The sequence below is a fragment of the Agelaius phoeniceus genome, chromosome 2, assembly GCF_051311805.1.
Source record: "Agelaius phoeniceus isolate bAgePho1 chromosome 2, bAgePho1.hap1, whole genome shotgun sequence".
In the NCBI taxonomy this organism is placed as follows: Eukaryota; Metazoa; Chordata; class Aves; order Passeriformes; family Icteridae; genus Agelaius; species Agelaius phoeniceus.
Window position 1 is genome coordinate 17,585,563 of NC_135266.1, and position 143,853 is coordinate 17,729,415.

General features: G+C 41.6%; 4 protein-coding genes across 8 annotated transcripts in view; 3 read left to right on the top strand and 1 right to left on the bottom strand.

Moving 5' to 3' along the window:
- The first annotated feature begins 35,227 nt into the window (after window positions 1–35,227).
- On the top strand, window positions 35,228–66,338 carry AP1S2 (adaptor related protein complex 1 subunit sigma 2). Of its 5 annotated transcripts, none has more exons than XM_054627706.2 (6): window positions 35,228–35,403; window positions 36,385–36,563; window positions 43,733–43,841; window positions 44,736–44,873; window positions 52,671–52,764; window positions 64,301–66,338. In XM_054627706.2, exons 2-5 carry the CDS (start codon window positions 36,385–36,387, stop codon window positions 52,713–52,715), a joined length of 471 nt encoding a protein of 156 aa, XP_054483681.1. In that variant the 5' UTR covers window positions 35,228–35,403; the 3' UTR covers window positions 52,716–52,764; window positions 64,301–66,338. The 5 variants fall into 5 exon arrangements, with proteins under 5 accessions (XP_054483681.1, XP_054483680.1, XP_077029058.1 ...); XM_054627705.2 differs by lacking the exon at window positions 64,301–66,338 and adding an exon at window positions 60,600–62,026; XM_077172943.1 differs by lacking the exon at window positions 64,301–66,338 and adding an exon at window positions 56,918–59,601.
- Window positions 66,339–70,523: 4,185 nt separating this feature from the next.
- Window positions 70,524–85,203, bottom strand: ZRSR2 (zinc finger CCCH-type, RNA binding motif and serine/arginine rich 2). Its single transcript, XM_054627700.2, has 11 exons — window positions 85,102–85,203; window positions 83,252–83,331; window positions 83,014–83,110; window positions 82,602–82,710; window positions 82,219–82,305; window positions 79,937–79,975; window positions 77,676–77,791; window positions 74,516–74,729; window positions 72,212–72,267; window positions 71,928–72,037; window positions 70,524–71,290 (listed from the first exon to the last, which is right to left on the bottom strand). The coding sequence occupies exons 1-11, from the start codon at window positions 85,146–85,148 to the stop codon at window positions 70,803–70,805; spliced, it is 1,443 nt and encodes a 480-aa protein (XP_054483675.2). The 5' UTR covers window positions 85,149–85,203; the 3' UTR covers window positions 70,524–70,802.
- Window positions 85,204–91,310: 6,107 nt separating this feature from the next.
- CLTRN (collectrin, amino acid transport regulator) lies at window positions 91,311–115,465 on the top strand. Its single transcript, XM_054628318.2, has 6 exons — window positions 91,311–91,972; window positions 92,347–92,405; window positions 98,183–98,268; window positions 105,367–105,483; window positions 108,605–108,799; window positions 112,818–115,465. The coding sequence occupies exons 1-6, from the start codon at window positions 91,906–91,908 to the stop codon at window positions 112,966–112,968; spliced, it is 675 nt and encodes a 224-aa protein (XP_054484293.2). The 5' UTR covers window positions 91,311–91,905; the 3' UTR covers window positions 112,969–115,465.
- A 13,178-nt stretch (window positions 115,466–128,643) lies between these two features.
- Window positions 128,644–143,853, top strand: part of ACE2 (angiotensin converting enzyme 2) — a 19,425-nt gene continuing 4,215 nt past the window's right edge. Inside the window, exons 1-12 of the mRNA XM_054627928.2 lie at window positions 128,644–128,755; window positions 129,382–129,525; window positions 130,876–130,988; window positions 131,471–131,579; window positions 132,305–132,402; window positions 133,914–134,083; window positions 135,126–135,352; window positions 136,138–136,282; window positions 137,743–137,841; window positions 138,482–138,604; window positions 138,934–139,106; window positions 140,002–140,060. Of these exons, the coding sequence (XP_054483903.2) occupies window positions 128,683–128,755; window positions 129,382–129,525; window positions 130,876–130,988; window positions 131,471–131,579; window positions 132,305–132,402; window positions 133,914–134,083; window positions 135,126–135,352; window positions 136,138–136,282; window positions 137,743–137,841; window positions 138,482–138,604; window positions 138,934–139,106; window positions 140,002–140,060 (1,533 nt within the window). The 5' untranslated portion in view covers window positions 128,644–128,682. The remainder of the gene's footprint in view (window positions 128,756–129,381; window positions 129,526–130,875; window positions 130,989–131,470; window positions 131,580–132,304; window positions 132,403–133,913; window positions 134,084–135,125; window positions 135,353–136,137; window positions 136,283–137,742; window positions 137,842–138,481; window positions 138,605–138,933; window positions 139,107–140,001; window positions 140,061–143,853) is intronic.

The following is a 143,853-nucleotide window of genomic DNA, read 5'->3' on the forward strand; positions in this document are numbered from 1 at the left end:
AATCTTCCTGCCAATAGTCTCCTGGCTCTATTCCTATCCGAATTCTTCCTAGCTGTGCTTGTCACCTAGCCACTGGGTTGTTTTTCAAGCAGATATCACATTTTGACATTACTGATTTTGCCATTGTTAACATCCGTACCGAAATTAAACTCTGCTTTAGCAATTTTACCAATGCCTCTGCACCCCAATGACATTCGTTATGTTTAATTTGTAGAACTTCTCTCATTATCAAGGGGGGTGCCCCTATCTGTCCTTGTGCAGTCACATACCATCCTTCTGAATTCTTTTGTGCATTTAGCAAACGTGCCAGTCTCTCATCTTCTACTTAATATTTGGGTTTTGGAGGCAAATTGAATTGGGACATATTAAGCTTTAAAGGTATCAATGCCATTGTTCTTTGCACCTCTCGAGCAACCTGTCGGGCTGTCCGGTCTGCCTTTCGATTTCCCTCACAGATTTTGGAGTTTCCTGATTGGTGTGCTTTACAGTGTATGATTGCCACTTGTTCAGGTTTTTGTACTGCTTTTATCAATTGCAGGACTGCATCTTGATGTTTAATGTGCGTGCCTTGAGAAGACAATAGTCCCCTTTCTTTCCACAGTGCTCTGTGTACATGCACCACTCCAAAAGCATATTTTGAGTCAGTCCATATATTTACCCTTTTCCCTTCACTTAATTCTAGTGCCCTGGTTAAGGCAACCAGTTCTGCCTTCTGGGCAGATGTATGTGGTGGTAATGCTTTTGCCTCCACTACTGTAGTGACTGTTGTTACCTCATATCCAGCATATCTGGTTCCGTTTTCCACGAAGCTGCTCCCATCTGTAAATAGCTCCCACTCTGGCTGCTCTAGCGGGATGTCTTTCAGGTCTTCTCTTGCTGAATAGGTGTACTCCATTACCTCTACACAGTCGTGCTCTAATGGGCCTTCTTCAGTTGTGGTACCTAGGAACCTAATTTTCCCTACTCAGGCTTTCTTTCAATGCCAAGTGTTCTAGACAACGTTTCTCACAAACCCCACACTTATCACTTGCAGATGCTCTAATCACCATTAATCCACATTCATCCTGCCATTCTGGCTTTCCCCGTAAATAGAAAAATAAATCAACATATGGAACCTCATCCCATTTTTCTTCTTGCTTACAAAACTACATTAACTGCAAAATAGTATTATATTGCAGAGTCCTGTATTTTGGCCATTTTTCACCATTCTCCAAGACATATTCTGGCCACCATGTATTATACAATAATCAATCAACTTAGCCTTACATAATTCTTCCCCAAAATTACCCTGTTTCCAATGTGCTAATAAGCACCCCAAAGGAAAAGTTTGCAGAATAGAGGCATTGCTGCCCAAAATCCCTTTAAGCTTCTCCATCCAAATACACCACAAATGCCATACCTGTAATGCTTACGGAACGGCACCTAGGCAATACCACCAGGAATTCCTAAGCCCAACCAAGCGCAGCTTTCGCTGTGTCTTATTGGCAGGCAACCAAACCAAAGTAAAAGCACCTTACCTCTCTCCCAGGGACGTTGCGAGTGGCAGAGGTGGTCGCGGCTGATGGGCTCCCCAAGAATCCCTCGATGCCGGCTTGGAGCATGATCGAGTCGCGAACTCGCTCAGCAGCACTCACAGGGTCCAACCTGGGTCGCTAAAATATTAGCGTTCAGAAACACATAATCATGAAAATGATTATATGTAGGTGCTTTATTGAAGAGCTCTGGGTGTCAGGGGTAACAACCCAAATCTGACTCCAATATGCATTTGGGATGAACATGTTTTTATATTCTATTGTTATATAACTTTCATGTTAATTATTAAACTTATATTGTTCTATTGTATACATAGATTTCAACCAAGCATGGCTCCTCGTGGCCCCCTTTTAAATTTCTAACATAGTTTCTCATGATTCTTCTTATGATTATACAATAATTACATTTAATTACTAAACAATCATCACATCTAACAATTATATCATTTATCATACTGCTTACACAGGTGCAGTGATCTGGCAAAACACAAAGCCTAACATTTTCAGAGTCTATCTTTAACATTTTCCAGGGCCCCACTATCAGTCTCACATAGGCGGAGCTATCCTACTGCTGACTTCTCTGGACTCTTGCTGCTGGAGAAAAAGGCAATTCCTACACATCCTGAATTTTGAAAGTCCTGAATTCTCTACTCAGTGAAAGACCCATAGTTGCTTCACAGACCCTCTTGCTTTTCTGCTTCTCCCTATCAGTAAAACAAACCTATTCAGTGAAACAAACCTCTGTTTCTCTCTAGGACAAAGAATGATAAGAGCTGTCAAATGCCAAAACATAAGAAATCTTTGGACTGTGAGGACAAAGAAAGAAGTTGTCAAAATATGCATTACCTACCTATAGGCAAAGAATGTGAGGTCTAAGAATGAAAAAAAATCATTTAACTGCCATGGTAATAATTTTAGTCATTTCAAAATTACATTTAGGTGAAGTCTAAAACAAAACTCCTCTTTTAGATTAAAAAATCAGTATTTCATTTAAGGATTCAAAAATGTTCACTCTTCATTTTTCCAATACTCTGAATGATTCCGTCAATTTGACTAGAACTTGAAAATAATTTCAGCCAATTATCAAATGTCCTTTTTTGTTTGATTTTTTGTTTTTTGCACGCGCGCGCGCGTGTGTGTGTGTGTGTGTTTTGGTTTCTTGTTTGTTTGTTTTTGTTTGGGGTTTTTTGTTGGTTTTGGGGCTTTGGTTTTTTTTTTTTTTTTTTTTTTTTATCTTTAAAGCAAGAGCTGAAATAGTTCCACTTTGGTGAGACCTCGTTCCCTGCAGGTGCATAGGCAGACAGTACTATGCATGATCCTTTGGAGAGGGAAAGCTAATACTTCCTCCATCTTCAGAAAAAGAGAGATGAATACTAATAAGCTGCTAGGACATCCTTTCCCTGACTCTCACTTTTTGTAACCCATTGGGATGTACACAAACTTGGTTGCTACGGAGAAAATAACTTTCCTACTTCACCCTAAGCAACTGCATTTGTTACAGGTAAATCTATCATACTCTGCATTTTTGGACATAGAGAGAATTAGTTGGCTATTTCTAGCTCCAAAACACTGGATTAGACAGACTAAGGGTTGAACTGGATACAACCCCTCTGCTACAGCCCTTAGTAATAACTTTGGCAAAACATAAATTCCACTGCTAGTGCTAACAAAGAGAACTGCAGATTATTTTTCCTAACTAACATATACAGACCTTTAATTTTCCAGAGTCTGACTCCCTGTGGAATTTCACATCACCACCAAAAGAGGCTTCAATAAAGCTGTTCAGACACAACCACTGGATCTATTGGTACTTTCAGAATACAGGTTTTTGAAATAAAATGCATTATGGAAACATCAGTTTTAGGATGACAATACAGAAAAGATGAGGTATAACAGGTACAAGTGGCTCCTGGGGAGATTCTGATTGCACACAAGATGAAAATTTTTCAAAACACAAACAGTCACTGAAATAATCTCCCCAGGAAAGTTGTGCATTCCTCAACATTGGAAACTTTTAGGATTCACCTGGACAAGGTACTGGGCCATCTGGACTGGATTTTGCCTAGGGTTGGACCAGATAATCCTTGAGGTCACTTCCAACCTGGAATTCTATGATTTTCATGAGATACAACAGAATTATTTTGCTATTGCTTCATATCCTTAAATAACAGTCTTGGGCCTGATTTGCATTATGAAAGTTGGAATTAGCCACGGGGGTTGCACGGACCAGAATGTTTGCAAGTCTTCCTAGATTAATGAATCTGCCTTAAAATATCTTTAAGACAGACAAAATAGAGCATCCCCTTTGATGGTGGATGAAACATTTGGTCTTAACTACCCTTGAATAATTTTAAGTGCTGAAAAGTTTGGTGATGCTGAGTAAGTCTAAGGCACTTAATTATCTAAACAAGATTCCAAGGGACCTTCCATAGTGTTTTCTGCCTCTTTAGGATAGAAGTGCAATTTTTCTCCTATTTCAGCAGATGTCTCCTCAACAACCAATAAAATGTGCAAGCTGGAAGTTAAAGACTGGTTAATGGTCCCTTGACACAATCCTACGGAAGTAAAAGAGTAAAACCAGCAGATGCTGTGTACACAAAAGAGACATTTCAGCTTAGAAGTTATATTTTAAAGAAAACATACTGAAGGCCATGAAGAGCTCTGTATCTCCATGGATGGCAATTACAAAGTTTTTTTCAGCATCCATTTTTGTTTGTGATGTAGTTTCCAAGCAAAGGAGATGCTGTAAATCAAATTAATACAAAGCTTTTCTTGATCTGTAGATGAAGCACTTACTTTGCTGCATATGCACATACCAGCTGTATGAATTTCTTCACTCAAGAATGCCATGGTTCATGGATTTTCATTCCACCTATTACTATTTACTGTTATTTACTGGTCTTTATTGTGGCTGGTTATGAAAACTTACCAAACACTTTTTATAAAAAGACTGTGGAACAACTAAACAGAGTTTGCAAAGGAAAGTCTCTTTTTTGACTTTTGTTTTTTAATTTATTGAAAGAATGTAAGATTGTTCTCCAGAAACAGTGGATGCCAGGTCTTGAGTTCCCAGCTTCCAGATTGCAGGAGAGCTGGGTACCAGGGACAGTGTCTATGTATTGCACTCTGCTGGTGTCATCCCTAAATTTGATGTTTCAAACCTGACTTTTCTACCATTTGTCTCATTAATTATTTGCAATTTGCTGTCGGTGCAAGCAGTATTCTAGAGGAAAGGCAGATTTGAAGATCATTACTGGTAGGATGTAATGCAATGTGCTGAATTGTAAACAAATGAGGATTTTCATGAGTGAAGTCCTGAAAACCGGAATCTCTCAGGCTTTTTCTTTAAAATGGTCTTCAAACATGAGAAAGAATATGAAAAGAAGGCAAGGGGGGACCTTATTGTTCTCTACAACTCCCTGAAAGGAGTTTGCAGCAAGGTGGGAGTCAGCCTCTTCTCCCAGATATTAAGTGATGGGACTAGAGGAAATGGCCTCAAGTTGCACCAGAGGAGGTTTAAATTGGCTCTTAGGGTAAATTTTTCACTGAAATCATTGCCAAGCATTGGAAAAGAGTGCCTAGGAGAGTGGTGCAGTCATCATCTCTGAAGGTATTTAAAAGACATGTAGATGTGGCACTTAGGGACGGGGTTTAGTGGTGGAATGGGCAGTGTTGTGTTAATGATAGAATTCTATGGTCTTAACAACATTTTCCAAACAAAACTATTCTGAGTCTATGAAAACATCTTTACAGAAATAGACTCCTGGGAAAGGGAATCATAATTTGAAGAAACTGAAGAAACTCCTGCTGATTTTCTTTTAATAGAAAGCTTGAAGCAGTAAAACTGAAGTCAAGGTTTGCTATTTTTAAGTATTCATTTCTTCACTACATCATAAAAAGAATGTTTTAGATAAGAAGAGAGAAAAACATAGTAAATGGACTGAAAATGTAACATTTGATTTCTCATTTGTGCACATAATATTTCTGTTCTTGTTTGCATCACATGACCAGTGATTAAGCCATTTTGAAGAGAAACTATATCCTTTGCTTTTAAAATAAATGTACTTAGCCACAGAAGTATCTGCCAACAGATGTGGTGCTACTCAATTGCTGGCAATATTAAAAAAAAAAAAAAAAAAAGTTCATTTCTGGGGTACTTCTGTTTCTAAAACAAGAAGCAACAAGAGCTGGCTTAAATAGTGATGGTTTTTGGGAAATCTTAGGGCATACAGTCTGTAGCTGAGATCCAGCTACCTCTTTCCTGTATGGTTCCTGTTCTTCAACATTCATCTTCTTCATACATTCTTTTTTCTCCTCATCCTTTCCTTTTTCTCTATTTGTGTCTTCATCTGTCCCTACCACTTCTCCACTTGGTACATTCAAAGGCTTCAAGAATAAAAGACACCAGTTCTTACTTAATGTATAAAACTAGCTCTAGACTGTCACCTGAAAAAACACAGGAAGCCGGAGATGCTGTAGTGGTCAAAGCACAATCTTTGGAGACAGCAAGCCTGGATGAGATACCAAAAGCAGTACACTTCTAAGTAAATTTATTGCTTCTTTTAGGAATTTTTTCCAGTGTTTTCACTTCCTTTCTCAACATCTCTGCCTAATCTCTTATTTGAATCCAGTTTTATTGTATGTTATACTTCACCACTGAATCTTTCTCTCAAGAAACAAAGACTGCTTTAGTACCTAGCATTTTCCTCTTGTTAAAATAATCAGAGAAATCACATCACCCACTAACTTGTTTTTAGATAAGATAAATAGGTTGAAAGAATTAAGCCTCTCATTATACCGCATTTTCTCCAGACCCTCTTTTTTCCTTTCTCTTCTGTCCTCCAGCCTCTTTTGCTCCATATTCTTGCTCCTAAACTTCTTTTGCTACTGAGTGCATTGAGGATGACTGCCCCTGTGATACCAGGCCAATTTCAGCTCTGAAAAGCAGGAACACACTTGGGCTGGATAGCTTTCAGAGAGTACAGCTGAAAAGTCTTCAGCATTTGCAAATTTCTACCAGTTTACATGTTTCGATTCTGCAATTGTATGTGATTTTTCAATGAAAGAAAAAGGTATGCCTCCACATCTTGGGTGAGTTCTCTGCTTTTGGAAAAGTCCAAGTCCCTGCTCCAAAGCCTACTGACAGTGCTGAAAGCATCACTTGTAAAACTTTTTCAACTATGCAGAACAATCCATTATTTTCTAATTTCAGTACTGAAAACAGCCAGACCACTTTTCTTGAAACTCTCTTTCTCCTGGAGTCTCCAGCCTACCACCCCCCAAAATGCCAAGCCTGAACGCCTGAACAGCCTGCAAGCATTCAGCATTTACACTGAAGTAACATGTAAAGAGCAGCAGGGTAGCAACATAATTGAAGCGGTCCAGCTGGAGAAAGATTGTCCTTCTCGGATGTCCCGGCTGGCTTTCCAGCACCGCTAGCAGTACAGGGGCACTGTCCCCATCTCCGTGGTTCGGGACAGCGCCTGAGGCAAACGCTCTGTGCTGTGACAGCAGCGTGACCTTGTAGTAGGACGTGGCTTGGCTTGTGGCTACAGTCAGCAGAAATAAGAAGAGAGTGCTCTCCAGCTGTGGTGAGAATCCAGGTTCATTGGGCCCCAGGGGAAACCCACAGCCAAAGAGAACGAGGGAGGGGTTGCAACAGCTTATAAGGAGGGAGGGAAACAGGGGAGGAGTCAGTCCTTGGACGAATAGGGTTCCAGAAGGGAGTGGGATACAAAAGATTGACTTAGGGAAAACCCCAATGGGGATAACTTGAGGGTGGGGCTCTGGCCCCTGAGCCAATCACTCGACGCTCTAGCTGGAAGTTTCTAGAGAGTTCTAGAGAGAAGGGTGGGAGCGCCGAGTGACGGACAGGGCACCGAGGAGGGATTTGAGAAAGGTACATTAATCTCCAAGACAACGGGGGAGGAGTTGGGATAACTGGCAGCATAAGGGAGGGAAAGGAGAACCAGGTCAGAACCATTGCATGATAGGGGGAACACAACAGTCCAACTTATACAGACACAACACAACACATAATACCCATGCCAGTCCTAAAGTTGCATTAGACCCTTCTTTTTGCACCATCCATTTCCCTTTTCCTAGAACTACTCTTCAGCAGACTTCTGTAGGTCTCCTTTTATTTTAGTACTGAACATCTCAATATTAGTGAGTGGAATTAAGGTGATGTACTTATGCATTAAGAACAAAAACCCAAACAAACAACAACCCATCTAGTATTTCTTTAAATATAAGCCCCAAGCATGATCTGTCTGTGCAGGTCTTCTGCTGTCACTTACAGTTAGGCAATTCCCTTTGCTCCTTGCTTTTCACAAGTATCAGTATCTCTAAAACCGTACAGAGAAATTAATTTCTGAAATACCATTGTTAGTATTCAAAAAATATTTCTAAAAGTTTCTAAAAAATCTGCAAAAAAGCATTATGTGTATTTACTAAACTCATATATTTTAATGGTTCTTGTAACGTCTTTATCCATCAATGAATACTGCACAGCACTGAATGAACAAGAAATTGCTGAGTGCAGTGGAAAATCTGTATGACTTTCTTTGTAGTTCTAAAGTTCGTCTTCTGCTTTGCAATGGAAGCAAGTTATTGAGGTCTGCAGGCAGCTGGGAGTGCTAGGACTGCACTTTGTGCCACAGAGGAATACATCAGTCCTGACTGGAAAAGCAGAAGGTGGACTGTGCTGGATAAGGGAGGCTGGAATTGAGCTAAGTCATGTTAAATTAATGGGTAAAGCTTTCAGAAATACCATTTTATACATGGAGCTCTGCTACTTTCACAAGTTGCCCAAAGCAAAATTCCTTAGTTGAATTATTCACTGAGGGCAGAGTGAACTTTTTCCCCCCTGAGAATGGATTTCTAACTTCCATCAAGGATGCATAATCTTCAGCTATGGCACTCCATGGTGTATGAGGTTGCACTGATGCTCTGCAGCCACTGTGTTCCCTGGTAAATTTTGCCAGGACAGTTGTTCTGACAGCAATGAGGCCAACTGTATTTTCCAGTTCCTTGGTTGATCTACATTTTCTGGGAGACACCAGATTGGCACAACTTGTCATCAGCTTTTCACGGACTGGTGAAAAGACGCAGCATCATTTCCTGCCCATTAATCTTTGTGAACCAAACAAATTCAAACAGGAGGCAATGCCAGCCTCTCCCAGAGCATCAGCTAGCACTGCACACAATTAATATGTGACACAGGTTGAGACAGAATCAAGGCACCCAGCACGTGCTGGATGTAAACTCTAACCCAAATGAATAAGATCCACAGCTCCACTTATGCTTACCATAATGACACCTCTAGTATTCAAGAAGCCCCCAGGAACTCTGCTGGTTAGCTTGACTTCTTGGAAGTGCCATGGAGCAAACTGGTCAAAAAGGCTCTGTTTCTCATGAGAGCAGGATATCACCAACACAAGAATCACTGGTACCTCCCTCCTGTTGGGGTTTGGTTCCTCAAGTGCTCTGAAAAGAGTTCTGTAAGGTGCAAAAGTTCCCCCCACAGGGCCACAATTAATGTCAGGATTTGGCTGGAGAAGGTGCATGAATCTTACCCCCAAAACCAGCAGGATTTGCCATCTGCAGGATTTGGCATTCCTGACTCCCTGCTCTTGTGAAGCTCCTGCCTGGGATTACCACACCCCCCTTTCTCACAACTCTGCACCTTCAAGAAGTGGCTGCTCAGTTTTGCCAGCAATACCAGAGCTTTAACAGATCTCCAGTCCTCCAGAGCCTGAGTCCTGCTCTGTGCAGCCACTGAAGCTGAGCTGGGATTGTCCAATTACAAAACATAAACAGAACTTTTAAAACCAGCAAAAGGTGAAGGGAGAAAAGGGACATGCTGGAAAAGCTGGATAGTTTCATTTTAGTTCTGAGTCTGTCACCTCAGTCACTAATTTTTCACCTGTACCCTTGTCAATGTGTTAGCACTGAACCAGAGGCTGTGGATAGAATCAGGTATCAGCACTGTGAAACAGCACTTTTCTCATAGCACAGGCTTTATAAAGTGCTGTAGCAATCCTCAAAATTATATGAGAAGCAGAGAGGCTCTTTAAACAGGAAAGATCTGCTGGGTAATGGCTGCAGCATCAGTGCATGTGCAGAGGAGCTGCCAGGATTGGGACATATCCTATTTAAAGCCTTTGTCACTTGAATATCCACACCCAGTTCCAGGGGAAGGGAGAGGAGGATGAGTCCCTTTGCTCAGGAGGGAAGATCTATAAATGATCACAGGCAGGTGGGAAAGAAGAGCTCAGTGATGTTAAAACTGTGCTGAAGAATGGAAGAAAAGGTGGGAAGGGCATCCTGCAGACTGACAAGACAGGTAGGGAGAAGACTGCATGTTGAACAAAGAGAGAAAATCCAGTCCCAAAAGACACTCCTTGGTGTGGGGGGAGTCGAGTGCCAGGCCCTCAGATTACCTGAGACGTAGGAGCAGCTCAGATTGCTAAACATCATGGAGAACTGCACTTCGTAAATTTCTTTTTCATTTTCATGCATTTCAATACCAATTTCTGCAATCAATTGTCATAACACTTTTAGAGCATAAATTTCCTTTTTCTTCTGATGTTTATCTCTTATCAAGGCTATGTTCCTCTTGACATAGATCAGTTAGTGACCAACCAGTAAGCTATGGCTTCAGGAATTCTTCATGGTATAAAGGGTTATAAAACAACAACAGAAAAAACCAACACCAAACCCAAACCTTTATTCTGTTTCTTAGGGGAAGAGGCAGACATACAACTGCATATGTATCTACAAAGGAGTGGAGCTCTTAGAAGCTTTTATGACTTCTAATTATAATTGCTGTCATTTCTAGTAAGACTTCTACACAAATATCACTTGATCAATAGGCCTTTATCTGTACAAAACCTTTCTAGAAAATCCTTTATTTGTGTCATTTTTTGTATCATCCCAATTTTGTTTCCAGCTGTGTTGGCAAGATGCAAGTTTGCCTGATTTTCAGAAAGTTGATGGGGGAATATTTCAATCCTGATTTCCACATCAAACAGATTTAATAATCAAAAAATAATTTAAAAGAAAAACTTTTGTCAACTAGGCAACTTCATCACTGTAATAGACACCTTTTTTTTACCTCAGTTCATAATTATAACATGTGGAATCATCTATTGGGAGATACTTTAAAATGACTGGATTTCAAGCCTTCAACAGTTTCACTGAGTAACTCAGGAAGATGCCATGCAGAGGGTGTCCTTTGAGAAACAGTAATTATTTCCTGAGGTCTCTCTGTTAACCTTTAAAGCTTCACCCAGGGGTTTAGAAGCATACAGAAAAGCCCCAAGAAAAAATAGTTCAAACTTGGCAACTTTTCCCCAACAGCAGCCTGTGAAAGAACCTATTACAGAATTCAATGATGATGAACAAGAGTTCATCAACCACAAATTATATCAATCCAAAAGCTGGCAGAGGTTCCACTTAATGTATTAAAATACTTTTGCTCTCATGAATGGATCATGGGGCCAGGTCACAGAAGAATAATGAGGAGTATAATACCTACTCTTACTGAGCAACCTTTGCACAGCTATTGAGCTTCAAGTGTCAGTTGTCAACGGTGTTTGTATTTTTCCTAAATTGCCTGACTTGACCTCAAAAGCTCCTACTAATTGGACTAAATAAGACAAGGGAGGCTGATGTGAAAATGTGTCTTGGAAGTATATTACAGCTTCTTGTCAGGCTGACAGGAAAAAGCTTTCTGCAAACTCTCAGCAACACTAAGGTGATGTTGCCCTTCCCCAGTATTGAGCTGTTCTTTCCTGTGTTCAGGGCACATGCTGCCCTCTCAGTCCTGCCAAACAAGCGGTTCAGCTCAAGACAGAACACAACCCATGTTCTCAGCCTCGAGCCAGGTTCTTTGGTGATCCAGTCACAGCTCAGACCTTGGCTGGCAGAGACAGCAAGGGCTAGGGTGGGCAGGCAGGAGGTGAGGGGGTGGTACTCTTCCAAAAGGTTTTGTATCAGTAAATATTGTGGATCCATAGGAGCAGGTGTCTAGAGTGAAACATTTGTGCTGAGGATCTGGTGCCTATACCACACCTATCCTGTATGGGCATCTTTCCAGCTCCAGCCCAGCTTTGCAAACTGAAAGCACATCTATGGCTGTGACACATTCACTGTGCTCCTAGAGCACCACCAGGAGCACAGTGCAACCCTCCAGTTTTTCCAAGGAAATCCAGACTCTGCAACCCAAAAGTGCTTTGTGATGTCTGTGCTGGAGGGGTTTCTGGGCTGGGATATTTGCTGTAACATCTCCCCCAAGCTGAACTAATGCAGGTGCACCCTGCAGTGCAGCCACAGCCCTGCCCAGCCTCAGCTGCTGCCAGCAGGGTGAACATCCTCGCTGACTGAGAATCTCTCAGCCCAGCTGCAACTCTCCTGATCCACACTAGTGGCCTCCTGGGCATGGGTCCAGGGCCACCAGTGGCCTCTAAGACTCCCTCAGCTGCACCAGCAGCAGAACAAGGTAGACATTGATTATTTATACTTTTCACTATTGTTTCCTCTTCTTGATTTTATCACACACCTTGCAGAGTGCTCCTCGCACCTTGCCCATCTTCCTTGGCCAAAAGCAGTCAGCTCTCCAACCAGATCTCCAAGTGAGACAGGGCTGCCTATGCAGCACTGGCAGCAGTGATGAGGAGTGGGCCAGGAAGGCTCCACAAATGAAGCTGTCCAAGGAGCCTTTTTCTCTTGCTCAAACATCCGAAAGTGGGAGCTCCACTTCTCCCATCTGGGCATCAGACAGGGTCCATAAAGAGTGGGTGGAAGAAAGGAGGATACATCACTACTCTTTGTCCTCCACCTTAAGGGCTAGAGTGAAAACTCAGGCCCCCCACTACAGCAGGGGGGTAAATGCACCTTTGTTTGTCCTATTACTTTTAGGCAATAACCTATTCACATAATTCTCTTCCAAGACTGGAGAAAGAGAAAGGACACAGAAAAAGAAAGGACATACTCAGGGACTGGATTTCACAGCTGCAGGTTCCATAAAAAGCCCGAAGACAGATGTATGGCATAGTTAATTAGCCTTTTTTTTTCCATAGGACACATAAATGACAACCAGATAACTGAAATGCCTTTTGTTTTTGTGAAAATGCACTGAAGAATAGAGGGATTCTCTTTTCACTGTCATATTTTGGATGCTGTGCAATTCCTATGATACAGCTACTTGGAAGCTTCTGCAGCATTACCAAGCAAATTTACTGAGATTATAATTTTTACAATGGATAACCAAAGAATGCATTTAAATTATGAGCCTGACATGAATATAGTATTTAAGTATATTTAAAATTGGAAAAGTAGCCTGAGACTGACTTTACGTCTGTTTTAGTTCATGTCTTATTGCAAGAAATAAATTCTGATGTTTAATTATTTAAAGTCCTAATGGTGTTACTTGCCATTAATTGCTGAATGCAGATATTTTATTTATAGATAAAAATATCTTATGTTTGTTCATTAGTGGTAGAAAGCAATAATTAAATAAACAAAAAATATTAAAATAAAGTAAAATATAAATTAATAAATGAAGTATAAAATTATGTTTATATTAGCAGAAGAATTATCTACTATTTGTGACTGAATTCTCCCAATAATATATTACTACTGTCTTCATATTTTGCACTGCAAAATCAACTTGCCACTTCTGCAGTAATTCTTTACAAAAGATATATTAAGGTCACATCAGAATTTCTAAGTAATCAAAAATATTTCACAATGGCAATGATTAAGCATTAGAAAGTAAAAAAAATCCAGCTACAGGATGACTTTACAAGAAGAGCCAGTTTTGGTCACTGGATCCAGAGTGTTGGAGCCTGTTAAATATTAATAGACAAGTGCTACAAAAGGATCAGCTCGGGCTGTGAGCAGGTACAGTGAGAGACAAGCCCTTCATGCTGGGTCTGAGTAGGACTGACAGTGTTTGTTACACTTCTGAGAGAAAGCAGAGAAGTGGATGCCTATTTGATATTCAAAATGGTCAGACTTTTTGTCAGAACATAAAATAAGTGGGAATAACAGGAAATTTTCCAGTTTGTAAGCAGCAGTGCCCCACATTTGGCAGTTTTAACACCGTAGATAAACATTATTGAATAATTCCTTTAAAATAAACTTTAAAAATTATTTAACAAAAAATCTGAATACTAGTTTGTGATGGCTTTTTTACACAAGAAATCTAACTAGTGGGAACAAGAAATCTGTTCTAGCATGTGGGAGGATGGGAGTAGATGATGAGTTTTCAATTAATTGTTCTCTGTTTTGATCTTTCCAGGAGTGTCACTTCAGACAGAGTTACTGAGATGGTACAGTGGTGTTTGTTAGTATCATCCATGCTGTTAGAGTTGCAAAATAATCCTGACCAGCTTCTACAAACTAAACTGCAAGCAGGGAAGCAGGGCTGGGTCTGGTACAAACTCTGACTATACTCACAGGTTATTTTGCCACAGGAATCTCCCCTGAGAGCTATGATGGGTGTCTGGGTGCACAGGCTGTGGGTTCTCCAGGCTGCTGTGTGCTGGTGGCACCCAGATTAAGCATTTCTCTCCATTTTTGGACTCCTGAAAGCTTCTTAGGTCACTTAATATGGCTCATGCAAATTTTCATGCATCATAGAATCACAGAATGGCTTGGGCTGGAAGAGACCTTTAAAGGTCATCTAATCCAACCCTCCTGCCTGGGGTAGGGACAACTTCCACTGGATCAGATTGCTCTGAGCTCAATCCAGCCTGGCCTTGAACACTTCCAGGGAAGGGGCACACACAGCTCTTCTGGGCAGCTTGTTCTAGTGCCTTACTGTGGGAGGATGGATTGTAGGAGAACAGAGACAGTGCTGAAGGCAATCTCACCCCTGAGGAGATGCAGCTGTACTGATTGCCAAAGAGTAGGAACAGCCCTGCCCTTAATAGGCCACAGCTATGTCCAATAAGGATGGGTGCTATAAAAGAGTGGGTTAGCTGATTGAGAAGAGAGCTGGGGATTGTTGGCTGTACTGTGACAAGGAAGGGTTAGGCAGGTGTGCAAGGGACAGGAAGGAGTCAGTTGGCCATGCAGAAGAAAGAGAAAAGGAGTTAGTGTTGTGAGGAGCTGCCCATGGGCACTCACAGAGAGAAGGTATGAAAGTTTTGCAGTAAGATAATAAACTGGCAATGACAGTCAGTTTCTATCCACCATTGATTGGTGCCAAGCACCAATGCCAACAATTGGTAGTCAGTACAGGGATGAGTCCTGACACCTTACCACCCTCACAGTTAAGAATTTCTTCCTAATATCAATGTATAAGTCTGAACTCATAATCAGTGACAGTATATAGGGATTCAGAAAGAAGCAGAAATGTAAACTTCAGGGGCTTAACCTGTTAAGGACCACCAGGTACCAAGGCCTGCACTCACAGCTCTGCATGGCCAGCCAGGGAAGGACTGAAGATGTCACAGCATGAGAAGAACTCCTGGCCTGGGGACAACCCTCTGCTGCAAGGCAGCTCTGTCTTTGGAGAGACTTTGCACCCACCCTGCTGGAGATATGTCCACATATCTGTGTCAGCTGAGGGAACAGACTGCTTCTCACAAAAAGCAATGAGTTGGGAAAGGGCTTGGTGAGGGCTGTAACAGAGAAAAAAACATAAAAAGAAATGTCAGGCTAGGGCTGCAAGGTTATATTGGTTCTGTATGTGGCAACTGTAAGGCTGCTGCTAGAATAGTGTATTGCCAAGGATGATGTTGGAGGGGGGAGATTCAAAGAAAGATCACAAAAGAGGATCCAGAATGAGGAAGGTATTCTTAGAACTGAGCTATTCAGCTTTTTTGAGAAAGGGTAAGAGATCTTACAATCTTTTAGATAGATACCTACACGTGAAAAAGTGCTGGTTTGGGGGTTATTTTACAGGCATGAATTAATGGGAAAAAGGGAGGAGGAAAACTTTAATAGGGTGGCAGTCTGCTGTCAGCACTGTCTGAGGCTGCCCATTTGCTTTTTTTAGTGATACAGGAGCTACACCCACAAATTTCCCCTTCCTCTCTGGGAAAGTGGAGCAGCTTCCCCAGCCTGGCTCTTCCATTCTGCAGACAGCAGGTTACAAGGATTCAGTAGCTAGAAGCTGAACTCTGCCAGATAAACTCAGATTGTAAATGGGACAGAATTTCCCTGAAATAAGGTAATTAAGAGCTGGAATGATTTGTCAGGGGAAATGCACAGGCTCCTAAAATGAAATTGTCTTTCGAAATAGGCTGTAATCCAGTTGGAGAGAATAACTTTATGCCCTGTTTATGCAGAAGACCAGAGTGAAAAAATACAGGGGTTCCTTTCCCCTCTACAGTCTATGAAAAATGCACCTGATGTTTATAGACACTTCAGTTCCTGATCATGCTGACTTTGCAGTAGTGTGTGCTCCCAAGCTGACTTGAGGCAGGATGTGGTGCTGCTCTATTTGCTGCTTGTCAAATTTGACAGTTATAGGGAGGAGGGGAATGGATCACTTCAAAAACTAAAAATGTGTTTTCCTCTTTTCTAAAACCAATCCGTGTAGCAGCTAGTTAAAAAAAAAAAAAAAAAAAAAAAGCAGAGAGGAAAATTATTCTAGTACAAAATTTCGTGCCTGTTTGGTAAAATTCTTAAAATAAATGTGTGGATGTTGAGAAATTCTACAGAAGAAAGAGGTCAGTCAGATCTCAATAACCCAGCTCTGGCAGTTTGCATTTCCTTTGGTTCCATCCCCTTCCATGTGGAATGTCTGAGCAAAGCCCAGAGCGCCAGTGGCTGTGCCTTGGCTGACATGGATGAGGGTGCACCCAGGAGGAATGGAACTGCGATCGTGTCCTCCACTTTCTTCTCTGATCCTGATGTCTGCTGGCTATGAAATGGTGCTGTAGCACTTCTGCTTTACACATACACTGGCCAAGCCTTAATATGCATTCAGAGCAAGCTGTTTTCCTTGGTCGTGCCAGCTGCAATGCAGAGTAAAAGGAAAGGCAAACAGGCACTTAAATGGGCTTTGAAGCCCTCATTGCAATGCAGTGAGAATAAAAGCCTCTTTGCTGCCAAAAAAAAAAAAAAAAAAATCATTTTGCAGCAGTATAGAGGCTCTTTCTTCACTGTATCCTCAGCTTACACTCACACTTTTACTTATGTTCCTCCACAAATTGACACCAGTTAAGAGGTGGCAGCATGTGCTGTCTGGCGCTATTACATGGCTGCCCTGGGAGAGCATCCCACTCCTCCACTCTCCTAACCCGCCTTGATCACCTGCCTTCCAGTGTGGAGGTGGATACGACATGGAAGTGGCAGGACCTTCCTGCATCCCTCTGCTCAGCTGGAGCATGAGGCCAGGTGCTGATTGGGTCAGGGGCACCAGTGGGAGCTGGCTGCAGGTTTCACTTTGCATAGGTGGGGTTTGGTCACAGTACTGCCAAAGGCTGTCTCAGCAGCTTTGGCCAGGCACTTCCATCCCTGAGCCTTTGCCTTTCTCCCCTCATCCTGCAAGCTTCTCAGGTGTGGGGGTCTCTTCCTGTGCAATGCACAGAATTACACCAAATAACAAATAAACAGTCTAGAACAATCCATGTTGCTCTATTCCTCCCCTGGCTGTACACATAGCTCCTCTACTACTCGATGTTTGTGCACCTAGTCAATCCAAGCAGGTTTCTGAGCACAGGACCACAGATGTCAACTCCAACCTGCCCTGCTGTGGCTGAGTGCTCCCCAGAGCTGCTTCCAGGCACAGTCTGGCAGTGAAGGCAGCAGGGTGGCCCTGGCTAGCAGGCAGTGTGCCCACAGCCACCTCCATCTGCCAGCCAGATGGTGAGCTGCCACAAACACGGGCTGTCCCACAGCAGGCAGTCCTGACTCACAGGCAAGTTTCTGGGCATGCTTCATTTTTGAGTAGAGACACGTGTCCATGGTCAGCATGCCCCGAGTCCATTTAGCCCCAACACAGGCAGTGTCTGACTGCAGACTGTGCACAGCTGTGCCCTGACAGCAGGTCCAAAAGATATAAACTGGTTTTTAGATCCAAGCTGGACTCAGCTTGTAGCCCAAAAGGAGTGGGAAGTAAAGCAGCATCATATCCATGTTATTGCTTTCATTTCTCAGCTGTTCCAGAGACTGGAGTTGTTTCTGACATAATTAGGGCTCTATGGCTCTGCCTACAGAGCTCGTGGTACAGTCCTTGTGAAAAAACCTTGACAGCAGCTATCCTCTATTGCTAGAAGATTTCTGCAATCATACCCTCGGCTTTTCCTTCATTTACTGAAGCGAATGGAATAAGAAAGTGGATTTTTATATTGCACAAAATATATGAGAGCACTAGGAGTAGCATCTCAAAAGCAATAGATTTTAACTTCATGGGCAATATTTGAATAACCAACTGGACAAAAATCTGTATTTAAATAAGTATTCCCAAAGTCTATCAACTTTATACACTAGGCAGATTTTGCTTTTTGGTATTCTTATTACTCAGCTTTGTACATGAGGTTGAGAAGCTAGGTGGAAAATATGAGGTAGTCCTAACTGCTATTTATGTAATTTTAAATTATGGAAAACATAAGCTGTTACTGGAATAATGCTTGCACCACCTTTTTCCAAGCAGCTGCACAAAATCATTACTTTCCAAAATTAATATGTTTTCTCGACTTTGGAAAAAAATAATTTGCCCATATCAGCATTTTGTTTCATAACTTAAAAATTATTATCTCCAAATGTCAGATTCTACATGATGATTAATAGCAGGCAATTTTACCTCAAAACTGTCCAGGTTTTAGTGTAAAATTCTGTAGGTCTTAGTGGAGGACTTGAGTTCATAATGAAATCCAAAAATGCATTTTTAATCATTTTGCATTCTCAAGCTGTCAGGACAGTTGAATGAGTTTCTCAGAAAAGCAAGCTCAGGTTTGGGAGATGAAAATCCAGCCACAAGATGGCATCTTGTTCTCACAGGAACACCCAGCAATGGGCAGGAATATTCCTGAAAACAAAATGAAGCAGTGATAGGCATTTCAGTAAAACAAAACCATTTTGGATAGGACATTTGCTGATAGTGCTGCCCAGAATAGGGCTGGCATGAGAATGAAGTAAAATGTGGAGCAGAGAGTGTATCTTCTTCTCACCCCACCCAAACTGGGGTTGTGATCTAATGTTTTTAATTGCTGCAATTGAAATAGAAAAAAAAAGTCTGAATCTACCATGAACGTAATGCAGGCACTTTAGGGCTATTAAAGGGAAGATGGATCACTAAAACTGGTTTGAGAACCTTTTCAGTGTAAACTACTCCAAAAGACAGTCTGTGGCTAATGTTCTGAACAGGAAAATACTTCATCACTCTCAGGGATGAGACAACTCTTTCCTATAATTCTTTTTTCCAGTACATGCATAATATCTGTGGTATGTCTGCAGTTATCAAAGAGTGATGAGACACAAAATAAAGCTATGGGCTAAGCTGAGAGCTACTTTAGTAATATTACCACAGGGAAAATGTGACTGACTCTGGAATTGATATAGTATGAAAGCTAAATTTAAAAATACACACATTTTAGCTGACACTGCAGTTTAAAACAGAAGGCTCTAGAACATAAATGTCTTTTATTTCTTATGTGTTCTATTAAGTTGAACCTTTACAGTCTCAAAGCACTGTATTAATTAAAGACATGAGTGTGGGTCCTCTCTGGCCTCAGACATTTGTTTTTCCCTGAGTAACACCACACACCTCTGCACTAGAAGCAGTACCCCAGGGACCCCAGTGCCTTGGGCAATGTGCCCCCAAGAGCAGAGGGACAGAAAAGGCAGCAAGGTTCCCTCCAGACTGCCCTCTGCTTTATGGCAGCAGCAGCACATCCACCACCATCTGCTTTCAGCTAGGGTTCGAACAGGAGCCATGGGATGAGGGGCATGGCAGGGAAGAAGGAGTTGCCTGCTTAGCCAGAAGCTGCCTGAAATCTCCCTCTTGGCCTGGGTCATGCCTCTGTGTGCTGGTGGTGGATGAGGTTACAGGCAGCCCCAAGAGCAGGGGAGTGGGACCAAGTGGACAGAAAGCAGATGAGCTGAAGGGTGGATAGAGTGGCCTGTGATATCCCCAAAACCAGCAGCCTATTTGAGCAAGAGAGTGCCTTGTAAATGATGGTCCTTCCAAAGGCTGCTCCTCTAAGGGTGCATGTATGTGAGACCTTGCTCAGACACCCTGCTCTACTTGCTGCTGCTGTTCTGCTTGCTCCGAAGTGAAATATCTTGTAAATGCCCTGTAAATCATAATCTAAGACAATACTCCATCTGTCTGAAATGCAGTGAGCATTTCAAGAGTCAGGCTGTTGTCATCTGTATTGGATTGACACCACCTCTGCACAAAATTTTACATGGGCCCTCTAATGACCATGAGAGGTCATGAATACTCCCCACCAGTGGCTCATCAGACAGACAGCACCATGCTCCTCAGGAAAATACTGAGGCTTCAGCTCACCTGCTCAACCGTGAATATTGACTGCTGGAGTACCTCTGTCCTATTGAAGGCTTTCACTAATACATTGGACAAGTATCCTCTGCAATTAGCAACTGAAATCCAAGAAAAAAAAGCACAGCTCTCTTCAGCTGTGGCTTGGAGAAACGCCTTATCAAAGTTCTCCCAAGGTCTGCCCCTTTTGTATCTGTGTAAGAGACAAAACATTAGGTGAATGATTGTGTATTATTCCCATGTTTATTAATGGGAGGAAACACTTTCCAAAGATTTCCCTGTTATTGAATAGAAAGACCCATGCAATAAAAAAAAAAAAAAACAGTTATGACAAGAGCTCAGGAAAATATCAGGGAAAATATAATTGAAATTGTCCTTTTTTTCCCACATTGAATTCTGTCTCATTTTTATCTAGCCTGTTTAAAAATGGATCTGTTCTGTTTGCAGTGGGAAAACAATAGCATAGACAATTTACTCAGAACAATCACTTATTTGAGATGTTATAGTCAGAGAGATCCAACAAAACCTGTGTCATTACGGAAGCTCATGAATGCTATTACACATCTGCACACACAAAATGTGACATTCCTGACACTCCACTGCCATCTGAATAGATGAAAAAATACTCTAGGACACACTTCAGGGCTGAAAGCATCTTGCAAGAGCTTCCATGATTTAAAACATTGGATCAAAGGGTTTTTTTTAAATTAATTATGAAAATTGTACTCAGAATTATTAATATTTTGTTTCTAGTACTGTGGCTTAATTTCAGCTTTCTCATCAGCATTGCTTTCCCCCAGGAGAGCTATGTTCCATCTTGTGCTACACCAAAGCCCTGACACTTGGAGAAAAGCCCACACTGAATGCCAATATGCTGGCAGAGCTCCCCAGAACTGAATCTTGCTCAGGTAGACATGACTGCTTTGCCTACATACCATGAATCTGAACTTCCCAAGTCAGAGAGGAAGCAAAAAATTAGTCAGATTTGAGATTTTTGCACATGGTCTTGCCAGCAGCTCCTCCATTTACTAACACTTGAGAGCTGGGACTTCACAATAAAACTGTTTAGCCCTGAAGACTACCCCTGCTTTCACCTCTGTTACCAAACCTGGGAGCACACTGGAGCTCTAGTGCATGAACCAGTGATGAACTGGTGTTTCTCCTCCACTCTGGCTCCCATGGACAGAATGTTCTGATGAGAGCTGCAATGTATCTGCAGGTAAATACAGGTGCAACTTCAGCTTCAATAGCTTACATGGAATGTTCTCCCAGAGGTTCAATATGAGCCCATGTTCTAAAAGACATGTTGCATACATAGAATAGAATACATGCAGGCTTTTCAGATTCTAAAATTAGTGGATCTTTGCTAAGGTTATCCAAATAATTCAGAGAGATATATTAAATAACAAATGCAACAGGTACTTTCCTGACTTAGTATGTCTTCAAGTTTGAACTGGATCATCTAAGATATTCACACAAGTCTCATAGTTCCCTTTCTGACCATTATGCTTCTTTTGCCATTGAACATCAGCCTTCCTGACATGGTGAGTCCTGAGGTTAAAAGATCTGCCTGTTCATCACAACTCCTGCCAAAAGAGACCTCTTGACTCTCCCTTCATCCCCAAACTCCTCATGTGGCTCCACATGCTGCAATATTCAGTAGAGTTGTGATGAGCACACAACCAACACCATGTACAATGAGAAGCATGAGAATGCTCTAAGCCAGGCCCCAATGCAGTCAAACATCCAGGATCTACCCTGAGTCAGGGTTAGGTCTGATTTGGCAGCTGTCAGAGGGGGAAGGGAAGGGAAGGGAAGGGAAGGGAAGGGAAGGGAAGGGAAGGGAAGGGAAGGGAAGGGAAGGGAAGGGAAGGGAAGGGAAGGGAAGGGAAGGGAAGGGAAGGGAAGGGAAGGGAAGGGAAGGGAAGGGAAGGGAAGGGAAGGGAAGGGAAGGGATGCAATGCACAGTACAACCTTGGGAATTCTGCCTTTGTAACTCCACATTTCATACCATTATCACATCAGTAGTTACAGATTATATTATCTCAGAAGCCACAGACCAGAAGACCACCTTTCCTCACCATGGCAGTAGCCTGTCAACATATACTTATTTAACAGGGCTTCACATTCTCACCTAAAAAGTCACCTTCCGTATACATTTTCCCTCACAGATGTTTATCCAGACACTTCTTCCTAGAGAGAGCTTGTATTTTCCCTTCCTTATGCATCAATATATTTGTGGTACAAGACTTGCAAAGTTTTTAATATTTGTTCTGTTTTTACATGGTTCATAAGCACATTATTGTGACACAGAATAATTGTTTCAGTTCCAAATGTGTACAGCGTGGGGACAGATCATGGACACAGATGCATCTCAGAAATAATCCAGAGACTGGCAACATTTACTGTGTGGTTAGCAAGAAAATGTTCTATTTACAGTAGATCCTTTCGAACTTGGCTGCAAAATTTATTATAAGAATGGGATTTAGGAGATGGTAAAAATGCTATTGTTATGATCAAAGAACATCTTTAAGCCTTACAGTGCTTGACGATTGCTCTGGTTCTGTAATGAGTAGATCTAATCAATTAGTAAAATCAGTAATATTTCTTCAAAAGGATGTAAGGAACCCTTACCAAATAACAAATGCAAATTGGTGGCATCAGACTGTACTACAGATCAATTGGCCTATAATCTTCTCTTCTCCCTATGGAACAGGGAAAGGGAGCACCACACTGCCAATAACAGAAATATTTAATCCAATGCTGAGGCTGCTTTGCCATATCCACAACATACAGTTAAAGAGATCAAATGATGTCAGAAGACCACTTTAGAGGAAAAGAAGAGAACTTCTCTCTGTTTCACATCCAGCTGCCACTCCTATGAACTTCATTTCAGTGTTCAGAATGCAGTTTTCAATCTAAGGTGCAGGTGTTGCACCAAAGTGGTGGTGAGGATGTCCTGTATGATACCCAAGGGATGGAAGCATGGACAGCTAACCCTATGCAGACTTCTGCACTCACAAAACCAGCATGGATCTGTTGAACACCACTGGATACAAAAGGAAGAAGGAGATCATGAAGCCTAGTGGTCTCATATCTGAAAGCAAAGTATGAAAATATTTCATTGAAACCCTGATTTAGCATCCTGTAAGCATCCAGACTGTATTTGCACAGTGCCTAACACACTAGGTTTTGGAAGGTCTAGGGACCAGAAAATAACACTGTTTTTTCCCTAGGTAGGATTTAAATAAGCATAATAGAACTACTTTAGCAAATTTATTTATTTATTTATTTATTTATTTATTTACTCAGCATCAATGTGCTGGGTATCTTCCTTGACTAAATTAAAATGACCTAATAAAAACATCCAAATGTTTCAGATGACTCTGTGGGCCTTAAAAGAGCATTATCATGTGACCATATTATTTAAGCATTTTTCAGGCACAATTAAGAAAACAGTGATTGGAAAAGTATCCCAATTGGGACAGATAACATTTATATGGTGTGTGGGCTGATGGGAGATTTAAAAGTGCTGTTTGTTACGCTACAGACAGTTATGAAACAAATGATCTGGCTCTAACATAAACTGTTAAACTGAAAATATGCCAGAGGGAGACAGCTGCCAGTACATTAAGAAGCCATTTTCTCAGACAACAAAGACTTAAACCAATCATTTTATAAACATATTTCTTTCCCCAACCAGATTTTGGTGATTCTAATGGTATGCCTACTGCACGGAGAAATAAAGTAAGCTTTTGCTCATATGATTTGTCAGGAATTTCTGATTCGGAAGAACAGATGGTGCCAAAAAAACTGAACAAGGATAACAGAATTATCAGGCTTTCAACTACAAAATCCATTCTTTCCATACACATTTAAAATAGAAGCAATGCATATCACAAGCCTCTGACCACAGACAATCCACAGTTTGCATTTACATGGGAACAGTTTCTAGTGTTGAAGATCAAAGTTTGGAGTAATGTTTTCTGGATTTGTGACAAAGATTTTGAATTATAAATTAAAGACATGGCCAAACTTGCCATTGGTGCAAATCTGGACATCCCTATTAAATTGCTGAATGTAGGGATTTACACAGCATAAGGACTCAATGCCACACTTTCTAAACAATCTATGCCATATTTCATGCTGACCCAGGTTACTGCCTGGACAAGTCTTAGGGAAGTTGGGTATTGATGAAAAGGTCAGAGCACTGTCTTTTCCCCAATTTAGTACTTTCATAGCATCACCCAAACAATTTTACATCACAGTACTGAGAGCGGCAGGTGGCAGCCATGCACAGACACAATCTGTTAAAGCAATAATAATGATCACCACTCGGCATCCCTCTCTCTCCAGAAGTGGCAACACTAATGAAAATGTAATCTGATCTATTTTAAATATGTTATTACCAGGAATTTCTAAGACAGGTCTAACAGCACTGTCTGCACCCACCAGCAGCAAGGCCCACAGCTTCTGTTTCCTAAGAGATGGCAAGGCACAGGCTCCACTCTGCAGCAAAGGGAGAAAAGGGCAACCACATTAGTCTGCCTGCCTGGTGTCTGGTGAATCTGCCTTTTCTGGTATGGACCCTGCATGCCTGGCTCTGTCCGGTTCCAGAGGCACCTGCCCTCTATGTGTGGGAGAATGTCTGTGGAATGTCCAGGAATCAAGAGTGTCCCAAACCCCAAAATTCACCCTGAATCTCAAAGCTCTCCCTGAGCCCCAGTCAGGCACAGCCTCTCAGCACAGTGGCATCCCTGGCATCCCTCCCCTGGCCAGGTGCTGCTCATCCCAGCTGAGCAGGATGATTCAGCACTCAGTAGAAGGTAAGCAGAGACACTGCCAAAGTCTCCAAAGCATTGATGTCTACACTGGAGAGTTATTCAGGGCTCCCAGCCAGTTTCCAGCCTGCACACTTCCATCGTCCCCTCCTCAGTCTGGCACTGCTTTAAGACCCAAATCTAACCTAGTGTCTGTCTGTTTCTAGGACTGGGTGGATCTGCAGGGAGGGTTCAGGCAAGCCAGTGTCAGCAGTCCTGCATCCCTGACCCACAGCCCTGTCATTCCCAGGGCTCCCATGGGTGGCACAATGGCAGGTCCTGGCACACAGAGAGCTACTGGCTCAATGCTCCAGTACACACGAATGGGTACAGCAATAACGAGTCAATGGGAGCATCCGTCACGCTCTGACATGGAAATGTTCCCACGCTGGGCTAATGTGTAAGCTCAGAGCTCCTCAACTCTGAGGGGGGACCTCAGCAATGCGTGCAGTGGGCAAGCATCAGATCTAAGCATGCACACCTTGGTCTTAAATGAAACTTCTTGTGGAACATGCCAAGTCACACAGAAAGGATCTTTTAAAGCACATCACTCCTAATTTAGGAAATTTTCTCATAAAAATTGTTTTGAGCACATATATAAAGGAGATAGAAAAGATAGAAAAGGAATAAAAGCCCTTTTATTCTCAGCATTTTAGTAATTTCAACCTAATCAATTAAATCAGCATAAACTACAACCATTTCCAGTTCAGACTCCACCTGGTTTGCATGATGTTGTACATTGTCACTGTGGATAGAATTTTCTCAGGAAGGAACCCATTTCCCAGGAAATGAGTGCAAATGTACATTCAATAACACTTTCTCAGACACTGATGGGAGCACACACTTTGAGCTCTTGCTGAGCATGGGTTTCTGATGCCAGGCAGCCCCTGAGGCCAAGTCAGTGAAATGATGGTGGTACACTCTGCTCTGAGCCATCTGCAGTGACATTCTCCTCAACCAGTGACTACCCTTTTCCTTACCACTTTCTAGAAAAGAAACAGGAAAGTCAGATTCACAATAAATGTTTATTGAAACAAGCATTCCTGTTTCCATTTTTAAATCACTGTTTACTCACACTGTCCTTCCTTTTTATGGTGATAAAATTAATGTTTTCTTCTACCTACACTGGCATCACAAGTAGTTTCATCTAGCTGCCTATGAAGAGATAATCTTTATTCTTGAATTTGTAAACAAATTAGGTATCTAAGAGAGACCAGCCCAGCTCTCTCTTTCATTAGGAGGTATACAAACTGTACATTCTATATTCTATATGACAATTCTAAATGCAGTATTCTTAAGTATGAGGCCTTCTTTGGGGGAGATTAAACTGAGACCCTAATTTCCATCTCTTTTCTTCAGACAGTATTTTTTAACCAATATATAGACACCAATACCCAACCACGGACACCCATTTGAGTCTGAGCCACCTTCACCTGTCAGCCACCACCTCATCAAAGCCACCTCGGCAGTTGAATGAAAATGAAGGTAATGTGGGGAAAGAGCAGACTAGCTCAGTTCATCTGCTAAATGTGGTCTCTTAAAAAGAAGGTGGTGAGGTAAATGACACCTAACTAGCACCTAAGGTAGTGTCTGCATCTGTAGTCTCTACAAGCTGTAATAACCCAGGTACACTGTGTACATAGGAGAGTGAGAAATCTTCTGAAAACTGCTGTGCACAGAAGTATCTCTCAAAGCAGGCAGCTGTGATGGAGAAACCACTGATCTCTAGCTTTGGACAACCATGCTGCTCTCCTGATTTTTCACTATTTCCTTTTCCAGCTACTTAGCTGTGATGAATTGTAATGGGAGCCATTCTGGGTAACGCAAGTGAGAGTGGGCTGAAGCAGGCGAGCTGCTCCATAAATTGGGCTGTTTGTTACAGCTTTTAAGTTGCTTAAACAGCCACACTGATGAAATGTTGGTAACCATCTGCTACAAACATTTGTAAATAAATATAAACCAACCTAAATATTTCCTGGCTTGTTGCTCTGTTTCAGGCATGGGTCTCTTGTCTGAGGAACCTTTTAAAATTTACCTGTAGTTTATGTACAGGCCTAATTTTTTCAGACTGTTTAGCTACCTGGGGGGGATTTCACTACACTGTTTTTTGGTACCCCTCTATGCAAATTACACATGACTGAATGGAGAGGAAAGATGCTTAATTCTGAAGGCAATGATGATGATGATTATTATTGATATCATTTATCAGTGTCAAAGCAAACTGTTAAACTTTGAATTCTTCATGGAAGACTGATTAGAGAAATTAATTTTAAGCTTTCTTTACATCATTTTTTTCTTTTAATCTGAGCAAGTGGGATCTCCTTACAAAAGGAAGAAATTTTAAAGCATTTAGGAGCCCCATCCAAAGCTCAGCCGTGTTTGTCTCTATAGAAAGAAGGGACAGAATTTTGAAAGTCTGAATCTTTAGCTTCAGCCTTACATGAGGGTCAACTGTGTTATACACAACACTCCTCATTTCAATGCATCCTATTCAATACTTCCTCTCTGGCTTGTGATCACATAATATCTCTTTTGTTTCCATAACAGATGCTTAATGGGAAAAATATTATTATGAAAACTGTACTAGAAATCAGCTACTGGATACTTCTTCAAGCATCTACCACAAAAAGTGTTACTTGTTGACTGTCACTATGATTTTGCAACAGACTGTCCCAAGGAAACAAATGCTGCTCACTCTCAGTTCCACTTTCCTTTCTGACACCTTTGTCTCTGCAACAAAAACTGCCTCCAAGCTAAGAATGCTCTAAGCAAAATCCTCAATTTGGGGAGAGTGTTTAAAATATGATGAAGAAAGGAAAGGGCTTCTTGAAAGCTAGATTTTTCTGCTAGGGTATAACTTTCTGGCAAGGGGTAGTTAAGGTTTACAACATAATTTTACAACTCCTCCAATACAACAAGGACTGTGCTCATTTTAGACAACTTTTCTCTTTTATTGATGACCTACATTGAGTTATCTCTTATGTGAACAAGACTTCTAAATCAACTGGTCAGATGTAATGTAGAAATATCTTTCCATGTTTAAAAAAAAAAGTTCAATTATTCCTTTTCCTCTAGAGAACTAGATCAAATATGAACAGCTGTATTATTTTGCACAAACCAGTGATCTTTTTATTTCTTTTTTGCTTCCACATGATTGCAATGCTTCTGAAAGCTGCCAGGATGCATTAAAATAATTCATGAATTTATAATAAGGGCCTTGGGTTCCACACTGCAAGTATTTTGCAGTAGAAAGGATACACTGCCAAAGGATTCATCCTTGTTAATAGCATGCTCTCTACTTGTGAAACATTGGCCTTTCAGACTTGAGCAAATAATTGAATGTCCTTTTGGCTCTGTTCCACTAATGACCCTCTGGAATAGCACAGAATCCTAAAGTCAGAGAGTAAATGGGGTCCCTTCTTACTGGTCTTCTAAGTGTATTTGATATCCTGCAGTATTAAATAAATCATGATTAAAAAAAAGAGTGAGGCTTGCACATGAAAAAAATGTTCAGGGGGGTAGGAGGAGCTACTTGTTTCTTTTACAGTGATTTGAAAAAAAAAATTAAGATTGGCATTAATGATGTGAGAGTGGAAGTGTATGTGTGTGTGTGTGTGTGTGAGAAAGTACCGGAAGAAGCAGTTGGATGTGTTAAAAAGTTATGTGGACAGAGAGGAAGAACAAACTGACCTAAAGACAAGGTATCAAACAAGACAAAGAACAAGTCCAGGGCAAAAAAATACACAAAGGCAACACACATTAATGAAATTCATTGATTTGTGAAAAGTGAACCAAAATAGTGAGGCAAAGCATCCCAAACACCACTCCCTCCCAGAGAATATAAAAAGTTCAAAATCAGTTCACTTGCCAACCAAGAAACCCAGACGCACAATGAGGAATAACAGACAGCATCCTTATTTTCTGTATGATCCCACACATGATCTTGGCCAGACCAATTAAACACACACATTTTGGTATTTCCCAGCATGTGGGTATGAAAGCATAAAAAGAAACAGTCAAGAGTTAAAAAAGATATTGTTTATAAAATCACATTCCCATTCCATGAGAGACTATGAGCCTTATCACACTCATTTGATATGGACTCTAGTTCTTCAAAATCTGTCAAAACCTCGAGTTCCCAGGTAAATGATGCACATATCCCCCTGGCAGAGAAGTGTGCTGTCACTGCTGTTCTGCAGCTTTGTGGAAGACTGAGGGTTGCACTGCAAAGATTGGCTTCACAAAGCCATGGCAATAGAGGTGGTCTAGGCAGCTTGAACAAGAACTCACATGGATAAAATTGTCACAAGTGGACACAGCCAGCACAATATCTATGCATCATTTAAATTCTTCTCGAGCCTTTAAAACTAGAGAGTAAATGGATTACAGGCTTTGACTATCCCCGTTTCATCATCTTAAAACACTTCAACCAAAGAAGAAAACAGCAGTAAATGAAGACCTTATGTATTGTGTGATCCCTTTATGGAAGTAGCAGAACATGCAGTATATTTTCTTTAAAGCAATAGAGGAAGTTATACTGAGTCTTCCAGAATGACTTGAAATGAAAGCTTAGTGTAATACTGTAGAATCAGTGTGGAAGTTTGGGAGATTTATGAGTTTGACTATAACATGAAAAATTCTGATTTCAGGTTGCCACCTCAGAGTCAGAGCAGTTTCCAAGTTTTCATGAAAAGTTTCTACATGCTGAAAATTAAGACACTTGCTGTGGAAGTCTGTATCTCGTGGCTACGCAAAGCAATGTGCCAGTCTGGGAAAGTCAGACGTTGGAAACTGGATTATCTCCTTGGTGCAAAAGGCAATGCCTCCTGAGGTATGTTAGATCAGTCTCCATACACAGACCAAGAGGCCTTACAGGATCACCAGTTGGGCCTGTCTCAAAGCAAGGACAGAAGTGGACACAGATGCCTAAATGAGGACTTCAGTGGATTTTGGATGACCAAACTACATACCAGAAAACCTGCTGCAGTGTCTTCCTCGGAATGTCAGACTTCCCCAGTGTCCTATCCAAAGTCATGCCCCAGTGTATTAAAAAAAAATCTTCATCCTGGGAAATATTGAGTAGTTCTGCACAAGCCTGTACAGATACTCCTTCATATAAGGGATGGATACAGCAAACACATTAACCTGCCACATCAGCCACTTGAGAAACCGCAGTGGCAGCAGCACCTGCTTTCTTAGGATTGCCAAGGCAGGAGCAAGATATACATGAGGTGTGGTATCGAACAACTCTTTAAAGTATTGATGCAGTCTCAGAAATCTCAGCCTCCTCTCCTTTCCCCTCTCTATTCCTCTCAGCCACTTTCGTGTGAGGCTAAAAATTCAGGTTTCCTCACACACTTCCTTCAGAAACTGTTCAGTTCTTTGCTGCAGTATGGCAGAGTTTGTAGCAGTGGAGCAGGAGGAAGCATTAGCAGTCATAACAACTTCTTCATAAATGTCTGCAGTACAGCTATTTTCTTCACTTTTGGGGCCTCTGAGCACTACTCCACTATAAACATGGATAAGCAGAAGATAAGAACATGACCTAAATAAGAGAGAAATCTGCTGCTCACTAACACAGCCAGTGCTGCCAGCCGGTTCGTGCATGTCCTATTCAAATGGCTCCTGTGTCTTGCACCAAGCTGAGGCTAATAAATATGGTAGCTAAGAGGAAGCCCTCACTGACTGGAATCTACCATACTCCCTTTCCTCATTTCTACATATCCAGATACTTTCAAAAGCAAGTTTTTATTTTCCAAAGCAAAGGACACGTTTAAGGCATGGTTTAGACTGTAATTCTCATAACCAGGCTGCACATTTCAGCTTCAAACTATTCCTTCAGCTCTGAAAATTCAGCTTCAGGGATAAACCTCCATGATGATCATTTGGAGCTGTGCCTGTCACACATGTGACCTGGCATCTGTGTTCCTGGGAGCCATATGTGTCTGTTGAAAACCAACTGTGTTTAAAAGAAGAAGACAGGCAAACTGGTAACCCCTACAAAGAAAAGACAGAGGAGTAAGGACACCAGCCACAATCTGATGATTTAATAGCACCTAGCAATCAGGCTACTAGATTGCACTTAATAGTATTTCATCAAGAGGGATTGCTCACTGAAAAAAAAAAATAAAAAAAGGAGCACAGCAATGAAAACTGTCCTTTGTGGTCTCATTTATACTTCCATTGGTTCCACTGGGATTAGTGTTCTGCATGAATCATGATGGGACACTGATTGCTTGGCCAATACTCAGACAGCACATCAGGGAGGGAAGGGAACTGCATATAGGAACGTAACATCCTGTTTGGAGGCTTAAGAGGCAAAAATCCAGCAGCAATCACTTCCAAGGGTAGTAACTCAGTTCTTATTGCCTTCATAATGACTCCACAGTTATTCAGTCGATGAAAATGTAGCCTGATATTGAGCATCAAGAAGATAAATTATCAGTAAAGCAAGTCTTACACACCCTACTTCAGTAGAGGACTGCAAAAACACAGCATGTACTCTTAAAGTATGTTGCCCTCCTCTGTAAGGTGCTGAGATGGCTGAAAAGGAGGCAGGAGCAAACCCTTTCTTTACAAAATACTGTGTGAAGAAAAAAAAAAAAAGCTGTTACAATTTAGTAAGCAGATTTTCCATTGCAATTATTGAATAGTTCATGTTATAAAGTTCATGTTACCCATCATTTTGGCTGAGAGTGAAAACACAACAAAATTATTTTATGAGCTTCAGATTTGGCAATAACAACATGGATGAAATGCCAAATGCCAGGAGGTTATGGCACTAATTTTTGTATAAGACCCACTATTACAGACAAAACAACTATAGTCTAATTAAATAAAAGCAAGCAAACAAACAAATCCACCAAAATTGACATAAACCATAGCAGTCAAACCCAAGCAAATTTAATCTTGTTTGATGTAAGCTTCCTTCCTGCCTCTCTCCCCAGCTCCAGGCAGTTCTCCTCTGTGTCTCAAGTCATGCTGGAAATAACTTACAAAGCAAACTCTTGGCTGAAGACCCCAAATGTCTTATGGTCAATGAACATGTCCCCCGAAGACTTGCCTTACATCTAAAATGGAATACAAAGGATTCTCCAACTATACGAAGGATTCTCCAACTATAGCAGCTAAAAAAAAATCCATCCAAAAGAAACCAGGGGATTATTATCAAGCTGGATATAAGACAATGAACAAAAGCTAATGAACAGAAGACTCACTGTGTCATGCTAAAATTAGACTGCATTGACACTTGCACTGTCACGGGTTTGTGGAATACTCAAAGGCATATTATTGTTGTAAGCATCATATATATCTTTATCAATTCGATAATTAGAGCTAATTCAGTACATTTCTAGTTCAATGGGTAAGTGACAGGATAATGTCATAGAGGAAAAAATGATGGAGTTGGTATTAAGAGGCACACTTAATGCAACTTTTAACACTGAAAAAAAAATGTGAACAGCAAGTCTTCTGAAGTTCCTGAAAGAAACAGCAGGAACAGAAGGGACAGCATTACCTCTGTCACTGTCCCCCAACACAGGTGCTCAGGCCTGAAGCCAACTCCCTCAGTCACCTGTACAGCCAAAACCAGCCTTGTTGGCAATAGGAGATGCACCAAAGTGCCAGAACAGGAAAAGAGATGGGAACACAGAGGTGGGAATGAAAGGAGAGGGTGGGAGAAGTTGGTGTTTAGATGATCTGAAACTGGCATGGAATCACACCTTAAACTTCTTAAAATAAGCAGGGTCATTTTGAGAGAAATAAGGAATGATCATATGAGTGGCAATCCCAGCAGGCTTGAGAACATTGCATTCTCTGTCTGAGATAGGGACGAGGAGGCAGGACAGGCTGTGGAAGACAGAAAGCTTCTGCCAAGTTGCACCTGGCTAGAGTTTCGACCAGTGCTTCCACCAGTGCATGTAGTACAGGTCTCACATGCCTTATCACAGCACCCAAAACTCTGTATAGCAGAGTCCTTCTGCCCAGATGTAATGAAGAAACTCCAGGCTACAATCTGAAGAAATCCAGCCAGGTAAAAGAGAGAAGGGAGAAAAGTAGTGGAACAATTGCCCTTGTATCACTATATGAAACTATACACTGTAAATGAGCAGTAAAATCTGAAAAAAAAAAAAAAGGAAGAAAAAAGGAAAAACAGGACTGAAAAACAAAGAAAATAATCTGAAGCTGAAGCTTCAAGACATTATGTGTCAAAAACATAGGCATTTCTTGAACTATCTGGGTAGTTTGATTTCAATCAACTACGTGTTTGCAAAATATGTAGTTTGATCCATATGCAGAAATATTTCACTGAGCTGGGAAGTGACAAATGATAACACAGGTGTAACTCCTTCAGAAATTCATTTTGGAGCTCCCATTACCATAACAATGCTAATAAACTGGAAATTGCACAGATGAAGAGAAATAAAAGTTGGTTGCCGGCTTAAATTATGATTGAGAAGTCTCAAAGCCCCTGAAGTGTACATGCACTCAGAGAATCATCAAATACACAATGCTGAATTCAAAGATGAGCGAAGTGCTGATTAGGAAAGAGATTGTTTATGAAAGTTTTCTGAAAAGCAGGGTATTTTAGACCATGGAATAACCTCTCAGGAAGGAAGCAGAACTGTAAAGCCTGGCAACTGCTGAGGACAAAGTGACAGCCTGGTGTAAGGGCAAGAGTCTCTGAGGTAACAGATCCATGCACAACTGTTCCTGTGCTTGATGAAAGGCAGGTTAACATGAGAACGGGACAGCTGCTCAACGAACATTAAATGTGACAGGAACAAGCCCCTACAACAGCAGCTCTCATTTTCTACATGACCTCTAATACTGCAATTGCCTGATCCATTCAGCTTGGTTTCACATACGCCTCCTTGTCCTCATGCCACTTCACTCTTACAATTATAACCTCTTCTATAAAAACAGGAATACATCTGCAGTTTTCCTCAAGTACAATTGACTATAGCATTCCTTGAAACGTCAGAAAATTGGCTTTCCTTTCAGACCATGCACATTTTTACACAAAAGCATTTCCAGCCCCAGTTTCTGCTGCCATAGCCGTTTCGTAGCCAGAAGAATGGGCGCTTATTTAAAGTGTCAACAATAGAAAGTAATAAGAGCGTGACACATCCTGAGGCACTGCGAGCTGCTCCTGAGGGAGAGCTGCTTTGGGAGCACGACCCTTTCCCGGGTTCTGTCGGTCACTGTCACACCATTATCGGATCAGCTCGGTCAGGGCACTGCTGTTCATTTACTGCTGGGAGTGGTGGTGAGCAGCGACGATGCTGAGAGCTTTAGGTGCTCGAAACATTGTTTTTACAATAAGGGGCTCCCTTCGGCTTGCAGACACATCGCTCTGTTTCTTCCAGCTAACTAATGAGTTTTCAGCCCACCTCCATTAGAATTTTAGCACCAAACCAATCCACAACAAAACCAAAACCGGCCAGCCAACCAAACCCCCAAACGGAGCTGTTTCAGCACGCAAAGCCTCTGTAGACACATATGAATAATTTTAAAACCAAGCATTAATGAAACACAACACCGCTAAATCCCTGTCGGCGGCTGGTCCTGCCAATCTAATTGCAGCTCGCAATCAAGGTGCCTTTAGAGGAAAAACTTCCCCTTGCAGGAACAATCCCCTCACAGGGTCGGTCCCCTCAGAAGGACAATCCCCACACAGGGTCGGTCCCCTCAGAAGGACGGTCCCTTCAGAAGGACAATCGCTCCCCTCACAGGCTCGCTCCCCTCACAGGCTCGCTCCCCTCACAGGCTCGCTCCCCTCACAGGCTCGCTCCCCTCACAGGCTCGCTCCCCTCACAGGCTCGCTCCCCTCACAGGCAGCCCCACCACTCCCGCCCGGCGCGCACCGCCTCAGCCTCCGCCCCCCGGGCCCGCACGTGCTGGAAGCAAACACGGCGCAGCGCATGCGCGGCTCGGCCGCCCCTCCTTTACCCCCCCTCGGCTCGGGGCTGGCGGGGCCGGGGGAGGAGCCTCAGTCTCCGGGCGCCTGATTGACTGATGTCATTTCCCCGGCTCCGTGCCGCGCCCGTCCATTGGCTGCTCTCGGACCGCTATCTGCACCGCGCCGCCTGGTTGGCTGTTGCCGCGCCGGCCGTTGCCTTATCGCAATTCGGGCCACGCGGATTAGGGCATCTAAACCCCACCTCTTGCTCCAGCCCCTCCTGCCGCCAACACCAGCTCCGCCTTCCCCGCTTTTCACGCCTCTCATTGGTCCAGAACGGCTTCGCTCCTCCCTCCCGCCCGCGCGCTGAGCTCTCCGATTGGGTGACAGCCGAGCTCTCCCCGCTCCCCCCTCCGCGGCCGCTGATAAAGTTTTGTCCGGAGGCGCTCGGGCCACGCCCCCTCCGTCCCGGCCCCGCCCCCCCGCGGTCCCGGCCCCGCCCCTGACCTGCCCGAGGGGGGGCGGCCGTTGAGGCGCGCGCGCGCTCGCGGCGGCGGCACCTCCCGTCCCCTCCCGACCCCTCCCTCAGTCCCGCTCGGCGGCCGCGGCGGCAACATCGGCGGTACCGCTGTGGGCAGAGGTGCCTGCTTCTTCTCCGCCTCAGCTCCGCTATCCCCGGGCACGGTGAGCACAGCCGCGCGGAGCTGGGCTCTCCTCCCGAGCCGCCCGCTCCGCGCCGGGGGAGCCGAGGCGGTGCAGGGGCCGGCGGGGAGGCGAGGCGGGATGTTGGGAGGCTGCGGGGGCTGCGGGGCTCTGCTCCCGCCCTGGCACCGCGGAGCCGCTGCGGGCGCGGCCGCCGCTCGTCGCGGCTGGCGCTGGTCACGCTTGTCACCCGGGACCAGGCTGGCTTTAGCATCGTATTTCATGTCTGTCATATTGTCTGGGAAACTTCTCCAGCCCGATACAACTTCGAGCAAAAAGGCAAAAGAAAAAAGCCTGAGCCTTTTCATTTAATGTTACGGCTGCTGGAAAACACAGCCCGGCAAGTTCCTCTTAAAATATAATTGCAACATCACTCCTTTGGAGGAAGCGAGACCTGGAACATAGGACCGCAGGGAAAGCACTTAATCTCTCCTTTTGTGTAACGTGGGAAAAGACTGGGCTTTTCTGTGCCGTAGGACTCTCCGCTGGGAGGTTTGATGTCTTTTAAAGTATTCCGAGGCTTTTCAGAAAGATTTTAAGTGCAAATTGCTCCTCTAAGGCTTTAATCGGCTGAATTGGAAATGAGGTTGGGTATTGGAAGAGTCTGCTGTAATGTTTTTCTGTCATTTTGGGTAGAAAACCCAAATAAAACCGTAGGAGTGCTGGATGTGGCTGGTCTGAAATTGGGGTATATTCACTCCCCAGCCCGTGGTTCTGACACCCCTTCTGAAACTTGTGTGCGCTTTCTTCTGCCTTGGGCTTGACTGACCTTGCTCTGCAGAATCCTTTGTATCATTGCTACTTCTAAATCTTGTGTAACATCTGCCAGTGCTATAGAAATATGTACTGTAGTTAGGGTTTTGGATGTCCGACTTGCTTTCTGCTTGGTTTTTCTCAGATCTTTTCGAAACTCGGGGACTGAGATTAATGCTTTTCTTTTTTCCCCTCCTTCCAATTCAACAGATGCAGTTTATGTTGCTTTTTAGTCGCCAGGGGAAACTGAGACTCCAGAAGTGGTATGTCCCATTATCTGACAAAGAAAAGAAGAAGATCACAAGGGAACTTGTTCAAACAGTATTAGCCCGCAAACCGAAAATGTGCAGCTTCCTCGAATGGAGAGACCTGAAGATTGTCTACAAAAGGTGGTTCTGTCTCACTAACCTCGTAATTGCCATACATTACAAACTGTGTATTAAGTAGCAAGAAAATAATGAAGGTTGTTCTTGTTTTGTTGTTGTTTTTTTTTTTTTACTTCCCTCTGCTGGTTACAGAGAAGACTGACTTTTCTCTTGCATCTAATTTGATAACCAAGCAGGAGTCATTCATGTGTGGAAAATCACTCATGCATTTAGAAATGTACTGAAGAAATGAGCTTTCCTCCTATTTTTATAAGGAGTGGCAGTTCTTCTTGGTAGTCTGTTTAGATTCACGCAGTACGTACATGCTTCATATTTGTACACATTTCAGATTTAATAAGTGATAAAAATTTCATAAATATTTACCTCAAGAAGTGGCTTCATAAATCACCTGAAAATGTAACTTGCTTTTAAAGGCTTCTAGAAATAAGGACATAGTTTTTCATAGTACTTGGTTTGGGTGTTGTTTTTTTTTGGTTTTTTTTTCCCCCATGTATGTACAGAAAACGATTTTTTATTATTGAAAAAATCATGGCTAGCTTTCTTTTGATGAAAGTACTGTATAATTTTCTTCATGATAATTTCATTTTTCAAGTGTTCCCTAACCTTTCTAGGAGTATTTGGCAGGCATTTTTTACCTTTGTGCTGATCTTTGGAATGTATCAGAGTGTAGTGGTGTGAGAATAATTCTTCTCCAGAAATAACAGTAATCCTCCTCCTGATGTGGTATGCTGCATCTCTTCCAGCTAAAGGTGGTGCTACAAAGCCTTGAGTTATCTCTCTCCCTAGTTAGTTGTAAACCTGAGAATGTTTATGCATTCCTGTTTTCTCGTGGAGATGGTAGATAGTTTGTGCCCCACAGTAAATATTGTTGTATTCCCTGTAGATGGGACAGAAAGGACTGGAGCAGAAATGAGTGATTTGTAACTCTTCTCCAGGATAAGAAATGAGTAGTATCAAAAATGTTTAGATGTTTTCAATGCTGCTCTCATATATACATTGGTTTGTGTAAAGATATGCATGTGAGTATTGCTGGTCTGCCTAGTGCATGCAGTTCTTCAACACGAGGAGAAAAGAGGAGAAACAATGCATGAAGCTATGCTGATAGCATACACAGTTTCTTCTGCCTCTTGACTGCCTCACAAAACTCCTTGAACACGTATGTAGACAAGCTTGCTCAAGCACTTGCTGTGCTTCCTTCTGTATTAATGCCTGCAAGTGCCTTTTCATGGGACTAAATCAGAAAAATGAGACATTAATAGGCCAGTCTGTTTCCCTCCTTACCCAGTCTTGAACGGCAGTAGTTGTTCTGGGGATGCTTCCACACAGCTGCTTTCCCTCCCAGTTTGTTGCTGTTAGCTACTCCTTGCCATGTCCTTTTGTGTCTAGGGAGCTGGTGGAAATTGGGGTAGGACTGTTTGAGTTGCTCAACGTTGTGGAGTTCTTGCATCTCAGTGGTGTGTTGTGCATCCTGTGGTCAAGGAGAATGAAGAAATTTGCTGGGAGACATCTATGTCTGGCTAAAAATGGTCTAAGTGCTGCAGTCTGTCTGCTGGACTGCTGGTGTGCACAGCTGACTGCAGTAGCTTATTTCACTCTCTGCAGACCAGTCTGGCACAGAGAGCCTGTGAAACTGCTGAAGATGAGCTTGTACCAAGCTAATGAACATCTCAACTTTTTTTTTTTCACTGAAACATCACCAGAAGGACTAGGTGTAAGAGGTGATAGTTTAAATGTCTGTATCTGGTAACACTACCAGCTCTTAGGTTTGTGGGACTTGTTCCCATCATTGCATCATAGTTAAAGATGATGAGCACCAGCTAGATTTCTTTGTAAAGGGTGACTTTTTGTAGCTGAGAAGGTGGTGGCTGAAAGCAAAACACACCAAAAGGAACTCTGTGGCTTGAGAAATTGCAAAAGGTGCTCGCAGTTCCTCTTGAGCATCTCTAGAGGATCTCTGCTAAGATTTGTTCTTGTCTGATCTATTGCTGGGAATGATCTGAACCTGCTGGTGCAAATGTTTTACAATATAAGTTCTGAAAGTATGTGCCTATTGCTATTTTGCATCTTAAATTCTTGAAATTTAAGTGCTGTTTTTGTTTTTAGAGTGTGTTTGTTGTTCAAATGTAGGAGAATTGAACCTGGATATTGCAGCTCAAAGAATGATTGGCAGTATCAGAACTGTATTCAGGGTCTCATCATACTTTTTTGAAGGAATAAAATGAATTTAAATGTAGCAGTTGGCAAGACAGTAGCTTTGACTTTCTTATGATACTTAACATTTATTAAGACTGCTGGGCTATTTTGATTAGCCTCCTTAGCTCTGTAGCATTTTGTCTTTATAGGATGTTTTCTGAATTTTCAAGGAAATAGATCTTAAAATTCATCTAAATGTAGGTCATGTAGCTTTTATTTCCCTCTGGTTTCATACATGTACCATTTATAATGGTTGCAACACAGGCTCAGTCTTTGCCTTCTAAAGTTTTTTTCCTTCAGCACTACAGAACACAGACAGAAAGGTGCCCAGCTTTTGTCATGGTGTGTGAATTGGCTTCTATGTATTCTGTAGCTGCTTTGGAAGATAGTTTTTCAGGCTGATAGACACCAGAAGATTAAAAAGAGAATGGGGGCTTCTAACTTCAAGAAGCATAGAGATTTGAAGTGACTTGCTGGGAAAATAAAAAATTAAATATGGGAAGCCAACCACAATTATGGTTTATGAAAATAGAGGGGGAGTCCTATGCAGACAGCTGATTAGAAACTTAACAAACACAGCTGATGTGTTTGCTCTTCACAGTTTGTCATTTAAAAAGTAACATAGTGGTTTTGGAGCATATAGGGTAGAAGTTCCTGTAGCTTTCCCCCTATGACAGAAAAAATGTGTTAAATGTTAAAATTTCTATTTTTTTTCTTGGAAGACTTCTTCTGTTAACCATTTTAACTTCTGGCAATATGAGTTATTTTCACTGTGTAGTATATTGCAGTTAAAGTCAGAACTTGAAGAAAAACTTATTTTATATAACTTTTACTTTGTTAGCATTTGTTTAGCTTCATTCATGGGACATAGTTTAGTTATTTAGTTATTTGATTAAGGATTGTGGCTTTGCTTTTATGTGTCAGTTTGGAACTGTATTTGGAGTAGGATATTATGAAACTACAATAGCTTTTGCTGTTCTTGATGTGGCAGTTGTCTTTTACTTTTGCACCACATAACCATAATCAGAGGTTATGTTAAAGACTTAAAACTGAATAAGTTTTAAAACTTTCTTTCTACTGTCCCTTCACTGAAAGAAGCAATGAAAGAGCCCATTGTGCAGGTACTGTGTCTCTTAAAGTGTTGTGAACTGAAGGTACAGCCATGTGGCCAGTGGGATGTGCCCAGCTTGGCATGATCCCTGTTTTTTCTTATGTATCACTTAGCAGCCAGTCGTACCTCTTGAAAGTATTACTATGATGTTAGTTAGGTAGCTTTGTAAAACTGGCTGAATGCAGTGATTTTAGTGAATTAGATACTTGGACTTGATAAATTTAATTAGATCAAGTCTTCTTTGTACAGAGTTTTAGTTTGTGTGGCACCAGGAGGACCTCAGTATCAAGAGGCAACAGCTTTTTCTTAGAGAATTAGCAGAATCAAATTCTTGTTCATTTTGAAGCTGCTGGGGGCTATGGCCTTGCTGAAATAAGAAACTGGGAAAGTGCTTCACTTTGATACACTATGTCCTGGAGCCTCAGAAGTTCATGTTTTTTTAAAGAAATGTGTAAAGTCATGGGACAAGGAAAAAAAACTTGGGTCAAGCACAGCTTATTAGTTGTCCCAGTTTTCATTGGGTTAGCTATCAGGCAACCCCAGATTCTTGGGCTCATTAAACACTTGTCTGCCTCCCCATTGTCATTTAGAGTTCTGTTCTGTTCCTACCAAGCTTTGTAAGCTTTAAACTTCCACAGTTAGGATCTACATGCAAAGTGACTTAGATGCTGACAGACTTATGGCTTGTTTGCAGGCTTATCTGGTGCTGAACTTGCAGGGATGACTTCAAGCAGGTGTTCTCTCATCCAGAAAGAGAACACCACTGTGCTGGTAGGATTTGTAAGTTGTGCTCTGCCCACAGTGACCTGATCTCTCAGCAGAGTTACTGAACTTGGCTGTGAGAACAGAAGAGAACTCTGCTGAAATACTGCCTGCCTGTTTTGAGGCTTCCCACTGCTGAATTATTGCAACTCTTGAGGGAAAGATGCATGGATTTGTTTCCTATCAAAAAAGAATAATCTTGAGGCCATCTGTCTAAAGGCAGGAATTTGCATAAGTATTTATACCTGCTGTGTTACCTTTTTGTTCTTTAATCCTGTATTACATTTTCAGGTGATTTGGTCCAAACAGTTTTTGGTCTCTCTGGTTTTGGTCCCCTTTCTGATAGGTGGAGGATATTTGTCATAAAATATTTTCCTAAATGAGGGTAAGCAGCTGAATTGAGTCTGATTATTATTTTAATAATGTTTAGTGAGATAAAAAAAAGACCAGAACTACAATAGGAATAAAAAAGGCAGAATGTTTCTTACAGACTCCACTTTATTTACTTCTGGGTATGTACTTTTCTATCAGGGTTTGCCTTTTCATTGGGTGCATCTGAAAGGTTTCTGTCAGGCTCATTAGGAAGAAGCTGTTTCTGCAGAGCAGAAATCTTTTTGAGCCCGAGTAATCTACTTGTCTTTGTGTGGATACTGTCCATGTAAACTTCTGCGCTTGGCAAAACTTCCAGTGTCTGCTGTGGATTATTAGTGAGCACTTTTTTTTTTTTCTGAAGCCCTTTCTACAGGGGAAAAAAATTAAAATTATGCCTCTGAGAATTTGGATCTGAAGCATTCCTTTGTAGTATGCTCATACCCTTTGGTATGACTTGTTTTTACTCTTCTGCCTTTTGCCATTCAGGCTCATTAAATCTGCATTTGTTTTCTTCTGTTGAGTAGTGATCCATTAGTCGTGGTTGCTACTTAAAAAATAAATACCAAAATATTCTCTGCTTATAATAATAGATACCCAGGCCTCCATTTTGTGTTGATATCCACTGAGTAGTTTTTGTTTCTTAGTCTTATTTCTCCAGAACTGCAGTTGGCAGGGCTTGAATGTGCAGTCTACTTGCTAGCTGCCAAATACAGTCTTTTGAAAGTATGTTTTGTGCTCTCTTAAATGAGGACACTGAGAGCAGACCATGATCTGGGAAAGTATTTTGTGTTGGACTCCCTCTCTCCCCTCCTCCCTTCTTTTTCCATAAAATAGTTCTCTGTGTCAAGAGAGACTCCTATGTATTAGAGGAGCAGAGAGGGAATCCCATGTGGATAAACTTAAAATATTTGAATCAAATTTGATTTGATAAGGTCTGCTGGTACATGGTTCAACTTGTGTTTAAGCACTATAAGGAAACAGTTGAACTGCACTTGATCGTAATCAGTGCTGCTCCTCTGCAGGTGATGAAAGGCTTTGTTTAGATGGATTTGGCCTGAGTGCTGGTGATTAGTGCAAATAACAAATAATGTGTCAATGCTCTTTTTTGCTACAATGAAATATGATAACATGGAGCTTGACTTAGAAATTCCTCAGTAAGTTTGAAAGCATGTTTTTTCTTTATAATATTTCTTTCCAATACTTTTAGAAATAGTTTAGGTTCCTTCTACAGATTAAATGTTGCAAGCTACTACAATGACTGTAAATGTCCTTGAAAAATTAGTGAGGCATAAACAGAACAATGCAGAATCAAAAGAACTGTGCTCAGATAGGGCTTGTGATGAGTTGATGCATCCCCGTGGTGAATAGATGAAAGAGAGAGGGAATGAAGGTGTCCTTCACTGGAGGTGTCTTCCTCTCTTCCCCCATCTTGTTTTGTGGTAGGATAGGCAATAATATTTTATAGTAGTTTAAAGATTTTGTATAAGAGCTATTCTGATTAATCTTTCATGTTGAAGCTGTAGCAATTTGATTTGGAGCAGAGTGGGAGAAGGGGAGACATTTTCAGATCATAAATGGTACTGGATAGGTGTCTTGGAGATAAATTTCAACATAACTGAAAATACAGCAGGGTTTTTTCAGAATTTCTAACTTCTAAAAGTCTGACAAGTCCCAGCTGATAAAATATGTTTAATGTTTAAAAGATGGATGGATTTCTCTGTATGGGAAACAACTATGCACCTTAAACTAGGTATTCATATCTGGATGACTTATTTTTCAGTAGGGTTGGCTGCACAGGAGTGCTTAATGGGGCCAGTTGTCCCCTCTAGAGGTAAACAAAAGCTGTTTCTGGTTTATGTAAATTAGCAGTTACAACAGGTGGCACTTGAAATCTGGTTTGTGCCATGTGTGACTGAAAGGCATATGGTTTTGGCATGTTAGAAAAGACTAAATGGGATTTTCAGCTTTCATTCCTGCTTTGTTTTTTTCTTTTTTTAATTAGATTTCTTTAAACTTGGCTTGAACAAATATATAATAGAGCACAGTAGAATTGGATGGTCTTTTTGTTAAAGTTGAACTGGATCATATCTGAAGTTATAACTTCCCTGTTGTCCAAGATGGAGGTGGATTGCTAGAAACTATTTGATGGCCTCTCATCTGTCTGATGCTAGGACAGTTAGTAGGGATTGCATTGTTGACTTAGTAGTAGTTGGGGTGGATGACTTTGGTGTTGGTTTTGGAGTTTTTGAGTTTTTAAAATTCTCTATAAAGACCAAACCCTAATTGCTAATTCAGTCTATCTTTCTTGAGGCATTATGGTTTTTATTATCTGTGTATAGCTTACATGATGAAAGTTTAACATGGGATCAGTTGATTAATATAGTGGTGTATGGATGTTACAGAGAGAAGAGAAGGTATGTCATCTCAGAACTCTGTCATGATGCCACAAATTCAAATATATTTAGTTTTCCACGCACCTCTTTGGCTGTTTTAGTTCTGTCAGCTAAAGGATGCCCAAGAGTGAAGTCATGCTTGACTCAGAGACATAACTCCCATGTACATGTGTGTGTCTTCTGGTCTGTCAGCCATTCTTTGGTAGGACTTGCTTGGTTGTGATTTGGGTACCAGTATGCTGAACTTGAGTATGAAGGACTGCTGAGAATGTGATACTCCTCAAGTGCATTCATTTTGCTTATGCTTGTATGCTAACATCAGGATTATTTTGTTATTACAGATATGCAAGCCTCTATTTCTGCTGTGCTATTGAAGATCAGGACAATGAACTAATAACTCTGGAAATAATTCATCGCTATGTAGAACTTCTTGACAAGTATTTTGGCAGTGTGAGTTAAGTTTATTTATGTTTTGTCATTTCTTTTTATGCCCACAACATTTTTACAAGAACATAACCAACTAGGAATTGAAAGGTGTATTTAATACATTTTGTGTGGCTTGCTTGGCCAAACTAAGCTGATGGTTGCCTCTATTAAAATACAAAACGAAATTATTGATTTGTAGAAGAACTTTCATTAATCTGGTGTTAATTGCCTGTATTTGTTTCATTTCATAGTAGTCTGGGTTGGGGCAGGTAAAATCTTACTCTTAGCAGGAAGCTTTTCTTCTTCCTGGCACTGCTTTAGTGTGAGCACCTCTTACATCTGCTTCCAAAGGAGGCAGTTGGTTGTGAAGTGGCAGGATGTAAGGAAAGGTGTGAGAGACATCTGCTTACCCAGACAGCAAACACAAACTGCTACAGTAATGTGCATGAACACTCCTGGAAAAACTGGTGCTCATTCTGCCTTCCTTCGTAGTCCTTCTGACTATGAAATGCAGACTGAACAAGAAATCTGAGATTATTTATTTTCATATCTTTCTGTAAGATTGTGTGAGCTGTCTTTGCATACTGCAGGCAGCAAGAGAACTTTTATAGGCAATGTTCTTTTGTGTCCTGAGGAGCTGTCTTACAGACTGCTGTGAATTGAAGCCTTTTTAACAGTGAAAGCTTTTTGCAGAGGTTGCTGTAGCTGTTTTTAACTGAAGAAAAAATCTGATTTTTTTTTTTTCCTCCAAGGTGTGATTTTTATTATTGCCCCAGTCTTTACAAGGTTACAGCCTTAGGCTAACATCTTGGTTTGGTAAAGTTTGGTGAAGCTGTGAACAAGTTAAGTTCTGTGAGAGGATATACCTCAACTGAGAGTATCCTTCCACTTTGCAATAATGCCTGATGTTCTTTTTAGGTCTGTGAACTTGATATCATCTTCAATTTTGAAAAAGCCTATTTCATTTTGGATGAGTTCCTTTTAGGAGGGGAAGTTCAGGAGACATCCAAGAAAAATGTTCTTAAAGCCATTGAACAAGCAGATCTTTTACAGGAGGTAAGCACATCCAACTTCTCTGGCCTAAGTGTCAGCATGGTAGGCTGGGACTCAGAAACCTCCTGTTCCTCTAAGCTTCTAGAAGGTATTTTTCAGCATGCTTAGCATGTAGTTTCAGCTAGTTGTCCTAAGTGTGCAGTAGGATGATGTTAGCTGCTCTTTTCGTTTGGTTTGGCATGTTGATGTTGTAACCTACTGTGACTTCATGTTCTGCTAGTAAATGCAAGTGGCTGTTCTGTGTTCATACCTAGATAATTGTAGATCATGTTAATTTAACTTAGTGTTGTTCATGTGTCTTTCATTCTTTCTTTTTATTTATTAACCATTAATTTTTTTCTCATACCTGATGCATGTTCACTTCTTTACTTTTTCATTGCTGAAATCCAGAAGCTAGACTCTCTTCTTTGAGACTTGCTCAGGTATAGTTCTGATTAGTTCTTAGACCTGCTTTTCTGCTATAGGCTGCTTACTGTGGAACATTTCCAAGCTGACAAAGTAGTAATAGTAGTGCCATAGAAACATACAGAATAAAGTATAAGAACATTGTTTTTTTCACTTTGAATGCTTTTGTTGTTTGTTATTATCACTGAAGAATGATGGATTGCATGTCTACCATTTAAAAAAAAAAAACTATTTGATGTGAAGGGGTTCAATGGTATAGAAAAACATATAATTTCTCCATATTTCTCCATCCTATGCTGGTTATTTTGGGTTTATCTGATTTTGTTCAGTGTTTTTTTTTCCTTACTGAAATGTACAAAGTTAAGGTCCTTGAACGTCTGTCTGAATGGGAATCAAAAATTCTGGTGTGCTGGGGGAATCATCAAGTCTTGTGTGCAAGTCAGTGAACATGTTTTAACAGGGATGGTTCACCTTTATTTTTTAAAGTGTACTGTGGTTTACTGCCTAGATGCTAGATCCAAGTTGCTCTATTTCCCCCTATGTGAACTTTCAATTTTTTATTTTCTCCTATGAATTAATTGCTTAATTCTTCTACAAGCTGTCTGTGTTCCACTGGGTAGTCTTTTGTTGGACGTAGTGTTAGTAGGATGGGGAAACACAAGGTATGCTTTACCCTGGTAGCTGTTTTTTTTAATCCCTTCAGAATACATGCAGATCCACTGCACATTAAAGTTCTTGTCATGAACAAGGTCAGCCATTACACACAGATTTGCTACCCTATTTTTCTAGAAAGGAAATACATGCACTTATTTACTGCTTGTGTTATGATTCAGTTTAAGTCCTTCTTTACTCTTTGTAGGGGATTATTTTAACCAGAAGTCCTGTTGCAGGTTACAAAGATGGGAGAAAAATAATCTGTTCATTCTCTTAAAATCTTTTGTTCTTTATATGAAAACAGATGTAACAGATTAGTTATATATTCCAGTTTGTCTCCTGCAAATACAGTTAATTGTACATAAAGTAGAATAACTATATTTTTCTCATTGTTACTGTTTTTGAACTTTATTTTCACTACTTTTGTGGGGCTGGTCTAAAGAAAAAAATATATTTCTAGGAATTCTTACTATTTTTCTTTCCAAGCAACAAACATTCTCTTTTTACAGAGAATATAATTTCAGATTAATATAACTTCAAGTTAAAAGTCTTTGGCCAAGGGAAATATAGCTTTTCCAATGTGAGACTTTTCCTTAACCCTGGTGGCTTTACTCTGATTACCCTTCCTTTCCCCATCTTTAGGAGATTTTCAGTTGCCAATGTTTATTAAATAATTCTGATTAACTTGAAATGTAGCCGTTTATCACAGCACCACTGGAATCCTACATTGGGCTTCTGTGTTTTTCATTCTTAGTTGTATTGACTGTTGATCAAGTATAAAACTACTCCCTATACCTGTATTTTAGTTTATAAATCCTGTAAAAGTCAGGGTTTATATTAAATTGAACTTCCAATTTGGACTATTTTCTATGGAAATTTGGTTTTGTGTCAACTGCTGCTATGTAAATTCTGGGTTTGATGAAGAGAGTTGTTAAAATACATTTCTCACATGTGGAGAATTTTTAGTATTTTGAGTTAGTATCTGCTTCTCAGAATACTTTAGAACTACCAGACTGAAATATGGTGTGATTCCAAATGCAAAACATATTTCTAGCAGGTTTGTCATGTGTTTGTTTCTGACCATTCAGATTTTAATTATGTGCAACAAAGTAATTATTTGGCCCTGAATACTCATATTGCCAATATATATATGTACATATGTACACACATACATATATATCGATAAATACACAATATTATTAATTAAATACACAACAAAATTAATTAATAATGTTACAGGCATTGGTGTCTGAAGTACCTTAAAGATGAAGAGCTGTAAAGAATACTTAAACAAAAGAAAATCATTACAGATCCATTAAGTGACTGTTTGTGTAATGTTAAGAGGAAATAGACTAAGGCACGAATTGCTGAGTAGTGAATTAGTTCTTAATAGCCTTGCCTACTTGTATTTTCCGTTGAAGTTTCCCAGGATGTACTTCTATGTCTGAGCACCTTCTTCAATTTGTCATAAAGTTCTTGGTGCTGTGAGCTCCCTTCACTAACTGCTACAGTTTGTGTGATGGAAACACACCAACTTGTTTAACCCCTCTCACCTTCACATTCTTGTTAGTTCTTCAGGAATGTACTTAGTTCAAGTATTCATTCCCTACCCCCTCCCCCATATTTATTACCACCTGATAACTTATCAGCAGTCAGTCATCAATATTGGCAGTGGTACCCAGATGAAGGGTAGTAAAAGGTAATTAACTCCAGTGCTTCCATTCTTCCTTGTCTCTTTCTTGTAGAAATGCTTCTGTTCAAAAGAATGCTGATGATTTAGTATCTTGTTTGCTAGAGAGATTTTAATACTTAACTAGTGATTACAAAGGCATGCACTGCTGAAAAGGTGGTTTTTGCTTGTGTGAACAACTCAATTATACTGAAGAAATTGGTAGATGCAGTGTGTTGTTGCATGAATTAAATATGTACATGAGATGTGTGGAACAGCTAAAAGATGAGCCTGTGCATCAGTTTGTGACACTTGAGTTTTTTAAGGTGTGGAACTACCAATGATAGATGTTCCATACAAAAGAGAGGATTTGATTTATTTCTCTCAAAAGTCTAATTGCTCAGGGTTTTTTTGGATGGCTTCAGTAGTTCAGTATGGTGCTTGGAGGTTTGTGGTCATTTCTTGTGCTAAAATGCTCAAATCAAGGAGTTAATGATAATATTTAAACAGAGCAGTCATGTATCTATTTTAAAGCAAATCTGTACAGACTTGCTCCTCTTCATTTGAAGTAAGAATAATTTCCTAAACATTGGCTATGAATGAAAATGGTTTTTGTTGATCATCCTAGGTAAATTTTAGAAAAGTATTTTGGAAATCATCCCCATTTTGTTCACCACTCTTCTTTTGTAGGATTTTTTGTGTAATTTTTAATACTTGGTTGCAGAACATTTAAATAGTTAAAAATACATATTTTTTAAGAGATTTCTAAACAAAAAGGCCAATGAGTCTGTCCACAAATCAGACTTGCTTGTTTGTGTCACTACTTCAGTAATGATCAAAAATTTAAAAGCTTTGTGAATGGTTTTTTTTCTTAGGCGCTTGCAGTTTGGCCTCAGGCAGTATTTACTAGTCCTTCCACATGAAGAATAAGAGATAAGCTATCAATTAACCTTATTTTCTTTGCTTTCCAACCCTTGCCTCATCCTATATCCAGAAGGGTGCTGACAGTGTTCATGTTGGCTGACTTGCCTCAGATGCTTAGGGTTGGTGCATAGATTTAAGCTTTTGGTTTTAGAATGAGCATCTTTGGAAATGAAACTCTGGTGAATTTCCTGCATGTGCTATGAGAATTTTCTTATTGGAGATGAAGTGTGCTTATTGGAAACCATAGGTTTGAAAGTATGCATAATTGTAGATATTAGGGTGTTCTTGAGATGAGCCAAAACTCCTTCATTTTGTCATTAGCACTGGCAAAATTCTTATATTTAAGCCTCCAGTGGGTGGGAGTGAGTATAAGGGATTTTGTCTAGTTTAGGAAACAGTCTTTGTAAGCACCTTTTTATTACCATTTGCCTGAGAAACTGACCACAATGAATGCAGTCAATTCAGTCTTCACTTAATGTTTTTTCTTAAATATGGACTGTTGAAATGGACTGCCTTCCTCAATTGGCAGTGGCATTATTTGCCTTGGCTGTACCTGTGTTCCCCTGAATGTGAAACAAGAATGAATAATGGAATCTTTATTATCATGGAGATCCAACTGCCTTGACTGCCATCTACTCTTCACATATAACTTCCGTGTCAGTTTCAGTGGTCGACTTTGTTGATCAGTTAGTCACTGCAATTTTAAGACATGTATCTGCTTGATTTTAGGCACTGATAATGATCTACAATTACGTTTTAGTAGATACATATATATGGAGACCTATGAGAGTTACTGTGAATGAGAAATGATAGATTGTTAGTTCATTATTTAGGGATTAGGAAATAGCTATGATTTTTATGGATTTGGAATCCCTCCCAACTCACAGAAGAACAAGTTGTAGTGTTTTGGTAGCTGATGCTTTTGTAAAATGTGTTTTCAGAACTCAGTCTCTGGAGATGTATTTATAGAAGAAAGGGGTTGTAGTGCTGTTAGAGTGTTTGGCACTCTCCATGACACTCAAAGTCATGGCAATCAGATGCAGTCCCAGGTGACTGGGAAGAGGGAATCTTTGTAATCATTTTAAAAAAGGTAGAAAGGAGGACTCTGGAAACTACCAGCCTGTCATCCTGACTGCTGTCCATACCTTAAGGATCATGGACCAGATCCTCCTAGGAGCTGTGCTAGGGCTTGTGGAAGACAGGGAGGTGATTTGGGACAGCCAGCACAGCTCCACCAAGGGCAAGTCCTGCCAACCCCTTCTCTGGGTTGGCCTTCTGTAATGGAGCAACTCTGTCAGTGGGCCAGGGGAGGGCTACAGATGTCATTTATCTGGGCACAGTTCCCCATACAATTGCTCTCTCTAAATTCAAGAGAGGTGGATTTGATGGGACAGTTACATCCAAAGGATAGCAGTCAATGTCTTGGTGTCCTGATGCATTTCAGTGGTGTTCCTCAGGGGTCAGTAATGGGACCAGTGCTGTTTGATGGCTTGGTTAATGACATAGAGGGATTGAGTGCACCCTCAATAAATTTGCAGGTGTGGTGGTGTAGCTGAGTGGTGCAGCTGACACACATGAAGGATGGGATGCCATCCAGAGGGACCTGGAAAAAGCTGGAGAAGTGGGCCCCTAGGAATCTCAGCAAGTTCCACAAGATCACATACAAGATTGTGCACCTGGGTCAAGGCAATTCCTGTTATCTGTACAGGCTGGAGGGTGAACAGGTCAAGAGCAGCTGAGAAGGACTTGGGGTGCTGGTGGATGAGAGGCTGGACATGACCTGTGTGTGTGTGTGTGTGTGTGCAGCCCAGAAAGGCAGTTCTGCCCAGGGCTGCATCAGTAGCAGGTCAAGGGAGAGGATTCTGCCCTTCTACCCTGCTCTGGTGAGACCCCACTTGGAGTGCTTCATGCAGCTCTTAGGAGCAAACCTCTAAAGGTTTCTGAATTTAATTGTAGCAGACAGGTCTGTAAACCTTGATATTTCTGTATTTTTAATAGATCATTTTAAACAGTCCTTCTTGCACTGCAGAGTAGGCTTTCCTGCAAATACTGACCAAATCACACTTTAGTGTTTAAAGTAATAGAAAGTATTCCAGAAAATGAACAGTAGAACCTGCATCTCTTTTTCCCAAATAGTAATGGGGGAAGAGGAGGTTAACATTTTAAGATTTAAATATCTTCTTGAAAAAGTGGCACTGAGTATCCAGGAAGTTAGCATTATCATGCTTTGACCTCTTCCCATGCTCAGTCTGATTTTTTTGTTGTTTCTTTAAGTGTGTATGTGTGTAAGATATGACTAATTCTATTACATCAAAGAAATCAAAATTAGAAGATCTTAAGACTCAAGAAGTTGAAGAAGTCTTTCATAAAAGTTTTAAATATGCATTCATTAAGCTTTGCAAATTGAAACATCAGAAAGTTTCAATTAAAAATAAGACAAATTAGCATAGGCAGTCCTTGCTGTCTCCTAACTATCCAGTAGCCTCTCTGATGTGAATTCCATTACTGATCAGTTTGCAAACTGTGAACTTGATAATTTATTGATATAAGCAATTCTTGTAGCACCGTTGAGGGTATATTAACAATACACTGAACTCTTGTAGATTATAATTCTAATAAGGATATATTTATTCTGTACATTCAACAGATAGATTTTTTTTTTTTCCAGAGACATTCTCCTGTCCTCAGCAATAGAAGCACTGTGTCAGGGTGATGCAATGAAAATTTTAGCACTGCTGCACGTGCCATAGCTGTTTTCAGGAGTTTAGTCATGTGCTGCTCATCAATTAGCATAGTAAATTCAGGGAACAATTGCAGAAGGCCGCTTGAGAGTAAGGAGTATCTTATCTTCGAAATCAGGTGCTCTTTCTGAATGCTCACATTAATCTGCATTTTAATAGAACAAGTTCATTGGATGTGGCAGGATGTTGAAAAGATCAATGTTAATGTTTGGATCTTGAGATTGTGAGGAGAAAATTCCATTTTTACTCTTGTTTTCTGAGATGTATCATGTTGCAGTGCTACTACCCTTTCCTAGAATTTTCACTACCTGTGAGATGGTCTTAGAGTGCCAGAGAATATTAGGTGAAAAGAGCATCAATGTCCCCAGGCGGCATCCTGTTGTGTTTGGTTTTAGATTCTCATTTCTTTCTGGTCTTCTCTGTGTGTTGTACAGATGTTGGGGCACATTGCTGGTATGTGTTTTAGGGCTTTTATTTATTTTTAAGGGAGAAGCTATATTTTTTGTTGCCAAGCTGTCTAGCAACAGTAGTAGTTCTGGTGATGGATATCACGATACAATAAAAGTGTATATATTAAATTTTATAAAGGCTGAAAACTTGATATTAAAAGGCAAAAAAAATCTGAGAAGACCTATTGTTCACAGCTCTTTGAGAGTTCTAAGTATGTTTGATTAACAGATGGATTGATTCAAGTGAAAATGTTGAACTTTTTGCACTAAGCAATACAACATGAAAGTGACTACTCAGCAAGTAACAATGGTGACTTAATAAATATGAATTTTGAATTAAATTGTTACATTACTTCAAGGATGATAGGCTGAATGAAACTTTTCGTCATGAAACAAGTCTTATTATTAATGTTAATAATAATACTGTGTGACAGTTAATCACTGAATGAAATATATGTAAATTTTATATTCTATTATGCTTTTAATCTGTTCCAGTAATGAACGACTGCTCTTTAAAAAAGTAAAATCTTTGAATTAAAATTCCTTCATGCACAACTGAAGCTTTCTAAAAAACTCTTTACAACATACTCTTTTAAGGTACCGATATCCTGTACCCGGTTAAGAAATGAAAAGTAAACTTCAGAGTTTTTCTAATGCATCTCCTTGAAGTCTTTGAATAGATGTTTTCTTCTGGTGCATTTGTATTTTCTTTCTTAACAGTGGACTTTTAGGAAAACCTATTGAAATAGTATTAATCTAAAGAATAACAGCTGAAACAGATTTAAGTGAAATAACTGAAATTACTTTTGTATATTGTTTAGAATATTTTTAAGTCTTATTTTAAATGTAAATAAGCTATACATGATTGGGTGAATGTTGGGTTTTTATTTGCCTTTTTTTTTTTTTTTCATTTAGTAGTTGATACTACATTTTCACTGCTGCTTGATTTTGTTTGTAGAGCCAGAACGAAGACTGGGGAGGTTTGTCTGAGGATATCTTATGATTAAGAGCAATCTAAGGCATTAGCCCTTTTGACCCCATCTAAATGATTGGTAACTACCAAGTTTACCATTTTGGTGGCATGGATTAAATGGGTGCTATGCAAAGAGTGCTGCACGTGTAATTAAGTCCTTGCAAGGGTAAACAGAAAATGGGTGATGGGCTTAACTTTCTGCAACACTTGCATGATGGTCTTTGAAGAGTGCTTTGAGTGTTTTTATTTTCCTTTTATGTACTAACCGCATCAACTTGAAATCTCTGACTTCTACTGGCTTTCTTTGGTGTTGGTAATTAAGTGGGATAATGCAAGTTAGAGAAATGGATACCAAAGCTAATAACTAAACAGATGTTTGGCTTTGTTTACTTACAATCAGCCCATATAAACATGTATTTATTGGAAAATGAGCTGTTTACATCTGCTGTGCAAAGAAAATGGGCCCTAAAAAGATTGGGTGCTGCTGCAATTGACTGTGTATCAAAATGCCGGATGCTGCATGACAGAACAAAGCTTATTTGCATATATAGTGCATTGCAACATATTTTTGTCCAAAGCATAAGTGGAATACGTTGTGGCAGTCCTACTAATAAAGGTAAGATTTTAATTTGCATAAAGCAAGTTTAAAACATACACGAAAATGATTTGCTGGGAAAAACTTAATTAGTCTGCTACTTATTTGATATAATGATAAACAAGTAGTTCAGTAAACAGATTGGCTTTTGTACTGTGGAACTGTGGTAATAGATCTAATTTCATATGCAGATTTATAAATACCAGGATTTAGTTTCCAGATAAAAGAAAACAATTGTAGTAGGCAAAAGTATTTGTAATATGTTCAAAACCAAATTCAGAGCTGGTGTATGGGTATTTTTATCGTTTAAGAGTTTCCTAGTATATGATAGAGCCATTGATTTGTGTTGGGAAGAGGAGAGCAGCCAATAATCTGCTTGCATATTAGACCTGAAGAATTAGGGCAGTCAACAAGCAATTTGTTGAAAAAGATTTCTTTATGAGCTTGGACATATTCTAAAGCAACTGTGAGAAAAACTTAAGTGCTCAAGCTTGATACTTTCTACATTTCCCCCCCAATTTTATTGCTTTTTCTGTGCTCTTCTTGATAACAAGTTCATGTACAAAGAGTGTGATTCTTATGGTGAGGTTAGAATTGAAACTGTGCCTGCAAAACTTTCCTTGTGATTAGAACTTTAAAAATTACCTACATTGTTCAGTACCTGTGCTATGAACAGAACTTAGGAATCCTAATATTTTTTTTTTTTTTGTGTCTCAGATGGCTACAAAGACCAATTTTGACACATACAAACTCAGGCTTAGATAATTGTGTGAATCCAGTTTACCTACCTACAATATGTCCCTGGGTGAATTCTGTGTGTGGGCATAGTTTTGGTTGAAGCAATGTGCTTTGTCCCCATGAAATTAAACACAGTTGTATGATCTGATGCCCATGGAATGCTACTTCTTGGCCTGTACTGTTCCTTGGAAGGAGTGAAGGAATAGTTGCTGTGTTCAGATCCTAATTTACAAGGTTGTTGTGGTTCCTCAGAATATGGAGAAATAGAAATGGCATCTGCTGGGCTGAGTGGAGAGGGAGAGATAGATGGTTGCACATAATCAGAGATGGGGAATAGATAGCCTGCAGTAAGGAGCTGCAGGTTGTATATAGGAATGAAGTTCATCTGGGTTAGAGAAAGATCTCCTGAGGTAAAGGAGGTTGCCTTAGGGCAAGGGGAGGAGTTTGCCTCAGAGCTTCGGTGTTTGGATTAACCTGATGTTTAACTAATTGGTTATACAACTTTAAATTACTTTAATCCTTGTTACTCTGAGGCATAACCAAGCCTAGAATGAGTAGAACTTGTTTTTCTGGTTGTCTCTTTTAGAGAGATTTTCTGTAAACTAGAGTGTTGAGTACTACGTGCTCCATGTGGCAGTTGTAATAAGCCACATATTCAGTAGTCGGTTTCATAGAGAATGTGGTGAAATTTATGGTAAGCCTTGCTTAATATTGAGAAATCACATGAAATCTTGATATACATTCAAATTGTTCTGTGTAGAAATTCTGCTTTCTACAGAGAGCATTTTACAGTGGTAAAGTCATGGTCTTGAGTCAGGAGGCAAGGTAGCTCATCACCCAAACTCATGCTACAGTGACTGTTGTTGAGAAAGCTGGATCTATTCTCACTCCAACCTTTGTGTTGATCTGCTTGACCTGTGCTTCTGGGGCTCTTAGCTTGTTAGCCAAAACTTGAGCTCATGTAGAGGGAGCATGAGGGAAGTGCCAGGAGGAGAAAACCGGTGGCATTGAAAAGGGAAGTAAAAAGCAGCTGCTTTTGGCAAGCCAGGACTTTTGCTAAAGTTGATAGTACAGCTTAAATTACGTCCTATTTTTTAAAGAATCACAATATCTAGGTGCTTTAAAAAGCCAGTGTTCCACACATCTTGTCCTGACTCACTGTGTGCTGTGAACCCCCAAGTCAGCCTGCAGAGGTAGGGTCTAATTTACTTGTCACATGCTGCACCCCTGCTGTTGGCCTGAGTCATAGGAGTGTAGTGAGGAGCTTCAGCAGCAGTATTGACTTTGGGAGTTTTCAGCTGTCCTTTCTCTCCCTCTTTCCTTGTGCCAGGAAAGCTATTTATTACAACCATTCTAGAACTGGATTTCAGATCCATTTAAACTAATCCAATTCAAATTGTTTATTTTAAAAAACATATAGTCAGCAGCTTTTCTTTTCTGTGTTTACAACTTGTGCCTGCAAACATTTGTCCAAACAATTGTAAGAATGCAAAGTGCTGCAGTGCCAGGAAGGAAGGGAGATGCTTAAATGCCATTGCCATGGAAGCTGAATAGTATTGGACGTGACATGGCTTGTTGCAGCAGTATATTCTGGTCAGCTCTTCAAAGATAACAGCCCTGCAGTTTTAAGAAATGCTTCCTTGAGAAAAAGGAGATTAAGCCACGCAAACCTGTATCTGCAGTGCTGAAAGAAAGCATTAATGAATCCTTGCGTGCCTAGTTTGACAGTTTGCCAAGCATCCAGACACTGTCAGATTATCTGATGGAGAAGTCAGTGATTTTTTAAATAATTTTGGCTCTTAACTTCACAATACAAAGTGTTCAGCCGTAATACGTGCTTAAAGCATTTGTGCTTTTGTGGTGGCGAGGTGGAGCCTCTGATGGATTCTTAGAACCATCCTTGCTGCTGAAGGCTGGGCTCTCGATTGTTCCTGGCTCGCTGCATAGCAACTGATTGGCACATGTGGAGGAGAGCCCCAGAGCGATTATCACCTCTGAGCTGGCAGATCAGAGCAGCAGCTCAGAGGCAGGAAGCGCCTGCTATTATCGGGTTATAGTGCACAAAGCTTCAGCTGATCTTTGCAGTGCTCTTGGGAGAGAGGCAGGCAGGCACTGCTGTCATACCCCTCTGGTCTGTTGAGGTGATGTTTTAGAGCTGAAGTCTGCATATGCTTGGATGTTTTGCTGAGTAACATTTGCAGGACAACTTGCTGTTTCATATTCTGGTTGAGAATTCTGTTGACTGGTTTGCATCGATCTTGAAGATTTTTTGTTTTCTCTGTATAGAAAGCTGCAGACAAGATCTTGACTAGGAGTTGGTATTGATGAAGTATTCTTTTTATTTGTTTGCTTGTGGGTTCTTTTGTTTTTTGTTCTTCTTTTGTAACAGCATTATAGTTAATACTTGTCTTTGAAGATGTTCGTGTTTCTAAGTTCTCTGAGATAACACTTGGGTCTTCTTTGAAAGTGAAAATAGAATTTTGTAATAAAAATGCCTTAGTGGGAAATATCAAGGCCAGACTAGATGGGCCCTGAGCAACCTGGCCTATTGGAATGTGTCTGCCTATGGCACAAGGGTTGGAACTAAATGATCTAAAATATCTCTTCCAACCCAAACTCATCTTTCTAATAGAAGTCTCTGAACAGTTAGCTAACCAAAGATTGGGAAACAGGTACTCTCCTGTTTTGAAATCCTTGAAAAGGCAAGTGAACAGCAGCAATTTCCTAAAGCAGCTGTTCATTAGAAATATTGCCTAATAACGATTCAGAAGTAGAGTGTAAAAGTAATTGCTTTTGAAATTGCTAAGGAAGTACTTGTTAAATGTGAATTTCTTCCTACTGCAAAAACGTCATGTTTCTAAACATAAATCCTCATCCTCTTCTCTTAATTTTCCCATAGCCTGCTTCTGTAGAATTCTTCCCAAACTTCCATGCACCCCATGGACCCTCATCTTGTATGTTGTTCAAGGTAGGGTTTTGTTAGATGCTGAATGAGGAAAAAAACCAAGTCTTTATCAAACAATGGCAGTTGTAATACTTATGTGCAGTTTAACATGGCTTGCCTTCACAGACTTTGTGCTGGGTTTGATGGGAAAGAAGTTAAAATAATAACCTAATAAGCAAACTTTTCCTGAAAAAGAAGTTGTGTGAAGTGTTGATGAAGTCTGTGTCACTGCCATGAGAAGTCATCAGTAAAATGGCAGCCCTGCAACACGCTGAACTTGAGACAGTTTGGTATAGACATAAAGAATTTCTTTTCTCTCTCTTGCCTGAGAAAATAGCGCAGTTTTTTTGTCCACGACAGACTTAAAATACCTTAAATTGCAGCAAGTAAATAATTCAAGGTAGATGTTAGGCAAATTTTCCAGTGGAGATAATAATTTAGCATTTAAGTAGATTGCCTGAGGCACAATAAAAAGGCATCACTGGATGCCTTTAATAGATGAAATATCTCTCAGGAAAGTTACAGGTATACTGTTAGGGGGACTGGATTAAATGAGGTCCCTTCTAATTTTATTTTAGCTATGATTTTTAATTAGTTTGGGTCATGACAGAGTTGGCTGAGAAAATGTCAGTTGGGTTGGACTGGCTAAATAGTTCTGTTTGCTCAGATCAACTCTACCATTTTTCTAATTTAAAAAATTTCCAATGACTCAGGCTGACAATTTCAGAGAGTATTATTAGCTTTTTAAAATGAGTTGTCAACACAGATGTCGTTTTGAAGAAGATTAATTCTAGTAACTTTTAAAATACTGCAATTCCACAATGTGCAGATTGTGTTGTAGAGCTATTACTTTTCTGGCAGTACTAGGATCTAAGACCTTTGTGTTAAAGTCAGATAAATGGTTTACAGCCAAAGTTTTACGTGATGATTTTTCAGAGGTGTATTTCATGTTAGTTTGCCCTTACATTGTACTGTAAGGATACCATTGTCTCTTCCCTAGCTTCTAGATCAACTAATTAAACTTATTAGATCTAAATTGTTATCTTAAACAACATCTGAGCCTGTGAAGCATGTCCTTGAGGTCTGCACATTCCCACCAAAGGAAAGCAAGGTAGTCTAGATACTGATTGTGGAATTTGACAACTGTCCCTTCCCCATATTGTCTTTCCTGGTGTTCAGACCAGCAGACCAGCTGCTCTGGAGACAGTGGGGGGGGGGGCACAAAGAAAGGTCAGTCAGAGCTGAAAGTTGTGAGGTGCTGTAGTTCTGTGATGGCAAACAATTTGTCAAAACTTTATTTTGCTTTTGGTTGCTTGTCAGGCAGCCCACAGTGCCAGGCCCTTGTGTGGCTTGTCCTGGGTGTCCTTGGTGGGGTACAGAGGCCTCACTGGAACACCAGTTTTCCTTCTCAATATTGCTGTGTTATCACTTTGTATCTCCATTACTGTTGTCTTCCATTTAATCCTTTACTTCTACAAGGTCAGTTTATTGCTAGTCTAGTTGCAGGTGATGTTTACACATTCTGTTAACTAAAATGGAGTGAAATAAGCACATTTTTCCTATTGTTGTCTGACCATCTGTCTTGCTTTATCAGTAAACTATAAGTTTCTGCAAAGATGAGGCACTGATCTCACAATAGAAATGTGAGTCAATCCTCTAATTTTGTATACCATGATTTTAACATCAAAGACAGCAAAATCCTCGAGGTATAAACCACTGAAAATACAATCAGGGTGGGAAATACCCCAGACTGTGTGGGACTGTGCAAATTGGGAAAGGACATGAAGTGAGCACTTCCATGGCCTTATTTGTTGATGTTTACAGATATGTAAAATGGGACATGGTCAGTGTTTCCAGGCCAAAGAGGATGCCTAAGAATGTGTACACACAAAATCCTTTAATACAACAGTGGCTTGCAGTCAGCTTCATAAGAAAGAGAATGAGCTGTTCTTCTTCTTTCTGTCCAGAGAGCAAATGTAAAGTTAAGGAGGAATTTATTAGGAGATTTAACAGGCATTTCAGTGAAGACACCAACTTCAATGGCTCCACATTTCCAATGGTAAACACTGGAACACATGAGTTTTTTTCAAGGAAGAGGGGAATCGTGTATGCATATATAACCCAGATAAAAATTGGACATTTTAGATTATTACAATATGCCTGTTCTTCAGTTGTCTTCTCATGAACAGTGTAAGTAAAGCAGAAGTTTTCCCTAGGGACCTTTCTGGGAATATTTGTCTGTGGGAATTCTAAGTTTAGTACTTTATTCTTTTTAGTCAAAACTCCTACTCCCTAATAACATACACTGTTACTATGCAATGCCTTTTCCAGTTAGGAATATGCATCAGCATTTTGTTTTTAATGTAGACTGATGATTTCTACTTAGGCCATGCGAGAGGTGCTAAGTGTTGAAATTTATGTTTGTAATTCTTTATTATATACCAAATTCTTTTGAATCTAAAAATTACAGCATGCATCATATAACTTATTTGTAACTGTCACAGAGTTATTTAGGTGCTATTATTTTGTGAACTACTGGATTTGTAGTTAGCTTGGTCAGGGTAATTTAAACTACTGTGACATGATCTTCAGATTACTGATACTGAAAAACAGAATAAAAAACTGTGCAGCTTCTGGAATATTTTTGTTGTGCTTTTTTCGTAATTTGAGAATAGAATTTAAAAACATGCAAGCTTGGACATGCAAATAAACTGAGATGGCACAGAGGAGACAGTTTTAGAAGTCCATGGGAACTCTTCTCAGTTCTGTTTTAAAACTTCCGTCATTCTGGGAAGTGGGATACTAAAATAGATTGAAGATTGTAATTGGTACAGGATCAAAGATGGAAACTGACATGCAGAGAGTTGAGTTTTGTGTGTTTTCATCTCAGAAAAAGTTAATTCTGCATATATGGGGCTGATGCTCCTCAATGTTACTCCATTATTGAGTGTTGCTTTCTTTCTAGCTCATCTTTCAGCAAATTGAATACTAATGTTCATGCCAATCATACAAGAGTGTATTGAGTTCAGCAGCATAATCCAAAGGCAAAGAAAACTTTGCCTGCTTTGAGAAGTGTATCAGAGGCCTCCATTTTTCTAAACAGACTCTCTTTCAAAAAAAGGAATTTTTGTCACCAGTAATGCCACTGCTGCACTACCCTGGCATGGTGTGTTCAGAGCCATGTTCTGGAGGCCTGATGCCTCTAAATGTGTGTTTTATTAGAGCAGATGTGGTGAGTGATGTCAGATGTCACTTAGCTCAGTGCCTGTCTCTGACAGAAGCCAACACTTGATGCCTGATGCAGAGACAAGTAATAGATAGGGTGGCCCATCTCTGGAGCTTCAAACTTTTTTTGGCTAAGAAGAAACTCTGAGCTTATGTAATAAAGTATTTATGATATGAAGTTCCTCTGTCTATTGTTGGACACAGCATGCAAGTATGGGGGGGTAAAACAATGATTCTCCCCACTACCCTCACCCCCTGGACATCTAGAGTAGTCAAAAATACCATATTGTATTTCTGTATCAAATGTCCTTTTAGTGTCAGAGATACAATAGCAGCAAGGTAATATTTTTGTTTTCTTGCATATCTGTCCACCTTTCTATTATGTATAAGAATATGTACATTTCTTTTGTAGCCACGTCATGAATACTTTAATGTACCAGTGTACTAAATGGCTTCATTCATCATGCATGCAGAATTTCAGAGGAGATAGACCTGTGACTTACTCATGACAGAACATTATCATCAGCTTGCTGAATCCAGTCATCCTGAATCTAATAGAATGCCACAACCATTCTCTGCTGTTGTACTTTCCTCTTCCCCCTCTGTTTTACAGTGTTGTCTCTTCACATGTCTCATTTCAACAAAACTTGTGCTTGTTGCCATATGGTTTAACTTTTTTATTGTGTGTAAGCTTGAAGTCTTATGCTTAAGAGTTCTGTAGCATTTTCTGAGCTAAACATCTATATACTGCAGTACCTATATTGTAACATTACTCAACCCACATTTATCTTTTAAATAGGTTGTGGTGGTATTTAAACATATTCTTAAATTAAGTCTGTAGGTGAAGTTAAGACTTACAGAGAAAGTAGTAAAGGAGAAGTATCATGTGAAATGTGTATACACACAAGTATTAAATGATGCTGAATTAAATTCTACCTAGACCATGCATCTTAATTAAAGGTGCAAATAACACTATCCCTTTCTGAAGACTGGCACTATAGTGTGACTGACCTTACAAAAAGGAGAGGGGCATAATTGATTAGGTCAAAGAGAATGATGGGTAAATCTGAAATTAAAACATTAGTATTTAAGTGTGCAGAATGCTCTTGTGAGTAATTTAAGTTACTGCCACTGAAAGAGAGAACAATACCATTGCTTGACAAATGAATAACGGAATTATAGAAACATTAAGGTTGGGAAAGACCTCTTAGCCTATTGAGTCCAGCCATTAATGATTAGGGTTGGAAAGATCCCAGTCCATTAACAGTATACTTGCAATTAAATGCAGGCTGCTTTGTGTATGGGAGAACTGCCACGAGGGTGAATATAAGTGCATTCAGTTGAAAAGTGGCCAGTGAGAGGGCATGTAATGCATCCTGTTTGTAACCTAAAACCAGGGCTGATTCTGAAAATTGTTTCCATGAATTATCAAGGAGGCAGTTACTAAAATGAACCACAAACAAGCTTAGTTCCCTGTACTATATGTGGTAATGCACTACCTTCCAAATGTTAAACTGACAAAAAAATGAGAGATTTAGGGGATTAGACAAAAGATTTGGATTGGATTTGCAGCATTCTGAAATCTTAGAAAACAAGATCATAGGAGTGGTTTTCCATTTCCAAGTTTGCCTTTTTTCTGTAAGCCATTAACAATGTGTTTGGATGTCTGGTTAATGCTGCTTTAGCCTGCATTATTTCATGCCTGTTGGCTTAAAATGCTGTGCATTGAGCTGTAATGAGATGCTGTTTTTCTTGTTATCTGTATACAGCTGCTTGCTTCTAAATGACTAGGTAATGAATTAGCTTTTCTGGCATGTTTGAAATAAAGTATTGCATGCACTTTTGTCTCATGTGAATGACTTTTTTCCTCATCTGTGTTCTGATATTTCAAATTTGTTGTTTGCCTTAGGTGATTCTGAGTATATAACACTGCAGAATGTTTTACCTAAGAATTGGATAAAATGTTTGACACTTAGTAAAACAAATTATGTGAACAAAACATAATTCTATTTGTTTCTTAAAAGTAATAATTAATAAAGTTATTCTTCTAGCAAAAGACATTAGCCTTTAGGTGTTCCTTGAGATTATATTGTTGATGAGGAAGGCACATCTGTCTCAAGATTACTGCTTTAGTAATAAAAAACATTAAAATATGTCTGAGTTCTATGGGTGATGTATCTGTGGACAAGTAGCTGATGTCCTTGAAATAGGTTGCTTTTAATGGTTAGCCAGTGACCTTGATTTACTTGTATGTAGAGTTTAAGTTTATGCCTGCTGAAAATCATCTCAGACTTTGAAATGGCAGTGAAAACAACAATACTAAACTGCTCTAAAAACAGTGGCAGCACTGCTCTGTTTTTCTTCACAGCTGTAAAGAACTTTGTTTTCAGGTACCTTTGTAAATATCTTGTTGCACTCCTGTGTAACTCATAAGTGCCCACTGCTGTCTAATCAATTTAAAATTAAAAAGTGAATTTATTACAAATATTTTGAAGACCTTGAAGTGCTTGAGAAGTTGTATTCTTGTATGCTCTTGAGTTCTGGTGCCACAGTTAGTTAACAGCATAGGATTTCTTGAGTAAAATGCCTTACCTTGGTGGATAGTGGAGGTGTGTGTCTTCCAGAATGAATGCAACAAAGTAATCTGGGAATATAATACAAAAAGTTATATTAGAAATGCTACATAGCCATTTCTTCAGTCAGTGCCTCCTTTTGGGGATTCGTTAAAATACACGTGTAAATCTTTAATCCTGCCATCCTGTCTGGCTTTGTCAAGGTCACTGCAGTTCTAAGAATACTTAATATTGCATCTGTGAGGGAAAAAAACCAAGCCAGCACTACATCTTTAATACACCAAGTATCTTGTTTTCAGATTTAACTTGCCTTTTTATTGCAATTTTTTATTTCCTTCTGGATTTTAGAAGCCATCTCAATATGCCTGTTCCAAGCTCTGACTGATTTTTTAATGAAGTTGATTTAAAGTATCATAGCTTCTTCCTTCACTGCTGAATCACCTTATACATGAGCTGAATGATCATAGTAAACTTGTTCATTTTGTGCCATATAGTCAAGGCTGATAGAGACAATATTCTGATGTTACTTGCAAGGTTTGAGGTGTTTAATTTTGTGTTTTACTGACATTATTTTTCTAATAAATATTTGCAAAGCAGTTGAAAAATAATTTGTTGGCTGCCTTAACTGTTATCTGCTTTTTTTTCTGCTGCATGATATGTCTTGTTTTAGGATGCTAAAGTAAGTTTATTCATACTCTTGATGTTAAAGCTTTTGTTTTGATACAGACACAGTATCCCCTTTTATTTATCATGGCATTGTTAATAGTTACTAAAAAAAGCTCAGCCTAATGTTTCTAGTTTAAACCATTTATTTTCAGAGGCTATGGAAGTAATGAATACAAAACTGATGATAATTTTTTGGAATTTGGTATTAAACAACTTTCTCTGAATCTAAGGAAAGCTTTCTAAGATTAGAATTAACTTAAAACTTTATGCCTGGAGTGGAATAATAAAATTCCTGTCCTAAAAACTCTTCCCTCTTTGAAAGGGATCAATTTCACACCAGGCGTACCAAGGTACTGTGACCTGCTTTTATTAATTAAAAACATGGGATCACTGTATAAAAAAACAAACAAACCCAAACTCTTTTATAAAGATCTTAAGGGATACTGTATCTTAGTTGCATCTGTAGATTCGTTCATCCACTTCTTTGTTATTCCTGAAGAGATTTTTGAAACCCTGGAAACAATTCACCACAAAATTCACTGACTCCATTGCAAGCTCCTTCCCCATCCCTCCCTAGCTCCTATCTCTGTTACTCACTTGTGATTTGTTCCCTGCTGGTAGACCTAAATTGTTTTATTTTTATTATGCTTAAGGGCAATAAAATCCACCTGCTATCCTTGTGAACCATGGCAATCTAATTAACAGCTCTGTGAAAAGTGCAGCTAATACCATGTTTGCAAACTGCAGTGCTTCCATGTTTTCATGTCTTTTCAGCTTTCTTTTTCAATTCAGCACCTTCCATACTAACTCATGTACAGCTCTGCTCAGTAGAAACAGTGTTCATTTACTACTGTCTCAAATTTTCCCTCCGTAGGAAGCAGAGACCCCACGTAGTGTACTTGAAGAAATTGGATTGACATAAATCTTCTCTTCAGCTGATGCCATCTCAGTGTTTCATACTGTAAATGTTCACTGCCTTCATTGTAATGTTTAGCTAATGGTGTAAGATGCTGTTTGTCAGTATTACTGTTTTGCTAAGCTGCTTCATTCAGGCCTACAAGAAAAATACAGAAATACTTTTTTTTGAAAAGGGAACAAGAAACCTAAGTTCAAAATTTATAAATGAAAGGGAATTAGATTTAAATTGACTCAGTGTTTCCCTTCACTGCATTTATAGGAAAATTGCATTTGACTTCAATAAGCCTACTGTTTTTTATAAGGGAACTTGACTTCAGGAAATAAATGTATTATTATGACATAAGCATAGTCTACCTAAATGAAAAGAAACTACATGGACAACTCCAAATATGAAATGTTCTGGTGTAGAAATTGTGTTTATGCAACCAAAGAATTTGTTCATCTACATTTTAGTCACCACTTGTGATTATTCTGCTTATTTCAGTTGTTGCATAATGATTGGAAATATCTGTTTACTACTGAATTTGTCATTATACCAAAGAATCCTGCCAGGATCTGCATATCAAACTGGTAAAAAACTGTTAAGGTGATAACTGCTTTTTTAAGAAAACTGATCAACTCACTAGAGATGAAGGTGTATTTTAGCGTAGCTACCTTGAGCAAAACTGTGCAAGTTACTATACTTCAAAGGGAGTGCATGTAGGAGAGAAGGAAAACCAGCCCAGACTGAATAAGGAAACTGTTTTTAGGTCTGATATTAGCTTGCTTTGACCATGAACACAAGGAAAGCTTTCTAACTGAATAGAGAGATGCATAATGAAAACTGAATACTTTCAAAGATGGGAAAGAAGAAACTTTACAGAAGGGACCTTTTATTATTTTCTTTCGAAGTCTAACAATTAATTTGTATTTTTTGGTGTTTTGTAGTTATGCTTTATTGGGTGTATAGGTACTTTTAGGACACACTAAGTGTCAAAGTCATTTAACTGCTTTTCTTGATCAACACATTAAACATGTGATTCATCCCTTACAGTACTCCTGCATGATGTAGTTGAACCAACTAATTTGCAGTGAGAGCTCTTAACCATTAGATTTGTATAGTATATTCACTACAAATCATGTAAACTGATATCCAGAAATATTTTGACAGTTTGAACAGACTCTCAGGACTGAGCCTGTTTCACTTGCAGAAATGTGATCCATGTGTGATTTTGAGGGAGACAGGGGGAGTCTACACCTGAGAGTAGCCAAGTTCTGTTGTCTGTCCCCTCCCTCTCCACCCAGACACCTTCCCCTAGGAGTTTTGGCTTGTTCACCTGCGTGGTGCCATGTTTTCACAGAGCTCAGCTCCAGCAGTGGCCAGCTGCAGAGTGGGTTCAGTAGTACCAGCCAAAGGAAAGGTGCAGTGGTGCCACTTCTAAGGCCCTGATCCAGACCCCAGCACCAATACTTGAGCCAAAAGAGTGGCCAGCCAGGCCCAGGCTGTGTGTGCCACTCCTGTGGCAGTACCAGCGTGGTGCCTGTGAACTCAAGCCATTAGAACTTGTCTATGGATGCCCATTCCAGGATTTACACACAGATTCCAGATGACCAGACACTGTTTTTTGTCCCAGGGCATTTCCCCAGTGGGCAGGGGTAGATGAGGGTAGAGGGGTGGTGAAAGGACCCTGTGTGTGTAGTGGTAAAATGGATTTAAGTCAAACCAGAAGCAATTTTATATGTATTAAACATGTTTTTAAAGTTTACACTGTCACTTGTATGTGCTTGGCTGGATTAAGCTTCGTTGTGATTGTGACAAACTGTTTGACCTCTGTCTGTCACATTGGTTTAGTTGTAATAAATGTCCATTTTTACACCATTGCTGTGTTTATATGTAATTAGTGCCTGTATTCACAGAGGAAAGAAGAGGCCACTCAGTGCTGGCTTAAAAAAAAGGGAAATTTTATTACAGTGCTTAACCTGTTCTTGAGCACTTCATTAAAAAATGTTGAGGATACTGTGTCCAAGTTTAGTTATTTACATCCATTTAAATTGTAGAGAAAGCAATAAATTAGCAAGTTTTTGGAAAGCTGGCCACATTAAACATGAAATTTATTTAAGTGAGAGTTAAATTGATGGGGTAGTACCACTTCATTTGAAAATTAAACCACATGTTGAGAGAGAGTTCTGGATAATAGAGACTGAATATTCAGTTCTTTTCATAGAATTCTGAACAAGTCAATGCAATATTTACAATCCTGGTCTCAACTAAAAATATGTCAGATGAATCTGTTCTCCACCTTTCCAAAAGAACTGAACTGCTTGATGTTATCAGCAAAAGCATGGGGAAAAATTAACATATTTGGGCATTTCTGAAATTAATCTGAAATGAAATTCCGGTTTTTGAATTTCCTGTCTTGTGCGGAAGGGTTGGGGAGAGCTAAAGAATAAGTAGGAATTTCTGGATTGTTCAGGCAAGTTGATTGTTGTCTTAAATGTCTTCAACTTCACTGACTTAAGTCTTTAACTCGAAGAGGCCTTCCTGAACATCTGGTGTTCCTTTTGGGGCGAGGCCACAGTGATGCTCACCCTGTGGCTGCCTCTGTCAAGGTCCCATGTACCGTGGGTTACGGCTGTCCAGCTTGCTTTGCAGTCTGTCCCACAGCTCGACAAAGCGTCACCTGTCCATGCCACATCAGTTTTGGTTTTCAGCCATAGATACTCAGTTCACATCACTGCTGAGCAGGAGTGTATGTGGAATAAATGGGGTTCATTTTAATTACAAGCTTACAGTGAAAGCAAAATGAGCTGCACTCTTTGGATGATGTAAGAAAGTAAATTAAGCTTTTAGGTTATTAACTATCATAAACTTCCATCTTTCATGTTTTGTAAGAAGTGCTGATCCAGGACAGGAAGCAATAGCATCTTTTAGCAGGCTCTTGCATCTCTTTAGAAAAAAACCCAAGTTATTTAGGGCACAGGAATGTCACTGGTAAACTGGAGGGCAGTTTCAGTACACTGAACGTGCTAATGCAAAACTGGATGCAAAACGGCCATGCTGCCATCACACGGCATAAAAGTGGGAGAGGAGTCATTTGGGATGCATTTTGGACAATGTGCCCTATACACAAGGGCTGGGGCCAGAGAGGGAAAGCCTTGTTGGGTGTCCACAAGAAATGCCTTGCAGTCAACACACGGACACGTGCCAGCCCTGACGGGGGTTTGCTATTCTGGACAGGCAGACAGGGAATGCAATCCCACAGAAGGGGCCACCAGCTACAGTTGGAGGAAAGGCTCTCTGCTGCGAGGGGACAAGCCCAGTTCCCTGATGCTTTAATTCTGCTGGGCAGCAACAGTGCCCATGCCTACAGGGGCTGTTCCCCCTGTGCTGCTGAACAAGGCAGCGCTGCTGCCTGCCTGGGCTGTTCCTCCTCCACTGAAGGGCAGGGCAGCACCTGCTCCCCGTCCTGACTGAAGCAGGGCATCTGGCAGGCCCTGGCACTGCCACCCTGAGCCTCTGTGTAAATGCCAGAATTACTCCAAAGCACCTCCGTGATCCCTGCAGAATTCACAACTGAAAAAAAGTATTTTGAAATACTGCTACTTTTAAATAGTCATTGAAGACAAAACAAAACTCGGCCCCTATTAATTCACTTTATAAGGTCCTTTCCTGTGAAATATGTGGAATAACACGCAATGGGAATAGGCTGTTCCTTACAAATTTAAATCCTTTCCATGTTCTTCTGGGGCTTTTTCCCTTTGGGAAAGAAAATAATTAAACTTAACATTAAAAAACTTCTAGTCTGTTTGTCTCTCCAGAATAAAATAGCTCACTCAAATAATAAGGAAACACAAAACCATGCATATAACACTACTTAAGATTATGAAGCAGAGAAACAATACTGAAAAATACGAACTCCAAAGTTAGAAAACTGGTGGAATCCCAGGTTTCATGCTAACAAATGCAAGCTAAATGTCAGATCTACAGCACTCAAATTCTGTGTAATAAACAGTGTGTGAAAGTGGAGGGCAATCACAGCTACCAGTCCTACACTGTACAGATACAGCCAGCACATTTGGGTCCAGACCTCAAGAAAAACAAGCTGAAGCTTCAGCCATTGTAGTAGCAGAAATAAAGTATATTTAAATCTTTACATGCATTTCTGAGCAAGTTTGGTTTTTTTTTGCTTTTTTTTTAAATACAGCGACTTAGCTTCTGAAATCCTGTTGCAGAACTGTGGGGACAAGGAGCCTAATCACCTGTGGAATTCTCACATGGTTGTTAGTGGGCACTTAGTTTCTAATCCCTTGGAGGCCTGGTTGCTTATTTCACCTGACTGGTCACAGGTTCCCACCACCCACTCCACATTTCCTTGAGCTGGACAGCTGATTTTGCTGCGCTAATGCTCCGTGACATCTGTCCATGTGACATGGGGTGCACAGCAGGGGCACAAGCCAGCTCTCCCACCTGAGAGCTCTGGGAAGCAGGGCAGCCCAGGGAATGGAGGATGGAACCAGCCTGTGGTGGCCAACTGAACCAGAGTTTGCCACATGCAGTGCAAGTGACCCAGCGAGACAATTGAGCATCTATAAAAATAGAAACCTCAGGGAAGATTTGTCTCTAAGGCGTGGTGAGAAAAAGGTACATTATAAGAAACTGGCAGTAACAAATTTTTCAAATGGAATTAAAAACTTTGTGCTGTCTGTCCTTTGAAATATGCCTTTTAAAAAAGTTATTATTTCAAAAGTTATGCTAATTAATTACAATTCCTACATCTGTTAATAACTAAAACATTTAATCAAATTAACTAAGCTACAGCTCTGCCTACAGTTATGACAATATATCATGGAAGTTGGGTTTGAACTGAACATCACTTTTGTTGTATTACTCCATATTGGACAAGTTACACATGAAGAAAGAAGGAAAAATATATAATCAGCATGCTAGGTGCACTATGCATTTAGAAAAGCAAAAATATATATATCATATCCAGAAGCAATGTTCACTTGATCTTAACTATCCTGGGGAAAAGCATTCTTGCTGTTTGTAAAGTTCAGATACATAGATTTTCTAAGGGAATTTACGTTACATTGCTGGGAGTTGTAATGAATTCCTATTTGGGAGCACTTCATGCCTGCTTTAGGCTCCTAACTCTTGGGATTGATTGGCTCTCTGAAGGCAGGAGCCCAGTTCTTTGGAGAGGCTAAAGACAGGGAGGTATCTCTAGAGACCATTAGGGCACCTGCACCTTTGGTGCTACAAGCTCTCTCTAAGCATCTGAGGACACTGAGGTGCCCAAGTTAAAACCTGAAGATAAACCATGTGAAATACAGTACATCTAACAGCACAAATCTTTTAAATAAAAGTGAAAAAATATCGGTAAGGATTTATCTAACTGCAGGTACTTCGCTAATATAGCTGTCATTTCAAGGAGGTTTTGTCGCAATTATTTCATTTTTATGTACCCTACTCTTCACCTTGGCTGTAGGAAAGCAAGGCAGTAGGGTGCCTTAAACTATTTCTAAAATAAACCTCAAAAGGCTCTAAGTCAAGTCCTCCTCTCTCAAAACCATGAAATAGTCTTTCATGTATAAACCCTTCAGTTTCTTCAGCCACTCTGCAGCCATCTTGACTGAGCCTCCACAATCACATCTTTGGTTCCCTGATGGACACTTTCCACCCCTCCAGCACAAGTCAGGCAGGTCCTTTTCACCTACAAATGGTGTGCAACCAAGAGGTATGCAAAGCAGTTCTGACCTCACTCAAGGATTACAGTTGCATGGTCTCCAGTCTCACTTGGGGATTAAGGAACTGAATAAACTGATTGTTTCTCTGTGTACTTTCTGCTTGGTTTTAGTCTACTGCAATCCCTACAAGCCATCAGCTCAGCAGCTCAGTCAGGGCCGAGAAAAATCCAACACTCGTGACCAAAAAGCTCCTACGGGGCAAGTATTGTACAATCAAACACTGATGTCTTTGAGATCCCTTTTCTCCAATTCATAAAACAGTTATATTTTCTTTGTCTAGAAAGTAATTTCCAATAAACAGATGAAAAATACAAATGGCAATCATCTACACAGACCTGGATCTGCAGTGTGCTGGGGTGTGAATTTACTGCACACTGGCTGTTCTGTACTAACTCCTTACAGGAACAGTAAACACTTAACATACACATAACAGAAATAAGCATATACCAAAGAGGCTTCACTTCTCTATTTGTACTCAGTGTGCATCCAGGTATGGCAGCTGTTCAGAGGGACAGAGTAGCTAGAGTACTTGACATTCACACCTTCTATAGGACTGAAAACTTTAAATTTTCTCAAGCTTCGCACACAGTAAACTACGTTCCTTTATTAGGAAGAAACATTTTAATGTGCAAGAACACTTTTATTTGAAATTCATATATATCTGGTACCCTATTGGGAAGATTTCTTTTTCAGCTCTATTTTTATCAATTAGTGATTTCTGAAAGTAATTCTCACTTTGTTTTGGGAGTTTCACTATTTTTTCCTCTGCTGCTTGATCTCTTTTTACCCCTGCTCCTGGATCGAGAGGAGCTCCTGCTCCTGCTCCTGCTGCGTGTCCGACTGTGACTCCTGCTGCGGCTGCGGCTGCGGCCTCTCCTCTTCCTGCCCCTGCTATGGGACCTCCTCCTCTCTCGGCTCCGGGACCTCCCCGAGTGGCGCCGCCTCTTGCTTTTGCGGCGACTCTTTTTCCTCTCCGATTCTCCGTTTCTGCGGTGGGAATGGTCCGGGCTGGGGCTGCTCCTCCTCCTGGAGCGGCTGTAATAGTCGTCACGATGGCTCGATCGGTTTCTCCTCTCAGAGTTTTTAGACGATTGATGAGTCCGTTCAGGAGAAATACGTATGTCTCTATTGGCCTCCCAAAACTCGTTGTTTGGATTTTTGAATACGTGAAGAAAGTTGCAGTGTTTCCCTCTTGGACACTTCTGCCTTTCAAATAAACCTGCAACAGATTAGAGTTTGCTTTTTTATGAACCAGACCTGTTAAATCTCTTTCTTCATTATGTACCAACTGAAAGAAATGTAATAAACTGAATTTTGCGTCTCCAAACAGAAGAACATACATCTGACCACTATCAATTTAACTCACACGGGATTAACTTTCATTGTGTACTTTTCTTGGAATTAGCTTTTAAACTGCTATGAAGATTTGATTTTAGCTTATAACAAACTTAACTTTTAATTTCATTAAATTTTATTTACCTTAATGTAAGAAGGTAAATAAGGAACATGTTATATTTACTGTTTAGAACTGTTGATAGTCCAGAAACTGCCGTTGCTTCTCAAGAGACAAATTAGTACTTCCTGGAGTGTCACCTTAAGATTATTATTTCCAAAGCTAGAATCCAAACCTTTTTTCCTAGATCATGATAAATTCACTAGAAAAATTCAGACACTTATGTGACATGGTGTAATACTCCCTTTCTTTCCTGGATCTACACAAGCAAGTTAGCACATATGTCTTCCAAACAGAAATGAATACAACTTAGGCAGATCTGAAAGCTACAGCCTAATCCCTCTTTTTCACTTCCATGAGTGAGTATTCTTTCAGTAACACATACTCTCTTTACAAGACTCACCACATATGGCAGTTTTCCACCTCGTCACAGGACAGAATTCACAATGAAGCTGCCTGCCTGCATACCATCGTCCACTGAACAGAGCCAGAGCTGCCTGACAGTCCTTCTCCCTTTAGAAAGGAAAAACAACAGATGGCATGACCATCACACAATCATTTCAGACACCCCTTACCAATTCTGCGTTCCCACTACAGTGTGAGAATGAACTCCATGGATGATACAAACACTTCTTACTCATTACTCAGCTCTGGAGTTTAGCCCTTGGTAAGACTGTGAGTACTTACGACTGGTACTGGACGTACACATTTCCTCGCAGGTGGGGCTCATAGTTGCAACTGACCTGAGGGGATGGAAACATGAAGTCAGGGCAGTGGAAGGTTTATGCTGTACAGCAGCTCACACATTCTGACATGGGCAGTTCTCATTTAAGACAGTTCATCCATATCAACTTAGAGATGATGTTTTTCAAAACACTAAGTGTTAACCAAAAAAAACAACAAACCCAAAAAAAAGCCTTTCTGGCTTATGTTTAAACTATGCTTTGATTAACTCTGGGACCTTGGCTCACTTAATCCACAAGAAAGCTTGTAGTCCATTGTCTTGCACTTGTCTGGGCCAACCCTATGTACAACAGCCAAATCCTGCTCTGACAACAATTATTAGTATCCTCACATGGAAATGAGGGATTCGTTACAGTAAGAGACTCTAGAGCAATACATCTTCACAGCATCCCTTTAAAATGGCTTCAAAAAGCTGGTGACACCATCTTTCACTATACAGTTCTGAAAAACCTTTTTTGTAATAATTTAGCATTCAAAGTAGATCTAAAGCTCTTAAAAATTAACTTTGAAATTTGCTGCTAGTTACAAAAGATTCCAACATGCAGGTCCAGGCAGGTGGAACCCAGTTCTCCAGGACAAACTGTGATTCCAGCCTCTCTTGCCTGCAGGCCTCTTCCAATATTTGCAGCAAGCAAAGTTAGCGGCTCCTTTCATCCCTGAACCCTGACTGACCCTCAGGGAATACCTCTTTGTGTGCTGCATCAGCAAAGGGCTTCAGCCACAATAACAAACACTTGTATAATTAAGTATTACAGGATAAGGAGTCCAACTATTTGAGATAAACAGTGTCAATACAAGAACAAGTGAGAATGATTTTGCCATAGACAAAATGGTAGGAAAAGAACCCTAGTGTTCTAAGGTAGTGTTTTATCAGGACCTTCCAGATTCTGGAGCAGCTTCCCAGAAAAAACAGCCAGAATAAAACCTTGGGCTACACTGGAAAAGTAAGTAAGCTGACAGAGGGGGGTGTGTATAATCTGATTCTTAATGGTCACAGAGGCTCAGCTCACTCACAGTTAAGATCCCTGAAGCCAACATGTTTTTCTGAAGCATCTCTAATGTAGCGAAAATGTGCATGAGAATCATCTTGCTGTGCACAATTGCCTCAGAAGCCAAGGAATGCCACACTAATAGTCACAGGGACCCAAGCAGGTGCAGCTTAGCACACCTGCACAGAACCATGGTACAAAGCCAAGGATCTGACTTTGCTGATAAGGCTTTTCAAGCCATGCTCCAGAGGGAATCTGCATCCTGTTTTCTAGTAGAAGACAACTGGCTATTATTCCATGAGTCAAAATACGGAGGGGATGCTCCACTCCTCCAAACAAGTGAAGGTTTCTTGCCTATAAAGCTCATTATACAACTACTGAAAACTCACTCCTTCTACCTTCCTCTTGCTTGAAATGCTAATGCCATCTCAGTCCTGAGGCAGCTGTCAGTAGATGAACACAAAAGAAGAAAAGGCACTATATGCCTCCTGGTGACTGCAGGAAAACACTCAGGAATGAAAAGCAGAAAGGGATGCTGCAATAGATTCAGATACAAGGAGACTGCACCTTCCAAGCTGCATATTTTTGGGGCAACATGGGACTGTTAGCACACATCATTCATCTCTGAGGTCTCCATTTACAGATCCCTCTTTATCCCCATAAGAAACAACAATATAAATGGGAAAAAAATCAGTACAAAACACTGAGCAAATCAAATGCACAAACTAAGGATGGATGACAAATCTCAAAACCATTTATGCAACTTACCTTTCTATAATTCTTCCTACTGAAATATCTGCTATCTTTTCAGTTCACTGTAATCTGGTTTTATTTTATTCAGCCAGTCCTAAAATGACATTGTTTGGGTGTACACTCAAATGCATTTCATACCCCAACTATTTCATTCCTTAGGCCCAAATACAGTAGCTCAGAGGTATTTATATTGTCTAACAGTCTTAATGGACCCTCAGGGGCTTAGCACAGGATAAGAAAAGAAAGGAATATGAGATAAGTGAACTGTTGAGTACTGTGAAAAACGTGCATTATAGAAGCCCAAGCTTTTGTAACACTTCAGAGGAATGGGAGAGAAGATTCACCCAGAGTAAGATGGTGCTCTGTAAGAGCAGTGACAAGTTTATAGGTGCCATGAGAGATACACAGTTTGTTGTAAGGACACAGCATAGTGCCCACAGGATCTAGCTGGGGCATGCTGGACAGAATTCCTCATAAGGCTCATAAACTGCACTTAGATGCATACCTTGAATTGAACCACCTTCCCCACATTCTGAAATTCAGGGAGCACATCCTCATAGAACTCCAGGAACTGCTGGTAGGTCTCCTCATCACTGTACTCCAGACTGGCATCCGTGTCATAGTCGTCTCTGCGGCACTGCTCCATGCCAAAGGTGATGAACATCCCTCGCACCAGCAGCGTCTTGCTCGATGTGGGGTAGTTGTGCTTGCGAGAACACCTGCACAGGTGCAGTGAAGAAAGAAAAGTGGAAAGATTGGCACTTCCAGCAGAAGATACACTTCTTGAAGCTTCAAACATTTGTCATTTTCAGTTACAGTTATTATAAAAGAAAATCCATTAATGGAAGATCAAGATATTTCAATTACTAAACCAAGTATTTTGGAGTGAGTTTGTACATAACCTTAAGGCTTCCTCAATGCCATTAACAAACACATTCTTGCTTAGGAAGGCAGAACTACAAAAGTTATAGATACCAGTGTCACAATGAGAGCTGAAGTAATTTCTTTTAGGCTACAAGGGTTAATGTGTTCCCATTTTCTGAAGGGTTTAAAAGATTGTCAGGAGTATCTCTATAAAGAGATTTTAAAGCAAGTCTCTGCTCTTCTTTTTGTAAGCTGAACTTTTACTGAAGTTGTTTTCATCAAATGGGAGTGGAAGTTGGGAATGTGGGAAGAACAGCACATTTAGACCTGCACCTGGATGAGTGTAAGACTGGTATTTTTCCACTTCTAACAGAAAAAATCCCAAACCAAAACAAACGAAGGAAAAAACAACAACAACAAAAAACCACAAAACCACAAATCCACAAACCAAAAAACCTACAAAAAACAAAACCCAAACAAAAAAAAAAGATTCTTCTAAATCAGTCATATCTTAATCTGCAGCTTCTTGGCAGCCATAAAAGCATTAGATCTCCCTCACCATCCATCATATTCAGGCTACCTCGCTAACATGCTGAAATACAGTTCTCCCCTAGACATCTTTAGATTCAGTAAGAACACAGATCTTCTCCATGTTTATTTCACTGTGCTTTATGAATCCCATTCAATATATCCCCAAGCAACTGGGTCATGCACTCTCCAACACTTTTCTCCTTTTCATGACATGACCAGAAAATCATCCAGACTAGTCTAGTCTCTTTATGTCACTGGGCAGCACAAAAGAACTGCAGGGAGGTCATGTCTCAAAATGGACAATTACAACCCAGACTTCAGCTAGGAAGTTTTTCTGTACCCAGTCAATCAGAAATGGACTCTCACCTTCTGGTTGGCCCCTTAGACTTCAAAAAGCAAACAACAACAACAAAAAAATCCAATCTCCAAACCCAAAACTAAACGAGGAAACAATTAATTTGATGATTATTGTTTTTTACATTTAGAAGCTGCCTCCTTTTGCTGTTCAATTTCAATAATAGAACAGAAAATATGAAACCCCCCTAATATTGTCTGTACACAAAATGATATATTCACATGCCAGAAAAAAAGGAACCTTGAGGAAAATGAATGACCCAAGAATCCAATATTACTGCAAAATGTTAGGGTTTGAATTACTGGGGAAATTGGTAGTAGCAAACTCAGCCAGTTTCAGCTTATTCAGGACATAGTAAGCTTTGACAAGATTCAATAGTTATTTGTTGATAACACTGGCTCTTAGTTTTTCACAACTCCTTTCAATCCATCCTTCCAGTCCTATCCTAGCTGTACCAGTCCTTCAACTTAGAGACAGCACCAGATGTTAAAATGACCAGATTATGAAGGAAGCAGGTATGTGAAGAAAAAGAAGGAAGATTAAAGGGAGGTAGCTGAGATCAATAGGGGTGAAAGAGGAAGGGCAGAATATGATGTTTCTCAGTATTTATTTTCCAAGGGTTATTCGTAGTTCAAATGCAAAGTTCAGAGCAAAACTGAGTTTTATGCAATCCATAAATAATCCATGGATCACTACAACAAAAATACTGCAAAAACTACGAAGACCCAGACATTTGAAAAAAATGCTGTCTGCAGTGATATAGCTGGTGAAATTTTTATTATTGAATTCAACACGTATTTCAGAATAAAAAAAAAAAGAGATGTGAACTTGAAGCTTCCATATAGTTGAATTATCTTATAATTATCCACAATATACATCACACTGGAACAAATTACTCCCAGGATAAAGAAAACTACAATAGCTAGACTGCACATGTTTCAGTGATACAAGTTAGTAAAATAACCTTGTAAGTTTTTGCTGAAGATTCATGTAATAAATATCAGTCCTTCGCTGCTAAGCTGTTGTTTCTCCTTAGCACAAAAAAAATCAGGGATTCTCAAACCAGAAGCTGCATTTGGGTCATCATTGTTCCTGGATGCCAATGAACATGTACTCCATAAACTCATTTATACTTCCAGTTTCCTCTGCATCCTCTGGGAACAAGTTTGCCATTTGTTTCATATGAGAAAGTCTTTCCTGTGTCAAAGCTGGTGCTCAAACATTCTGAGACACCTGACTAAATTGCATGAATGATAATAATCATTCCCACCCTAGTCCTGAGTTTGCTGTTTATTTACCACAGTCCTCTTCCATCCCCCTCTTTGAAAGCAGAGTCTGGACTTGTCAGCCACTTCCACAGAGGTGCTCCTCATCTCTCATCATCCTCATGAGCTTCTCTGTTCTTCCTTTTTACTGCACTTCCCTCTTGAGACAGGGGCACCCTGTCAGTATACCAGAATCACAACTGAATGCATCACACATTCAAATACTGAGAACTCTGGACGCTACCTGACAACTTTCCCAAGTGTGCAGATTTACCTTAACTTACTTTCTTTAGTCCATTTGGGATCTGAACATATGCAAATTAGAAAATATAAAAAACTAGCATCTGACATATCAGACATCTACTGTACTAATAACAGACCATATACATTCTGTCAGAATATATCTGTGCATGAGTCTAAACCAAGGAAAACTCAAGTCTCACCAATGTAACCAGAATGCACCATCAGTAATATGCCGTAACAATAAACAGCTCAATTCCAGCCAGGCAATGCTTTGCTCTCAGTCCACATCCAAATACATAGAAGTTTTTATGCAGCAATTTCTCCTCAGTTTGCTTATGACCTAATTAAGTTGCCTTTGTCTTATCTCCCCAACACACTTCTATCCTGGTAAATATTCAATGGATTACCTGTCTCCAAATCGGCAGGAACCTGTTTTAATATAAAATGGGCAATTTGCTCTATCCTTCTCTGTTCCCAGATTCTCTGGGGGCTCTGGGTTATGCCAACTCACACCATTCTCCAGCTGTAGAAGAAACATTAAGATAGACAAAAGTCAGAAAACAGTAAAGAAATGGAGTGTCAAAAATAAAACTTAACAACTGAATTCACATGCAGTTATGAGCACTATGTTTCTACAAGGCAAGCTGAACCTATTTAAAGCATTGTTTTTCAAAGCTGCCCTGTGCCTTGGGTCTCACTTTATACATCTGTGTCATGCTTTAACCCCAGCCAGCAGCCAAGCCCCAGAGAGCCACTTGCTTACAGCCCCACCAAGTGAGATCAGAGAATGGAAGGATAACAGATATAAAACTCATGCATTGAAATAAAGACAATTTAAGAGGGAAAGCAAAAGCCAGGCAAAAAAGCAAAGCAGACCCAGGAGTAAATTCACTGCTTCCCAGAGGCAGGCAGGTGTTCAGCCATCTCCAGGAAAGCAAGGCTCCACCACATATAACAGTGATGTGGGAAGACAAACACCATCATGCGCCAAATGTCCCCCCCTTCCTTCTTCTTCCCCCACTTTATATACTGAGCATGATGTCAGATATCCCTGACATATATCCCTTTGGAATATCCCTTTGGAGAGTTGGGGTCATCTGTCCTGGCTGTCTCCTCCCAACCAACCATGCACCCTCTGCCTCTTCACCAGTGTGGCAGTATGAGAAGCAGAAAAGACCTTGGAAGAAAAGGCCTTGGGTCTGTGTAGGCCCTGCTCAGCCATAACAAAAACATCTCCACATTTTCAACTCTATTTTACGTATAAATCTGAAACAAAGCCCTATACTAGCCACCATGAAAAGAATTAACTCTACCCCACCCAAAACCACTACAACCTAGCAGAGAGAAAGCTGAGACTATTTACTTATTTTTCTCTGCAACAGCCCAAAGCTCAGCAAGCTCATCATTATCACTGCTATGTGCATCTAGAAAAAGCTAAAATAGAAGTAACCTGCCAAAGGACAGAATTTTAAAAAATGAAATTCATAGTTAGCACTGGAAGTAAGTGTCCATACTGATCATCTTGGGTCACTAAAAATTCTCTAATTCAAAATGGCCTCACCAAGTTGCAAGCCTTGAATGACTACAACCAAGACACATATTTTAAAAGGAATTTTCATTCTAACCAAACAATCTGTAAAGCTGACTGGCCTAAGTTCTCATTTTAAATCAACTGAAAATTCTTTTTACTCACAAGCAGCATTTGACCCAGCTACATATTCTGCTCATGACTTGCAGCCATAATTTTCTATCACCAGAACAGCCCTGTTATGTCAGCAGTAAATGAACCCTGAACTGCTACTCTAATGCAGTCTCCAACATACCACATTTCTGACTATTCCTTTGCAGACATGACTGCTAATGCATCTTGAGCTCTGGGCAGGCAGCAGTTCAGAGCAGTTTCCTACCCATCTTATGAAACAGATTCCCTACCTAAAGAACTGTTTAAACATGATTTGGAACTAAATGTAACTCCAGTGTAGCTATGGCAGTCAATAAACAATGGACTTGGATAACTAGGTTAAAACTTATTTTTCCAATTCGTGCAGTGGTTTAAACAGAGCAAGAATCTTCACAAGTTTAACCATGTGACAGGGATAAAAATCCAAATTATTCTTTAAGGTAATCTCTAAGAGTCTCATGAAAACTGCAGTTTTGTTTTCTACACACTGCCAGCTTGAGATGCATGCTCTTCCAGGCATCCAAGCAGTCAAGCTTCTCTCTCCCCCACCTTTTTTTCTTTTCATTAAGGATCTGTGCCCTTCTCTACCACTCAATCCTCTTATTTAGAGCCTGACATCTGCTTAAAAAGACAAGTTTATCTTGCCACCCAGGACTGACAGATTTATTTAGAATTACAATTCACAAAATAAACCATCATGCACAGTGGTTTTTAACAGCACACAGCAGTATTTCCAGGTTCATTTTGACTCAGACCTCCTGAACAGTCATCAGCATGCACAACTGCACTGCCACCAACCAGCCAGAAATATGCTTAATTATGTTCCACCCAGTAAATAATTGTTTACAGCTCATGCAAGCCACTATATATTAAATTTATTCAGGCCATTGGGTTCTGGAGAGCAGATGGACAGCATGCTAGAAGGCAAACACTGGATGGAAATTAAATTATTTTTCAGTTCTTTTTTCAGAAAGTCTCTGAGCATACCTGGCTTTCAGCTTGATCCAGCATCCTCTGCACAGCTGCCTATAAATGGTGCAAACACAGGACTAGTGAAAACCCTGAGGACACACAAAACATCTGGTTTCTTTAGTTAAGAACCTAATTTACAATGCTCAGTGATTATGCATAATGAAAGTGTGATGGGGTTTGCTTTAAAAACAGGAGATTTACTTTGGCTCTGCAGCAATTCAGGTACTACAAAGCTGTTAAAGGATACATCAGACAAGACCCTCACGCAGATGATCTTCTAAACTAAATGACAGACAACAGAGAAGTTTAATTTTCTTTTTTAAAACTATCATAGAACTATTGATGCTTAAATCTATCTCCTGCTCTAGCACACAGCCTGAGTCCATAGCACACAGGTAAGTCCATAATCGTTTAGTTGCACAAAATGTTTTAACTTACACATTTTATGGAATACACAGAAAAAATGCAATGCTTAGTGAGCCTCTGTTAAAGCAAGAGATGTAACTGGTAAGAAACTTAAACATTGTAAGTTAACCATATCTAGCCTTCCAAATACAGGAAAGCAATGAGGATATTCTTTCCCTTCATTTTTCTAAGTGGGCTAAGCATAACAATACAACTCTCCAAAACTGGCTGGACACTGGTTCTAATAAATTGCTCTGTGAAGTTCCTAGAAAAAAGATATTTTAATATAATCAGTACAAGAAAATATGCTAGGACTGGAAGAGAATTAATTAAATTTAAAAACAGCAAATAAAAATTAAAAAATGCAATTAAAGATGAGGACCCAGACAGTATCTGGTACTGATCACCAAGGATGTTAGATAGTACCTGCCCTAATAAAGAAAAATTAAACAGAACAAACAAAACTCCCTGAACCACACAAACAAAAAAAAAATCAAAGCCAAAACTAATCCTTCACCTTCTCCAAAAAAGCCTCTAATCACCATCACCCATCAAACCAGAAAATCTATTTCTTCATTTTAGGGAGGGAAATTAGTTTTTTTTATTGTATCACTGTTAGAACTTGAATAAACTGCTGTTTTAAGACACGGGCAAAACCAATTAAACAACTTTCTGCTGCTAAAATGGGTGGCTCTGCTTTTAGCTGGGTAATCAGTTTCCCTCTGGGTGCCTGTCATTACCCTCTACAAGCCAATTTAACTCACTATCCCCAGAAATAATAACCCAGAAAAACACAAAGCAAAGAATCCAACAACCAAATAAAAAAGAAAGCTGCTTCCATCTAGTTCAGGGACACCAGTTATCCCACGGATGGCTTGGGCACACCCAGACACAAGGATAGAGGGGAGGATTAAAATCCTGCTGTTAGCATGGTTCAACTCTCTCCAAACTGTATCTCAACCCTAAATAAAGGACATGAGCATAATTTTCTCTCCCTACTCTGCAAAGACAGAAATGGACACCTGACCACCAGAGGAAGTAAGGCAGGAAATACAATAATTGCTGTTCTTTGGCATCCCTCATTCAAGTGTTACATCATCACTGGCACAACCAACTATTACCTGCAGACAGCCACAACTGTCTGCTCACGGCTCCTCTCCTGCTGTGGCTATCAGACACAGCTCCCAGAGAAATGACTGGAAACTTTGTGACTGTGGAGAATCTAAAATGACCAGATCCTAGAAAGCTGCAGTCACTCTTCAGTGGCAGTAAGAGGTGTCCTCACACTGGATTACTGTACAGGACACCTTTCATCCAGGTCACTGAACTTGTAAAACTGATGATGAATGTATCGTTAACAGAAATGTCATTAATGACTTGTATCTTCAATATCATTTTTATTCCACCCAAGGAGCTCTGAAAAAAGATACGTCCTGTTGGATGAGTCAGGTAAAGAAGAGCTGTAACACATCTTTTGATTAAGAACTGTGTTAAGGAACAGCAGCAATGTACTTCCATATTCCATATCCACTTTAGGCATTTTCTTCAGCACTGACTGTGTTTAACTGGGACATCAAGGAAGGATTATGTTTAACACATGATGCAGAAAGTGCACTTATCAGAACCTGCATTGGCACAGTACCTCTGTATTTACCTGATGTAAACAATTACAAACTGTGAACAACCAGATAGGTTCACAGGAATTATACCTCAAGTATATGGAGACCCTGGATGCTCTTTAACACTGAACAACAGTTTAGGAACTTAGACAAAATGGGTTAACTAACGCATTTGCTAATTATAAAAAAATCCCTTTTCAACATGCATAACTGTTGCATCTGATCATGTCACAGGACATAGAACATACATATCCTCCCACCACCAGGAATCACCTCTCTCTCTCTCTTCTCCTGTTGCTTCTGCTGTGCCACTTCTCTCTCTTTTCTTTGCTGCTCTTCCCATTCTTCTTTGATCTTCCTCTTTATGACAGAAAAAAACAAATTAAGGAACAATGCTTTACAATCAAAGTCAAAAGCATCATGTTGCATTCTTGACCATTAAGTTTTCATCTAGGCAGAAGCAACTAAATCTGACAAAAACCCTTTTAAGAGCTGTTGTTTTCTTTTCAATTCTGCTTTTCTATACAAGAATGGAGAGTCTATGCTTTCCAACACACCAGTATCAAGAAAAATGGGTCCATCACAAAATAATGAAAGTTACTACACTAAGCTACCTTGTTGCCTAGCACAACTCTAAGGTTTTTACATCTTTATACCTCTTCTTCCTCTTGCCGCTTTCTTGCAGCCTCTTCTTTTTCTTTCTTTAGCTTGAACTCTTCTTGGGCCTTCTCTTCTCTCAGCAACCACTGCTCATGTAGTTTTTGTCTACCAAAGAAACCAGACACCACTCAGACTACCAACTTAAAAACTACCCATGACTGCTGCAACTGTCATAAAAACAATTCAATACTGTATTTATTACTACAATAACAACTGCAACTTACCTAATCTTATTTAAAAGAGAAATTTCTATAAAAATCATTCAGGCTTTAGAGGAAAGGACTGTGTAGCCTGACATATTCAATAAAGACTGTGTTTCACAGAATATATTTGAACTTTTCAAAGTACTAAAATGGAATTGATTACAAAAGTGTTTATTGCACATATACCATTTTCTAGATTTCTCACCTTTCTGCCTCAAGTTTTTTTTCTTCCTCTTCTTCCTCTTCTTCTTCTACTTCCTCCTCTTCCTCCTCAGACACAGATTCATCTTTTTCTGCAGCTTCTGAAAAAAAGCACAATTTAACACATCTACATAACTGCATGCTACGGCAAATCACAGATACACAAAATGATACCTTTAAAAAACCCCCAAAAATCCCCAATCACTTCTAGTTCCATTGACAGTACCAAACACTTCAGTTACCTGAGTCCCTTAGTTTGGCAAGTGCCTGCCGCTTTTTTTTCCTCTTCTCCTTCTTCAGAATAGCTCTGTACTTTTGATGGCTGAGGATGAGAGAACATTGCTTATGTTAAAACAGCCAAGCAAATAATTTTTACTGTCATACATGCACTTAATTTCCTTCACCAATACAAAATCCCACAAACTGCAAAATTAACAGGCATTTATATGAAACAGTAACTGCACAGCAGCATCTGATGTGACAATGAAATCTGTAAATCTGTGGCTGTCCTGTTCAGACTTGCACATGGGCAGCAGCAAGAACACCACACATGGGGTCTCATCTTTTTTAAGCTCTGCAGTACCTGACATCATCACCAACTCCATGAAATCTCCTTCAGCTCCTGAAACTTGGTCACTAGATAAGGGAGAAAAACTTGGGGATCTCCTACCCTACAATTCTGGTCCAACTTTCAGCACATTCTAGTCTTTCTTTTACAGGACATGAAATTTCAAGTCCTTTCTTTTCTCCTTTGTTATTTTCCACAGGCAGCAGTCTCAATGCACAGCTAACAAAACACACTCAACAGCCCCCACAGACAATGCTCAGCATGGCTCTTCTGCTACAGAAGCTTGGCCAGACTCCTCCTTGCTTGTCTGACACCTTTGAACAGCTGCCTACAAGCAGCACCATGTTTTCACTATGGCTAAAACGCCTCTAATGTCTAAAAGCATTTTCACATCAAGCTCTTTTCTGTCACGTTTCATTCTATCTTTCCTCTTCCTAGGCAGGTGATAATGGAAAAATAGGAAGGAGGGATCATCTTCTGCTCTTGTCATTGTGCCACACCAAATGCTGATGGGAGATTAATACCTTCCCCTTTTGGAGTGTGTAATTTTAAAAGATTCCACAAGTATAACTCAGCCGGCCAGAACTTCACGCACATCTCCAATCCTCTTCAGGATTGCTCACATCCTCACCACCTGCACACCTGTGACACCACGGTGCTTGTCCCGGCAGCAGCGCCTGCCCACACAATGTCACCACCTGGATCCTCTGCCTCTGCCCCGGCCAGCCTGGCCGCTTCTCACCTCGTGTCCCTGCCTGAAATGGATCGCATCCCTCAGCAGGTGCCTGAGGCTGACAAGCGAGAAGCTCCTTCCCAGGTCCTGGGAACTTCTTTTTCTTGAAACCCAAGGAAGGAAGGGCCGGAGGGACTCCCCTTACTCCCAGGCCAGCACAGGGAGGACGCGCAAAGAGCAGCGGCGCCCAAGCCGCTCCAGGGCTGGGCATCGCCTTTCCCTCCAGCCGCAGGACACCGGAGCGAGGTCTGGGCAAACGCCTGCAGACCCCGGCCGGGCAATCCCCTTGTGAGCACAGCTGCCCTGCCCACGGTCGCGCCGGGGCTGGACGGGGCTCAGCCCGGGCACGCACAGGCCGCTCCCTCCCCGCACCGCAGCCTCCGCTGTTCCGCACATCTCCCAGGGCCGCCGCTTTCGCGGACGCGGATCGCTCTTCCGCCCCGCCACAGCTGGGGCGGGCCGGCACGGCGGCCCCGCTCCCCCCGGATCCGGTCGGGGACGGGACCGGCAGCGACCCCCGCCCGCGGCTCCGCCGCTCCGGGCCCGCTCGCCGCCCCCAGCGCGGCCGCGTTCCCGTCCCGAGAACCACCGAGTCCGGTTCCCCCCGTCCCGCCGGGCCACGGCCGCGCGGGGCTGCGCCACTGCCGGGCCCGGCCACGGGGCGGCCTCAGCTGCGGCCGTCGTGCGCTCGGGCGGTCCCGGCCAGGACGGGGCCGAGACCCTCCGCAGGGACCCGCGGGCCCTCCCCCTTGCCCAGGGGTGTCCCAGCGCCAGCCCGGCCGCGGCCTCACCTCGGCTTCCCCAGGGGGGGCTCGGGCACCAACATGGGCGCCGCCATCTTGCGGGACCGACGGGACGTCACGTGACCCCGCGGCGGAAGGGCGCGCAATCGGTTCCGGTGGCCGCGCGTGGGGCTGGGCGTGCGCCGAGCTCCCGGGGCTGAGGGCGGCGGGGCCGGTGCGGGCTGAGGGCACGGACAGGCGGCACCGGGGACAGGGAAAGGCGGCACCGAGGGCACGGAAAGGCGGCACCGGGGGCAGGGAAAGACGGCACTGAGGGCAGGGAAGGGCAGCACCGAGGAGCCTCATTTATCGAACTCTCCCAAGGACCGCAAGCGAGGGAGTGCAGAGGACGTTCCGTTGTCACGGAATCCCAGAGTGGGTCAGGTTGGAAGGGAGCACAGTGGATCATCTGCTCCAACCTCCCTGCCCATACAGGGCCATCCCAGGGCGCAGGGTTGTGTCCGGACGGTTCCTGAATATCCCCAGTGAGGGAGACTCCACACCCTCTCTGGGCAATCTGTTCCAGTGCTTGGTCACACGCAGTAAAGAAGTTCTTGCTCATGTTCAGGTGGAATTTGCTGTGCATCAGTTTCTGCCTGTTCCTCTTGTCCTATTGCTCGGCACCGCCGAGAATATGAATCCTGCTGGACCCATCCTCTGACACCTCCTTTTTAATATTAATACGTGTTGATGAGGTCTCCTCTCGGTTGTCTCCTCAAGGCTGAACAGGCCCAATTCCCTCAGCCTTTCCTGACTGTGCAATGTCCTCAATCCTGTTGGGTACCTGTGTGCCCGTGCAGCGGTGCCTAAGCTTGCCTGGGGTGCTGCTGCACATGGCAGTACCGGGCAGTCACTCCCTGCCTACAGCCTGTGCTCTGTGTGGGAGCTGTCTTGACTGTGTTTGGAATTGTGTGCGGGAGCAGGGTGTTCAGTGCCTGCCATGAGGTGAGCTTTCAGTGTGTCCCTTGGCTGCTGTGAGCATGGCTGCTTACCCCACAGCCTCTGAGAGCTGGGGGAAGCCACAGTTCCAGTGTATTGATCAATTTAGCTCACGCTGATGATGTATTCCCATCATCATCTCTGAGGCATTGTACCTGACCTGATTATAAACGCATTTCATGCAGGAAACTCTTCCACACAGACCCTCCTGGGTGTGATGGGAGGAAATATGCAAGTTGTCAGTAATCAATTTCTCTGTGACAGGAGTGATAGATTGCAGCCTTCAGAGGCAGTGTGCTTGTAGCTTTCATTTGGGCATGTTTTGCATAGCCATTAATAAAGTACATTGTTGATTAAGGTCTAAATTGTTCTCCTAAACCACAACGTAGGAGCTTATTTCTTACATCCTGGAGGTAGTGCACTGCAGAAACAGCCAGAGCTGCTGACGGTGAAGCACACCACAGCAGGCTCTGTCAAAATCTGACTAATTGACTGTGCTGTTCATTAACAGCATAATGAGTATCCTCTTTCTTACTCTGAAGCTTAGTGAAGTTATTCAAAGCAAGCATGTGACTGCTGTAGTCAGCAGTTACATTTGCCACTTGACCAATGAATATTCAGACCATGACCTCTCTGCTGTTACTTAACCATGTGCCCAATCCTATACTCTCTTAAAATTAAGGAGCTGTCATCAGGAGTACTTCCCCTGCTCCTTGTGCAGAACATACATGTAAAGTAACACATAATTTGCTGTTTCTTGGATACAGAAGATGGCAGTATTGGGCATTTAACAGCTGATGAGCCATTGGCACCCATGAAAGTTTTGAAAAAAACAACCAAGTGTTTCATAATCTTATTTCATTAAGAAATTATAGCTTTCATCCTCCCGTCAACAGAGGAAATGCCATAATATTAACCTTCCTTTAAGCTATTTATGAGTCAAAATTGAGAAATTCTATCATTTGTTTCTTTTGGTATGCTACACTTCATCATGGCATTTTTCCAATGTTCTTGGGGAAGGCACCATCTTAAGCTTATATATTTCAGCAATTAAAAGTAGGATCTCATTTTAAGAAAACACAAAACATAACAGCTATTACAGATATCCAGAATGAAATGATGCTGGAAAAAGCTGTCATTCTTTTCAAAACAAGGATACACAGTTGCATTTTTCTCTGTTTATTTTTATTAGTTTATACACATATAGCAGCTTGGTTTTCAAGTGTAGGTGCAGACTTCCATACAATTTAATTGTTAGAGTGTCAGAAAGAAAAAGATATGGCAATTCCAGGCAAAAGCCATTCACATATCCAAAGTAATACTGCATTCCAGTCAGTAGCTGTTAGTCCTTACACTGGAATTACAGACCACAAGCCTTCACAAGCATAGTTTATTTTTGTGGCAACCTTCAGGTTTTGGAACTCACTCTTCCATATTTTCTAAACAAAAATACTCCTTCACGGTCCAGTACCACATGAACCCTCTCATGAAAAGGTCAATACTGGATGCACAGATTGTACTGTATGGAAAGCCTAGAAGAGAAACTTTTATCTGAAAAACTTGTAGTTATGTACCATGCATGTAGTAACTACCATGCATGTCCCAGCTTGCGCTGCAAATCTCTGGGTGTCTTTCCATGTCTTTCCAGACGTACACTCAGAACTGTGCATGCACAGCAGAGCAGCTCTCTGTTGGACTGCAGTGACTCTCTTTGGCACACATTTGAACTTCCTTTCCCTGTGGCTCTTCTGGTTTCCATTTCTTGTATTTTCTGCCATTGTAGAGTCACATAAGCAGATGAGAAGGGTTCACTCTCTTTGTTGTATGCCCCAGCCCTCTGTGCAAAAAAGAAAGATACATTTGATAAGCATACAAATTATGTAAAATTGTCCTCACTGTAATATTTGCCATATGCTCCAGGAGGAGAGTGGCACCTTTTCTCATGGAATTGTAGATCTGTTGGTTTTGGTTTTTTTTCCTGGATGATGCAAATGCAAATAAGAAAATACAAGGGGCAGTCAAATGTCAGTAAAATCACTAGCTTGGATTTGTCTGACCCAGAGGATATGTGCTAAGTAGGAGACATCCAGGAAGTGTGGGTTTGGGATGGGTCAGTTTTCATTGACACTTCTTGGTGTGTTTGTATAATAAACGTGACAATGAAAGGGTGGCAGCAGCACCATCCTCCCCCCCACCCTCTCCATGCTGGAAGTCTCTGCTCACTCTCAGTGCCAGCCCCACTGTGGGCTGTCCTTGGTGCTTTCCACTGCAAAGTGCCCTTTCCAAGGTGATAGATGGGAATGCTGGCAAGTGCATCCTTGCCCCACCTGCACTGCTGTCTGCAGAGCTAAATGGTTTCTCACCCACTGTCTGCTTCTGTGAGCACTGATAAAAGCTTGGTGACAGCCAGGTCACTTCTGCACTGTTACAGTGATGACTGTGGTGGCAGTCCTCATTCAACACCCTGATCCCCCATGTCTTCTGGAGGTGACAATGCAGTGTTTTGTCATTTCCACTGCACCCAGGGAACTGCACAGCACTGTGCACCACTGCAGATCGGGTCTGCAGTTCTCCAGGTACATTTCCATGAGTGACTAAAGCTGACAGTCACACATGGACTCTTTCCTCTTAAGAATTGGACACAACTCTTTGAGACTAAAGATTAACTTTCTCAGAGTTTAAAACTGTTAATTTGTCAAATTTGAAAACTGAGGTTAAGTTTAGCCATAGTTGTTAATTAACTTATACAATAGCTATCAATATTTTACTGCCCTGGGATTTTCCATTTCAAAGACATTGAAAGGAGCAGAAAAAGTACTTTGCTAATCACATGGAGAAGATTGAGGGGATTTGTTTGTTTGTTTTACCAAGTCATATGCTTTCTTGACTTTTCAACAAATTTCTCCTGATTTGTTCAGTAGTCCAAATTTTGATGTATTTTTAAATATGTAATACAGATTATACATGAACTTCTGTAGGTCAAAAAGTACTGAAAAAAGAATTACAGAGATACTCTTATTTTCAACGAGGCAAACAAATTCATTTGGTACAATAAGAGAAATAATTTTTTACACTAGTTCAGTGATATTTATGGAATGCAGATTGTGCATGAAATTCTTCATGGCTATGACCTGTAGCTCCACAGTATTTAGAAAAACAAAGATTGTATAAAAGAGGAACTACTTAGAAATCTAACACCTCACAAAGTAGCCAGTTAAAAACATGCCTTGCATATGTGCCTGAAGATTGTAATTTATTCAAGCAAACTGATGCCTGACTGATTAATCAGTGGCACACAAATGCAGACATGCTTAACAGTGCTGTGTATCTGGCCAAAATGGAAGCAGAGAGGCTGGGCAGAAAGTTATCCATGCATGTAGGTTTATTACAAGGATATGAAGTGGCAGAATGCCTGTCTGTCCTTTTAGATTATACAGATATACTCCATTTGTAAACTGAAAAGTTGCGGTGCTTTTTAAGACACTATTTAAAAATACCATTAATTTGAAGCAAAGTTATCTTCCTGCTAACACCTGGTGTATTCTTGCATGTCCACCTGGCATATTTAAAAACTGTGCTGGCTTTGGGAGAAGATTTATAGATGTGTAGCAATTGGTTGCTGATGTGCAGCACTCTGTGCATGTACAATTGGATATGCACGTGGGCCTTCAGCTGGATGCATTTGGCACACATCCACGTTGCTGTGCACGTATATATCAACTGCATGATGCGCTCCCTGTGAGCTCTGAGCTGGGGTGTTTATCACACTGCTTCTTCTCCTGGCCTCCTCCCCTCTCTGCTGGAAAAAATAATTTGTCTTGCTTCTTGCCAGCAAGACAAATTGGGGAAAATCAACCATCCTGGCTGGAATTCAGCAGCTCTGATCAGGGAATCCAGTCATGTCCTCTGAGTTTGTTCCTGCTGGGTGTCGTGTCCCTTTGCTGTACTTTGACACTGGCTCCGTGCAATTCTGAGGGGAAGAACTGATTTGTGGTGTTTTACAGCAGGAAGAAGTGGTGATGCTGTGTATCACATTCAGTTCCATTTGACTTCTGGCAGCAGGGAAAGAGTGCTTGGCTTTTCTTCTCTCTTCCCAAGTTCTCCAGTGTTTTCCCCAAAGGTACAAAAAAGTTCATGTGTTTGCTATTGAAGCAATGCACATGAATTTACCATGAAACTGACTGCATTCACATTCTTTTAAGATTTTTCTAAGTTACAAATGCTACAGAAACCTGATAGTCCTTCATATATCTGTATATTTTTCAGTGTGCTCCTTTTGATGTGCATACACACAGCATGCTAATTTAAGCTGTCATTAGAAATGAATGCATCACTTTTTTGTTTTCATAGGCATAGATTGAACATCTGAGCAGATAATGTATCCAATAGTTTTGTACCCAGGCTGGGTTGCCTAGTGAGAGCAAAGAGGTGCCTGGGAATCAACTTGGTGAATGACTTTTAAAGATGGGCTATCAAGTCCTTTAACAGTGGCCTATAAAACCAGTTTAAATTACGGAAACAGTAAGTTCTCTGTTACCTAAAAGTCTGAGTATCTAATGCAGTAAATATTGGGGTTTTTTTTTCATAAATTCAGCCCACAGTTAAGTCAGATTTTCTTACTGTTTGTCATTCATGTGAAGCTCTTTGGGTTTGCAGTCTCAAGACACACTTCTTGGTGCTAAAGGACCAACTGAAAGTAATTCTGAAGTGATCTTCAAGGTAGGAACTAACCATTAATCCGAGTGGCTACAGGGGGAATACAGCAACATAATGAAATAAAGTAATCCTGTCTTGCTGCCTAGATTGCAGACACTGTTCAAATATCTGCAATACATTTCAGTTTCTGAATTCTTTTTCCTCCATATTTATTTATTTGTCTTGCTAAACATTTGATACTAATCTGTACTTTGAAAGCATTCTGTGCATCTTTTACAAGATGAAAATCTTTCCACACGTGTGTGTACACATATACACCGTGGGTCATGTCTACAAAACAAAAAATATTCCTTTTCAACATGCTTCCTACTAAGTCTTTTATTGCACCTCTGCTTATTCTAGTTGCTACCATAATAAGCCCCTGACAGGAAAAAAGTATTTCTCCCTATATGTAGCAGTCCTTTTCAGGCAAAGCAATGCCTCAGATGTAAGGTGTTTTTGTGTAGAGCAAGGCATTTGCTCTGCTGGGCTTGAGCAAGGACACAGGAGTGGAGCTGGATGGGAGTACTTGGCACTGTGCCCATGAGGCTGGCCCTTTCCAAGGGCTGTGGGTTACAGGGAAAGTGAGGGGCAATGCCTGAGCCCTGGTTTTGGGTCCAGGTATTCTATATTCATCACACATTTCTTTTGGTGAGGTGAAAAGGATGCCCAGTCTTCCTTTGTCCTCAAGGACCCTCAGTGGGGCTAGACAGTTTCCCCTGGAAGAAAGGTGGCAGCTTCCTTTGGGATCTAGTGGCAGCCAAGTTTCAGATTCACCTGCTGTGGGGAGCAGTTGCCAGATGCTCTGGTGTGACATGCCACAGACACTTTGTGTGTCTGACACTACGCCTGTGAGAAAAAAAGATTGGCCTGGAACACTCTGTAAAATGTTATATTTTTCTAAAAAGGAATAAGGAAAATTAAATACTTGATGCAGTTATTTGGTTTTGTTTTTTTTTTTAATTTTTTTTTACTACAGAGAAAGGTAGTAAATAACTAACAGACGACAGTTGTTTCTAGTGCCTGTTTTTAGCTAAAATAACGGGGGTTAATTATTAAACCTTTTACTTGGTTGCTCACTTGTGCTCCTGATGCTTTAATCCTGGGTCACACAAAGTTTAAGAGTGCTTTACAGGAGAGACTCACTTCTTTTTGCCTCAACGTTTCCATGCTGACGGGATGTTACGGGCTTTGCTGCTTATACTTTCTGTAGTTGCCATTGCTCATGCTGAGCTCTGCAAACCAGGTAAGATTTGGAGCTGATTCCCATCTTGCTTTAGGTAAAGTAGCTATCAGTTTAGACTACAAAGCTGCCAGCTTCTAAGATTTTTATTTTAACTGGTGGTCTTCAGTTTGAAGATTGAAATGCTGAGTATTCACTTCTTTTTTTTATGAGTTTGCAAATTAAGTATGGAAGTTGGTTGCACTTCAAGAGGTCATTGTAACCTCATTGAGACCGTGTTGGATTTATTTTCATGCAGGTAACTTCTGTTCTTCTAAACATGTGGTTTCTTAAGACACATTTAGAAACTGACATTTGTGAAATAATCAGGGAAGTAAATGATTTAAAATCCTATTTTTAGTGACTACCAATATGTTTGCTTTTTTCTCTTTTGTCAGCTGCACAGAATGCTTTCAAAGTACGGATTAGTATCAAGACAGCTTTGGGAGATAATGCAGTAAGTAAAATATCTTCACATATTCTTCCTAACTCAATATCTGCCAAAATAGAAGTAATGTATACTGTAAAATTTGTGAATGCAATGCAAGCAATTTATTCTGCAATGTTAATTGTAATAGTTTGCTCATGTCATGATCCAGGCCTCCATTTCTTGACATTTGACTAGCCCACTTCTTGAAATGTCTTCCTTTAGGAGAAATATAAAGCTTGTTTGTTCATAAAGATAATTTTCTGGTCAAAGATTTTTTTTTCCCCTGGAAAAGCAGGGATGTTACACTTTATACATGAGAAGTGCTGCATAAATGTAAGTCTGCATTTTGGGAAAAGCACTTCTGCTTGGGAGTACTGATTGTAAAGTCTGCATGTCTAGGAAGAGAAGCAGGAAAAGATTTTTAGGTCTTTATGAAATGGGACTTTATATCAGGCTCTCAGACAAGCATTAACTGTAGAGATCATTCAAGCATGTCTCATCAATTCCCTGCTAATGGAGGGCTGCAGATCATGGCCTTTCTTCTCTGCCTGTGGTGCACAGGCTTGTCTCATGAAATGCTGTGGCTTAATTCAGATCTTTGGGCTTAATGTAGAAATACTGGTGTGAGCAATGAGAGCTATGTAAGAGATTGGGACATTAGATGACTGAGTGGTCCCTCCTGATCTAAAGCATATTTAATATGTCAGAGCCCAGTACTTTGTAGTAGTTTTGAATACTTGGAACAAATCTGCAGCATGTTAACAGGGCTCAGGAGAAAATGAGGTATGAAACATGCTGGGCAGTCATGTCCACTGTAAGTCTGATCATGTTATGAGCCCTGGGAAACAAAAAGCAGTAGGTTACATGTTTTAAAAGACTGGTGATATGAGAAACTCCCTGTGACTGGAGAAGCTGTTCTAAAATTACCCTGAAAGATCAGGTAATTTAAACTAACATTAGCAGGGACTGAAATTTCACTGGTAATTTTATAACCCAGACAAAATACAAAGAAATATTTAAGATACCTGCTAAAGTAAATGTCTTGAAATTCATAGTGAAGTCAATTCTCTTGGGTGGGAGACTTTAATTAAACAGTAGTGCGAGCCTAGGGGTTTTTTTTAAGAATTAAAAATAGAGTAATACTATGGCTGAAAATATGTCAAAATCGTTATTAAAGCTCTTCTTGATGATAAGTGCTAGTATTTTTATTTAATCTTGGTTCAATGTAGTAGCAAAGAAAAAAAAAATTGCAGTTCCTGGTAATGCCCTTTTTTAGTGCCTTTTCCTCTTCCAGCTGTAGCAAAATAAGGGGAGGTTGTTTGATCATTTATAATTTTTTTTTGTTTTTTTGCTCAAAAGGGGTATGAGACAAATCATTACCCTTGAAGGCACTTTGTGTTGCTGGGAAAAAAAGCCATAACTGAGGAGTCTATTGGTTTTTTGTAGTTGTTTATGTCATAGAACAAAGTGTGTGAAAGCTCAAAGAATGGGGCAGTCAAGAACAGTATTTTAGAACAACAGCTTGCTGAAAGTGGGATGTTGCCATAGAAAATCATCCACAAATAATAAACCATTTATTAAATACACAGGTGGTAGTAGTTCCTTTTCACAGTCATTCTCTGTGAATGACTGAAATTGAAAACTGAAACTACTATGAAACTGAAATTCATTTCATTAAAGAATTTGGGGCACTTTACTTCTTTGTGTTGTTTATTTTAGCAAAGAGAAGTGTAATACTATCATTGTGTCACAGCAGGACATGGTCAGCTTGGTTCATTTCCAGGTCACTTGAAGCTCCATGATAATGGAAAGCCAAGATGCTGTGGGAATTTTTCTCTAGGAGTGGCAGGATAATTCCAGTGTACATTCAGGGTCATAGGAAATAGGTTGGTGCAGGTTTTCTCATGGTGTAGTGCATTCCATCCCCTGTGTGTGAGACTGATGAAAACAGGACACCATTTTTTGATTTGTTCACCAGGTAAGCTGTACTCTGAGGCAGGGAGTTCCATTTGGTGTATTTATTTAGTTCTTATCACAATGGAGCTGGAAAGACCAGCTCTGATGCAATAGGTATTCAGCTGTTATCATTTTATTTGCAAATAATGGGTGTACTTGACAGAGGTGTTGTTTGCTGATCTGTGGGAGGAAACACAGGGCCTGTAGGCCTAAATGGAAGGTGATTTATGAGGCTCTCTGAGGATGGTTTTGACTTTATGAGTGGCTTCTGGAATAGCTGCTAGTCACTAGTTGCTTTCTGTTCATGGAACCAGAAGAGGGGTAGAGAGAAAATTCAAAAGGGACAGAGGCAACTAGAGAGTGAGAGGAAGTGATGGGCACTGACAAGTCTCTCTAACTTGGTGTCACCACTCATTTTCACCATAAGAGTCAAAGAGTTGGCTCCTCAGGGAATGCAGCCAGATGAAGTAGACAGTGCACTTCCCTTCTGGTTCTTGTATTCAGGCTGCTTCCAGGGTAGAGGATGAAGAGGAGGAAGGCTGACATACACCTTGTATTTTGCCACCAGATGGGATCCAGAAGTGTGTGTCTGTAGCCACTCTGCAGTTTGAATGGCTGTAAAGTTAAGCACAGAACCATTCAGGAGGTAAGAGATCTTGGATGGTCTCTAGTCCTTTCCTGCTCAAAGCTGGGTCAACACTGAAATCAGTCCAGGTTGCTCAGTGCAATCTTGTAATATTATATTCTCATATCCTAAATTTGGTCTTTTACAGCACTATTAAAGCATTTCACCCCATCAGCAACCTACACTCATCATCTTTCATGCATTATCTCATCATCTTTCATGCATTATCTCATCATCTTCATTCAGTAAAGAGGCATTTAAGACTGCCTTTCACAGTTAGCTGTGTCCAATTCTGCTCCTCCTTAACTTATAAAAGATGCAAGTACAACTGAAACAATGTTTTTGGGTTGGTCCCTTTGTAGCACAATGAAGATGGTAAATTTAACAGTTCTGATACCATCATGTAGTGTTTCATTGATAACAGTTACGTTTACAGCATGTGGTTCCAAATGATATTTAAATACGGTTGCAAATCATATTTAATGTTTCCTCTAGAGCAGCAGAAAGTGTGCATCAATATCTGCAGTGCACAGGGACATCCTCAGTTATCAGCTGTGCTCCAGGCCTTTGCATTTGGAGGATAAAGATGAAGCTGAGAAAGCCCCATCATAGAATGAATCCGGTGTAGTGGAAGGTGTCCCTGCCTGTGGCAGGGGGATTGGAGCTAGATGATCTTCAGAGTCCCTTCCAATCCAAATCATTCAAGGTTTCTTTGCACCTCTGATCAGAGAAAGCTGCTGATTAGAAACAGTTTCCTGGAAATTCATGCCCACCTGTCTTGAGTTCATACAGTTTGTTAGCTCAAAGTTGTTCTGGCCTTACTTTTCCTCCTCATTATGTTACCTCCCCCTTGTATATTCCTGTATGCAGTCATGTAGAGAGGTTCTTGTTCACCTGGAGCCCACAGCCATGTCCATCTCCTCTACTTCCTGTTTAGTCTCCATTTTCTCAGGTCTTCTTGCCCTTCTGCCCAGAAGGTTGTCTGCAATATCTTCTGACTCAGGCAGACCCTTGATTTCTGCTGAGCTTTTTCTGCCAGTCTCCTCCCCTTCTTTCTCACAATTTTCTGTTTATTCTGTCTCTTTTCCTACTCTTGAAGTGCCTACTCTTTCAACTGGGCCTGGAATTCCTCACTATATATTATCTTCCCTGATTTGAGATACCCTTTTTGTTACTCTGGCTTAAAGAAGTGCTAGGCTGCTGCATTATTTATGAGAGCTGTGACAAATTGTGCATGGATATATGCATTGCACTAAACATAAACATACCGAGTGCATGCACTTGGTAGTGCTGCATTGTATTTGTGTCCATGTGAGCATGAAATGGAATGTGCTTCATCATTATCTATTTTCAAGACAACTGATTAAATTATCTCTACAGCTGGTTTAATTCACTGGCTAACAAATGACGTCTTTTCTGTCCTTTTGGACCTGTTCTCAAAGACTGCAGATGGCATGTGGGGATTCAGTCAATAGTGCCACACAGAGAAAAAACAGATCTTCCCTTTTAGTAATGCAAATTGTGCTTCATGGTTTAAATACAGATATCTTTAAAATGATGATAAAGAGTTCTATGGCTCCAATCTGTATTAATTCCTTTACTACACAATCTCTTTCTTTCAGTATTAGTTGCTCTCATTACTGTCACATTTTCATCAGTGCAGTGGGATCAAAACACATACTTTTATAACTTTTTTTCCAAGGAGTTTCTCTCTGGGTTCTTTTTTCAATTTTAGTTCCCAGGTTGGCAAGCATTATCACAGTATGATCACAATCCCCTTCATTCACAAGGCAAGAGTGATGAGTCAGAGCCCAGGTTCTCAGCAGTGCAGCTGCACTTTGGTGCTGCTCAAGTTGTCTGCTGCCTCAGCTTTGTTGTCCTTGTCCTATCTCATCTCAGAGAGCCAATTTCACTCAATATTCATCTAGGGATGATAAATAAGATAATTTTCTGCCCTTTAAATTACTCCATCCATCCCTGTTCAGTTTCCCAGGATGTCAGTACAAGATGAAGGCTGCAGATACCTGAAAGTTGGAAAGTTGGATTCTCTTTTTTTTTTTTTTTTTTTTTTTTTTATGGAGAGGTTGCATCTCTGTGCACCCAAAATCAGAAATTAAAAACCAGAATTAAGATTTGGAATTTTCAATGCTATCTACTGCTTTTTGGTGTACATTGCTGTTTTTTGAATGTGTTATAAAGGACCATAAAAAGTAGGTCCAAGTTGAGGACAGAGCTAAGTGTCCACACCACTGGGTTTCTGGTTTGGATGATTACAGAGCAGATTTTTTTAATGCTGAAACTTAAAGATTAGATTTGTGTTCTGACTGACTGAAGAAAGCTGTTTCTAACCTCCCTTAACATAATTCCAAGAAACTAATAATCTTTGTAATCTGCTGAAAGGGGAAGAAATTCAATCAGTATGCCTCAGTCATGGCTCCTGTTATGAGAATGTAATAGATGCAGTTCTTACAGGTCATTAGAATTGCATATGTGAGTGAAAGCCCAGGGGAACCCAGTGAAGCTGTCCCAGAAAACTTAAATTATGAAAGCATGATTTTTCATCAAGACAACAGAGAACAGTTTTTGGAGCCTACATTCTTCTTCTTTTTGACGTAGTAAGGATGCTATTTTCTCTCTTTTATCTCACATGCAGTATAATAATTTTTTAATATATTTGAGTCGTTTTGTAATCAGGACAGTGTGCAGCAATAAGGCTGCAATCTCAGTTTATTTCCTGGTGTCCTAATGTCCAACTCCCAGAGACTACCTTAAACAATGTTTTTTTATTATTATTTTTGGCCAGAGCCAAATAGTCTTAGAGGGTGAATTTAAACTTTCTACTTTAACTGAGTTCTCTAGCAAAAGAGGCAAGGCTATGAGTGCAGTTGTGTGGGGAGAATTCTAATAATATGTCTAGTCTTTGGTATAATAAACTTTACATCTCCAGTTTGGTCAGCATTCAGAAATATTCAGTTAATTCAATTTTTGGAAACATTCTTTGCAGTTTATATTATTTATATTACAGCTTCTATTACACTTTTTTTTTTTCCATTAGAAAAAGTCCTTTGTCCTCACTAAATAATGGGCATTCATTTTCTTAGCACAACCAGAGAATTTATTCATTTTCTTGATCAATACAGCATTTCAAGTTCAGCAACTCTTTTCCCTCTGTGTACTGCCAGCACTGGTGCTGAAACTAATTATTTTTCATCTCCCTTTACAGTATGCCTGGGATGCTAATGAAGAGTACCTCTTCAAAGCAATGGTGGCTTTTGCAATGAGGAGATATTCCAGCAAGAGCACAACTCAGTAAGCATCTGCTTGGATTTGCCTCATACATATTAACAATGCTGCATGTAGTGACCTGTCCTCTGCTGTACTGAGCTGGAGAAATCATTAGATAGAGATTCTAAAAGCAGGCTGTTCCACTGTACTTCTGACACCCAGTTACATATTCAACATCACACTGTCTCCATTGCAACAATGTTCAATCTTTGAACCAGTGTCCCTGTGGATCTCAGTGGGGTGGTGCCAGTTCACTTTCAGCAGAATGCAGCAGGAAGATTTGGCACCTTCTGGAGACCATACTGGGAGGAGGTGAAGGGACACCCTGGGAGGTCGGAAAAGGCAGCCCAGATCTCTGAGGGAGCAGCTCTGGTGCATCCTTCCTTAGAGCTCAGCTTCAGCATTGTGCTGAAGATGAGCTGACTCAGAGCTCTGGGAGGTGGATAGCTGTGCCAGTGCTGTGCTCTGCATTCCTATCCCTGGTATCACAGCAGCTGAGTTACCTACCATCACCAAGTCTCAGATGTTGGAGTGCAGATAGAAATCAGCCTTTAATTGGTTTTGGGATTAAATCTACCCTGAGGTATTGAATGTTCTTTGCTGGCTTCTGATCCTTGCTGCTCTATGAAATTAGATACCAGATTAGACAGAGCACTTAGCAAGCTGTATTTTCAGGATGTTCTTATCTTTCTTAAAAGAAAAACCTTGTAAGTGCATTTCCATAGGCCTATTATTTTTTTTATTGTTTTTCAATCTGAAATGAAAGATTGACAGTTCTGGTAGGCTAACAAGGATAAGGTTTTCAATTTACTTAAAAATAAAACTGCTTCAGGCTGTCATTGCATCAGGTGAAGCATATTCCACATTCGAAAAGATTAGTTAACTTTAGTTTCATGAAGATTATTGTGGCTGCTGCCTTTCTCTTAAATAAAAGAGGATTTCCCCCTCCATGTGACAGGAGTGTTTGATTCCTGCTGTTTCATTTTTATTCCTCAGAGGTGGTCTCCTTTGAGCAAAAGAGCTGTTACATCAAGCTTAACAAAAACAGCCAAGTGTGCTACTCAACCCAATTAAAATGGCACTTAAAAAAATTAGTTCAAGATACAGGCTAATTACAGATGATTATGTATGGCTTTTCTCAGGTTTTCAAGGCAGCAGAGTTTTCATTCAGCACCTGCTCCATAAAGATTCACTTTTGTATACTTATTTTAGTCCTGGGTCCTTTTTAAAAATTATTCTCTTCCTTCAAAGTCATGCTGCTTTCACAGAGCAAAAATCTGTGTCAGAAGCAAGTGATCTTTTTTCTCTTCAAACACTGTGGTCTTCTGCAGATTAAAGTAAGGTTGCTGCAGGAATGGGAAAAAAATCAAGCCAGTATGGAAGGAAGTTCCATAAGTCCAGAAGTTTTAATGGCAGTTATCTGTACCCACTCCGGGCAATCATAGAATTTATACTCATTAATTCAGTTTCCTATCTAGAGAGTTTTTCCTAGGGACAAATATGATGATGCCAGTGTTACTCCAGTTTGGAGGTGGTGTGGCATACATCAATAATTCCCTGCTACTAAGTTGGTCACAGAAGTCAGTATAATATTTGGAATCAGCCTGCTGTGGGGCTCTTTGCCTCTTTTTAGGATGGTATCTGACTTTCTCATGGGGTATAACTTGGGTACACCCCTCATGGGGTGTATTTTGGAGAATATCAGTCCAACTGATAACTCATGTAGGACTTAGAGAAACCTTTGGGGTCATTATAGACAGCATGCCACCTGAAGGGGAGCTGTGCAGCTCTGAGATCTGACACAACTTCCTAGGCAACAGGCTGAAGAGTCTCCTATGCACAGATCTCTCTCAAATCCCAAGGGACCTCAGAATCCCTGTTTAGTGGTGGAGAGGTTGGATGAACCTCCCAGTACACCTCAAATAATCTGCCTGTTACATGGAGCAGGAAGGCTGTGAGAGCCTCCATCCTGTTAGATGTCCTGGAAATAACACACTCCTTTCCCCACAAAGGAAAGGAGTGGCTGGCAGCTGGAAGGAAGGAAGGCAGTCCTGCTCCATCCCCTCTGCAGCAGGCATGGAGGTATGGGAGCAGCCTGCATCCCAGAGGGAGCAGCAGATGCTGTGCACAGGAACAGCCCCTTGGCAGAGCTGGTGAGGACACTTCACTGTGGTGAAGAGAGAGGCACAAGCAGGAGCTTGTAGCAAATAAATTACATTGCACTGCTGGCAAATAAATTGCATTTCACTACATGAGCTTTTGCAGGAAAATGTCAACAGATTTTCTTCAGGAGATGTAAAAGACCAATGACCCATTATTCTGTCATATAAGGACAAACAAATTGCCTGTGATTGCATTCTGGTAGCATCTAAACTTAAGGAAATTTTGCATCTGGTTAATTGAAGTTTTTTTCAAAATAAAACCTATGAAAAAGATCACTATTATTTTATGTAACTAAATACTGGTTCTGCCAGGGTATAAATTATGCATGTGATCATAGCCAGGATGTGACAAACCTCTGCTTTAAAATCTCATTAATTTCTAACATACTCACAGCCTTGAAGTAACTCACAGCCACAACTAACTTCCACATGAGACACAAATGCCATTAACTTCAGAAAACTGTATCAAGCCCCAGAATAATTTGTCTGGTGGATTAGGATAGCCATTGTTGCAGTCTGCCCCATAATTTTTGATATTTGAAGTCACCTCTTGTTAGGTTTCTGAAGGTGAATAAAAGCCAGGCTGTGGTGACAAGCATTTCGATGTGCTGCTGCAAACAGCAGCTGGTGCTGTTCCTGCCCTTGTGTAACCACTGAATGACCCAGCACAGAATGGGGAGGATTGCACGTTACATCTCGAGCTCTCTAAAGTTAATTTCCAAACTGAAATTTAATAAATCATGGAGCAGTGTTTAATGTTTGAAAGGCTTGTCAAATTTTCAAGTTTGCACAAAACACAAGAAAGGTACAATCAGTCACATTACTCAGTAACTATTAATAGTTACAAATAGATATTTCTTTTTCAATGGAGAATTATTACCCCATTATTTCCCGCTTTATATATGGCCTTTCAATTGGTTCTCAATTCATATGGTCATGAACTACATAAGGCAACCTTTGATCTCTCAGTGTTAAAAAATTATTGTTGTAGCCTGTGTTAGTAACCCTGGTTTCTCTAATCTGTGACTCATTTGAAATAATATGCATCTCTTCTGGGCCTGAGACTAGTTAATCTTTAGAGCAGAAAGAATGTCAACACATTTGTTTTCATTCAAATAACAGAATCTACTTTTGGTACATCTTTCTCCCATTTATAGATAAAAAAAGCGATCAGAAGCGATCAGAAAAAAAAAAATCATCAACATTTTCCATCTTCCTAAGACAGGCTATTTTTTGATTCTAAAATATTGTGACCATTTAGAACAACAAAATAAAGAGTCTGGAGTAAAGCTGTTAAATCAAAGTAATCCCATGGCTGCTGGGAGGAAAAGAATGTTTCTTTGCAGCTGCAGCTGCAGAGCCCTGTGTTGGAAGAGGCATGATGCTTTTGGGAGAGCTGGAGATAGGCACCTGGGGCTTGGGGACTGTGGTTATTCCATGAGCTAACAGCCATTGTGGGCACTCAGCTCCCTTTGACTCTCTGACAGCTCTTTCTTACCCCTAAGCAATCATTTAAATCTCCATAAGGAGCAATGATGGTGTTTCAGGCCAAGGAATTGCCAGGGTTTCCTGCACTCTACTCACTGGTGCATTAAAGGAAATGCAATTTTGGACTTTTGCCATGGTGCCATAAGGCCAAACCAGGATTTTGTCATTTTGATGATAACAGTCTCCTATAATCCCATGTGAAAAGTCTATCAACTGCTAAGGAAAGGAAAAAATGTCCACATATATATATTTACAAATACACTTCATTAGTGCCTGGAGCAGCCAGGTTTCTCAGATCTATACAGTGTGATGGCATCTGTGTTGTGAATCAAACCTGCAAGCAAATGGCATGGAAGAAAAAAAAGGGCACCACTGAACAGAAATTGCCACATGGGTGCTTCTTGAACCAGTCTGTTTTGGTGTTTCCTCATTCCCTTTGAACTTCTCATGAGTGGGATTATTCTCTTTGGGGCCTGGAAGGGTTTATGGCATTTGTATTCCCCTGATGAAAAAGTGGTGATGGTGAAACCAGAGTTTGGATGCTTGTAATTGAGAGGGATTTTAGAGAGAACAGGGAAAAGAAAAGAAGCCAAATTTACATATCCTAGTGCAGTCCTTGCTGCCCCTTTTTTCAGTGCTGATTGTTCTACAGAGAGATGCTACTACCCCTGTGGTGACTGAATGCCTTGTCTCATGCTAAAAAAATGTGGCAATTTAGGGGAGACCCTGGCTTGAAGAGTCCTTGAATGAGGGTATGACAGTCTGGGTGTTCTGCCAGTCCTTGGCTGCCTTTATTTTTCTCTTTGGGGATCAATCTTTCTTACCCCATTTGAAGAACATCTGTAGGGCAACACCAACTCAGATTTTCCACCTGGCCCAGTTTTTGATTGCACCACAGAAACTGCAGCTTTAGGAGCTTTGGCAACATGAAGTTTTGGGTCCTACTGTTATAAACACTGAGATAGAAAACTTCCTCTGCAGTTACAATTTTAAATATTCTGTGAAGTCAGCAAGAGTTTGTCAGCCACCAGCCAAAAGTAGGCATTTTTCCCCTCTCCTGTAAATTTTGTGCTTTCTTTTTGTTTTGCAAAGAATAAATCTGCTTTCATCTTCTGACTGTTGCCAGCAACTGATGTGAACATCTTTTCAAATTCCAGAGGATGGCTTTCCTCTTTTATCCATAAAAATTCTCTGTAAAATTGATACTGTTCTAGAGAGGTAAAAGTGGTCATTTTGGCTCTGCAAAATCACTGCTTTCCATTTTATTTCATATGTCTCTGGAATGGATGCCTATAGCCCAGAAAGCCAACTGCATCCTGGGCTGCATCCAAAGCAGTGTGGCCAGCAGGGCAAGAGAGGGGATTCTGCCCCTCTGTTCTGTTCTGCTCTGCTCTGGTGAGACCCCAGCTGGAGTGCTGCCTCCAGCTCTGGGGTCCCCAGCACAGGAAGGATATGGAACTGTTGGAGCAAGCTCCAAAGAGCCAAAATGAAATCATGGGCATGCTCCCCCTCAGTTGGTTGGAGCATGGTGCTAATAATGCCAATAATCCCTGTGTGAATCACTCCCATAAGAGTTGAACTTAATGATCCTGGTGGGTCTCTTCCAACTCAGAATATTCTGTGATTCTCAGGTTAGAGGACTGGAGCACCTCTCCTTCCAGGAAAAGATGAGACAATTCAGTTTGCTTAGCCTGGAAAAGAGAGAGTTCTGGAATGACCTTGTAGCACCTTCTAATACCTGAAGGGAGCCTACAAGAAGGATGGAAAAAGACTTTTGACAAGGGCATATGGCAGGACAAATGGGAATGTCTTCAAAATGAAAGAGTAGGTTTAGAATAAATATTAGTGAGAAATTCTTTACTGGTGGTGACTCACTGGCACAGGTTGCCCAGAGAAGCTGTGGATGCCCCTTCCATGGCATTATGCAAAGCCAGGCAGGATGGAGCTCTGAGCAGCTTGGTCTAGTGGAAGGCTCACTGCCCGTGGCATGAGGGTTGGAATAAATCTCTAAGGTCCTTTTCAGCCAAAGCACTTCTATGATTCATGAGATGGATAGATAGATAGATAGATAGATAGATAGATAGATAGATAGACGGACAGACTGACCTCTGTAAAATGATCTATTGCACTACCTGGGGCACACAAAACATCACTCAAAAAAAGTTTTCATCGGGAAGTAAAAAATTTCTACAAAATATCCATAATGAGGCACTGTGATCTGCCTTACAAGCAGATCCCTGGCTGGATGGCAAATGCCCAGGCATGGGCATTCTCTCACCCTCCCGTCCCTCTCACCCCCAGTCCCCCCACTGCCCGCAGTCCCCCAGTGCCCCCAGTGCCCCCAGTGCTCCCAGTGCTCCCAGTGCCCCCAGCCCTCCCAGTGCCCCCAGCCCCCCCAGTGCTCCCAGTGCTCCCAGCGCCCCCAGCCCCCCCAGTGCCCCCAGTCCCCCCAGCCCTCCCAGTGCCCCCAGTCCCCCCAATCCCCCCAGTGCCCCCAGTGCCCCCAGTCCCCCCAGCCCTCCCAGTGCCCCCAGCGCCCCCAGTTCCCGCGGGCCCGGGGCGGTGCTGCCGCGGCCGGCAGACGGCGCTGCCGAGCAGAGCGCGGGGCGCGCCCGGGCCCTGTCCCGGTCCTGGAACGGGTCGGCTTTCACTTCCTCTGCTTAAATATTCGTGATTGTGTCATTCCAGAAGGGTTTTCTGATGTTTCCACCATTTACCAGGAGAAATCTGAAAAAAAAAAAAAATTGCGTTTAAAAGGCACTTTGCAGACTATTTTCTTAGTAAGCCATGAGAAGCTGCCTGCCTGTGCCCCTCCACATTTAACTTCACATGAAACTGAAGAATCTTCCTTTAAAATAGATAATATAAATATTTGATACAGCATAAGCTAAAAGGAAGAGGCCGGTGCCTGGTGCCACTATAATGACTAAATTAAACTTGTTCCATGCACTCTGTGCCTGACTGTGAACAAAGATATCAAAAACTATAACATCAATTGCACTGATCTTCCCTCCAACAAATGTATCTTGTAGAAGAACTGCACTCAGTTAACAATCATGTAGGCAATTCTCAATGACTGGTTCCTGTGGTATTGGCTGTCAAAACCTGAATTCTTAGTTCACCAATGCACTTCCTCCATTATATGGCCTTTGTCATAGCCAATGATGATTGTTATTCAAATATGTATTTTTTCATTTGATTATGCTAAATGTATGTCTAAAACCACGAAAGTCTGTAATAGATTTAGAAATTTGTTTGAAGACTGATTTGGTCTTCATAAGCTTGATTTCTTTAAAATCATATTGGAAATGGGAGATGTGTGAGTGGTATTTCTTTCTTGAGTATTAACTGTTAGCTTTTTTAAAAATAAGAAATTTTCCCCCTTAATTGAGAGCAATATTTTAAGAAAATCTAGAACATTTCAATAATTCCACGCTTCTTTAATGATGATTTTTGTTTTAACTGTCTGCAGAATTTCCAATGTGCTGCTCTGCAATGTGACAGACCGGGTGTCCTTTTGGTTTGTGGTCACAGATTCTTCCAAAAATGTGACAACTGTTCCTGGAAGTGAGGTAGAGGCAGCCATCAGGTACAGTCACTGCTCTTGCAATGTTTTCTTCCTTGTCTTCTGAGGATGTTTTCTCTCTCTCTGGGCCTTTTATGAATGAGCACTCTGCCTCTTTAAGGATGAACTAATCCAAGTTGCTAAAACACTGAGGGCACAGTACTCTTTAATGAATGTGAGATTAGAGGATGTTTAACAGTCCCACAGAATGCAAACAACGTGAGCCTTGGGATTATAACTTTGGAAAGAGTCTCTGTTGATGCTGGAGACTCTGAAGAAATCTAATCCCTTTCCAGAGCCCCACCTGTGATGTGCTGTCCAGTGTGTGGCACACTGCTCTCATCCAGCTCTCATCACATTTCCCAGTGAGACAGGTGATGGAAGGACACACTTTCTGGGTGGGATTAATGGAATTTAGCTTTTACTGCATGGTACGTGCACATCTACACCTGGGCCAATGCCCATAGGCTCCCTTTCAGTGCTTCTCACTAACAATTCATCTGACTTAATTTAGAAGTCAGCTTTCACGTGAGAAGAGCTCGTGTGAACTCCTCATGAGCAGAGCTGGCTGTGTCCCAGCTTGGTTTAAGCAATCTTGTGCTCACATTCTTTTCATACCAGCTCCTTCTAGAATGCCAGTCAATATCTCAGTTGGGCATTGCTTGTACAAAGTACAGTGCACTACAAATCACTTTGCCTTCTACTATCACATTCTGGAGCAAGTAAAAGGAAGAATTTGGAGCTGACAAGGGAAAAAGAAAAAAATGGGATAATCTGACTTCAATGGTCCAAAAAAACCTTCACCAGGGGTTTATAGGGATGAGTCCCTCAAGCAGCATAACACACATATATTTCTCAAGCATGGAGTGGAAAATGGATCTCTTTGTTTTCAGGCATTCTGTTCTGTCTTGAAAATTCGTGTTATCACAATGGAGGTGTAATGCCTAATTCCTGATGAATGAGTATGCGTTCTTTTGGAAAGATTAATTTAAGCTTATGAGCAGATTAAACTATTTCCTACAGAGACACCAAACAATAGCTTCATAGCATTAGTGGAGGAAGCAGATTATTTATTCACTGAAGCTCTCTGTAAGAGTGCTGGAATGCGGGGGTTTTGCATTTCTGTTATTCTTTGATACATTCAGTAGCATAAGCTGATTTATTTAAGTCTTTTATGTGCCCTGTTTGGCACAGAAATTGGATGGTGTTATTGTTTGGTTTTTAACTGTTGTCTGTCACCTGATAAAGAATATGCTATTTATGAAAAGTTTTAATTCCTACCTAATTTAAAAACAAGAAATAAAATGGTCTATAAAACTAATTTTTTTTTTTTTTGTTTAATTGCTTCTGGTTGCAGGCTTCCATACAAAACCTTTATTATAATTCTTCATGCTAGGGTAGCACATAGCACTAGTCATGGACTACAATTTTGTTGTATGAGATTCTTACAAAGTAAGAATAAAGAGGAAGGGAAACCATGTCAGAGCTCTGTATGATATTTAAGATTTTGCATAAATATACACGAGATATAGTTATGCATATACAAACATGAAATGCACTTGTAGTTGCCTGCATGTGTTTCAGCACATAATTCTGAAACTCAAGGCACTAGATGAGGGTAAACAATGCTTATTTCAGCTGTTCACAATGATCCTTTCATATCAGTAAGGAAATCTTTTCCAAATGGCAGACAGCTTACGGAATTATGAGTCTTAAAACATGCCATGGCTTTCAGTCCTGTCCAGGAATGCTGGCTTTCCATTAAGGCTAAGAACTTCCTGTTTAAGGGACAGCCAAACATCATCATTTCCAAGAAGAGAAATTTGTTAAATCTTACCCGTATTTCCCATACATTTTTTCTTAGGAAATAATTGCTTTGTGGTAAATGAATTTAATTGTATACAAGAAAGAGCTGCATAATTCATACAACTGCTATCAAAAAGAATCTCTCAAGATCTATATATGTAATCCATTTGCTTAAAAATTTTTAACATTTTGAAAAAGCTAATGAAAGATACTTCTAAAGACTCTTAAATCTGCATAGATTTAGATCCAGAAATATCTTACAGGCAGTGAAACACTTACAGGCATTGAAAATGGGTGAAGATATCCACTAAAGGATAGCAGTTGTACTACTTCTGTGAAAAAGCATATTTCTCAGACTTACAGTTTCTCATATGGAAATGGAAAAAAAAAGTAAAAAGTCCAAATCCCTTTAGCTGCATCTTGCAGGGAAGAAGGACATGTTGGCATAGGGGGATTCTTCCAGACCAGGTTGTATCCTATGCCTCATGGATCTAAGAAAATCTGCAGCAGCAGGTGCAGATGTACCAGCCCATAACATGCAGGATGGTTCAGTTTGAGGGACTAGGGGGCAGCTGTAAGTAAATCCTGCAAGCATTGAAGGGTAGATCTGCCACTCCTGTGCTAAACTTGATTGCTGCATGAGCAAGGCAACAGAGCCAGCCTTACAGCTTACAACCTGCTATGTCTTCAGGACATGGTTCAAACCAGAAATAAATAATAATATTGTACTTCAGGTCCCATCTGTATTTCCCAGTTTTTCAGATAAATGCATACAAAAGTCTGGTGCTCAAAATGTTCTGTGTGGGGGGGTCTGTGGATTACTGAGGTCTCTTTTATAGTCAAGGTCTGTGTAATCTTGCCAACATCATAGAATCACAGAAATCACAGAATCACAGAATTATTTAGGTTGGACAAGACCTCCAAGGTCATCAAGTTCAACCTTTGACCAAACCACTACTGTGTCAAGCAGACCATGGCATTAAGTGCCATGAGCAGTTGTGTCTTGAACACCCCCAGGGATGATGACTCCACAACTCCCTGGGCAGCCTTTTCCAATGCTTAACCACCCTTGCAGTGAAGAAAATTCTTCTGTTGTCCAACCTGAACCTCTCCTGGTACAGTTTGAGGCTATGTCCTCTTGTCCTGTTGCCTGAGAGAAGAGGCTGATCCCCTAAAGGTGGACAACATCCTTTTCTTCATCATGCTGGATGACTTCAGCCCTGCCTAATTTGCAGCATATTCATGAAAAATCCTTTTATTTTCTACTATCTTTTTAACTTGTAAAATACCTTTATAAAGAGTTGTGATGGTTTTTTTTGTTTTTTTCTTTTTCTTGAAGGATGAACCGGAACAGAATTAACAATGCCTTCCTACTGAGTGACAAAACATTGCAGTTCCTGAAGATAACCTCAACCTTATCACCTCCTGTGGAACCCTCTACACCTGTCTGGCTTATAGTATTTGGTGTTGTTCTTTGTCTCATTGTGGCTGGGATTGTTTTCCTCATTGTTTCAGGGATTCAGAAACACAAGAAGTAAGCAGCCTAGCCTTTCTTCTGTTTTAATGGAATACTGATTAGTTAGGTCATTTGTGTTTCAGAGCAGCCTCAGACAGATAATGCTGTACAACCTTCCATAGCTAGGCAAAGATAACCCATCTCTCCTTTTCTGAGGAAAAGACTTAAAATTTTTAACTGTAAGGCCTTAGTAATTTTATGATGTAATGAGGAAATGGAGAGTGTAAGACTATGATCCTGGAGGCCACCTAACTAGAGATGAGCTTTAAAAAGACAATTGATGTCATTCTTGTGAATGTTCATTGTGCCAGGGGTGAGTCTCCTTTCACAGACCACCCACATGGCTACCAGGAGGGGGAAGGCTGGCAGTGACTGTGTCCCTTCCAGGGCAGTACTGTCAAAAGCTGGTAGGGCTAAAAAAACTGTGCTGCTGCAGCTGGAGAAGACTCAGTAGAGCACACAGTAATGATTAATGTATGGCTGAAGGGGGCCTGCTCACCAGAACAGAGCAGGGTTTCATTTATCATTCGTGTCCTGATGAGCTCAAAATACGCAGCCTTTCACAGGTTCCTGGGCAGATCTCCCCATGAGCTTAGGAGTTTTACTGGTGGGGTAAGAGAGAGATACTCTTTTTTCCTCTCCATTTCTGCCCTGGTGGCATTGGTGAAGAAGAGAAGGGTATTCATCCTTCCCTAGTGTGAGCATGTGGGAGCAACACAGAGAGCAGGTGGAGTTTTGATCCTGACACCTCTGCTGGCTCTGAGTTGAGCATAAGGAATAGAAATTTCTCAGCTGAGTTGAGATTCTGCCATAGAAGTTCAGCTTCTACCATGCTTTTGGCTGCCACAGAGTTTAGGTTTACACAAAATTATGACTTCGGCAATAGATCATACAGGAACAACAGAAGAACTGAAAACCAGTAGATTCCTGCTGATAACCAGATAATATCAAAATTATTGATTGTATAATGGATTGTATCCCCAAATATATCAGAAAAAGGAATTAATATATAAAAAGTGGTATGTTGCAGAGACTTCTTCTTCCTGCCTTTTTATTACTTTGAAGAATGTTAAAAGACCTCAGAAGAACAGCACTTGGGAAGGTTAAGTGCTTCTCATAGAGAACCATTAGTAGTGTAGTCAGAATCCCTTCAGTTATATTTTTCAATCAGAGGAGTTACATGAATTTCCAAAACCTCTTTCTGTTTTCTAAAAAACCTCACAAAACTCAGCAAACAATAAATGAAAGATGCTGTTGGGGAAAGAGTCTGGGAAGGTATTTGGAATCTGTGGATAGTGAAAGTCCTATCACAACCATGTTGTATGGACTGAATTATTTCATGCCCTAAACATAGGCAACCTCTTCTGTAAAACTGAGTGATGTTGCTACCTGAAATCCATACCTGCTCTCTGTGGTATCATGGCTCTGTGTTTCTTTATAGTGGCTAAATTTAAGGGAGTCTTTGAACATTTCACATAAGTGTAATAAAATAAACTAGGATAAATAGCTGGGATTTTTCTAGCTAAAATAATCACTTGTGCTTCATATCATGCTGAAAGACAGGATTTCCCCCTGTATTTTCAAAATAACTCAGCTGAGCTTGAGCAAGTCCCCTCAATATGGTGTAAACTGCATGTTCTTATCATCACACTGCCATTAATATGGCTAGTTGCTGTCTGCCTCTGCACCTCTCTGTCTCATGCTCTTGTCCTTTTAGTTGCTATGCTTTTTCCACTTCTCCCTCTGTTTCCCTACTCTACCATTACATAAAACCTTTCCTCAGAGCAGGCTCATCTGTGGCTGAACTGTAACCCTCCTTTCACATCAATAACATCTGCAGGCAGGGGCAAGGAACTAAGAGAGAGGGTAATCCAAGCATATATTTCTTCTATTTACTGTTGCAAGGACTGGAAAGGTAAAAGGGATGGTCTGGCTTATTTGGCTTCTTGGAAAAAGAAAAATGTCTGAGAAAAGGATTTCAAAAGCACTGATCTCTTTGTCAGACAGTGAAGTAAGTGACCAGGTTTTCAAAGGCTTCAGCATGTTCAATAATTAGTTTTCTTAGAGATCTGTCCAGAGCTTACGTAATGAGATCCCTGTTGCTTAGTAAGCTGTGTTGGAAATCTGACCCCTGGGATGGTGTCATCTTCTCATAAATCTGGCATTTTGTCTTTAAAGGCCTTTAAAATGCCATGTAAATACCTCAGTTCAGATAAGACCAAAAGCACGTGCTCCAGACTGTCCATGCTCAGGGTGTCAGGGAAGGGGAGTTGGCTTACGGAAGAGTTTCAGTATTGAGTTAGACTCATGCATCATTTATTGAAGTGAGAGATGTGCTGAATTCAGTGCCTACAGTGAATTCTGCTGGGTCAGACACACTGTCTCCCAGCCTTGTGTTTGTTCTCCTATCCTTGCAGCAATAGGACACCTCCCCCTACAGCAATAGATTTGCCACATGCCCAGGGCAGGATCATCCTCTGCAGTCTCTCCTGAACTAGCCCAAAGTCTCCCCTTATCCCCCAAAATTTTATCTGCAGCAGGGGCCATAAAAATTGCCTTGGGAAGAGTGAAAACAGAGTCAGCACACAGTCTTTCCCTGTATGAGTTCTACCAGGAATTAATTTGTGGGTGTGGGCCTCCCTGAGCTGGATTTGGTCTTCTTGTATGTTTTCTCTTCCTTTAACTTGCTCTTCCCTTAACTTCCCTTAACTTAAGGCGTTGAGTCACCCTTGGATTCATGGAAATTTTTAGCTTCTCTGAATTCCTCTGGTAATGAGTTTCACATATCTTCTACTCCTCTCATTTCTTTTAAACCTCCTTCTTAGTAACTTTTATGTTCTGCCCTCACAGTTTTGTGTTATGGAACACTCCTTTTTATCAGTGTGAGAGCAGCCAGAGGTCAGAGGTTTCCGCTACTACACCCCAAGTTTATTTTAACAAGTCTGTAATGTGAAGAATCTCCCAAAGGCCTATAAAATTTTATTATTGTTAATATCTCTGTAATTAACAGTTACTCTGAGTCAGATTTTTACAGTTGTCCTGAGTCAGATTGTTACAGTGCATGTTGTGAGATAGGAAGAAGCAGTGCACCTGACCTTTGAGTTTCTTGTCCTCTGAAACCGCTGATGCTGCAGGCCATAAAGTACAGCAGGTTTTTCAACTATGAACTAATTGTTCCCAAGGTCAGAATAAATCTGGAATTAAAGGAACATCATGACCTGATATTTGTTTATTATATCTTCTAATTGATTGTATTTTAGATAATATTTTTTAGGGTTTTTTTTAATGTAAAGAATTTTATTCAACCACTGTTATGTTTTTGGGACAGCTGGAGTCTGGAAAAGTGAAAGCCATGCAATTGTTTGATCTAGAAAACAAAAGTATAAAATACTGGGTAGGAAGGTGGCTACTAATGAAATTTGAAGAAAAAAAATGCAGATTTGCAGCATTGAGATTACCTAAGAAAGTAATCATGAATATTCTGAGGAAGGTAATCATGGATGTCATGGATGTCTCCACATTTGGAGGCTATAGTTAATCTAAGACTGATCTGTTTCTAAAAAATATGTTTTATTTTGTACAGATCATGGGGTGTGATCTATGACATACATTGCAGGGTCAGATTACATGCTTAGTGTAGACCTTTCTGATGTAAAAAAACCCAAACAGATTTAGAGATTTTTTCAAATTTTGTTTTGCTCCAGCTTTTCTTTTGCACCTTCAAGTCATGTTGCAGAATAAGAAGGTGAAATAATATTTAAAACGTACTTACAACATATCTACTTAAGGTTTTCTGGTCTCCAGTTCTGAGCTCAAACTGCTAAACTAGGGCTTCCAATCTGTGGGTCTCCCAGCTACTGCATTTAGATACACCCATCTGGTGTATTTACTACAGCAAGGAAGTACACTGGGTTGTGCCTTTAGGAGCGTAACCTATGACAAACTTCTAACTAAATATGCAGTTTTCTTTCTGTGGGATCATGGTGGACTGCTACAGGTCAACTGAATAAGATGATCTTTTCTATCTTGTTTTTAGAAAGAATAAAGAGTCAACAGAGAGAGAAAATTTAGAAGAGAAAGTTGAAGTGACACTAGAAAATGGGATTCCTTGTGAAGCACTGGATTTAAAAGCAGGCCACATTAATGGAGTCTTTGCAGCAGATGATGACCGGTTCACATCCCTATGAAATGCTGCCACTGCTCTCTGGTGGATTTCTGAAAGACTCCTGTGCCTGCCTTTTCTCATCACTACTCCTGAATGTCAAACATGAAGACAAGAAAAATGTCCTTTGACGAGATTTCCCTTGAGAGAACCTTTTGTTTGGGTGAACTTCCATTACAGTTCTTTTTCATGAGCAATGCAAATAAGAAGGCCTCAGATAATATCCAGAAAAGATTCCAGAAGATTCAGAACAGGGTTGGAACCTGCCTTGTGCCAGGCATCTCATTTTTAATGATTATTTAAATATTTCCATTGTTTGTTTTTCCTGACATAAATGTGAAACTGCATTATTCCTGAATGTCACTGGGGAGATCATCTGTCATTGTCAATTCTTGATGGATTTTTTTTCAAGCCATATGCAAAAGTTTCTTTGTAAAGTTACTTCTGTTTGCTGCTATGTAGTATGCCTTTAGATGGAACAGTCATCAGTGCATAAAAGTTTTCATTTATTGAGAAACAAAAAAGCTTTCACAGCCTCTGTAAGACCAGGTCAAAATACCTGGATCATATATAGCTCTGGGGCTAGCAAAAATCTGGTACTAGAAGTGTTTTTCACTTAACTGTCAAGGTTACAAATTATGTGAACTGGAAATTTGCAAAACTCTGAAATTTGTTGAAATTAAAAGTTGCAACAAAGGGCAGATTTCCCACAGGTGCAGTCAGTGTTTTGTGGCCCAGCTCTCATTAAATCATAGAATCACAGGCCAGCCTGGGTTGGAAGGGATCTTAAGCCCATCTCATTCCAATCCCCCTGTCATGGGCAGGGACACCTTCCACTAGACCAGGTTATTCAGAGCCCCATCCACTCCAGCCTTGAGCACTTTCAGGGGTGGGGTATCCACAGCTTCTCTGGGCAACCTGTTCCAATGCCTCAACAACCTCACAGTAAAGGATTTTTTCAAATATCTAATCTAAACCTGCCCTCTTTCAGTTTGAAGCCATTCCCCCCTTGTCATGTGACTACATGCCCTTGTAAATAGTCTTTCACAGCTCTCTGGAAATGTCTTGCTTACAGTTTTTAATAATAAAACTGTAGTAGATTTCCAGCATAGCCAGCCTGGGGTCAGATGAACCTTCATGTTCATGTGATAGGTAGACAACTTTTGAAAGGATTCAAAGTGTGAAACACCAACTGCTGAGTTTGGTGCACCTGATCTGGATAAGTGATAAAATTCTGGCTGTCTTCAGAAGCACTGGTCAACAGAAAAGGAGAGTTTTGTGTGTGGGTAACTGTGAAAAGATGAAGGAAGCATGTTGAAGCAAAATACAATATCTGCAGTCACTAAGCATCTGCCCACATCACTGGAGGCAGGATTTGACCATTAACCATCCTGTTTCCAGTGTCATGTCTAGAGGCAATATTGGAAAACTTCTTTGCTTATTAGGATTGTTTCATCAGACTCCTCACCAACAGGAACAGGCTTAAACAGAGTGAAAAGTGCTCATAAAGGACCATCCAGTGTCCTGAAGGGTTCAAAGGTTTCTTGTTTCCCAGGGTGGAAATCTTTCAGGCTTTTGGCTGTATTGAGCACTTTTGACTTGTCTCAATACTGGCTCTTAGGACCAGTGTCAGCAGAAAGGGAGGAATGGGAAGGAGAAGGGAAAGCAGCAGGGTGAAGGGGGAAAGCTGAACAAGGGAAGCCCAAGGTTAGGGGAGGCAGGAGAGAGGAAGGCCAAATACAAAATAAAGCCATGGAACCCACTAATCATTTGCATACTGTGGTGTCATTTGTCACAGTTGCCTTTGATGTCCTGCTGGTGGGTCCCTCTGGACAAAGACTGCATCATCTCTGTGTCCCAGTGTGTGCTGCTCCATTCTGGAAAGGATTAATAAAGTTGGTTATTAGTGATAATATCTCAGTGCTTCAAAATTACCATCCACAACATGTGGATGTATTTCTCACAGGAATGTTGAAGATGAAGCTTGCCAGTGTTGGAGGGGAAATATTCAGTACAGTGTTGTTATTACTGCCTCAGTTGTTGCTCCAAGGTCTCTCATGCAGACAAAGTTTTATTGAGGTAACTCAGATCCCATCATTTCTAAACATTCACACTTTTCCACTCTTTGCATGACAGATAGCTACACCTCAGTGTGACCACAATGGATTGCTGTGTCTGCAGCACCTCTGCAAGAACCTGTGAAAGATTTTGGTGAGAACAGCTTAGTAGTGCAAGAGCAACCTCAAGCTACAGATTAAGAATTGTTGTTTTCCTGTATTGTACTATATGATCCTGAAATAAAATTATCTTGAGATGAAAAAGGGCGAAGCTTATCTGAGCATACTTCTCAAGGCCTGAGTGAAGGTTCAGTTGAGCCCATGGCACTGGCCACCAATTTGAAAACAAATTGAAATCCTGTAAACAAGACATTATGCAATGTGTGCTGACTGTGGTGGTAAGTATTTAATCAGTGTCTTCCTGACAGCTCACCTTTTACAGCAGTTTGGCTTAATTTTCTGCTAATGATGGTATGGGAATCACCCAGAGCATACACCTAGCTTGCCTCTCTGCTGACAGAAAATGGCTTGAGAGAAGCAAATGATACATGAGCAGCCATATACTACATCTAGCAATATTTTGAAGTCAGTGTAGGAATTAGCTCTTTCACTGAAAGAGACACTACAAATGAGGTTAATCAAGGTCAAAGTGCTACAGAAGAAATAAATCTTTTTTCTAGTCTGTGCTGTGGGATCTTAATAGAAAACAAAGGACACTTTGACACTTTGATTTGGTACAGCCTGTCCTCCAGAGCCTGTAAATGGTACAACAATTTATATCCCTTGAGGATCTGGCCCACATGTTTTATGTAAGTTCCACTTTTTTTTTTTTCTAAACCACCAGCATCCAACCCATGATAATAAACAGGAAAGTGAGTAACAAGTAATATAGACTATATGGTGAACTGCTTCCTGAAACAATGAGTTGGTTCTGCTTTCAGTTACATTTGTACTGTGCCACTGAGTCTTGAAAAAAGGTACATGGTGTGCCCAAGACTGAATTGTTTCATTTTCAAGAGCTGTATTTAAGAAAAGAGAGGAAAAAGGAAAATTCAGTCGAATGAAGCAATAAACTCAGAGAAGTTCTGTTTGAAGAAAATCTGCAGTGTTTATCACTAGCTCCACATCCCTGGCAAGTCGACATTTCAGAAAGGACTTTCACAGTTCTGTGCAGCTTGCTTGAGAGACAGCATTGATGCCTACACCAGAATGAGCACAAATCATGCACAAGTAAGTTGTTTACACTGTCAGTCATTAGCCAGACATTTGGAGTGCTGAAGAACATTGGTATAAAGAGTCTGTCTGGTACTCAGACCTGAACATCTCTATCAGCTCACCTTGCAGCCTGGTACTCCCAAGTGGACTTGGTATTCCCCTGGGGCTCAGCCAGTGCTGAGGAGCCTGCAGGGATGTGCTCAGGGGTTTCATGCACACTATCTGCTCCTGTTTGTCCAGTACAACATTTGCTTCTGTCATACTGATCTTCTTGGACAACTCTTTCCTGGCTGAGCCTTCATAAAGTAGCACCTTTATTCTACATTTTGAGGGAAGTCTGTGATTTTAGATACTCTTAAAACATGGTTCAGATGGCCTCAGAAATTTGGTCAATTCATCAGTGCAGTAACCTGTGACTCGTGAAATAAGCTGCTTTAAATATGCTAGGTTTTTATAGAAAATGCATTGACCAACTGTCCACAGTCCATTAGCAATGAACAATCTGTGCTTGGCTTTCTATGAGCAGCTCCTTTTGGCCTCTCATGGTTTTTGTTTCCTTTTAATGTGGCATGCAAGAAGGGAGGTGTGCAATGGAGTGACACCACAGCTTCCTACAAGCAGCCAATTGCTAATGAAAAATGTGCACAGTTACCTATGCCTAATTTGATGGACTGAACTTGCTATGTTTCAAACCACATTAAACTAAAGCACATTGACAGTGATGAGTGGGTCACTCTTGCCAGCACAAACACATCAGTACGTTCAGTTTTGTGAATACATTAAGCACTGTGGATGCACTTTGCATGAAAGCCTTGTGTTTTAACTGGATGTTTTGTGTCTGCATTGATGTTTGCATCAGTCCAGAGTAATTTTGCCCTTATAGTCCAGATACAGCTTTGTTCTAAATAAACTAAGCAGGTTCAGTAGGAACTGAACTTGATCTAAGATCAAAAAGTAAAATTTGATTTTGTTAGTCTGTCCTCTTCCTTCCTACCATGTTTCCCTTTCCCTTAGAGGTGGCAATTTGTAGCTGTCAAGGCATTTTGCTAGCTACAGCAATGACTAAATGGAAAGAATTTAATTTTGGAAAAACTGCAAGAGTGTTCTTGCATTATTTCTCCATCACCTTTGCTTTTCTCCCTTAATTTGAATTGTAATTACTACAAATGACACTATGTAGCTTTTATCAGTAGTGGACCAATAGGAATTTTAGACTTTGGACTAACATTCTTGATAATATTGTATCTAAACAACTTTGCAGGTGCTGATGTGTGAGCACATGGTCACTGTAAAATGAACTGGGACCACTTGCTTAGTAAAACTGAAATGAGAAATACATGTTACCTGGATGCAAAGCCATGTTTGAGGGGATCAATACCTTTCCCTTCATTGTTGGGGCAAGGTGTTTTTTTTTGTAAGGAGCAAAGTGTAAGGGATGCAGAGCATTGTGCACCTGAGTGGTTGCCTCTCCTCTGCCTTTATAGTGTATGGTTTTGATTTTTATCCTTCAAAGTTACACTTTATGATACCCTGATTTAACCTGCCAGTTTGTATACTCATCTTCCTAAAAATCATTCAGCTTCTAAGCTTTTCTTTAAACTTTGCAAAAACACTTTGGTTTCCTGATGCTTCAGGAAACTGACAGCATCTTTATACAGCTCCTGATGTCCTCAGATGTGAGGCTGGCCCCTGTGCACGGGGCACTGTCCCTTGGCAATGCTGAGCACTCTTTGACTTGGGAAACAGCCATCAGCCTGTGGCAACCTCGGAGTGCAATGGAGCTGAGTGGAGGTGACAGCTTTTTTAGGTCTGAAAAAGAAAAACAGGGAGCAAATGGGACAGGAGGTTATGGAGAGGTACAGATTAGTTGTCCAAGGCATTGGTCCCAGGCTCGGCCCAGTGGGGTACAAAGCCCCCTGTGCCCCAGGAGGTCACTGGGTGATGGCTGGCAGTGGAACCAGGTGGGTGCTCTCCAGGAAGCAGCCTCCCCTGGCTTCCTCCCTCCCCTCACAGACAGAGCTCCTGAGTGTGGTGCAGCAGGTGGGGAGTCTCTGTGCTCTGCACTTGCTGCCTTTACCTCCATTGCTGCTGGGAAACAGGGATTTAATCCGGCCAGCCACTCATCTGCCCTTTCTCGTTCTGCAGAGGATGAGCCAGCTAAGCCCAAAATGCTGATGCTCAGGCTGAGGCTTGGTGCTGGGACGGGCCCTTGGTGGCCCAGATGGAGCTGGACAGGCGGTGTGTGCCTGCAGAGGGGGAGAGATGCCCCCCTCCCTGTCACACAGCTCTGGTCCCCCAAGAGAGTGGACACGAGGATCTCATGAAAGGCTCCTCTTGCAGACAGGGATGTGTCCCAGCATGGGCAAAGCCCCAGTGGCACGGGCTGAAGCTCGCAGCTACAGAGCCAGGGAGCAGGGAGCCAGGGAATTAGGGAGCAGGGAAGCCAGGGAGTCAGGAGCAGGGAGTCAGGGAGTCAGGGAGCAGGGAGCAGGGAGCCAGGGAGTCAGGGAATCAGGGAGCCAGGGAGCCAGGGAATCAGGGAGTCAGGGAGTCAGGGAATCAGGGAGTCAGGGAGCCAGTGAGCCAGCATCCCAGTGCCAGCACTTTCATCTGAGAGAAGGCGGATGGCAGGCATGCAGAAGGGTTAGTCATGTGGGAAGAAGGCTGCCCAGGGGATTAAAAGGACCATTTGCCCAGCCCCCGTTCAAAGCACGAGGAAGAGGAGAGGATGGGGGATTGATGCCCAGCTGCAGCTGAGGCAGCACGGCTCCTCGCCAGGCGCTGCTGCAGGGACATGTGCGGAGGGGCTGAAGCCACCCCTGGGCTGTTCACTGCCTCCACAAAGCCACTTTATGGGAGTCCTCAGAGCAAGGATTTGCCAGGTATTCCACTGAAGTGAGCTGCTCTTTGGCAGAGGGCAGAGGAGGGGCACAGAGGGGCAGCCGCAGCCTTGTGCAGGCGGTGAGGTGGCCCTGCCATGGCAGCTCGGTCTCCCTGGGGATGCTCCAGGACAGGCAATCCCTGTGCAGCCACAGCCTTTCAGAGCCCTTCTGCACAAAGTGGCCACTGAGTAAGGCTTCTGTCTGTCTTTTATGCACTAGGCAGGATGACAAAGTGTAACAGAGAGCTTAAACAGTGCTCCTGTGTGGAAAAATTGCCCTGATAATGGTATTTAAAGCCATTTTAAGGGTGTGTGGTGCCCAGTACACAACACAGGGGTTTTTATTGAGGCATGTCCTAACTGCAATTCTCTGTTATTGCAGTCCTAGTTTCATAGCACAGCTCAGCCAACAACATGAGTGGTGAGGCAGAAAACTGCTCTAACAGAGCCAGAGCACAGATGAACATCAGTGGGCAGCTCTTTCTGCAGATGTCAGCCAGCTCGTACCCTGGGGACAGGACTGGGAGTACCAGGTAGGAGCTGGGAGCCACAGCTCTGCTGCAGATGGGAGAGGTGGAGGGGAGAATGGTACCTGGGAGGAGAAGGAGCCTGTGCCAGCACGTCAGGTTACAGGCAGCCTTTGTGCTGTGGCAGTGGCAAACTGACACAGCCCTTTGCTCCTGCCAAGCAGGCTGGCTGCCATCACACACAGCAGTGGATTTCACTGAGACACGGTTTAAACCTCCAGCTGCTCCTCTATCACCCCAAACCCATGGCTGCTCCCTTGCTGCCCTTGGAGGTTTGAATTTCCTGAAAAGGCTCGAGGTACTTCCCTTCCTCAGCTGTTTACTGTTTCCTTTTTACTGTGGTACAACTGTCTTCATGCTCTCATCAGCTTTCCAGGCCAGCATGAAGGTCCACCACAAGAAATGCTCCTGATCCAAGCATGGATGGCCATCACCATCTCTGGCTATATAAATCACTACCAGCTAAGAGCCTGGCCCCTCTGCAGAAAGCCTGCTGTGCTAGTAAGGCTGACACAATCGAGTCTCTATCACCCCAGGGGAGGTTGGGCACTGGAACAGGCTGTCCAGGGAAATGATCACAGTACCAGCCCTGTCAGAGTTCAGGAAGGACTCAGATAACACTCTCAGGCACATGATGTGAGCCTTGGAGCTGTCCTGTGCAGGGCCAGGAGTTGGACTTTGATGATCCTTGTGAATCCCTTGCGACTCAGGGTATTCCAGGATTCATAGATTCTATGAATCTAGTGTCTCCCATATGTCTTCTCAATGGGAGCAAATCCATCCATGAAGGTTTGATGTGCTTGAGCCTCAGTGACTCCTCACTGTTCCAACCCAGTTTTTCAAAAGGTAACTTTGTGCTAATTCATCTCACAGCTTATTTTTTCTCTTGTGCAAAGGACATGGCAAGAAAGGTGGAGTGTAATTATTTTATTATTCCTCATATATGATATCAAGGTTTGCATTTAAGTATGCAGTAGAAAAGAACTTAGAAATAGGGCAGAGAATTTGCAACATAATTCAGGGTGACTCTGCCTGCTCATTTCCAGCTCACTACAGTCCTTGCACACACATTTAAATGCAGGTGCAGAGGCAAGCCCTATACAGCTCTGCCCTACAGGTATCCCCCAGAAGTATCCTGCTATCTGGGGGCTCCTGGGTCGTGCATGTAGCCCTTGGTGTTCCAGGCTGTGCCTGGAGAGGTGGCTGCAGCAGATGGGAGTGAGGAGCAGAGGTGACTCCTGCACCATAGCAGGGAGGTGACAGCTACCAGGGCTGCCTCTGGACAGAGCACTGTAAAGGGGGAAAAATGACACCTGCATGTAAAAATGGAGTTTTGAATCAGCTAGCCCTGTTTCAGTACCCTAAAAATACCCAGTTCAGTGATTGTGCAATTAACTTGCCAGCACAGAAGAGAAAATAGGAGAGTTGAAGTGAAGGGTCAACATAGTTCCTGTTCTCTACTGAAGAAGAAGAAATCAAGGTAATAATAGGCATAATTCTCTGCTCTGACAGGCAGCAGCTGAAACAACAGCACAAAAACCTTTCATCATTTCACCATGTGACAGTCTCACTGGCAAATTGAGAAGCGATGAGCAAGACAAGAATCACAAAAGGCACATAATCACTTAGAAAACAGGCTTTGTGGTTCTCAGTCAAGAACAGGGGCATTTTAATACCTCTCCTGGGCCTTACTGCATCCCATATCATCTGGATGTGGGAAGAGAATATCTATCTATTAACAGGTTTTTGGGCATTGCCAAGCACTGCCAAGGGAGTCCTTCAAAGGATTACAATTCCAAATGATCATAAAATTTTGAAAAATGGACTGAAATCACTGTGATGTGCTTCAGCCCAGACAAATTGACAATGCAGTAATTGGAGCCACCCTGGAGCCAGATGTACAGAGACAAAAAAGGGAACAGCTGAGCAAGTAGCATTACCAGAAAGGTCACAACTGGAATATGAGTTGATGTTGGCTGATGTCACGAGAAGGAAGGTGTGTATCAGAGAGGCACTGTGTGTACAGTGTCCCAGTGATTGGATTCCTGGTCACTGACACAGTTTCAGTTGTTGGCAGATGTGGTCACCAGCACTAAGGAAGCACAAAACATGTCAAGTCTGGATGGCACCAAGTAGAGCAACACGAAATTTAGAGAACATGACCTCTGGGGAAGGGTTGAGTGAATGTTGCTAACTTTCACTCAAAAACCCAATTTTTAGAGCATTTCACATGGATGAGAGAGATCAGTCACCCCTGGTCCACAGGACATGGCTACCACAGGATATTGAAGCTGGGTGTTCCCCCCAGCTCCCTGGTTTTGGGCTGTGCTTGCCAGATGCTTGTTGCTGGTGGCCCTGCAGAGGCTGTGCTGGGTTCCCAAGGGCTCCTGAGGGCTGGACCTCCTCTCCAGGGTTTGGCAATGAAGAGCCAATTCCTGCTGCTCCCATGGAGACAGACTCACGGTGGTCTCAGAGAAGCTCTGCTGGGAATGGGAAACCAAGCCTGTGGATGTGGCTTCAGAGTTCCATCTCAAAACAAACCCTGACAAGACCCAAAACAAAACCATCCAAGCGATCCTGAGCAGAAACAGGCTAATTTAAAAAATACTAAGGCATTGTCTGATCGATACCACTCAACCCAAGCTGCATTTCCAGAGCTAATTCATGTATTGATTTTCCCATTGATTTGCAGTAACTGCTGGGTTCCTAGCTAGATTAGCAAAGGTATTTAAATATTAAGATGGAGTCATTTCAGTAGCCTTAGTCACCTTAGTACTTAAATCCAGTTGATTTATAGCTCAGATTAGGTCTCTACACAAGATGCTGTGATCCCACAGTCTCTTGCTGCTTTTTGATGGCTCAGTGAACATTTAAAATTCACATTTAAATTTTTATGCCCCCATTACTTTCAAAATGAGGTCTGTTCCCCAAATCACCTGGGCTTTGCAAAGCTTTTAAAAACATGTCCCTTAACACCCAGCCAGGTACCCTATCTCAGACTCACTGGGGCTTCTTCCTGCCTGGGAGTTAAGGTTCTTGGCTTGGTGTTTCAGTGAAGTTTCTAAATATTTTTACAGCTTATCACCAACCTGTTAAAGGATTGACAGATTCTGAGCTACCAGAGACACGGGTAGGCTATAGATAAAGTGACCAGCTGTATCATTGACAGCACATTTGGGAAACATTAACCAAAAGTAAAAGCCTTTTATAAGAAGGCCATAAAATGGCAGGAGTAATTATGTTTTTCCAAAGTTAATGATTGACTTTTGTTTATTTGGCGTTTTATAAAAAACTTTTTCCTTTCTCTCCTATAATGAATAAAACCTATAAAAGGTCCAGCAAATTGGATTCAGCCTTTCTTCTTCACGGTGGCCATGCTTGAAGGCTGATGAGGCAGAGGCCAACAGAGAAGCTTGCCTGAGGAAACCTACTTCACTGAGAGGTTCTCATCCTGAACATGAATATGTTGGTCCACTTCTGGCTTCTCTGCGGCCTGAGTGCTGTTGTGACCCCTCAGGATGTCACACAACAAGCTCAAAGGTTTTTAGAAGAGTTTAACAGGAGGGCAGAAGATATCAGCTATGAGAACTCCATTGCCTCATGGAACTACAACACCAACATCACTGAGGAGAATGCCAATAAAATGGTGAGTGCTCCATCCTGCATCCTTACTGTTCTCTTAGGAATCTGACACTTTCTGGTTTGTTTTGGTTCCACCAAGCTTGTCTGAAATTGGAGTGTTATTTCTCTGGTAGCTGTGCTTCCTTTTGGGGAGGGTAGAGGAGCTTGCTTTAGTGCAGCAATGCTCACTGGATGTGCCTGGGCCACTGCCAGCCTCTACAGCCTTGGGTTAGCACCTGGAGTGCACTGCAGAGGGATGTCCAGAAGCTGGAATGTCCCTCGCCATCACTTCAGGTCACTCCAATGAGTGGAGGGAAAAGGCAGGGGAGCACTGCATGTTCATCCTGAAAATCTGTGTTGGATGGAAAGAGATGCTTTCTTCTCCTGAGTCCAACACCACCAGTGCCTCCTGGAGTAGTGTTTCTCTCTTTCCAGGAGCAAAGCATTTCCCCCTCCTCTTGGAGAGGGCATATCCTGAGGGTGAAGATCCTCTCCAAGGGCCTGGGGTAGGAGCTCTCTGTGGTGCAAGGAAACAGGATTTGAACCTTGCACTCACATGAGCTCAGGTCTCCCACTTTCCCTAAGACCAGACAAACATTGGGCTTTTTACTGACACAGGCAGTTGTTTTACTTCTCAGTGAGTATGCAAATATTTCTTGGATGCAGGCATTCTGTTAAATGTTTGCTGATGGATTTATAGGCCCACACCAGTTACTCAGTGGTGGACATTTCCCCCTGCCCCCATCACTCCTCATAGTCAGGGCTGTTGGTGGATTGCCTGGAGGTATTAGACTGGGAAAAATGAAGTGAGATCACAGACTAACAAATGCCAGCAGTGGAGTTTCTATTACAGTGGTCTTGTGTGTTGGTTTGAAAGTCCATTTCTATCTCATAGCACTTTTATTTATGCTGTCTTCCAACACAGTTCTTGCTTCCCAGCACCAGCCTATGTCTGCCCCAGCCCTGGGGGGGTCTCTAGGCAGGAGCCTGTCAAGAGCAGCCTGCCATGGTCTGGCTGGTCACTGATATTGCCATGCCTCAGCTCAGTATCTTGTAAGCTCAAAGCCTTTCAAAATGAGCAAAAGCACCTTGAATTTTGCTTTGTTTTGAAGCGTCACATTTTTTAAAGTTAACTCAAGCCTTAGAGAAAACAATTCAGAGCATAAAAATGAAGCTGAACATCCTACGTCTATTTTTGCCTAATGGCTGGTTTTTCACTTTGTGGTCATATAACTTAATTAAAACATGTTTTAATTATCATATTTCTCAATTAAAGCAAGGAGACTGGTTGCTGGAAGAAATCCTAATGACTAATCATTGTCAATCTGGAATTTTTTCCGAGGCACCAGACACTTAAACTGTAATGTTTCCAAACACATAAAATGAAAGCCCTATATAGTATTTTCAGCATTAATGAGATGATAATAAAATACATGAGGAGATACCAGCAATAAAACCAATTAGTCTAGTGTTCAGAGAGAACTTCTTCTCTCTCTTGATCTCTTGAGCAGCGCTGGTAATAAATCCACTGATTCCCCTCCTCCCGTTCTGCTGGAGGAGAGTTAATGAATACTGTCCCTTCTGGCTCCTTCACATCCATTTTCCTTCTAAATTGTGTCACAAGCCCTACAACTATTCCTCTGACCTACCAACTAATTCCTCTAATTGTGGAAATATCAGACAGCAAGATAACTGCTTTCTCCTGGCTTTTGTAGCCAGCGAGCCCCCTCTTCTGCCCTGCCACTCCTGAGGCACCTCTTTGTTCCTGCTCAGGACAGGGAGCTCAGGAACACACTGGCACAGCAATGCTCTTCTCTGGGTGCTTATCAGGCTCTTTCCCACTGGGCTCTGCAGGCTCCTGAGGAGTGTCAGGAGTGTCCCATCAAGGGGAGACTTTGGAAAGCTGTCAAGACATCTTTTATGAAAAATACTTTCCTTCGGATTTTTTCCTCCTGAGAAGCTGAGAGGCCTCAGGAGCAAAATGTAAACAATGATTATCTGCTGCTGTGGAATGCAACAGGTGGATCTGTGATTGGTCTCACGTGGTTGTTTCTAATTAATGGCCAATCACAGTCAGCTGGCTCAGGCTCTCTGTCCGAGACACAAGCCTTTGTTATCATTTTTTCTTTTTCTATTCTTAGCTAGCTTTCTGATGAAATACTTTCTTCTATTCTTTTAGTATAGTTTTAATGTAATATATATCATAAAATAATAAAGCAAGCCTTCTGAAACATGGAGTCAGATCCTGTCTCTTCCCTCATCCTAAGACCCCTGTGAACACAGTCACAGAAAGCCTCCCAGTGATGGCTGCCCTCCTGCAGCTAGGATGGAGGAGATGTGGGGATGGGATTACCATGGGTTTACACCTGCCCCCACCCCTCTGTGCTGGAGCCTGGAGCAGTGGGTGCTGTGCCCCTGTCATACATGGGGCTGAACTCATGCACAGCCCTGCAGAGAGTGCTGGTCCTGCTGGTGTGTCTGCCAGGGGTGAAGGGTGCCTGAGAGAGCTCCTCAGGCACAGTATGGCACTGGAGCTTCCTGATGCCTCAGCACTAGAGATGGGTGTTACAGGTGCCCTATCCACAGCCTGGGAAGCTCTGGTGTAAGCACAATTGAATAAACTCTCCCAAGGACCCAGGTTAATTAGTCCTGTTCTTGTTGCCATTTGGAATTGCTGCTGATGTGTTAACCCGTTACTAGAAAAAGGTGAATAAGACAGTCCCAACTCTGAATTGTGCTCTAATGCTATACTTTGTGAACTGAAATTTGGAGGTTTCACATATCATGGTCTGTAATTGCAGAAGTGTTAAAAGCAATCTCATGCAAAATGTTGAGATTTTGCACACCCAATTTGGGCACCGGTTTAAAGCCTCCTTTGCCCAAGTATAATCTTTTATTTGCCTGCATTTCAGAAGAAAGTGATATTTGCCTTAAAAACAGACTCAGTATCACTATCTTGGCAGCTGAGTGTTCCTGCTACTGCAGCAGACATGGGGATTGACATCTGGGTCACAGATCTCTTTGTCCCCTGGCTTATTTCTTCACAGGTGAGTGAAGAAAAGCACTAAGGGAAGAAAATGTGATTTAGAATAGCAGGAGACACAGCAAAGTGATGCTGGATCAATTATAACAACCAAGGTGTGAATAGACAGTCATGCTTTTTGCTGTTCCCAAAGAAAAATGGTTATCTGGATGTGTGAATAAAACCAAGGCAAAAAGCTCTCTAGCCATTTCACCAGGTGGTTTAAGTGCTCAGCCCGCAGTCCAGGGGTGTTTTTCACAAATGAAGTTCTCCCTAGAAGTGATATTTTTGTTCTCTGAGTGCCTCAGGCCAATCCAGTGCCTTGGAGGGATTAATTGAGGGTTGTGTGACCCCTTGCAGAGCGAGGCGGGCGCCAGGTGGGCCGCGTTTTATGAGGAGGCCTCCGGGAATGCCAGCAAATTCCCAGCGGACAGCATCAAGGATCACCTCACCAAGCTCCAGATCCAGATTCTCCAGGAAAAGGGATCCTCTGTGCTGTCACCAGAAAAGTATAACAGAGTAAGTTGTTGAACCTAGTTCATCACTTTTGGGGGGTGTGTTCAGCTGCCTCTCACAACACCCTCACGCCAGGGCATGGCGTGTCACCACCCTGCTTGTTTTGGGATGATGCAGTGGATGGTATGGAAGGGTACCTGTTCTAGCTGTTTACAGCAGTACAGGACTGGGGGTAGTCTGGCCTAGGAAGCTGGTTGCCATTTCTGTCAGCAGTTTTGCCATGGAATGAATTTCAAACACGCCTCAGAGCAGTCCTTGCACTTATAGCTGGATTAGCCATAAAACCAAGAAAGGACATGTGGTAAGTGCTTGATGAAGTCCAGACCTAGGGCAATGAGCAGAAAGAGATGGGTACAAGGCCATTCAATGAGTCAAAAAGGTGGAGATGGAGGAAGTCTTTCTTTCTCTGAACATGGTACATTATCACACTGGGAAAAAGAAGGAACATTTCATTGCACTGGGCACCCTGAAATGCCTGAAAATGGGAAGGGTTCCACAGAAACCTGCTGAAGGCCAGCAAGATTTGGCAAGAACCATAATGAGATTTGACATTTTCACTGACCAGCTCACCTAAGAGCCAGATATATGAAAAATGACTATATGTGAAATTGGAGTGAGCAGCTATGCAGACTCAAAAATTATAACCAAACCTCTGAGAGTTAAATTACTTTCCCTTTGCTGAAGATCAAATTGAAACATAGCACTGAATCATGGGTACCTACAGTCCAGGATCCTACAGTCCTAATAACAGAAGAATCCTGAGATTTTTCTGCTAAGGTCAGTAGTGCTAATCACCATGCAAAGGATGCAGCAGATTGGCTGGATCTCTTGTCTGATCCAAATAAGATGCATTTCTGAAAAACAGATTGTGTTGGTGGGAATGCTGGCAGTTCATACAAACAAGTATTTATTTGGGATCACAACAGTGCACTAATGGTAATGTTGTCACTGCTGAGGAGATATGTTCTTCAGTACCCTCCTTGTTTAGACACTTAGAATTTCCTAGATAATGGCCTTTGGGCTGTAGTTGTTGATTCATGTTTGAAAAGTGACTTTTTTAATACAAATTGATGGAGTTCCATAGGAATATCCAAGTATTCTTCACTGGCGCAAAAATTGATTGTAATGCAGACAGAGGTAAAGTTAGAGGTACTCACTAATTACCCCTCCCACTGACAGCTCTTCAGAGTTCTGATTTAAAGCTCTGAGTGAGAACTTGCATTGTCCTGAAGGGACAGATAAAGGTGGTACATGTTATCCTTGAGGCATGAAGATGTGGTAACATAAAGAATATTTAAAACAGCCACGGAGCATTGGTTCTGAGATGCAGCTGAATGATTTCAGGTGCATTTTGGCCTTCAGCTGGCTCAAGACATGAGCCATGGCTTCTCTGTGGTGGAGTCCAAGCAGATCCATGCAATCAGTGTGATGTGAACACCCAAAGGCAGCAGTCAGCCTGGCAGCACCTGCCAAAGGGGCCCTTTGTGCTGCCACTCAAGCCACAACCTCCCTGCAAAGTTTATGTGCATTCATGCTTATGGAAGCACATTGATAAACTTTATGTTTTTATTGCTGCTGTGTATCGACAGCTCTCTCATGACAGTCAGTGCTCACTGAATCCAGAGCTCTGTCTCACTGGATATTAAGAACCTGTAGGTTATATCATATATTTGGGAGATTATCTTTCTTTTCCAGATAGATCTGGTTCAGTAATGCATTTAGGCGAATTCTTTCATTAATCTCTCCTGAGCTCAAACATATGCTTAAATATTAAGCTGGTGGGTGAAGTGTTGATTCTAGCTTTTAAGGAATTAGCATAATTGGCTGTTATTTTGCTCAGAGTGGGTTTCTAACAGGCTGTCTTGCATCTAACTTGCAGCTGGGCACTGTGCTAAATACAATGAGTACCATCTACAGCACTGGGACCGTCTGTAAAGTCAACAATCCATCGGAGTGCTTGGTGCTGGAGCCAGGTATGACACCAACCACTGCCCTACTATGTTCTTCACCCTGAGGGTGCAGAAAGAGAATGCCAAAGGGTGGCCCCTGACTGCAAAAAAACAGGCTGTAATTTCAACAGATACTTCCTGCTATCTAAAGCTTAGTCATAATTTAATTACACCTTGCAGTTCAGGCACCTCCATTGGACCTTCTGCCCATGAGACATACTGTCTCCTGTTTGCAGCAAAAAAAAATTGTGGAGGGCTGCTCAGCTTGTTTGGCAGCCTGCCTGTCACCTGGGGTTTGCCTATATCACAGAAAATCTATTTTTTATTCCCTGCCTTCAGTCATGTTGGAACTTAATGTTGCATTGAGGCCAGTCCTGAGAATTCTACCAACTTAAGAGAAGCTAATGTGGAGAGAGCATTTAAGAGACTATGATTCTATGAGACTATGGATGTGCTCCATGCTTCTTAAAGACAAGGGGGAAACATTAAAGTAGGAAAGGATGAAGTGAAATTATGGGATCTTTCAGTATATCAAGTAAAAAATGTTTTCTTCTCTGTTCATGAATTTCTTTCACTTTGGTTTGTTTTCCTATTATGAAAGAAAAATTCTGCTTTTTCAAAGCCTAGCACCTACTTTTTTGTTCTGACAGGTCTGGATGCTATTATGGCTGACAGCACTGATTATAATGAGAGGCTGTGGGCCTGGGAAGGCTGGAGAGCTGATGTTGGCAGACTGATGAGACCATTATATGAAGAGTATGTTGAACTTGAAAATGAGGTTGCAAGGCTTAATGGTAAGTCAATTTTTGTTTTCTTTCTGTTTTTTTTTTTTTTCTCTTCTGGCTTCTAGAAACTAGTAAATATACCGTAGTCTTACCCAATTTTCCCAGGAATTCAAAACACATACATGATTTGCACATAATTTGCTCTTGGTGTGCATGTCTCAAAGTAAGAGGAAATGCAGACAACTGCCATTGACCAGTTCAGAGGTTTCTTCCCAGCCTGGAACAAGAGGCACCTTTTTGGCCAAGTTGGTGCCCTTCTTGGTTGGCACTTTTCCCAAAGGCCATAATGCATCAGTGCCCCTCATTACATAGCACCCAGAGCTGCACCATTTGTGATTTATGGACAAGCACACTCCATCTAAACAGCTTCTGAGTGTTGCTGAGTTTTGGCAACATCTCTTTCTTATGGGCATTGACCTTCTTGCAGCAGCCACAGTCATTGGTTCATGTATAATCATTATTCCCTAGCTGGAATGATCAGATTTGGTAGGCCTGGGACAGCAGGTGCAGCTGGGTGTTCAAAAAGGATTTTGTACCAAGGGAACTGTGCTTCCAGTCTGAGATCTCCACACAAATCATATGGAACTCTTTTCAAGGAATAGTTGCAGCTGCCTTCCATTTTCTTTTGGGGTCTTCTAAGGTAGCTTCTGAAGTAGCTACATCACCTCTCTCTTGGCCAGACTGCAGCTGTATCACCTGCCTTCCCATCCTCCCTGTTTTGCAAAAACTGTCAGGCTGGAGCTCGATAAGAAAATAGGGCCCAAATAGTAAGACAGGGAAAAAAGCCAAACATTAAGAAATGGTCATTATGGCCTTCCTCTGTACCACTGAGGAAGAGACTTCAGCTAGGAGCCATTTTTACTCCAGGCTTGATGGAGCTCAGTGGACTGGAAGATGTTGTGGAAGTGGGAGCTGAATTTCACTGCTGGTGTCTGCATCTGTCCTGGTGGTTTGGTTTCTGGAAGAGGGGGTCCGTATTCAATGTCCACCAGTTTTTGCCTTCTGTGAGAACCTGTTAGCATCCAGCCTGAGCAGAGGCTGCTGTCCCTCATAGCCCAGGAGCTCCAGTCAGGATTCCTGGTTTCCTTTGACCTCCACCTCTGGACTGAATGACCCTAACGAGCAGATAACCATGACATCAATTTCTGAATTTCTTGGAAATCTCCCATACCTGCATGTTCATGAGGGAGACTTCAGGGAGGCTTTTTCCTCTCTGCTAAACCCAAACTATCTAGAATTTTGCTGCTTTGCTTTGGGGGAAGGCTGCAGGTCTGCATGGGATCTGCAGGGAGCTGCACTTCTGCAGACCTAAGCAGTGCCACTTGTGGTGTCCTCACGTGATGCATCCATGCTTTACAGGTTATTCTGACTATGGAGATTACTGGAGAGCAAATTATGAAGCAACGTCTCCAGAAAATTACAAATACAGCCGTGACCAGCTGATTGAAGATGTGGAGAAGACGTTTGAGCAGGTAGAGGCAGGAAGAGCTCTCATCTGGGTTGCAGGGCTGTGTTTTGAAATGGTGGGCTCACGTGCTGATGTTATGAATGAAGCTGAAACCTGTTTTAAACTGGCTGATCTCAGTCTACGTGGGTTTAACAGAAACAGATGGGAGGAGACACACATGACTTTTCTACCTCTGTAGCTGTTCAAGGACCAGCTTGGTCCCCAAAGGCTGGGAAAGAGGGAGCTCTGCAGGTCCATGGGGTAGATGGCATCCTTGATACTCCAGCTTGAAAGCTCCCTCCCTCCCTCATACCTGAGCAGAACTTCTGTGGCTGGAATCTGGATTCGGTGCCTGAGCCCTGAGGCAGGGGGCAAAGCTAAGCTGCAGGTTTGGGGTACAGGAGCTTTTTGTCAGAGAGAGCTTCAAGGCTCTCTGTTTAAGAGTAATGAGCAGAATACAGCAAAGTGAAAAATAAAAATGGTTTCCTTTTCCTCCTCTGCCTCCAGATAAAACCTCTGTATGAGCAGCTGCATGCCTATGTGAGACACAAGCTGGGGCAAGTGTATGGCCCCGAGCTCATCAGCTCCACAGGAGGCCTCCCTGCTCACTTGCTGGGTATGTCAATGCATCCATGGTGTGCAAGCCTGACTTTATACAGGGGACTGTCACCTACAAGGCACACAGGTGGAGAGCAATCTGACTGTTTAACCAAGATATTAACAAAAAGGTTACAGATAAAAGAAGGGTAGAGGAGAAATGGATAAATTCCTAGCAGAGATGACACAAGTGCTTAGCAGTAGTAGCAGGAAGGGAGGGCAGGTATTCTCATCCTCACCAAACCTCACATAGCACAAAACTCTAGCACTTGGCTGGGGCATTTCCCTCCCCTCTGCAGCACTTGTCTTCCTTAGAAATGAGAGATTCAGAGAGACTTGTTTTTCCTTTCAAATTTTACTCTAAGATCCCACATTTCATAACTTGGCTTTCAAATCATGCAGCATTAAGCTGCCGTAAGTATTGTGTTCCTGAACGTGGCACAACAATCATGTGGACTAAAAAAATGGATGTTCAGTTTTCATACACCTTTAGGAGTGTCATCAGTCCTGAAACCATATTATCCAAGAATTGCTGATATTGGGTAATAAAAGGATCCTTGATCTGAGTTTATCCTATATGCATGACCTTCCAGATCTGCTCCCCTACACATCTGGATCAGGCCTGGTTAGGTGAATAGGAGTGCCTATTTTTGACACTGCACAATTTATTGACATGTCTGGCACCTTTGAGCAATACATAATAAATCATTTAAAGTATTTATTCGTTTCTCTCTTTTTCTGAAGGTGATATGTGGGGTAGATTCTGGACAAATCTGTATGCCTTGACTGTTCCCTATCCAGCCAAACCAAACATTGATGTAACTTCTGCAATGATTGAAAAGGTAAGACATGCCTTTATGCAATATGCATTATGTAACAAATCTAGAAGGTATAAAAATTATGTACCAAATATCAGCTGCTCTCTAGAAATCCATGGCTGCCCTCAGGCAGACACTGCCAACAAAGTGTTGCTTTTTGTATCCTTTTTTTTGCTTTTCACTTTTAAGCGTTTATGCATTTTTCACTGTACCTTTGGCTGTTCTCTGTTTCCCTCCACACTCTTTGACCCCCTTAATCTTGTCTCCAGGTCTATTTTCCTCAGAGACTCTTATCCATTAAGAGATATATTTTGTACTTATAAATATTTCAGGACTCCTGGAGTTGGCTGGTATCAAATATGACCTTTGCCAGTCATTACCATAATCAAATAGTTTGTATATCACAGTTTGTTTTATTTTTGTCAGCCTTGTTTATTTGGATACAGCTAGAGAAACTGCAATGCTGCCTGTTATCTTTTGATAACTGCATAGCAGCATAAGGTCTGTGTTTGAGATCTGTAGAGCAAACAGCTGTGACACCACCTTTACCAGACCAAAAACATGGGTGAAGATAATTCCCTCTAGTCTTGCCAAAGCCTTACTCCTTTTTTAAACTAAAGGGAATTCGATGGAATTTGATGGAATTTGATTTCTGAATTGCAATTATTTACCTGAAATCTACTCTCCTCTCAAAGGCAGCACTCCATGAAAATGTTAAGCTGGTAAGAGAAGGAATAGTTGAATTTGATTCCTTAGCAGTTTGCAGAAGTCTGCTGCATTAATCTCACCTCTGTTTTACACTACTGACCCACTTGTAGTCATAAATTTGTGTCTGTTGAAGTACCACTGCAAGAAGGGAAGCATTATTTACCACTGCAAGAGGGGAAGCCTTTGAGCAGTGGGAGGGCTCATCCTTGTTGGTGGGTGTGCCCCATTTGGGATTTTCATCCAAATGAGGTGTTTGCCACCCAGATCTCTGTGAGAGCTCATTTCAGTAAATGCAGAGCTCCTGCTGGGTAGAACAATAAAACTGCTGAATGGCAAAATTATCCTGAACATAACCATGCAGTTCTAATCTGATAAGCAACTCCCATAGATACATTTGCCAGGTTTTATGGTACTGGCTGAAGTCTCTCATGCTCATCTGTTGGGAATGTAGCTCCACTTCCTCAAATGTGTTGTCCCCAGGTTGACGGAAGTGACTGAAGGGTTGGATCACAGATCTGACATACAGGAATTCATTCTTTATCTTACTTTATCTTTTATTGAGAGCTTCTCTGGTCTGGGTCAGGTGCTATCTGCTGAACCTCTGAGTGCAGTAACCTATTTTGTTTGCAGGGAAAACACTTAATTCTAGTTCCCAGCAGAATTGACAGAAGTGCCAAAGACAGACACTACTGACTTACTCTCAACAGGCCAGGTGCAGGTGGGAAGCTCCTGGGAAATGTGTTAAGTCAGCTGCCCTGCATCAAGCAGAGCATTTGGAACAGGCTGCATGCAGAAGCAGAGGTTAATGGTGGCATTGTCTCTTTCAGAAATGGGATGCAATTAAAATATTCAAATCTGCTGAGGCCTTCTTTGCTTCCATTGGCCTTCCTAAGATGACTGAGGGCTTCTGGAATAACTCCATGCTCACAGAGCCAGCTGATGGCAGGAAGGTTGTCTGCCATCCTACAGCATGGGACCTGGGCAAAAACGATTACAGGTACTGGAATTGCTATGACCCCTTCTTGTACTGCCTCCTAGAACAAACATACCTTCACTAAAGGTGCACCATGCTGTCCTGTTATAATTTCTCCTTTATTTTTTTTCTGGCTGAAAAAAGGGAGAGGGAAGACAAGAGAGCAGGGATCCTGTGGGACTGTAAACCTTTCTGTACAACTTTTCCTGTGAAGATCTACTCAAACTTACTCATAGATCTACTCAAGATCTACTCTCAAATTTTAGCTGAGAAGTGACTAATATTTTTATGAATTAGAGAAATAATGGCTATGTTCTAGGGCTTAAAGAGTAACCAGAAATGCCGGTGGATACCAGTGAGATTTATGGACAACTGCACATTTTGCAGCAATGGCAGTGGCTCCCTGGGTAGCAAGGGAAAATCTCCTGACAGTCCAATGTCTATCTCCAGCAGAGTTATCCTGTTTCATGAAAATCCATCAGTCTCTTCCATACTTGGGAAAGAAGTGGGACAGCAAGTTCCCACACAATGAATACTTCTCACAGAAATTCTGACCCCTGTTGCAGCCCGCACAGTTACCCAGGGAAGGAAGCTGGTGCACAGCAGAGCCTGAGTGAAACACATCAGTGTCCCACCTCAGCAGTCTGGGGAAGATTAAAAGAAACCCTCTTTGGAAGACATGCCTTTAGTAAATTGTAAACCCAACACAAGGATGAAGTAGCAGGAGTCACCAACACACAGAGTTTTATACATTACTGTCTTACTAAGACTGGTGGTTACTCACTCCCACACATACAGTGATTTTATTGCCAGGTTTTAGGGAACAGCTGTTCTCACAAAACAGCAGTTTTCTCTTACTCCCTGGACAATTTCAAGGTGGCTGAAGGTGTTTTGCTGAGTTGCCCAGAAGTATTGCTGTAGCAGGAGGATCTGCACTGCATACCAGGATGTAGCTGCCCGGGTTTTGCAAAGGGCATTTGCCCCATGGCTGCGGCACACAGGGATCAGCCAGCCTTTCTCTGGGCCACTCCCTCTCTAAGCACAGACACTTTATTCTGGTGTCTAGGATCAAGATGTGCACCAAAGTGAGCATGGATGACTTCCTGACAGCACACCACGAGATGGGGCACATTGAGTACGACATGGCCTACGCGGCGCAGCCCTACCTGCTGAGGAGCGGTGCCAACGAGGGCTTCCACGAAGCTGTAGGGGAAATTATGTCACTCTCTGCAGCCACGCCTGAGCACTTGAAATCTCTTGATCTGCTAGAGCCAACTTTCCAAGATGATGAAGGTAAATAAATGCATGAATATGATGCCCTTATGTGAAAGCACTTTATGTCCTTATTTTGTAGCAGAAGATCATGCCTGCAAACTCAGCAATCGACTGACAGGCTTCTTATTCATCTCATTTACCAGAAAGACTACTTTTTCCCCAAATTGCATTGTGAAGCAAGAATCACTGCTTTACAATGCTGTTATATAATTTAAAAAGAAGTAGCTAGCACTTCACTGCCTTCAGTACTGAACAACTCATCCTTAAGTCTTCATAGTTCATTTAGATAAGTCTCCAAAAGTCTTTTCAATCTCTGTTGCATGAATCCATACATATCTCTATCAAGTATGTATTTAGCAGTTCAAATGAAACTGAAACTTGAGATTTACATCTCCCACTTAAGTGAATATTGAGTGACAATGTAGGTAGGCCCTCATTATAATGCTGTTCATCTGGCTTCTGAGCAGTGCCTTAGATGGATGAAGATGCACATTTTATACATTTTGAGATGTCTTCAGCTCAGAATTCCTCAGAGACTGGAGAGGTTCTCAGTGATGGGTAACTAAATGTAAATGTCAAAGGACTAGGTTATTTAAGAGTTTGGGGGAAAGAGACAAAACAGTGTGCAATTCCTAAATGATTTTATGTTTTTTTCAGTAGTATTCTTCCTTCCACTTTTTCCTTAGTGAAAATCTGTAATTCAAACAAGATATAAGCATTAGCTGTTAAAGGAAACAACTTTAGCCATCCAAACAGATACTAATTGCTACCATAACCATTACCTTAACTGCTTCTCTCTTCAGAAACTGAAATCAACTTTCTGCTCAAACAAGCATTAACCATTGTTGGAACAATGCCTTTTACTTACATGCTGGAGAAGTGGAGGTGGATGGTGTTTAGGGGTGAGATTACAAAGCAGGAATGGACCAAACGGTGGTGGGAGATGAAGTAAGTTTGAGAAACAAAGGGGATTTTTTTTTCATATGAACCTGCAAACCCAACCCTAGTTAACATACTGAAGTGTTTGTGCCCCCATAGGGCAGGATCTGTGTCTCTGGGTGTTTCTGTAAATACCAATAGAGTGCTAGATAGAAATACCCAACTGTGGTGCAGACAATGCCTCATAATGCCTCATGTCAGCTTCCTGATAAAGACAGCCCATGGCCTTTGCATGGCCTGTTCCAGATAAACATTGCTGTCCACCTGACACATTACCCAAGGAACCTTCACAGCTAAAGTACAGCCCATCTCTAAGTCTCATTGGTCTCATTGTGCTCTGGTTTGCTCCCCACATCCTTAAGGACAAGTGGAAAGTGAGGTACATTGTACTTGCCAGAGAAACATGCAGATCTCAATTCACCAAGTATCTGAGCACACTTTCCTTCAGACCGTGTAGTGCTTTTGGAGGCAAATTGTCTGAAAGATTTCAGACTGAATCTTTCCTTCTTTGTGTACCAAGATATCACCTTTCTTGGTACAGAAAATACAGTTCCCTTGGCAAGTAACAGCTTTTTCAGATTGTGCCCATCAATCAGTCTATTTTCAGCACCTTGGAGCACAAGATTAAAAATAAATGTGATTCAGACTGGAGTTTGTAATTTCCCAAGTTGGTTTTAATATGAGGGCAAAAAAATGCGAAGAAACCAAACAAGCCCCACACTGAAAATGGAGCCTGAACTCTAACATGAACATGAACAGCAAGCCTCCATCAGCAAACAGAATCTATAATAAAAGTTGATATATGCAAGCCTCCTGACCCACTGTAAAAATCAATCAGCTTCAATGTATTCAAAAGTAGCAGAGATGTCAGAGAAATAGAGAATGACAAATTGTTTAGGGAAGCTTATCACATCTGTTGCAGTGGCACTGCAAAGCTCTCTTCTTGAAATAGAGGTTTATGAAAAATATTTCCAGGGAAGCTTATTATCATTTTCAGAACTCAAGGCATGGGTTTGTTTCTCAGGAAACAGAGTCTCAGGAGAGGAAAATAAAGAGAAATCCTATCTCCAGCACAGTGGCATAGGAGGCCATCTACCTTTTGGGTTGCCTAGTCTCTGCATGCCCTTGCCAGGAATGAAATACAGGTCTCTAAACTTGGGATGGCCCAGGGCATGAGGTGGTTGTGTGAATCTCATGTCTTGCAGATTACTTCACACCACTAATTGATCCCTGCACACCTTGCCATCATACAAATCCCTTCCTTGCATTATGAGTTTCCAAACAGCTTCCTCTCTGTGGTCTCCAGCTGTGGAGCAGAACTCTTGGGGCTACTGGGAGCTGTATGGAATTCTTCTGTTTGCAAGTGAGAGGTGTCCATATGTATCAGACAAAACAGAAGGAAAGCTGAGTCAGATTACCTCTGCTTATTGTCTATAAACAGAAACCCTGTGTTGTTCCTTCATCTCCAGGAGAGCCATAGTTGGTGTTGTGGAGCCAGTCCCTCATGATGAAACCTACTGCGACCCTGCCGCGCTGTTTCACGTGGCCAATGATTACTCCTTCATAAGGTAGGGCAGTGTTTAATTCATGACTCAAGTTTTGTCTACAGAACAGCCCCAGCTAACTAAAACATCTGCTGGAGAGTCTCAGGATCCAATCTTATTCTGTTTAAAGCCCAGGCTGAAGGTTGCTGATTTCAATGGGAGTGTTTCTCTGCACATGAGGGGTTGTTCCACAATAATCTCTGAGCACTGAGGAGGCTGCTGACCTTCTTGCTGAACAGGAAAGTTTCATGCTGCCATCAAACCAGCAGGAGCACTTCTGTATGAGGTGTTTGCCCCCTGGGGGATCACTGTGCCCCATGTCATTTGGGCCATGAGCATGCAGCCCTGGATGTCCGCTGTGTCCCAGCCACGTCATTTTAGAGGGCTCAGAGCAGAGAGCTGCACCTTAAAAACTTTACTCTCTTCTGATTTATGTGGCAACAAACAGATTTGGGGCTCTTCTAGTCCACTTGATCTTGGCATTTTGCTAGATTTGAGTTAGCCTAGCCTGTGAATATCAGCTGGCCTCTGTCCCTGTAGTGCAGTCTCCCAAGCAGGAGTGACAGCTGATGCAGCAGAGCTTTCCAAAGGACAAGGGCTTGCAGGTTTCCTTGACAGACAGCTAATAAAACCTGTGCCTCCCTTTTCCTTGCCCTTCCTGTAGGTATTACACCCGCACCATCTATCAGTTCCAGTTTCAGGAGGCACTTTGCAAGGAAGCCAGCCATACTGGCCCTCTTCACAAATGTGACATTACCAACTCCACTGAAGCTGGGCAGAAACTCAGGTAACAAAGCAAATTTCTCACATGTAATAAATTAGAGTGTAACAAAGCTTCTGGAGTAAATGAGTTTGTGTCAAGAATAAACCTAGCTTGGAAATTTAGCCTGTACCTGCTCAATTCATTTTGACAAGTTGACTAAATTTATGAACACTAAGGTTCTAAACATCAAAGGTTTAATTACTTGTTTGTGGGAATAAAATATTTTATTAATAGGAGTAGTGGGAGAAAGGAGTGAATTCAGAAGCAAAGAACATCTTTATACTGATCACAGAGTGTTTTTCTCATCACGATGGAGCATGGCAATAATATTACTTCTTGTTCCACATATACAGACAATTGCTGGAATTAGGAAGATCCCAGCCCTGGACTCAAGCACTGGAAAGTGTAACAGGAGAGAAATACATGAATGCAGCTCCCTTGCTCCACTACTTTGAACCTTTATATGAGTGGCTGAAAAAAAACAATTCTGGCAGATTCATTGGCTGGAAAACAGACTGGACACCATGTATGTATGGCTTGGGGGTGATTTAAGGACACGAGTTATTCTTCACAACCCTGGGTTAGCAAAGTGCCTCTCTCTTCTAGCTGTTGGAGGCTATTCCCCCTAAAAAAGCAGGGTTTTGGGAGATAAACACTGAGCTGTAAGTTTTACTCACAGGAAAACCGACTGGCTTCCTTATGGCCAGAGCTGAAGAAGTCAGCATGTGGGTTTGTCAGAGCCTCACCCAGTTCTCTGAAATTGAGGTGTCTTTTTTTTCATGATGGCAGTCCTCAGAGTGTGGGATGGCTCTACAGAAGGAGAAAGATTCAGAAGCTTGGTCTTGTGTGGCACTTTTCTGAGAGCAGTGTGCCTGTATTGCAGAGCTGGGAGCCACTTGTCCAGGGAGCTGGGTGTAGGGGCAAACCAGTACAAAAATATTACTGCTATGGTTTAGCTGACATGTGTTAGTCAAAGAGGGGAGCTCAAGGGAAGGAAAAGGAGGAGACTGTGGAAAAATGCATTTTTCAGCTTATTGTGACATTGAGTGATGGACCAGACAGGTTATATTTGTGTAATCATTGCTGGCACTAGCGAGCATTATAACTCTTACAGCCCTGTGCCAGTCTGATAGTGGGATTCACCTAACCAGGCACCAGCATCTGCATCTAAGCTGCTCATTCCCAGTGATGGGAGAGAGGAATTCTCCTTCTATCTGCTACAAAACCAGACTTGGGAACTGGCAGCTCAGATGATTGTGTTTGCAGTAGAGGTGACTGAAGGGAAACAAAATCAGTCCCACCACTCTCTCCAAGGGGAGCAAATAAAGGAAGGAAGGAAGCTTTAGCCACCTCAACATTTTCCAGGAGCAGACTTTCTGTTGCAGCAGCTCTAACATGGCCCTTGTTTCTTTCTGAACCAGATTCTAGCAATGCCATCAAAGTGCGCGTCAGCCTGAAGGCAGCTCTGGGGACCGAGGCGGTGAGTGTGTCTGTGCTGTGGCACCCTTCTTATTGCTTGGGCAACAGAGGTGGTGTGTGATGGCTCAGAAAATGAGCCATAAGGGCATGGCTGATCTTTGTATCTGAAGGGTGGCATCAGCTCAGCTGGAGGGTTATCACATATAAGGTGTCTTGTCCAAGTTTGTGGTCAGGGCTGCCTCTAAAATTAGTGGAGGAATTTCTGAGTGAGGCCACCCATTTTAGGAAAGGCATCTCAGCTAGGTGAGTTATTCTGTAGAGATACCAATCATGATTTTCCTCCTCCTACGGAACAGGCCTGGAGGGCTAACATAGAGGAACCTGTGTACATGAAAATGGCTGTATTTTCCCCAGATTTGCTGATGTCTCCACTTGAAGCTTCTACCTAATTTCTTCTAATTGCCATTATCGTGGCTATGGTGGCTGCCTTCAGAAGTTATAAGAGCAGCTAACTTCACATTTAAAAGCAGGCTGGTGGATCCCACTCTCTGTCCTTAAATGCTCTTGATTTCAAACTAAAACACATCTGTTAGCATTTCTCCATAGATTTTTGTTTGGCTGTGTACAGTAATATTTCCAGTCCCTGATATGCTCAGCTGCCTCCTTGCCCTCCAACCCTGATGCAGAAACAGCTTTGTTATTGAATTGCAGGGGACAGTGCAGTGCAGCTGCTTCTGTTTCATATGAGGCGAAGGGCTTTCATTCCCAAGAGCTTGTCTGCTCTGCCCAATTACACCAGCTGGTCCAATAAAATGTATTACAGCAATGAAAAAATCTCATCAAAGCCGAAGATGGCTTTTACGATTTTAAACAGAGCGTTGGCTTAGCCCATCTGCTTAACCCAGGCTGCAAATTCACTCCTTATTCTAACTCTTCCTCTTTATGCTAATCTCATGGAGGCAGTGTAGAAGGTTTAAGTGCAGACACTTCATTCCTGTTAATAGCCATTTTCACCTTGCAGGACATTAGTAATTTTCCAGGAATGAGTATGTCATCAGGCAGGCCATTTAGAGCTGCATGTTGGAGCCTGTTGCACTAGCAAGGACACAAACCACGGGCCCATTTTTCATGAATTGATGCTCTTGCCTCTATCACTCTCTCACACGCAAGCCCCACTGGAGTTTTATTGCTTCCTAGACTGCCTAGTCGAGTTAGATACAATTCAAAACTGATATCAACAGCATAAAAAGGTTCCATATTACAACACGTTTATTAGTCATTATGGTTAATGTTTAGCTTAATATCATTTTTATGCCTGCCTTTAGCCATCATAGTCTTTTGTTGTGCAATTGAGCAGCTGTAAAACAATCTCATACAGATTACTTAATTTGAATTATTGTATGGACAGTAGGTTCCTAAGCTCTGAAGAGCAAGCCATACATTCTCCTCTCAAAACCAGTTCACATCATCGACTTGCAAGAAACCTTTTCTATTGGGTTGCTTTCTGCCTCCCCACAAATGTGCCTTTTGCTGAGCTGAATGCTGGTATGGCAGCAGCAGGTAGTGGTACATGTGTGAGCTGGCATAGAGAAAAGGCAGGGGGAATCTCGGGCAGAATCTCAGCCCAGCTACACACAGTGATGTGTTTTGGGTGCTTTGCACGGCTCACAGTGCCCAGAAGCTGTGGGCAATTGTTTAAGGTGCATTTTGAGTTGCTTTGCCCTGACCTACCAGCACAAAGCAGTCTGAATATGCCAGCTAACAGTTTTGCACTTGTGCTCGCTGGCTCTGGAGAGAGCAGGCAGGGAAGGATTGCTGCTCTGGGGCTCAGGCAGGGAAGGATTGCTGCTCTGGGGCTCAGGCACTGCTGTGCTGGGGGCCAGGGAGCTGCTGCTCACACAGGCTGTGACTCAGCCCCAGCAGGGACGGTTCAATAGCCCCCAGTTCTGGCAAATTAAGCATCCAGACTCTCAGATGGGCTCAGTGCCAGCTGTACCAGAGCGCGCACTGCCGCAATTACCCTGCTAATTGTTTTCAGGCTGATGAGATTAGAGCTGCAGCCGCAGCATTGCTGGATCACCGGTGCAGCTGATGAGGCTGAAACATCCACAGCTTTGCTGCAGCTGGGGCTTTATGAAAGTGCCTGCACAAGGGAAACTGCCACAGATCCCCACTGAATGCCTTGGGGTCTGTCACATTTAAATAAATGGTTCCAGGAGTGCCAGCCCCTGACTGCCACTTGAAAACCAGACCCCTCTCCAAACATTAATTCAAGATTCTCTACCAGGTCAATGCCGTATGTGTGATCACATTGTAAAGGGCTGTCACACAAGACAGTGTTAGAGAATGGAGAGCTGTCAGCCTGCAGGCATTTAGATGTATTTGACAATGAAAAATCCTTTTAAAATCAGAGGCCACACTTACACTGTCTTTCAAATCACATATGGGATCTCAGAGTGAACACACTATAAGAGAGCAGAGGTGCCTGGCAGAGTTCATTTCTCTCTGAAAGCAAAGCAGCTTCTGTAAGGCACAGTGTGGGGTGGGTGCCTGGGATGTCTGGGGAAGCCTTGTGGGTAATCACAACTCAAACACAGATCAGAAACCAGCCAGGTACTTCCACTCCACACAGCCAGTAATAGTATTTATAAAGGCAATTGAGAGGCACGGTGGCAATTAGACTACATTAGTCTGAAAAAGACAAAGTATAAGTTAGAGAAATGAATAAACTATTAAAAAGTTAACATGCTAAGTACAGAAAGCATCAGTAGAGGAATCAAGCTCAATTAGATCCTAGTAAAAATAATAATAAAAAACCAGCACTGCAAGCCTAAAGATGTTGGGCATAAATAGAAAATTGAGAAACCCCAACCATAGCCTCTTAGCTGTGATAGTGAACAGTGCCAGCTGCTGGAGGCAGCAGCAGTAACAAGAAGAGGAGCTTCAGTGCAGGGCTGTGCCAGCAGGAGAAAGCTGGGGGCATTTGCCTCACAAAGGGAACTCAGCCTCAGCCTTTCCTGGTGGGAGCAGCCAGGGCTGGCACAGCCCCTGCCCTCCAAATGCCCTGGGCACTGCTCTGATTGCCATGGCTTTGGGGGTACCTGTGCCTTTCCTGTGACCTGGTCCTGAATGGGCTGACAGCAGTGGGTTCTTTCTGCCCCTTCCTGCCCTTTATTAATAGAATCAGGACTCTTTAGGTTGTGAGGGACCTTTTAAGATTAGCTAGCCCAACACAACTGCAGTGAGAAAGGACATCTTCAGCTTCATCAAGTAAGCCTTACCCAGCCTGACCATGAATGTTTCTAGAAACTGAGTATCCACCACCTTTCTGGGCAACCTGCTCCAATGCCTCACCACAGTAAAGAATTTCTTCCTAGTAACTAATCTAAATCAACTCTCTTTTAGTCTAAAACCATTACTCCTTGTCCTATTGCAACAGATCCAGCTAAACAGTTTATCCCTGTCTATCCCTGTCTTCTTCATAGATATTTCTACATCTCTCTCATTTTACATCAGTGTCAAGAGGTGGACACATCTGCAAAATGCAGTTAGGTTTTATAAAGCCTGTTAAATCAGAGCTGCCTTCTACCACACCTTCCTGAATAATGCTCAAGAAAGTCAGGAGCTGACTTTCTATCACTGACAGCATTTATGGGCCTTCCTGCCCAGGTACCATAAACACAATCAAATCTATGCCTGAGTGGAATAAAAAGATATTGCCACAGAGTTCAGCTGGGGATTTTCCCTTTGTGCACACATGCAATTTCACAACAGACCAGGCTGCTTTATTACCTCCTGTGGTGGTTTTTGCCCCCTGTACGGCTCTTGGTCCTGCCCTTGGTCCTGCCCCAGAG

What these genes read in the sequence shown, in the direction of transcription:
- AP1S2 (XM_054627704.2), top strand. Translation starts at nt 36,385, where the DNA reads ATGCAGTTTATGTTGCTTTTTAGTCGCCAGGGGAAACTGAGACTCCAG. An exon ending in TTGACAAGTATTTTGGCAGT is followed by an intron (nt 43,842 to 44,735) that starts GTGAGTTAAGTT and finishes TGTTCTTTTTAG; the next exon opens with GTCTGTGAACTTGATATCAT. An exon ending in AAGCAGATCTTTTACAGGAG is followed by an intron (nt 44,874 to 64,300) that starts GTAAGCACATCC and finishes TTCCCTCCGTAG; the next exon opens with GAAGCAGAGACCCCACGTAG.
- ZRSR2 (XM_054627700.2), bottom strand. Translation starts at nt 85,148, where the DNA reads ATGGCGGCGCCCATGTTGGTGCCCGAGCCCCCCCTGGGGAAGCCGAG. An exon ending in TGCCAAACTAAGGGACTCAG is followed by an intron (nt 83,111 to 83,251) that starts GTAACTGAAGTG and finishes GCTTTTTTTCAG; the next exon opens with AAGCTGCAGAAAAAGATGAA. An exon ending in GTGTACGTCCAGTACCAGTC is followed by an intron (nt 72,038 to 72,211) that starts GTAAGTACTCAC and finishes TCCTTTCTAAAG; the next exon opens with GGAGAAGGACTGTCAGGCAG.
- CLTRN (XM_054628318.2), top strand. Translation starts at nt 91,906, where the DNA reads ATGTTACGGGCTTTGCTGCTTATACTTTCTGTAGTTGCCATTGCTCAT. An exon ending in TCCAGCAAGAGCACAACTCA is followed by an intron (nt 98,269 to 105,366) that starts GTAAGCATCTGC and finishes AACTGTCTGCAG; the next exon opens with AATTTCCAATGTGCTGCTCT. An exon ending in GAGGTAGAGGCAGCCATCAG is followed by an intron (nt 105,484 to 108,604) that starts GTACAGTCACTG and finishes TTTTTCTTGAAG; the next exon opens with GATGAACCGGAACAGAATTA.